The following is a 110,965-nucleotide window of genomic DNA, read 5'->3' on the forward strand; positions in this document are numbered from 1 at the left end:
TAGATTGGTAAATACCTCTGTGGTCAAGATTTTTTTTTCTGTCAAATTCTTGATGACATTTGATTAAAACAAGGGATTTAGGAGGGCAGGCGAGCGTGACAAAGGCTTATAGAGACTTTTAGGATACCATATATTATATGGGTGGACCGCCCCAGGTCCATTAAAGAACCCCAGGGCTGTCTGGCTATATTGCCTGTTGTTAGAGCATACCTTGGTGCAGTTTATTATTATGTCTGGCTTTTACAAAAACAGGAGTTCAAATAACAGATTTACCCAAATACGGCTCATATCCAAATGTCTTTAGGCGATTACCTACTACGATTAATCATGGTTTCCTGTCTATTTTTAATTGTGGTACAATTTTACACATAATGTACTATTGTTAAATATTAATACTAAAGTGTTGCACATTATATTACCCAATAAATCTATTTACCTAAAGGCAGGCGGCAGAGTTATAGCAAGTTATTCAAAAAGGAACGGTCATAAATATTTGGAATAATCACAAGACGGAAATGTGGGAACAATGATCCAATTCGGTGATTGAATTGAAGCTTTACATACTGGTCACAGAACAAAGGCTTCTTTCCGCATGAATGTTCGTCTGCTCTTTAGATTTTAAAGCAATTACTTTTTCATCTGAAATTATACTGATCCGGGGTTCTCTCTCACCTGGACGCCCGGGGACTGGGCATATGGACACCCTAACAAGCAGTGGCTCTTGCTTTGGTGGACCCATTCTATTTATGTATTAGATGGATAGCCATTCATTTGAATGGTCACATGTAATACTGCATTTCCCCTGTAGTGGCCACTGCAGGGAAAATTATATTCTTCATATAATTGCCCAATGGAGTTTTTTTTTTGAGAGATGCTCTTTAAACACTTAAGGACACAGCCTGTTTTCACCTAATGGACCAGGCCATTTTTTTTCAAATTTGACGTGTCCGTTTATATGATAACTTTGAAATGCTTCTGTTTTTTCAAGCGATTCTGAGATTGTTTTAGATTCTGAGATAGTTAATGGTAAAATTTGGTCGATACATTGTGTTTATTTGTGAAAAATACCAAATTTTAGAGAAAATTTGCAAAAATTTGCATTTTGTCTAAATTTAAATGTATCTACTTGTAAGACAGATAGTTATACCACCCAATATAGTTACTAGTTAACATTTCCCATATGTCTACTTTATGTTGGCATCGTTTTTTTGAACATTCTTTTATTTTTCTAGGACGTTACAAGGCTTTGAACTTTAGCAGCAATTTCTCAAATTTTTCAGAAAATTTCAAAACGCTATTTTTTCAGGGACCAGTTCGGTTCTGAAGTGGCTTTGAGGGCCTTATATATTAGAAACCCCATATAAATCACCCCGTTTTAAAAACGGCACCCCTCAAAGTATTCAGAACAGCATTTAGAAAGTTTCTTAACCCTTTTGGTGTTTCACAGGAACTAAAGCAAAGTAGGGGTGAAATTTACAAATTAATTTTTTTTTTGCAGAAAATCTGTTTTAATTAATTTTTTTTCTGTAACACAGAAGGTTTTACCAGAGAAACGCAAATTCATGTTTATTGCCCAGATTCTGCAGTGTTTACAAATATCCCACATGTGGCCCTAGTGTGCTACTGGACTGAAGCACCGGCCTCAGAAACAAATGAGCTCCTCGTGGAGTTTGAGGCCTCCATTTTATTAGAATATATTTTAGGCACCATGTCAGGTTTGAAGAGGTCTTGTGGTGCCAAAACAGTGGAAACCCCCCCCCCCTAAAAACACCATTTGGCAATCTACACCCTTCAAGGAATTTATAGAGGGGTATAGTGAGCATTTTGACCCCACAGGTTTTTTGCTGAATTTAGTGGAATTAGGCCATGAAAATATACTTTTTTTTTTCTAATAAAATGTAGTTTTGGCTCAGATTTTTCCATCTTAACAATAAAGGAGAAAAAAGTACCCCAATGTTTGTAACGCAAACTCTTCTGAGCACAGCAATACCCCATATGTGGTGATAAACTGCTGTTTGGACCTACGGCAGGGCTTAGAAGGGAAGGAGCACCATTTGGCTTTTGGAGCTCAAATTTAGCTGTAATGGTTTTCGGGTGCCATGTCGCATTTGCAAAGGCCCTGAGGGGACAAAGCAGTGGACACCCCCCATAAGTGACCCCATTTGGGAAACTACACCCTGAAGGAATTTATTGGGTATAGTGAGCATTTTGACCTCACATTTATTTTGCTGAATTTAGTGGAATTATACTGTAAAATTAAAAATTACTTTTCTTCTGATAAAACGTGGAAAACGTAAAATTTTCACAAGGAATAAAAAAGAAAAAGCACCCCAACATTTGAAAAGCCATTTCTCCCGATTACGGCAATATTCCATATGGGGTCATAAACTGCTGTTTAGACATACTGCAGGGCTCAGAAAGGCAGGACCGCTATTTGGCATGCAGATTTTGCTGGCTTGGTTTTTGGGCGCCATGTTGCATTTGCAAAACCCTAAGGTACCAAAGTACAGTGGTAGCCCCCAAGAAGTGACCCCATTTTAGAAACTATACCCATCAAAGCATTTATCATTTGCCTGGACATATGACAGGGCTTAGAAATGAAGAGCACCATGCGCATTTGAGGTCTATTTCGGTGATTTTCACAGCATTGGCCCACAATTGCAGGGCTCTGAGGTCAAATAGTAAAACAAACCCCCAAGTAGTAAACCCTATTTTGGAAACTACACCCCTTAAGGCATTTTAAGGGGTGTAGTGAGCATTTTGACCCCACAGGTTTGTTTTCATGAGAAATTAATGCGCAGCAGATGGTGCAAAGTGAAAATTGCAATTTTCCACTGATATGCCATTTTAGCGCACAATATGTTGTGCCCAGTTTGTGCCACCGAAGACCAATACCTCATAACATTTTAACCCCTTCAGGACGCCCTTTTTCAAATTTTCACTTTTGTTTCTTTCTCCCCACGTTTCAAAAGCTATAATTATCCCGCTGTGTCAGGATAAAAAGGATACGTGGATCCCACTTTTATTGGCAATAGAAGATATAAAATGTAGAACGAGACGCAGTCCCAGGATGGTTGATGGTGCGGGCGTGTGCCCGAGCATACGCGTTTCAAGCACCGACCGTGCTCTTAGTCATGGCAAGAAATGAAGAGATCCGTGCGAGGTGTCAGGCTGGGACGCAGGATTTAGTGGGCTGGAGGTTTCTCCCCATTTTTTCTATAATTTTTTTATTTTTCCGTCTATATAGCCATATGAGGGCTTGTTTTTTGCGGAACAAGTTGTAGTTTTTGATGGCACCATTTATTGTACTGCATAATGTACTGGGAAGCTGAAAAAAATATATTTGTGGGGTGAAATGGGCAACAAACAGCGATTACATCATTTTGGGGGATTTTGTGGGGGTTTATATGTTTTGTTTTATGTTTTACCATTTTTAACCCCTTTAGGACGCAGCCTGTTTTGGCCTTGTGGCACAGCCGATTTGTGTAAATCGGACGTGTCACTTTATGTGGTAATAACTTCGGAATGCTTTTACCTATCCAAGCGATTCTGAGATTTTCTCGTGACATATTCTACTTTATGATAGTGGAAAAATTTGGTCGATAAATTCAATATTTATTTGTGAAAGACACCAAAATGTAGAGAAAATTTGCAAAAATTTGCATTTTTCAAAATTTAAATGTATCTGCTTATAAAACAGATCGTAATACCACACAAAATAGTTACTAGTTAACATCCCATATATGTCTACTTTGATTGCATAGTTTTTTGAACGTCCTTTTATTTTTCTAGGACGTTACAAGGCTTAGAACTTTAGCAGCAATTTCCAAGAAAATTTCAAAAGGCTATTTTTACAGGTACCAGTTTAGTGCTGAAGTGGTTTTGAGGACCTTATATATTAGAATCCCCCAATAAATCACCCCATTTTAGAAAAACAGTGGAAACCCCCCAAAACTGACCCCATTTTGGAAACTAGACCCCTCAAGGAATTTATCTAGGGGTATAGTTAGCACTTTGACCCCACAGGTATTTTGCAATATTTATTGGAGTTAGTCTGTGAAAATGAAAATCTACTTTTTTTCTGAAAAAAACATAGAAATTTGTAATATTTACAAGGAATAAAGAAGAAAAGTTTTGACCACTAAAATGTTGAATATTTTCATTTTCACAACAGATAAAGGAGAAAGTCGCCCTAAATTTGTAACGCAATCTTTCCCGAGTATGACAATACCCCATTTATTATAGGAATAAAAAATCTTTTATTTTCACACTTTTGTAAAACATTTTTATTAACTTTTAAAAAAATAAAATTCTAACAGTGTGCATCGCGAACGGCAGTGACATCCTGTCACTCTGACAGGAAGTCTATCAGGAGGCTGGTCCTGATAGGCTTCCGTACATGACAGATACGGAGGCCATTATTTGGCCTCCGGTCGCCATGCTAGCCAACTGCAAACCTCACGATTTCATTGTGAGGTCTGCTGTTGTGCTAGAAACCTCCAAATTGCGGCGATTTCAACCGATCACCGCAATTAAGGGGCAATAAGGGGAAATAAGCCGCTGATTGGCATACAGTGGAGTGTCAGCTGGCATCGCTGACAGTGTGCATCGGGAACTGCACAGTAACTGTACGTCCCCGTGCGCTAAGACACTGGCCACCCGGACGTACAGTTGCGTCGTGGTGCGCCTAGGGGTTAAAAAAATAAAACCATTTGCTAAATTTAAAAAAACGTTTGTGTCGCCGTATTCTGAGAGCCATAACTTTTTTATTTTTCCATCAATTTAGCAATGTTAGGGCTTAAGTTTTGCGGGGCGAGCTGTAGTTTTCACTGATACCATTTTGGGGTATATGTGACTTTTTGATCATTTTCTATTTCATTTTTTTGGAGCGCTAAGGTGACAAAAAAACAGCAATTTGCGTGTTTTATATATATATATATATATATTTTTTACAGCATTCACCGAGCGGGTTAAACAACGCTATAGTGTGATAGTTCGGACTTTTACGGATGCGGCGATACCAGTTATGTTAACTTTTCTTTTTTTACCATTGATTTAGGGGAAAAATGTGAAAAGGGGGGGTTTTTGAACTTTTAATACTTTATTGTTTTTGGAACATAACAAAAAATCTTTATTTAACTGTTTTTTACTTTTTTTATTAGTCCCCCTAGGAGACTTGAAGCAGCAATCTTCGGATCGCTTGCATGTTAAACTGCAATACTAATGTATTGCAATATATAGTGATACTGCCAGTCTCACTTGAAGCCCTGCCGGAGGCGCGATTGCGCCTCCCTGATTCTAACACTTTAAATGCCGCGGTCGTGATTGATCGCGGCATTTAAGGTGTTAAACGGGCGGAATCAAAGTGAACTTTGATTCCACTCATTGCAGGGAGGTGTCTGCTGCGTGTAACAGCTGTCACCCGCTGTGTATGGAGCGAGCTTAAAGAGACTCTGTCCCCACATTATAAGTACCCTGTCTTCTACATAATGTGATCGGCGCTGTAATGTAGGTGACAGTAATGCTTTTTATTTAAAAAAACTATATTTTTTCACAATGTTAGGAGCGATTTTGGTTTATGCTAATGAGCTTTCTTAATGCCCAAGTGGGCGTACTTTTACTTTCGACCAAGTGGGCGTTGTACAGAGGAGTGCATGACGCTGACCAATCAGCATCATGCACTCCTCTCCATTCATTTACACTGCACTAGCGATATAGATATATCACTATGTGCAGCCTCATACACAAGCCCTAACATTACTAGTGTCCTGATAATGAATACACATGACCATCCAGCCTGGACGTCATGTGTAATCCTGACACTTCTGACTCTTTTTTGTGAGATTCCAGCAACGGATACGAAATCTCGCGAGATCTCGGAGCTAAACGAGATTTGGTTTCACTTGCCGGAATCTCACAAAAAAAGATTCAGAAGTGTCAGGATTCTGAGTACACATGACATCCAGGCTGGATTTCATGTGTATTCATTATCAGGACACTAGTAATGTTAGGGCTTGTGTATGAGGCTGCACATAGTGATATATCTATATCGCTAGTGCAGTGTAAATGAATGGAGAGGAGTGCATGATGCTGATTGGTCAGCGTCATGCACTCCTCTGTACAACGCCCACTTGGGCATTAAGAAAGCTCATTAGCATAAACTTAAATCGCTCCTAACTTTGTGAAAAAAGATCGTTTTTTTAAATAAAAAGCATTACTGTCACCTACATTACAGAGCCCACCTCCTTATATAGGAGACAGGGCACTTATAATGTGGTGACAGAGTCTCTTTAACCCACATCACGTACAGTTAGGGGTTAAGCGGGTTCTCCCGGGTATGGCGATGCCATATATGTGGACGTAAACTGCTGTTTGGGCACGCTGTAGGGTTCAGGAGGGAGGGAGCGCCATTTTTCTATTGACGTGCAGATTATGTTTGGTAGTAGTTCTGTTTGGGATATTGCTGATATTTCATTGGTGACATATGTAATCTGTGCGGAGAACATCAGGGCATAATAAGAGGGTATAATAATGGGGTAAATAAATAATAAATCATAGATGTGAGGCCGGTGTCGCACTGATAAATGGCAAGCCTACTAGATCCCACCTGTGGGCGGGGCCTAATAGCCTATCATACGTGGCAGACCAGGAGGCTATTATAACATCGTGTCGATGCCGATCGCTGCAAACTATTTAGATGCCACGAAATTTTTTTTTATCGCGGCATCTAAGGTGTTAATGGCAGGGATCGGAGCTAGCTCCATTCCCTGCCGTTACAGCACGGTGTCAGCTGTAACATACAGCTGACACCGGCGGCTGATGTCGCAGGCTCAGCTTCTGAGCCTGCGCCATCTTTCTTTAGCGACCGGAAGTCTTTTAGGCCCCGCCACAGGGCAGCACCAGCAGAATTTTTTGCAGACCAAATAGAATCTGATGGCTGACACGACCGAATTGGAACTGAATCTAATTTCAGAAAATTAACTCCCCTCTAGTTATAACCCCGTTTACCCAAATGGTACACCGTCCACCATGGATGAAATTCCAAACCTTGGTACAAAGCATCATGGTCCTGAATCTTAGATCAGTAATAGAAGTGAGCAGAAGCAGGAACCTTCTCCTTGGAATAAATATCTCTCATTTGGATCATAGCCAACAGTTTTTATTGCCATTGTTGGCCTTGGCTTTGTTGGTTCCGTAGTTGAGGTTTTACAATGCTTTGCGTTCCTTTCATCCGTTTACTATGTTTATTATATTGCTAGTTTGGACATCTTGGATACGGGTCAGAGATTTAGAGCATTTCGACCTCAGGTCTCAGTTTTTCATGATTGTTCTACACAATGCAACACATTAATACTGCACAGTTGTGAACTTTAATAATTGCATCAGTCACCTCCTGTTTAATGACATCAATTCAGATTAATAAAATGAAGATCTGGTGGCGATTTCAATACGCAATGAAAACAAGACGACTTGGGCTCCGTTCACATGTGTCGGGTTCCGTTCATGGGTTCCGTCAGACCTTTCCGTCAAGGGAACCATGAATAGAAACCAAAGGGAAACCATAGTTTTCGTTGCAAAGGTTTTCTGTTTTTGTCTCTGTTCCGTGATTTTTGGGCAGAATCAATAGTGCAGTCGACGACGCTACTGATTCCGCCAAAAAACCTGAAACCTTACGGAACGGAGACAAACGGAAACCATTAGCAACGGAAGCGTTACCATTGAATACAATGGTAATGCAAAGGAAAAGCTATGGATTCCCCTGACGGAAAGGTCTGACGGAACCCAGGACAACTCACTATGTAGGTTACTGAAATGGTAACAATAATGTCGAAACCCCAAAAGTGCACAGACCTGTACATAGTTGGTAATATACAAGTGCCGAATGGCAAAATAAATATACAGTACAAGGATATTCAGTGCATAGATAAACGTAGCAGCAAATCTAATATTCTACAAATCATGAATTGAGGCACAATAACACAGGGAGCCTCCCCAAACGGAACCATTTCAGTGAGTTGTCCTATTTTTCCTGTAGGCTTTTGGATTCTTTTTAAGTCGTATTGTAATTCTGTTTTTAATCAGATACTTCAATAAAGAATTTTTCAATTTCTACTGGTATATGCTGGTTTGTTATATGTATGTTGATGCATTTGGGTTTAACCCTGGGATCACCCCCCTATAGAAAACTTATGATTGATTTAGTTCTGCGCCTGAATTCAGGGCATCTGATCCTTGCTGTTATTTTTTTTATATCTTTTTTTTAAATTGAAAACAATCTAGATAGATTGGATGGATGGATATGCGATATAGATAAATATGTGAGATCGATACATAGTATTTTGCCTGGACGGTTTTAGTGGGGAATCCCGAGGATATGCATCAGGACCAAACTAAAACCACCAAGTATTATTTAGGGGTTATTGTTTTGGAATTATGTGAGTTTCTTAAGAAAGGATAATTTAGATACCACGTAGTATTTGGGCTCTATTTGTTGGCATTAGACCAGCTTAAAATGCAGACTAAAGTTATCAAGTGGCAACATATGAGATTGATAAATATGAGATACACAAATGGATGAATAGATAGATATATGATCGAGAGATGGATAGATACAGTGGTCCATACCGCCCGGCTCAGCACATTCGTTTTTTAAAGATTCTTAAAAAAATAAATATTTATGTGCTGGGGCGGGCGGCACGGGCCCACTCATGCCCGTTTTTTTGGCCTGGTTCCCTGGATAACTACCACATTCAATTGTGTCGGCATCCTCAGGATGCAGCTACAATTGATCACTATGGCGGAGCAGGAAGCTTTCAGCTATTTAGGCCACGTGAGGCCTGCAGCCTAGAAGACGCTGGGACAGGATCCCTGTGCAGGCCGGCGCGATGACGTCACTTGATCGTGCTGGCCTACGCAAGGGTCTTGTCCCTGCATCTCAAAAGGCTGCAGGCCTGAGGTGTCTGTGAGACTCTGCAGCTCTGTTTGTCATGGGAACAGGGCTAAGTAAATGTTCATTTTATGTTTTTTTTTAGGAGTGCATCATCTACACGGGTGTGTGTGGCACTATGTACAAGTGGGGGTGTGACACTGTCTGTCTACCATGGGCGGCGTGGTACTATCTACAAGTGGGTGGTGTGGCACTATGTAGAGCGGGCTGTGTGTGGCACAATGTAGAGGGGGCTGTGTGTGGCACAATGTAGAGGGGGCTGTGTGTGGCACAATGTAGAGGGGGCTGTGTGTGGCACTATGTAGAGGGGGCTGTGTGTGGCACTATGTAGAGCGGACTGTGTGTGGCACTATGTAGAGGAAGCTGTGTGTGGCACTATGTAGAGGGGGCTGTGTGTGGCACTATGTAAAGGGGTCTGTGTGTGGCACTATGTAGAGGGGGCCGTGTGTGACACTATGTAGAGGGGGCCATCTGTGGCATTATGTAGAGGGAGCCGTGTGTTGCTCTATGTAGAGGGGCAGTGTGTGACACTATGTAGAGGGGGCCGTCTGTGGCATTATGTAGAGGGGGCCGTGTATGACACTATGTAGAGGGGGCCGTGTGTGGCACGATGTAGAGGGGGCCGTGTGTGGCACTATGTAGAGGGGGCAGTGTGTGGCACTATGTAGAGGGGGCCGTCTGTGGCATTATGTAGAGGGGGCCGTGTGTGGCACGATGTAGAGGGGGCCGTGTGTGGCACTATGTAGAGGGGGCAGTGTGTGGCACTTTGTAGACGGGGCCGTGTGTGGCACTATGTAGAGGGGGCTGTGTGTAGCACTTTTTACAAGGGGGACTGTGTGGGACACTCTACGCGGGAGGGGTAGCTGATCTACACCCCAGGGCCCCTTCCTATTTTATAAGATCCCATTAATCTAGATCTACCATAGCTCTATATTAAAGGGATCTAAAAAAATAGGGAGGTAGGGGGATTACATGGCTGTAACATAATAAGAGGCCATACTCACCCCTCCCCTATACACCTTAAAAGTCAGCAAAAATAAATGGAAAAAAGTCCTTCCTGTCCCAGTGCTTTGCGTTTTAGGTAAAAAAAAAAAAATTCACTATGATTACTATGAAATTGCATAATAAAGTGAAAACAAATGTTATAATATCGGCGCTTAACGGTGTGTTATAACTTTCGTAACCCTGTTACTAAAGGTTAATAAGAGTTTACTGGTGGCCTAGCTGTAATTTTACATTGCACACAGAACTGATAAATGTCCATTGTTAGGAAGGTGGGTGGTCCCAGTCAAAAGTTTGCTACTGGGCCCATTCTTTCCTAGTTACGCCCCTGGATATGTAGATAGGTAGGTAGATGCCAGGGATTTTGAGCTCTATATAAGGACCTCTGACTGCAATAGCATACCTCCCAACCATCCCGGATTCAGCGGGACAGTCTCGGATTCCTGGCGGTATCCCACTGTCCTGGGCGGCCGGTGGTATGTCCCGGTGTGAACTGTATCTGCATCCTCAAGATGGGCAACATGGGCACTGTCTGTGGCAATCTATTTGGGCACTGGCACTTTATATGTAACGTGATGTGGCTCTATCTGCAGTGGGCATTGTGCCACTTTGTGGGCACTGTGGTATTATGTGGGCCCTGGCACTATCTATGTGGGCACTGTGGCACTATCTACAGGAACATTGCGGCACTATCTGCATGGGCACTCCAGTGTTTTCAGGGGGTTGGGACAGAAAACCCTGACAAATTAAATCCATCAGTTTTTTTTATTTTTTTAAAGGCCATGAAAAATGATGGCAAACGGATGACAGACGGACAGGAAATGGATGAAAATTTGGAGACACACTGATGCAAAACTGCCATGAAAACAGGCCTCATGCACACGACCGTATTTATGCGGCCTCAATTTATTTGCATTTTTGTGGATAAATTGTGGGCCCATCTTTTTCTATGGTCCCATGCATATAACCGTGCGTTAAACGAGTCGATGTGGGGGCCACAAATCTAGACCGTAAAACTAATTTTACGGTCCAGATTTGCAGATCCACCAATGCTGGTGACTAGTTGTGGACCGTAAGTCCGGATGACACACGAATTCACAACAAGGTTGTTGTTTTTTTAGTCCGACGGACCGCAACGGACCCGTGGTTTTGCGGACCGTAAAACCAATATGGTCATGTGCAAGAGGCTTGACAGCTGATCAGTTTTTAGTGGCCATTTTTTTTTTCACAGTCGTGTGAATGTAGCTCACATATTTATTTTATTATGGTGCATTATACTGCATGGTGGAAGCTATGGGGGCATTATACTGTATGGGGCAGCTATGGGGAATTATACTGTATGGGGGAATTTGTGTTGGCTTTATACTGTATGGGCGCAACTTTGGGGAATTATACTGTGTGGGGGCAGCTATTTGGCATTATAATGTATGGGGGAATTTGCGTGGGCCTTATACTGTATTGGGGCATCTGTGGGGTCATTATAATGTATAGGGGCATCTATGGGGCATTATACTGTAAGGGGGCAGCTATGGGGCATTATACTGTGTGGGGGCAGCTATGGGGCATTATACTGTGTGGGGGCAACTATTTGACATTATACTATGTTGGGGGCTCTATGGGGTTACTCTATGGGGATACTGTGGGGAGAAAAACAATTTGCTGCGCTACGGTTTTCCCTCTTTGCGATACTTGAAAGTTGGGAGGAATGCAACAATTTTTTTTTAGATAAAAATCCCAGTATTCGAATCCTCTGCGTAAAAGGGAATAAACAAAAGATTAAAAAAAAAAAAAATCACTTTATGTACCGAGCATCCTCCAGTAAGAGGTCTTGCCAAAAGTGTCACAACTGCCTCAGGCCAAACGTGTCCTACTTGAGAGGAGGAAATCAATAATTATTAATTAAGTTGGTGCTTCCCTATAACACCTTTGCCAAAAAAGTGAACACACCTCACATTATGTACCTCAATTTCATAAAGAACAGGATTCTTATCTTCTCTATGGAGGTCATCATCATCTCTAGACCTAAGTGTCCAACAAATATAACCATGACCGGAGATCGACCATGTTGTTGTGCTGCTATTTAGGGTAAATGGGGAAGGACACTTGTAATGCCAATAATTGGGTATCAATACGATATTTTATATTTAGCTCTGACCCAGGAGTGGACTGACCATTTGGGTATTAGGGTAGTGCCCAGGTGCTTAAAGTCCACAATCCATTAGTCAGTTACGGTATACAACAAAAATAACTAAATGCAAAATATATGTGCTCCTCCAATGCAATTTATTAACGGAAACCATGTGTATCATGGCTCTACTAGATGGTAAGGAACCTATGACCTTTAATACCTGGGAGTCCACCACTGCTTTTACCCCCATTGCAACACTGAACAACTTAGGGGTGTGCAACCTGTGTGGTGGCACAGTGCACATTATTCGCCACTGCTGTGGGGGGGGGGGGGCACAACTGGCCTTCGTGTCCTGAGCACCCACAGCTTGCACCCCATCCAACACAAGCTGCCCAAACCTATGTTAAGGCAACTGCACAGGATAAAGATGCACTCCCTAGTAGAGACGAGTAAGCCGATTCTACACTAATCAAATTCGGTCAATTTCCCAAAGTTTCGGTTTTGTCAATTTAAAACTTTTGGGGTTCACAAACTCGGCATGAACCTAACTTGGACACAGTCCTAGAAGACATCAGAGAGTCAGACACGAGGTTTTAGGCCAATCAGGGCATTTTCGATTCACTGCAAATTTATTTGGACCAAATCAAATCCGACTGTGGATTCTACTGCATCTGACCAAAGCAAATTTTGGGAAAATTGCTCATCTCCGTTCCCTAGTTTATTTTGCTGAGCATTGTTATATGGGCACTCTATGAATATCTAATTTGGGCACCACATGCTACATCATAAGGAGAGGCGTCCATAGAATTGATTTCACAGGGCACCTGGCAACCTAAGGCCAGCACCAGTTACACCTGGGCAGATACCTGGACCTACTGGGTTATGGTCATCCTAGCAATTTGGCGAAACATTCTCTATGATAAGCTAAAGGTGGAGTAGACAGAGGTTGTCTTGATGAGAAACCCCTTTTAAAAGGATTTTCTGACCGCTAAAAATAATGCCACTGTGCCACAAATGTCTAACAATAGCAAAATGTAACATACCCACCATTTAATATCCACGGAATACCTGCACCACCTGGTCCCTCGGCAGCAATCACTGGCTGCAGTGGTGATGTCATGTACAGCAAGTTAACACTATGGCCAGTCATTGGCTGCAAAACTCATGTGTCCGTGTAGGTCCTGTCCTTTCAAGATCGGAATAAATCTCTGTGCAAATGTTCCTTAGGATTTTATAGCCGGAATGGGTGAAGTAGCGAAGTCTGCCCAGTAAAAAAAAACTTAGCCTGACTGATCTATTATGGGATCCATTAGCAAGTGAATAAAAAATACTCCGTCATGTCCATCATGGGTCTAGTAAGAATAGAATCCTTGGTGCTAGTGTGAACAGAGCCCTAGATTCGGAGTACATTGCCTTTAGCTGAATCCACTGTAAACAGCCAAAATGATTGCTCAGGAACTTGGGTTGTTGGATGGACTTTTGTATAATTATGTCCCTTTTGCGTAAGCAAATCTTTTGCTTTATTTTTAATTTTTTTTGGACAAATGCCTTTTTTCTTAAGCCGGCATTTTGTTGACACTTAAACAATAATCAAATACTTGAAGTGGTTTTCAATAGATTTGGCTTTGGGCTCTTGGTTATGAATAGCACGCTATTGATAAGGACATCTCTGTATGGACAAGGCTCCTTTTGTATTTCCATGATTTCAATTTAAAGTACAAGAAAAAAACAAGGAAGTTTGCAACTTTTTCCAGGTGCATATAAACTGGTGGAGTACAATGAGTTGAAGCAGTTGAGAACTCTACCAGTCTGGCGGCATGTACCTTAAGGAGCAAATCCTGAGCCTGACTCTTCTGTGCTTCATCGCTGGAGGGAGATCAGAGCCGTAAGTCAGGAGATACTTTAATATTGTAATAGAGGACCACCTAGGGGGGTCTAGGGTTGTCTAGGTTTTGTAGAACCACGACCTACCGCTTCGGAGCATCCGTTGCTGATTTTGCCAGATTTGACCTAGAGAATGGGGCTATTCTTCATGTCCATATGACAGAACCCAATAGATCCCATTATATATCTGTCAGTCCCATAGACTTTGAATAGAGTGGCAGCACGTATGCTTCATTGTAACTGCTCCTTGCCACGGTTGTCCTCAATCTAGTGTTTGGTGGTGGTCCCAATTGTCTCAATTTGTTGTTCATTTGTCTTATAAATCCAGTATATCATTAAAACAAGCATAAAAGACAATTATGTTGCCAAACTAGACAAGACTTGTGCATCAGAAGAGCTGCACCCCATGAACAACTGGGGGGCGCCTCACGAAGCACTGATCTAGACACCATAGGGAATGGCCATACATAAAATTAGGATTGACCACAATGCGGCCAATCAATGGTTCTTTGAATTGTTTTTACAAATGATCCGACCATCAACATGCCAGACTGAATCGGCAGATCAGGGACATGGTTTTAAAAAAAAATGTGGGAAAAGAAACAGTGCTTGCACATCGGTCGTAACTGGTTGATCATGCCATATACACATAGTTTCAGCCAACGACTGCCTGAAAAAATACATCATGATTGGTCACTTTATTGGAATTAGGGGCCAACGCAAACGATCTTTCTCATAAAAATTTGAAATGACGATCAGCCGAATAGTCAAATCGGTCATTTCGGACGACTTTCACCTTTAGTGTATAGTCCGCTTAAAGGGAATGTGTCGCTAGGAAAAAAAATTTTTTTTTTTTTTAAGTTAAACAGTTATTATATACATGATTAGACATTGTTCTAATTTTTTTAATTTTTTCACGAGTCAGGAATATTATAAATTAGATTCTACTTTATAACATTTCCCTGTGCTGGTCACTAGAGGGAGCAATTCCCAAAATTGCAGCATTGGCATGTGGTAAAGCAACCACATTGCTTTATGCTGCAAAATTTGAGAAGACACACTCGCTCTAGTGAGCTCACAGAATCCCCCCTCCTTTATCCTGGCTAGTGCCAGGAGAAAGGAGGGGATTGAATGTTCAAACCTCCTACACTGTGTGCCGCCATTTTTTGAGCGAACACACAGTGTAGTAGGCTTACATACAGTGGTAATCACACACTAAAACACGTACATACACAGAAATAACTTACCTGCTCCTGCCGCCGTTCCCACACAGATGGCGTACAGCATAGTGAATGGAACGGCTCCCGTTCGCATTTTATATGGGGCTGTATGTGCCGTATTCCATCTCTGTATGTGTCGTTAATCGACATATACAGAGATGAAAAAAAAAATGGCAGCCCCATAGAGAAGAAAAAGTTAAAAAAAAAAAAAAAACAGTAAAACACAAACACACAAATAAATAACATTTCTTTTAATAAAACACTAAAAGCAAATTAATATAAACATTTTTTTTTCGCGACACCCGTCCTTTAAGACTCATTGGGTACGCCATGCTTTATGTGAGATAATGAAACCTGTAATTGCAAGACTAAGGGTGAGTAGATACAAATGATGCCGTTTATCTCCTTCTCCAAACTACTTCACGTTCCTTGCTGTTTCTCCATAGACAATATGCCTTCTCCATCCCTGTTCTGCTGAGGAGTGGGGAGATGGTCAGAGGATGTTTAGAGGTCAAGCGCCACTCAGAAGAGGTCTACATAGATATCATTCTTGATGTTGGTGGAGAGAATCACACAATCTTCAGCGAGCTGGTTCCAGCGGAGAACACCTTCATGTGTATGGAATTACAGGTGGGTGTGAAAGAAATTCCAATACACCGCCATTGAGTATACAATATCTGCGACTTGACCTACTGAGAAAGTCCAGAATTGGAACTATTGTCAACATGGGTAAGAACGAAATACAGTGAAACTTCTCAGAAACACCTCCTCTTTGGTCCAGACCAGATGTACTGTGACAGACTTTCAGTTCCATCATATATATTATGCATACTGCCGATCTTCTTTGAGAGGACCACTTCACTAGAAGACCATTTTTCAATGCACATTTGGGTGGTCGTAGTGGATATTCCCTTAATAAGGCCCTATGCACATGGCCGTAGAATTCGTCCGGAATTACGGACCATAATTACGGACCCATTCATTTCCGTGGCCCACACACACCGTCCCGTATATTTATGGGAAGGTGTCCGTGCCGTAGAAAGCTTCCGTAAAAAATAGGACATGTCCTATTTTTTTATTTTATGGACCGTGCTCCCAAACTTTATAATGGGAGCACAGCCCGCAAATATGAACGACTCTCCGCGGCCGCTCGTAGACGGCCGTGTCCATAATCACGGACCATGATTATGGGCATGGTCATGTGCACGGAGCCTAACTCTTTTGGAGAAAAGCTCAACTTCTCTCCTGGTTGAACTTCATGGACATATCATATTAACCATATTATGTAACCTTACATGATAATATCCCTTAACCCCTAACAATCACATAAAAATGTCACTTACTTTTTTTATTGTCGATTTATTTTTATAATTTGCGTCTCAAGTAAATATACCTGGCGCATAACTCAGGTGCTTTACGTGCATTTTAACCCCTTGTTTTGTTTTAAGAATCAGTAAAATATTTTACTCTGTGTTCCAGCAGTCATCATTTTTATATTTTTCTTCAGTGTAAGACCTTGTATTTATTCTGGAAAAACAACATCAATTTTGCTACAAGTTTTTATTTATTTTTAAGGAGTTTTACCGTTCAGCGTATAGAATATATTAACTTTGTTCTACCTGTCGTTATAATTCTGACAATACCAAATTGATATCGTTTTTGCTATGTTTTACTACTTTTGAACAATAAAAATACTTTTTTTTTACCAAATTATTTTATTTGTGTTGCCGGATTTCGTTTTTATTCAGTCAACAAAACTTGAGATGTTTTTTGCGAGATGACTTTTCATTGTTACCATTTTGAGGTACATACGACTTTTTAATTACCTTTTGTTCCTGTTTTTGGGAGAAAAGTTGAACACAGCGAAGCTATTTTGGCATTGTTTTCAAGTTTTTTTTTCTTTGTTTACTGTACAGGATAAATAACATATTCATTTTATAGTATAGGCTGTTATGAATGCGGTGATACCACTTGACCGTGGCATTTAAGGAGTTAAACGGCTGGGTCATGAAGCAAAAAAAATAAAAAATAGCACATATGGGAGTCAATCAGAGAGCAAATATGCTTCTTGATTGATAAAGGAGGTGATAAGATGAAAAAAAAAAGTATGTTACCCCTCTCCTGGAAGCCATACAGGGAAAGGAGGAGGATCACAGAACTCCCTCCTCTCCCTGCATGTTGCCCCATCCCCCACTGGTCACATAGGCTGAAGTGGCAGCTACAAATACAGTATAATCAGCTCCCACTTTAACCTGGCATGACAACTAGAGCCGCGATCCAATTTTATTGGCTTTAAAACAAGACTGAAATGGCAGCTCTTGCCACATTGTAGCCAGAGCTCAAGCCTTTAAAGCAAGAGTATCCCTCTTTATGCACACTGCCCTGAACTGTGCTCCGGATAAACTGTTATGCCCTCCACCTGCAGCCCGATTACAGCTCGGGGTCAACTGTTAGATGATTGCAGAAAATAAAAAAATCTGTGCGTCATCTTTATCTGTCAAGTTGTCAAAAAATTCAACCATTTCATAAGATAGGCATTTTAAACATACTTTTTTCTCGGTCATGCAAGTTGCATGACCAAGAAAATTATGTTTAATTCCCTTGGCGTACCAATCACAGGTGCCACTAAGGCTGTGCTCGGCACTGTACGCTGCAAACCCCACTGTGTTCTGAGTGACGGCTCTAGCCGTCACCTGATTGGCCACTGGAGCTGTTACTCAAAGCAGAGAGTGGCACTTGTGACAGCCACATTGGATGCAATCAAACGTCGGTTTCTCAGTCATGCACTTTGAGAATTTAATTTAAAAGGTGCCCCTCCCACCCCATATTAACGTCAGCAGTTTTGGGGCCTGAAAACTGCTTATAGGTTCTCTTTAAAACATTATGCTGGAGCTTAACACTTAAAAGGGGTTTCTAGTACCTGGACACCCCTCTCCACCCTCCTTGTAGCTGTTCATGAGAACTTGATTCAACAGCAGCTGTATATCTCCCTATTCAGTGAGCTCCCCCTAGTGGTGGCTGCTGGCACACTGAATTGTTTAAAGTAACTTTATGGGGGGAATTTATTAATTTCACTGGCCCCATCAAACAAATAATAAAAAAAAAGTGAAACTCATCTATTCTATAGATTCATTACACACAGAGTGATCTATTTCCAGCATTTTTTTCTTTTAATGTTAATGATTATAGGAACAGTTATTAAAAACCCAAAATTTAGTGTCTTATTATAATTATGAATAATATAAATATGAATATTATATAAGCCCAATTTCAAAATTGGCCTACTGAAAAGTATGTCCAGTATCTGCCCTAAATACTTGGTCGGGGCTCGTTTTGCATAAATTACTGCATCAATGCGGCGTGGCATGGAAGCGATCAGCGCTGAGATGGTATGGAAGCCCAGAAGAGTGGAGGCTGTTAGAACCGCAAAAGGAGGTCCATCATCATATTAACACCCATGGTTTTGGAATAGGATGTCCAACAAGCTCATTAAGGTATGATGCTCAGGGGTTCACATACTTTTGGCCAGATAGTGTACTTCTGTGGGATAATTTAGAATAGCTTTCTTAGGTCTTATGAGTCCAGTGGGAGGTCCTACTCAGTGATTGACAGCCTTCCCTGTGTGGGTGTGTATACAGATAGCTGTCAATCACTCAGTAGGACCCGCCCACTAGACTCATAAGCCCAGAGAAAGCAGGAATTGACCTCCTTAAATTATAAAGTATTTTAATAATGACCCATACAGCTATATATCAATCTGCTCAGCTCTTCCTGCTCTAGAACTCGCTGGCGGCACATAGGACACCATGCTCAACGTGACCGGTTCATATATTGGTGCTCTGTGAATAACAAATGGTACAAATAAAATAATGCATATTATGAAGAGGGGACCACACCTCTACAATGCGGTTTATTGGCATTGCCATAGAACTATTTTCCTATTCTTACCGAGCTTCCTGTTGGCATTGCACCTTCTTTATTGTGGATATGATATTGATATTTTTCTTTTACTCTGCCATGTAGTTGGATTCCAATGGTTCATTTAGAGGAGAACTTGATCTTACATTGTTGCAGCTTGAACAGTTACATTATGGTGCGTCGCTTGTGCTAGTAATAACTGTAATTGCAGAGGATTCAGGTACGTAGAACGTTTGCATGGGCCCTGGCACTATATTTGCTTTTCTTGTCTGGAGGGAATGGTGTAGGTATAGGAACATGTTGATCCAGCGGTCGTAATTGCCAACTTTCGAGAAGGGACATCATAGAGATTTTTAAAAGGGTCAGACTTGCAAAATTGTTTCCCTTATGCCCCGCCCATTTATATAGACCACTCCCCTAAATAAAAGCATTTAGATCACAAATAGTGCATATGACCCCTTTTCTCACACCCCAAATTTAATGCGCCCCCAGACCCTCTAAATAGATGCATACTACAGACACGAACCCCCCAAACAAAGCGAGACCCCAGACCAGACTCCAAGAAGTAATAGTTTTTTTTTCCCTGCAATATCCACTGCGGAAAACAGCGCGTTAAAAAAAAAGCTTATACTTACCCGTAGCCATGGCGACACATCCCTCTGACATACTGCAGCCCGGCCTCCTGGGAAGACGTTTCATCCCATGTGACCACTGCAGCAGTCACGCGTTGCAGTTTTTGCGTCCTAATCTCCATTTTTCTTCTGCCAAAATGACATCTGCTATTTGTTGCGACTTTTAACTCCGCCTTGAATTTTGTGGGGAAAACCCGCAACAGAAAACCAGAGATTCCGCCATATAAATTGACATGCTGCGGATTAAAAAACCGAAACCGCAAATCAAGATAAAATAGCGCGGAATTACTTTTTTTCTGCATTTTCGCCAAAATAAAAATCTATATTAATTAAAAGATAATGTATTATGTACCAAAAAGTGGTAACTACATAAAATACAACTCGTCCCGCAAAAAACAAAGTCTCATACAACTATGTCGTGCAAAAAATAAAAAAATTATGAGCGTCGTGATGCAAAGAGGGAAATATAAAGGAATTGTTCTGTCCTCAAGGCCAAAATTGTCTTAAGGGGTTAAGACAAGGGCTCCTAACCTGTTGTTGTTGTTGTTGTTGTTGTTGTTGTTGTTGTTGTTGTTGTTGTTGTTGTTGTTAAACTCCCAAGGGGTCCACAGATAAATATCATAGGGTTCGTTAACTTGGATGTTAAAAATAATTTAAAAAAAAAATGTCACCAGTTTTGATGGGTCTTAACAAAGTTCTTGTAGTTTTTCAAATTGTTCCTTCACTTTTTTTCCAGGCCATTTACAAGTATTCTGAACAATGTTATAATTCCAAATTTTTGATTCCTATATATCACAATGGCTACCACTTTACCACACACTTCTTTTCTCGGTCTGGTAGCTTTGTGCAAATAGAGAGGCCTCAAGAGAAGCTACAATGTGGAAAAACGTATACTCTAACAGTCAAGTACATATTTAGTCAATCAGGTCTTCAAGAAGGTGAAACAACCGCAAATTTCACCTACATGGTGAGTATGTAGATAATAGGTCGTTTTTTTAGAGACCTTGGGGATACATAAGCTGCAATTACTAAGGGATATATATCAACTTAACCTTCGCGCTCAGTCTTAATGAGCGTTCACAGGAGACTCGTTCCAGATCATTGCCCCGTGTAAACCGGGCGACGATCAGCTGATGAACGCGCAAACGCTCGTCTATCGGCTGATCTGCTGGTATATGCAGCAGAAAATTTTAACGTTGTCGGCAGCACATCTTCCTGCCGACATGATGGAATTGTATGGGTACGACCAATCATAGTAACAATCGCTCTTCCCCAAACATAGCTTCTTGTGGAAGGAGCAAACGAGTGCCGATCAACCGACTGTCTACCATTCTCGCTCATCGGCTGATTGTATCGTTTATGCAGCATGAAATATTATCGTTGTCGGCAGCACATTTTCTTGTTTAAATGGGCAGGTGTGCTGCCCACACGATGGAAATGTATGGGGACGAGTAATCGTAGTAACGGAGAAAAGTAAGGAGCGCAGTAAAGGAGAAAAAATGCGCCGATCAACGAGCTGTCTCCTTGATCGGCGTTTGTTTACACGGCCCGTGTCGGGCTGTGTAGGAGGACCCTTGATCTTAACAACCCTCGTGGTTTCTCTTATTCTGTCACTGTAGATATTGTCAAGAACAAAGATTGTAGGATTTGGCGAAAATCCAGTAGATCTTACCAACGGTAAGTAGCACCCTAGTTTTGCTTTATAAATACACATCTTGATTCTAGAATTAAAAAGAAAAGCAATAATGTCAAGATGGCTATAAACACAAAAACTAATCGAGAACCCTGGCCAGCTATATCGGTCCAGAGAAGACGTTCCTAGTCTATGCCAAGCCAAGAGTGTTCTCCTATATAGTGTAAACCTTTCACAAACTATTGACCACATAGCCCGAAAAATATAATTTATATATACTGTTTGTTTCCACATTGCAGCTCTTCAGGGTGAATTTTATATCCAACTAGAAATATCTGTGGAATATGTTCCAGTTATTGACGTTGTTGTCTACTACATGTTGAAGAAAGAGGTTGTGACAGACACGATTCGTCTCAATACGGAGACGTGCTTTAAAAATCAGGTAAAGAAAAAAAATCATCAATCACGATCGATGATAATATTTTGACCTATTATGGACCGCTTTCGACACATCCATTCGACACTTTTTATGAAGACAGATGTATGAATGATGTAACGTTGTATACCACAGTTCTACTATTATTGTCTATGAGAAACTCCTGTAGCTAAAATCAGTGGTGTACAAAAAGAAGAGGGGGCCTCTTAGCAAAAATCCAATTGGTGCCCTTTATTGGGGCTGGTTCATGTCAACATAGCTATGATTTATTATAGAGCGAGACCTTTTTAGGGTCACACAGGCCAAAGAAAGTGTTGATAAAGATGCCTCAGATGAGTCGCCCTTTGTTTAGGGTCCCATAGCATTTGTATAGTCTACCCCCTATAGTATGAAGGTTCTTGGTAACAACATGTGATGTTTTTGAAAGGTTCAATCGAGGCACAAACTTTTCTGAACTTTATCTCATTGCCTTTGAATGGGATGCAGTAGCATGCTGCCCGTGACAGAGTATTAATTGATGAGTATACGGCTTGGTGAGGGGAATAACTTAAAAGGAGTTATGTGGGGACCAAAAATTATTATCAATGTAGTCCCTGCAGTATGTGAGTACACGCGCTAATATACATTCCGGAACCCCGTCGCACGGATTCTGAGCTTTTCATAGATTTTTATAGCCCTGCCGGGGGGAACGGAAGTTTAGTTGCAGTCGTCTTTGATGAGTGTACAACTTTTCATTGTGACACCTGGTCAAATCCCAAATAGTCGTATCGTCATCAAAGAAGACTGTGCAACTAGACTTCCGGTTCCCCGGAATCTCAGAATCAGCGCGACAGGGGACCGGAATGTTCATTAGCGGGTGTACTCACATACCACAGTGACTACACTGCTAATAAGTTTTGGTCCCACAAAACCCATTTAATGTCCTCAACTAGTTATTTTCTGTCAGTGTTTCCCAGGTTAGGGGCTCCCAAGAAGACAGTAATATGAAGACGACTTTTACAGTAGGCATTGTAGGGGTTTCCCCATGGTAAAAAGGTTGGGAATTACTAGTCTATGTAATCTCATTACATTTTATGGGCTTAGGCAACAGAGGTTCCATTAAAGACATAGGAGTCTGTGGTTATTGGTCATACTTTTCTGTAAATATGGTGACTTAGAAATTTGGGATCTGGTCACTACAATGAATATTTCGTAATCCGGTTGTTGTTTTTTTCACTAGGTATCTTCAAAATTTTCAAAAGGAAGTGGAATGCCTGGTTCTACTGTCAACTTGGAGATTACAGCAGATCCCCGATCCTTGTGTACAGTGAGAGTCTACGATTCAAGCATTCCAGGTCTACATCAGGACCAGCATTTCACACCTGTAATGGTACTTCCAGCTATTTATCCAAATTGTCAAATTAATTCATAAGTGTAGAAACATCTCTTAAGGTGGACTATTGGAAGGTAATGTTTGCATAGATAAAGCTGATAGGGAGTATTTAGGGCAATGCTCCCTGGGAAAAGGCAAAATAGCTTTCCTGAAGGAAGAAAACTGGCTCTCTAGTGCCACCTATTAGCTACTAACTTGTAAATCAATGTCAAAAGTCCAGAAGATGGACTATTATTCACCCCTGTTCATTGCTCTTAGAATGCACAATTCAGAACCTTTCTCAACAAACAGACAGCTGACTGGCCTGTCATATGTCCCAACATGCACTGTCAAGCAACAGTGCATGTGATTGGTCAAAGTCCCTACTGGACCTCCAGACTTTAGAGCTCTTGCGCATGGCCTATTTACAGAGTCAAGTTGTGCAGATCTTCAACATGGGCCTATAGCCAGTTATGGGGCCACATTGTACCCACACGGAATCCAAGAAAGTGAGAATACAATGCCTCCTGAAGGCTCCATTTGGTAGCACATGGAGTGCCTACAGATTCACAACCCCCTTAAAGGGGTATTCCAAGCGAAAACATTTATCACCTATCGACTGGGACCCCCACTAATCGGGGTAGGGGTCTGACTGCTGGGACACCACCGATCACGTCAAGTTTGACTCTCTTTTAGTGCTATAGACTGTGAATGGAAAGGCAGCACACATGCTCAACCGCCGCTCTATTCAAAGTCCTCTTGCTGCGGTCACCCCTCCCCCACCTGAGAGGGATATGTGATAAATGTTTTAGAATGGAATACCCCTTTAAACATGGACCCTTAGAATCATTCAGAGACAGACAAACTCCTATATAATATTTACTTTAAAAAAACCTGTTCTTCGGGAAGCAAGAAATAGAGGTCATTTGTTTGATTACTACTATTCAGTATAATATATTGTAATATAACATTGATTATAATGAAAGAAAACCGTGTCCGATTCTCTGTGGGGTATAAAATGGTTCTTGGTGATGTAGATGAATGATATTTTTCTTCTTTATTTTAGGTTTATTCAACTCTACAATACAACAGTCTGTATGGGTACAACATCGCAGGATACTATTTAGCTCCACCTGATCCTCCCTGTATTGATATTGATAAACAGATCTTAATAGATGGATTTTTCTATTCACTTTTGGATTTCCAAAATGAGGGAGATGCCGGGAAGCTGTTCAGAGTGAGTATTTGTAATGTATTGGATACTAAAAGATACCTTTGTAATATAAAGCTATAAAATAAGCCAACCTTACCAGCGACACATCGAATATTCACTTTCCTTGTCTAGCATTGAGGTATCTATACTTCTTTTACTTTATCTTTATGCAACCATGTCATTCTTTTCTTTGGATTGGGATGGGGCTTAGGGTCCTCATACACGGCTCAACGTCGGCCGTGTAAATCAGCTCCCATTAACCAGGCAGCTTGTTGATTGGCGCTCGTTTGCTCCTTTCACAAGAAGCTATGATCAGTAATGTACATATAGGGACGAGCGCCCGTTACTACTGTACCATCGCTCGCCCCCATAAATTTCTATCATATCGGCAGCACGTCTCCCTCTTTACAGAAGGAGATGTGCTGCCGACAACAATAATTTTTTCTGCTGCATAAATTATACGATCAGGCGATGAATGACTGAAAATTGGCCCATGTAAAAGGGCCTTTAGGCTCTATTCACATGACGTTTGGGAAAAGCTCCTGGCGTATACACTTATTGTATTCACAGGGCTCTACTCACATGGTGGAGGCCAAAAGAGTGTCCTTGTAGCCCCGTTGGGTTGGTATATGACAGTATACCCTTTTTTTTTTTTTTTCCTGTATTTAATAACTTATATAAATATATTAATGGCAGATACAAAGAATATGCTGAAATCCTGTTCCATGTAAAATCCCCTCAAAACACAAGGGGGCGCTCCGTCCATCTGGAGAAAAAAAGGTTCAATCTGCAGAGGCGACAAGTCTTCTTTACTGTGAGGACTGTGAATCTATGGAATAGCCTACCGCAGGAGACGTCACAGCAGGGACAGGAGATGCTGCAAAAAATGCAAAGTTAATTTCCTAGAATTAAACAATATCAGCTCCTATGTGTAGAAATTTTGTTCCATCCCTTTCCTTTTCACATCCCTTGGTTGAACTTGATGGACCCGTGTCTTTTTTTTTTTCAACCGTACTATGTAACTATGGCAATATATAGTGTCACCACAACCATAGACGGGGGAAATATATTCAACTGTACTGTGCCAAAGTAGCAGTTACACACAATGTCTAAGTAAATACCGCCATACAGTGCACAAAGAATACCGCCATACAGTGCACAAATAATACCGCCATACAGTGCACAAATAATACCGCCATACAGTGCACAAATAATACCGCCATACAGTGCACAAATAATACCGCCAAACAGTGCACAAATAATACCGCCATACAGTGCACAAATAATACCGCCAAACAGTGCACAAATAATACCGCCAAACAGTGCACAAATAATACCGCCAAACAGTGCACAAATAATACAGCCAAACAGTGCACAAATAATACCGCCATACAGTGCCTATAATACCGCCATACAGTGCACAAAAAATACCACCAAACAGTGCACAAATAATACCGCCATAGTCACAAATAATACCGCTATACAGTGCACAAATAATACCGCCATACAGTGCACAAAAAATACCGCCATACAGTGCACAAAAAATACCGCCATACAGTGCACAAAAAATACCGCCATACAGTGCACAAAAAATACCGCCAGACAGTGCACAAAAAATACCGCCAGACAGTGCACAAATAATACCGCCATACAGTGCACATATAATGGCGCCATACAGTGCACATATAATGGCGCCATACAGTGCACATATAATGGCGCCATACAGTGCACATATAATGGCGCCATACAGTGCACATATAATGGCGCCATACAGTGCACATATAATGGCGCCATACAGTGCACATATAATGGCGCCATACAGTGCACATATAATGGCGCCATACAGTGCACATATAATGGCGCCATACAGTGCACATATAATGGCGCCATACAGTGCACATATAATGGCGCCATACAGTGCACATATAATGGCGCCATACAGTGCACATATAATGGCGCCATACAGTGCACATATAATGGCGCCATACAGTGCACATATAATGCCGCCATACAGTGCACAAATAATGCCGCCATACAGTGCCTATAATGCCGCCATACAGTGCCTATAATGCCGCCATACAGTGCCTATAATGCCGCCATACAGTGCCTATAATGCCGCCATACAGTGCCTATAATGCCGCCATACAGTGCCTATAATGCCGCCATACAGTGCCTATAATGCCGCCATACAGTGCTCAAATAATATCGCCATAGAGTACTCAAATAATACCACTTTACAGTGAGCTACAGCTTCATCCAAAAGTAATCTAATGACAGTGCTTTACAATGTCTTAATAATATTGCTATGCAATTAATAATATGTGTGGTAGTCTCAAGCCCCAGTGCCAGGGCATCTGTGGCGACCACCCTTTTCAGCTTGGAGCATACCCATAAGACCAGCCCTGAAAGAAAACTATACAACAAGCAAACAAATTACATTTTTGGATCCTAATAGCTGTAAATAATAGGAATGTATAAATGTTGACCTGAGGTTACAGATTATATGATGGCAGACCCTGTGCCATGTGTATTACTAGGAGGAAATTAGTTGGAAACACTACCACCAACCCAATTCTCTCGGTCATGGTTTTAGGTGGGTTCATGTATTAGGCAGGAATATTCTCAGAGGTGACCCAGTTATGCTGGATGAATGTATTATTATGAAATATTTTCTGTTATGATGGTGACTAGCATTTATATCTCTTTCAGAACGTCGGCCTAAATGTTCTTACAAACACAACATTAAGCAAACCAAATTTGTGTGGCCAGTATTATTATTTTTTCGATGATTCAAATTATTGGAGAGGAGGTAAGAATTTACAAATGACCTATTCATCTCCACAGCATCTAGCAACCATTGAGCAGTTCTGCCTAAACTTCCCAGACATGAGAATTTTTTTACAAAAAGTCATAACTTTCAATATTCGTCTTCCATTATTGAAGTTGTTCAATCTGTTTTCAAAATTAGAGGGTTTGTCCCATCAGGACAACCCATTACGTCTGTCTTGTTGATGAAGATGTAGTAGAGCTGGGTTTGCCAGAAAGCTGAGTTTCTCATTGTGCACAACTCATCACGTTCTGCTGGCCAAATACTATTTCAGAACCTGGGCCCACCAAAGGGTCTACTGGTAGACTGGTGGGCCAGTTCAACCCTGCTTTTATCCAATAGTAGGTTTCCTGGAGTAAAATCTTATCCTGACGGGTTCTGCTGCTCGGACCCCTCAAGGATCATCTGTTATCACTGATGGAACTGCAAAGTAAATAAGCTGCGCCTTCCATCTGTTGATTTCAATGCATGTGACCATAGATCTTGATGTGGCTCTAGTCTAATAGAGAGAGACCCTGAGCCCGATCTAGTGCATTTGTTTGATTGATGTGGTAGATGGGAATTTTCTTAAAAATATGCTTAAACACATAATTGAGTTGTATTATAATTGTAATAGTTTCTGTATTGTAACCATATAAAAAACACAATATTTTTCAGTTATTGATCTGACCATTGTACTGACTATAAAATATTCTTAAATATTGAAGGATTTACCCCTGTTATCGGGTATATTCCCTGGATCCAAAGTGGCCAGACTCACTTTCAAGAGATATGGTTTTACAATCACATCACTATTCCGTAAGTTCTTAATAACCAACAATGAACACCTTGAATCACAATATCAATTCTTGGAGGATCGAAGTTTTTAAAAAGTTGCCTTGTATTGACTTTTCCTTTTGCGTTAGAAAGGACTAGGAGTTCCTTCTCGATTTCTACCTGTTATCTTGGTTCAATGCAATACTATAGCCAAGAAAACTCATTCAGCTTCTGTAGGGCCATGTCAAATGAAAATGTTTGGTGTCATTTGGTAAAAAAATGAAGGCCAGAAGTATAAGGCCCCATACACATGGCAGAGCCGGGAGCACAGATGCGGTATGGAGGGTTGTGTGGTTCATACTACTCCACACAATGCACCATAGGTGCCTATGCCACACAGCGCCATATTACGAAGATGTTCTACCCTAGAAGCGATGTCCCAATGGAGCATGCCATATTCTGTATGAATTTAGAGGTTTACGGAGTTAGTAGTGCTCCATAAAAGTCTATGAGCACCCTATAATGGCTCCATACAACTCAGAGGTAGTACAGAGCCAAAATATGCAAAGTGCGCATGAGGCCTAAAGCTAAGATGCATTTAAACTGCCTAAACCTGACCGAATGGTAATGAGCCACGATAATTATATAGTTTCATTAGCTATTAATTTAACAGTCATTACTTATTGTTAATACCCATTCACGTGGCAAGAATTTCCTTAGATACAGTAATTTCTTACAAGAAATCATCTTGTGTTAATTCAGCTTAAGTTTTTTACTAGGATTTTACATTGATGGCCTTACCTTAGCATAACCGTCAAAGTGTCGCCCGTGTACGTGTGGCTATGTCTGGAACTGCAGCTCAGAACATTCAAGTGAAGCCGTACCGGACACAGCCACATAAGTACCGTAAGTGTTTTTTACTTTGTGGGTACTGCAGTGTAAGGGTTGTGGCAGTCCACAAAGCTCTGAAGACACTTAATTCTGATGATCGGTGGGGTTCGTAACCCCACTGATCACACATTGATAAAATCCTTGATTGCCAACTCTACAAAGTTTACAGATAGATGGAAGTGAATTGCTTGAACCTCAAGAAGAGCACGCTTATAATTCTCTTTTTTTTTTTTTTTTTTTTTTTTTAAATCTCGAACAGGGACAGTGGTTCCGTCTCTCTGCCACTGCAGGTTCCTGGCACCAGCACTAAATGGAGCAGTGACGTGGTGTGTCTCTCATATGAGTCTGGTTTTGGCATGACCGAATACCCGGCCAACTTTACATCCTTCCAGGAGTTCTTTCTAGATGTCTATCTTCCTAATTCCTTCATCCAAGGAGAAACTATCATTGTAAGAGCTGTGGTGTCCAATTACTTGGGAAGATGTGCCATGGTGAGGACTTGCTGTCTATTCTGTGTTTTTTACTCTTGATTTTACCGCCTTTATATTCTTAATACAATTTTGAGTGTTTCCCCAAAGTTGTGTATGCAAAAAGAAAAAAAAAATGTTTACTGTAACCCCAAGATTTTTTGAAAATAATATTCTCTACTTCTACCTCCTGTGTATTGGAAGGGTCTTAGGGGACCAGATCCATTAGAAACTGTGAGGAACCTTGATACTCCATGGTGTACACCGATTAATATTGCTAAAGGCCACTCCAAGTTTAGACAAGATATGCAAGAACTTTGGATCATATAGGTCCTTCACCAGATCCTCTGTGGAAGGACAAGGCTTTGAGTTGCGTCTTGCTCCAACAAGTCTTTTGGGTTGTCGTCTTGATGTTGTTGTTATATACTATTGTTTCGACACTCTTGAGTAGTAAATCCTGGCGGCCCACCCATCAGTTTGTATTTCATCATCTCCTGTCTTTGTTTAGGTTAGTACAACATTAGAACCTTCTGATGACTATACAGTAGAACCAGTGGATGAAGAAATTGTAAAATGTATTTGCTCTAGGGAGAGAGCCTCGTTTTCCTTTAAACTTGGTGCCAAATCACTCGGTAAGTTACGTTGTATACAAATCCATGGCAGCTAAATGTCTTGCCATGTATAAAATTTAGGGTTTTTTGAGTGATCCACCCATGTGGTGACCTCTTGTATTATGAAGACTTCCTTATATCAGACCTAATTGGTCTAGGACGAAAGTTCCTATTAGTGGCTGAAATTCCTTTCCTTTAATTAAAGAGGAAACATTGGACTGGATTATAGGAACAAAGTGACCAGATCTTTCAGAAGACTAGACAAATCTTTAATACGTGGCGTACAGTAATGATTAGATTCCTGCAATTCCCAGAGAAAAAGCCAACCGGTTTAACTTCAGTTAGGGTCGAGATATTCTGCTGGCCTCGGGACTTAGGTGCCTCTAGAGATGGTCCAGTGGTTAATTCTCTGGATAACGGGGTGGAATTAGATACAAAGGGGACAGCTGGAAGAACGTTTGCTATGGGGAACGTCAAATTTAAAGGAATTATAAATGCACCGGGAAAGGTGTAGAGAATATCGGAAACATAACGTGATCAAGCACATCAGATGTAGTCCATGGAAGTCAAACAGAGACAAATACAGTACAGAAGCAGTGAAACAAACACAAAATCACACAAAAAAGATGCGGTAAAGAAGCAGACAGTTCAGTACGTTTGAGACAAGCCAATGTTTAGTAATGGAGATGTGCAGCCCATGGAGGCAATAGTTCAAGTTGACCTCATTCCACTTCCCAATTTGTGGTGAGAACATAAGCAAGGAATGGGGTCAGGGGACAAACAAGCTGCGTGCCCTTTACGGGTGTGTGGTGTGGCGCCCTCTAGATTCTATGTACAATCTCTAGTCACGATTTACATTCTGAGCTACGTCTATGGCTAACTCTGGATTTCTGTTTCTGAAAATTATTTTGTATGGTATCACTATGTTGTAGTGGAATCTTTATTTATTTTTTTTATAGGCCCTTTTCTCTTATTACGGAGATGGTCTTATTTTTTGTAATTCTATAATAATACGGTGTCACTTTTGGTACATCGGCCTTTTCTGGAGTTCCCTTCTTAAGTTTTTTATAGGTATCTTATATCATCTGAAACTCTTTTTTTTTTTTGTATTTTTGTTCATTTGGGATAATGTTCCGCTCTGTATAAACAATTTTGCTTTTAAAATTATGTAACATCCCCCATCCAATGGCGCTTACATAACTGGTTTTTCCAAAAATGTCACTTGTTTTTATTATTTGATTTTTCTACTACTTTTTTGCATCTATAGAAGCAATATTTTCCATGGCCAATACAGTAATAGTTATCATAGTTCTAGGTATTTTTGCGGTGTTTTGTTTTTTTTTAAAGTTTTCATATATAGTCTAAGACTATGTTCACACGTTGAGGATATGATGATGATTTAGATGCCGATTCCGTGCCTAAATCCTCATCAAATCAACTAAAAATTTGCATCCAATGCAGGTGAATAGAGTTCTTGTAAACACATTTGCACGCTCCAGAAAAATTCAGCGCGGAATCTGCAGCCTGTTCATTATTGGATTCAGCATTAAAAAGTCGCGGATTAGCTCAACTAAAATACAATAGGGCTAAACCGCGTGCGGATCCGGTGCCCAATCCACCACACAAGTCAGAGTTTCGGCTTCGAATTTCTCCCGTGGGTTTTCAGAAAAATCCACCGCAGATTTTCCCTAGGCCCGAGTGAATATAACCTATTACAATTAAGTCTATTCAACCTATAACTTTGTTACTTCAAACTTTGCAGGTGTGGTGGCGGTCACCGTGACAAGCGAAATTGTTCAAATTGGAAATTCATGTGAAGGTGTCGCTGACCCTAACCAGCCCCCCCATAAAGATACGGTCGTAAAGTCGGTCACTGTAGAGGTGAGGTGAACATCCCTTCCAGTGAGGGAGTTGGGTGGCCCCCAGATTCCGAGTTATTGCTGGTGAAAACCACGGCATGCATGTAGATCAAGAGGCTTCATCTTATAAGTTGTGCTTGAGTCTGCTTGTAGTGTGGATGAAGTCTTAGGGGAAATTTATCAGTAGTTTGTATGATACTCAAATGGCACAAATTGCGGCAAATTTTTCAAAATTGTATTTAGCACCGCTCTGTTGACATGTTAGACTCCTCGTCGCTGGCACAAATTTACACAAATAATTGGCATAATAAAATGTCTAATAAATTTTGAGCATTTTTATAACTCCTTTTAACCAGGCCGCTTTCTCGCAACACGTTTTAAAATGTCAAGTAGCTGCAAAAAATGTCAAAAACTATTTAGAATAGAACAGTCATTTCATTTTCCTTTAAAAATGAATTTTCAAAAGAATTGTTCAAATTGTTTTTTCTTTTTTTTTATTCAAGAATTTTGAAATTCTACAAAACAAAGGAAAAAACTAGTTTTCATTTTTTTTTTTTCTCCCTGTGTTCAGACGGGAGTATAGGGACAACTAAAGCAGCTCTACAGTGTGAGGACTCTCCCCACCAAACAGCTCCCCGTATCTCAGCTTCCTTTATTCTTGTGTGACCTGCAATTATCCGCAGTTACCCCTGAATGTTACAAATTATTGCAAGGCCTTAAAAACACTGGTGTTGACAAAAGTAGTGCCGACAGTGCGGGAGATTTATAAATACTGGTGCACAGTGCGAGCGGCGTGCCACTATCTTTCCATAGTAAAGCGTGCATCCGTTTCATTAAGGCCCTGTTCACACTGAGTGTTTTGCAGGCAGAAAAAAATTCGGAATGCCTTCAGGAATTTTTAGGCAAATTTTGAACTGCCTGCCGTTTTTTTTCTACGGTTTTTGCCTATGACCATTGAAGCTAATGCAAGGACCGCGGGCAAAAAACGCAGCGGTAAACTAGAACTGCATTTTTTTTTCTGCTTTCAGATTGATTTAAATGGAAGTTTAGAGGTGGAAACCGCGGCAACTAATGACATGCCACTTTAATTTGCCGTGAGCGGCCAAAAGCCGCCCGAGAAAAAAACGCCTCTGCCTCCCATTGAAATAAATGGGGTGGGGATTTTGTCTGTTTTTTGGCGCTGATTCTGACACAGGTTCCACATCAAAATCAGCTCCAAAAAAACTCTGTGTGAACAGGGCCTTACAGGGTGCACCTTCTACTGATGAATCTAAATATAAAGCCAGGTCGGATCAGATCTACTTAGAAAAAGGTCGGAAAAGTTTTTAAATGAGTCTCATCTTATGCAAATCTGAAGCTTCGGGTCAATTTCTCTTTGTTGAAAATAGTGGCACAGGCGCTTCGTGAAATAAGTCATTCAGCCATAAATCTACCCCAATGTTTAGTCATTTCTTTTTTAAGCATTCTATACGACATCCACATTACGTGCACGGATTATTTGTTTTCCCTTTTTTTTTTTTTTACCTCTATTTAAGCCTGTGGGGATACACAACGAAGAAACCAAGAGCATCTTTGTCTGTGTAAAAGGTGAGTCCGAATCGTAATTTGTCTTGAGACTTTGAACATAGTTAATCAATATCTTGTATATAGTATATCTATAGCATATATATTGCACTAATAATATGTAGGTAGGGAATGTGCACATATAGGATGAGTTGTGGGGTTAAAAGTAACTAATAGAAAGGCGTTTAATTCCCTTTCGTTAGATCCTGAAGCCTCCAAAGCTTGTTAAGGTGAAAAAGTAAAGTGAACTAAAGCTAGAAAATCTGTCACTAGATTTAGGGGTGTAACAGGTAGTCGCAGGGTCCCATTGTACAATTTGTTGTGGGGTCCCCTCAGAGTGACACACATACATTGATGCACATACATAATATACACATGCACAAGCATAAATGAAATATTAATTAATCACATATACACAAACCTATAACACACATACACACATACTGTACTGTTTAAGGATTAGAAGGAAAGCCATGTTGGGGACTAGGAATGAGAGTGGAGCTATGCTAGGGACCAAGAGGGGAGCCATGCTGGGGACCAAGATTTAGGGGGGTGCCATGCTGGAGACCAAGATTTAGTTGGGTGCCATGCTGGAGACCAAGATTTAGAGGGGGCCATGCTGGGGATCAGGAATGAGATGTGGGTCATGCTGGGGACCAGGAATGAAAGCAGAGCCATGCTGGGAACCAAGAATGAAAGGTGAGCCATGCTAGAGACTAGAAATCAAAGGGGAGCCATGCTGGGAACTTGGAATAAGAAGGGAGCCATGCTGGGGACTAGGAATGAGAGGGAAGCCATGCTGGAGACTAGGAATCAGAGGGGGGCTATGCTAGTGACTAGTAATGAGAGGGAGCCATGATGGGGACTAGGAATCAGAAGGGAGTCATGCTGTGGAGTAGGAATGAGAGGGGAGCCATGCTGTGGAGTAGGAATGAGAGGGGAGCCATGCTGGGGAATAGGAATGATAGGGAATCTATGCTAGTTGCAGGCAAATAGATATAACAAATCTGACGGCATGCAAAGTGTCTGAGTAGTGAATGATGGAATAAGCAGGTTAACCCTGGTGGTTTCTATCAGTTCCTTATGAAATCTAGGCTTAGTCTCGGACCGACTTACAGCCGCAGAGAAAAGACAGACTCTGCTCCCCTACTGGCCTGCTGACATTTTATACATCTTCATACTAAGTTTTGTCATAACCTGTTTGTTCTAGATACAAAGTCAGTTATTCCCATCAGCATCTTCCCCCCTGAAAACTCTGTGAGGAATTCTGTAAAAGCAAAAGTTACGGTTATAGGTGAGTACAGACGTTCTCCCCTCAGGATTGTTTTAGGGCATGTCTGTCATGAGAGTTCACTGATCCTCTTAACCCCAAACAATTTTCTGGAGCGCTTTTTCTTAGAACTCTGCAGTGTGCGATTTCTCTGTTATTCCCCCTGGAAATGCAGGAATATATTCACAACTTGACATTACCATGCCCCTTGTCAATTGGGTGTTTCCCTACACCCCCTCAAACATTGTCAGCGCTGATTGGACTGTGTCACTGTGTGTAAGGACACACCCCATTGGCAAGAAGAATGTTACAGGAGGTATAACAGAGATGCTCCAGAATTGATACTTTATGGAAAGTACAAGAATTTACTAAAACCAACATGTCTGAAGAGCTGACAGAGCTGACCCTCTTTAAATCCTCGTGTACACTGTAAACCCATGTGAAAAGAAGCTGTAGAGAAGCATATGGAAACCCTACGGAGCTATAGGCACTCCGACTGCTTCTATATGGTACCGCCGTACAGTATTATAGAGATATTCTCCTCTAACACTGAAATGTAAAATAGCATCTAATGGAGTATGATACGTATAAAATCAGGGCATATGGAAGTACTGTAGGTCCAATAGATTATTGAGCCCTATTACGGCTCTATATAACTCAGAGGTTGGTGCCATCTCCATTGCTATTTAATAGCAAGTGCCTGGGTCATTGAAAGGGGGGGGTTGGGGGAACAAACACCATATTCTTCTGTCCTGGGTGGCAAAACTCAGCCCCATAGTGGGGAACCCATTTTGATCTTTGATATTAGCCCCCCCCCCCTCTCTTCTATGTATGCTGCTGCCCATATGGGCTGTCACAAAAAAACATCAGAGTCCAGAATGGCAAATTTGCCTATGTATGTATATGTATGTATGTATGTATGTATGTATGTATGTGTATGTACGTATGTGTATGTATGTACCTACGTACGTACGTACGTACGTACGTACGTACGTACGTACGTACGTACGTACGTACGTACCTATGTATGTATTCCTTAACCAGCACATTCACAAAGGTCCTTGGTCTCCTAAGCGTCATAGAATTCAGTTTAGCTCGGCCACTATAATATCTTCTCCAACTGATATTCTATTAATCTTCACAGGAGACATATTGGGCCGAGCTTTGGTCATTCCAGAGTCCTTGATCCAAGAGCCAACGGGATCTGGTGAACAGAATCTCGCCACCTTGACGGCGATTGTTCTAGTTGTTGAGTACCTGACTATAACCGGTCGCCTGACGGAGGAGACTAAATCCAGAGCCGTGAAGTACATGGGAATTGGTAATATATATATATGTGATTCGTATTACTTGTACTTTTTTCCCCTGGACCATCCTAAGGTCAGAGTTTAAAAAAATAACACAAAAACAGCAAGTAAAGAGAATTCTGTGATGTTTTTTTTTAAATAAAAATACAAAAAATAAAGCTAAACTCACAGCATCTCCTACAAAATACAGTATGTTGCTCTGTCCTGTATGGAGACATTCTGGGTTATGCAATAATTGTCTGGGATCAGAAAAAGGATTTGTTATGTTTCCGGGCAGGTCCCAACTCTTGTATTACTAGACATAGACAAGAGTGTCTGAAAAAAAAAAACATAACTTTTTTCTAATTTCAGATACCTCCTTTAACCCCTGTCCAAAAAATCATGTACATATCTGTTGGGGTCCCCTTCCCGTATACTGATAAATATGTATGTGATGGCGAAGTGCGACCACCTGCCGGAGGACAGCTGTGATTGATAGCCGCCCTCCTTCACTAAATCCGGGATCAAAGAAAACTCTGATGCCGACCAATTAACCACTTCCGCCCTATGAACAATGCAACCACGTCAGCCCCGGCATTGCAGTCTTTAACTGTTTTATACTGACAGATTGGGGCCTTACAAAGGTCCTATGGACTGTCCAATCTTAATGTAATGTCATATAGACTTAAACATTAATGCAATGATTTTTAAGTAAAAGTTCAGTAACGTGACGAAAAAATATATAAAATAAAAGTTTACAATTAAAACTTAAATACAAACTGAAAGAAAAAATAAAGAATTTTATTTACATTAGAAATTTTTATAGCATAAAAACTTTTAAACATAAAAAAACATATTTGGTATCCGCGTACTCGTAATTGTCCATACAGGAATGGTATTTTGGCGAGCGGTTAACGGTGGAATTATTTATTTTGGCCAATATAAAAAACTCATAACGTTAACTCCAAAATAATGTTTATAAAATCTACAATTTGTTACGCAAAAAACAAGGTTTAAAACCGCTACATAGACATAAATAAGCTCCGGCTGACGGAACGCAAGGCGGCAACATTTCGTAGGATTTTAAGGGGTTAAATCCATTGTATTATAATCCAGAAAGTCCAATGAACTATATTTGCCAACTCCCAGAATAAACAGGCAATTCTCTTGGGTGATGCGTCTCTTTATAAATATACTCGCCTCTCACCGTTTCTGCCAGTCCTCCGCACTCCTGGGTCCTTCTGCAGACCATGTCCTGACGCCAAGTGACTGGACTGTATTGAGGGTAGGGTCAGGTCGAAGGTTTCTATTAAAGAGGGTCTGTATGAAGGAGGGGTCTGGTGTCTGTATTTCTTTAGGGGTCTGGGATCTGTATTGGTTTGAAGGTCTGGTCTGTATTAGTTTAGGGGTTCCAATTTGGGGTCTACATTCATTTTGAGTTGTGATAAATGGAGACATTTGCGCTACTTGTGATTCAGATGCCTTATGTTGGGGGCGTGTCTTATATTAATAGGCGGGGCATAAGGGAAAAAATTGTTACAACCATTACGTTTTGGTTTTTTTTTGTTTTTTTTAGGGTACAGGAATCAGCTTCGCTTGAATAATAACTATGGCACTTTTGGGCTAGGCTTTGCAAATTCATGGTAAGGCTGGTCACAGACTAAATTTTTGACAGTTATTTTGGCACTGCGTTAATTTTTCAGGAGACTTCCTAAATTCATTGGCGAAAACAAAATATAAAAACATGTGTTTACATAGGGGAACCACACATTGGGCCTCATTTGTGGGGCTCAATTTGCAATACATATTTCAGTGAACTATCATGTTATGCCTAGTGCGGGAAGGGGGGTGGAGCATGACACATGACATTCTTTGGTGTGTTTGCTCCGCCCCTTTAGGCCCCGTATTAGTATAACACAATCTATTAGTTATGTCTGGAGTGTTCCCTTAAATGATCAATTGGTACAAGTTTAACTACTTTAGATCTGGAGGTTCTCAGCTCTGAAGATAAAGTTTGATTGATACAAGTTACAGGAAGCGAGACTTTGACAACTTCTCATTCTGACCCATTCATTTTACCATTAATAGATGAAATAGCTGTTATATAATATGAGGTTTTCACTAATGACTGGTAAAACAGCACAGCAGACAGAGAGGTTAGAGAAGGTTGATCGTTCTAGGGGAATAATGTCATTTTGGATGGAGTTACCCTTTAAATCCACTCCTTACATGTTGGGCTGTTTTTTTTTTTTTGCATTCAGGTTGACTCTCTTTACATTGGCAACCTTTCAGCGTATTACGCCGTACACTTATGTTGACGACCGTGTTTTTAACCGAGACTTGGCGTATCTCGAAGGATTGAAGAACGCGAACACCGGGGCTTTTATACCACGAGGATCTATGTTTAACAATGCACTACAGGTAAACCAATGAGACTAAAACACCTTTAAAAAGATATAGGGGTTTGATATTAATACTATTACTATATGATATATATTAAGTAATACACTTGCTATGGAAATGTATTGTGGACTAAACTGACACTCTATGGAAGTCCTGGTTTTCAACTATGACCCTCACAAGGATATGGATGTTCAGTGAAGTCTTCCTAAAGCAACATAGGAGTTAAGCCCCATGCACACGACAGTCAAAATAGTCCGTAATTGCAGACCGCAATTACGGTCCGGAATGACGGACCCACTCGCTTCTATAGTCCACGGACACCTTCTCATTTATTTAGATGCCCGGGCCGTAGAAGTGTACCCCAAAAGATAGGAAATGTCCTATCTTTAGCTTTTTATGGACCTTGCATACTTTGTATGGGAAAATACGGGCGGCTGTCCGCGGCCGTCGGTGGCCAGCCGTGCCCGCATTCTCGGCCCGTGCTCCCATACATATGGGAGCGCGGCCCATAAAATGCAAAAGAACGGACATGTCCTATCTTTTGCGGTCCACTTCAACGGCTAGGAAACCTTCCCGTTAGTATATGGGAAGGTGTCCAAGGTCAATAGAAGTGAATTGGTCCGTAATTGCGGACTGTAATTACGTTGGGCAGTTAGGGACGATTTTTACGGTCGTGTGCATGAGGCCATAGTTGTACAGTAGTCTGTACCAGGAAACATAGGAGGATCAGACTGAAATTATGGGGTCAGAACCAAAAGTTGGATGAGAAGAATGAGGTGGATCGGCACCAAGCTGTTACACATATCCAGAAGACAAACTGGAGCCAGGTGCCAAAATCAGATCTAAAATAAAGACTTTAATTAAACCATTCAGGTACATGTCAAAGGGGCTGTCTCATTAAGATCAACTTTTCTCTTAAAATATCTGCCTCAGCGATCAGATGATCACCCTGGATCTAGCTCCCAGATCGCCTGGCGATAAGCTGTTATCGTCAAGGGAAATTGTCTTCAGACATAATGTACATTTATCCTGCAGTGGCCACCCATTCGAATTAATGGATGACCGTGTAGCACATGGCTGCCCTGTGTCAGCGAGAGCAGAATCCGCTCTCACTTAACAGCCATCTATTCTGGCTTATCAAGGGGAACCCCAGCAGGAGACCCACTTTGATATCCATATGCCCTAATAGGACGAGTGTAAGAAAATAAATTACATGAATACTTACATAGGTCAAATGAATGAGAAACAGCTTTCCAGAGAAGAGCTGCAGCACAAGAGAAGTTCTAGAAATGGTAATGAATCGCAACCACCTGTATATCCTTTTTTAATTGTCTTTGTTCCAAAAATGTTAATCTGTCTAAAGATAAACCAGACACTTCCTTTACCGTTTAATCCCTTTACAGGACGGTGACGAAGATTATGTCATCTTTACGGCACTGTCGACAGTGTTTTTTTTCCAGACTACTTCTTCATCCAGTGTAAGTTATTATATTTAACTCTTCAGTGAATGGGTTTATACTTTAGTGGCATGGGCTATTAGCATTGCTGACCAGTCACACTGTAGCCAACAAGAGCTACATCTGAATGGAGTTTTTATGTTCCGGTGTATGTTTCTTTAAAGCTCACTCTGCTTCGCGATCCCCTGAAGTTCCTGGATGCCGCCTCTAGGACAGAACAAAGTATCTACAAAGTGGCTCTGCTGTTCTATGTCTTCCGGGTGGCTGGGAATAAGGAGAGGAGCACTGCTATGTTTGGCCAGCTGAAAGAACTCGCATTTGAAGAAGGTACTGTCATAAAAGTCTAATTATACGCTTGTAGGTAATTCGGTGACTTTGAACAATGTGTACATTAAAAAAAAAAAACATTATTTAAATCCGGTATTTATTCTAAACATCTAATGTTTTTTTTTAGGTGATTATCTCCAAAATTAATTTTTTTTTTGAACTGTTCAAGTTGTCGCACTAGCCACTAGAGCAGTTAGAAGAGGCAACCTTTTTATTATCCTTAGGACTTGTCTACACGTAACGGAATTGCTGTAGAAAATTCCTGCAGCAATTCCGCCGAAATTAGCAGGATTTCCGCTGCGGAAAAACGGCACCATTTCCTGCGTTTTTTTACTGCCGGAAATGGTGTGGATTTTGTGGCGTTTTTCTCAAAGTTGGGAGATTTCCTGTGAAAAACGCAGCAATTCAGTCCGCTTTCCGCAGCAGGAATTTACATGTTGCGGCCAAAAAATACGCACCGCACGTCAATTTCTGGTGGGAATATTTACGCAGCGTGTGGATGAGATTTGTTTAATCTCACCCACTTTGCTGCAACTGTATTCTGCTGCGTATTTTCCGTCCACAATTCCAGACGGAAAATACGCAGCAATTCCGCTACGTGTGGACAAGCCCTAAGGATTAATTTTTAGAACAGGTCCTCTAATTTGCCAACAAAGATATACGTGCCCCGGTGGGGGAGGGGGAGCCGTATTCCGGTGTATGGCACCACGGAAAATTATTACGACTCTAATCAAATAAACCCATGATAATATTCCAAATACACTGTATATTAATGTGGGCTCTAAATAAACATTTCAGTAATATTCTAGAAACATTTCAAGCTTGTGGGGCTCCCTGTCCAGAATGTTTAACTGGATTACCACACTATGTATATAATTACAAAAACATATATACCTACCCACACTTGTTATATTACACTCACCCATTACATATAGACCTATATGAGCATATTCGGTACCCTAAGCATGCACAGCTCTATTAATTTTGTACTGTGAGAAGGGTGCAGCACAGAGTGGCGTGCGCACCTTGCTACGGCAAATCTCCAGGCTGTTTGCCAAAACCCCTAGATACAGAAGATTAGTATACAAATACAGCATAATATATACAGCACCAGAACCAAGCTCAGTACAAAGCTCAGTACATATGTACAGCACCAGAACAAAGCTCAGTACTTAAATACAGCACCAGATCCAAGCTCAGTACATATATACAGCCCCAGAACCAACTTCAGTACATATATACAGCACCAGAACAAAGCTCAGTACATATATACAGCACCAGAACAAAGCTCAGTACTTAAATACAGCACCGGAACAAAGGTCAGTACATATATACAGCACCAGAACAAAGCTCAGTACATATATACAGCACCAGAACAAAGGTCAGTACTTAAATACAGCACCGGAACAAAGCTCAGTACATATATACAGCACCAGATTCAAGCTCAGTACATATATGCAGAATCAGAACCAAGCTCAGTACATCAATACAGTGCAAGAACAAAGCTCAATACATATATACAGCACCAGAGCCAAGCTTAGTACATATATACAGTACCAGACTCAAACTCTGTACATATATACAGTACCAGCACAAATACAGCTGATTACAGAGCTCATTTGCAAATTCAGTTTACCCCACTGCTATATATGCTTGTACCATGGGAAACTACAGCTTCCAATATGGCCTAAACAATTGTAAGAATATGCTGGGAATTGCTGTTCCCGAAAAAAGAATACCACCTATGATCTCGCTTCAGATCATACAGTTGTACTGATCAGTCAGAGGGAGAATAAGCATTTACGTTCAGTGGCTCACAGGTGGGGTATTCTTAGACACTTTTTCTCTCTCCAGTCCAGACGTCCATGCGAATTTCTCACGGCCACGACTCATTACTGCAGAGTTTTCTGCTCCGATATCTTTGGCTCTTCACTTTTCCAACCCATTTGCACCTATATACTAACACAAAATCCTCACACTGCGCCCCTGAATATAATAGCACCATACACTGTGAATTAAAGCACCACACACCGTGTTCATAAAAATAATGCCACACGCTTAATATACATCACACAGTGCCCCATGTAGATAGTGCCACACACAGTGCCCCTTGTATAAAAGACCACAGTCCTCCATGTATATAGTGCCACACACTGTACTCCCTGTTCATAGTGCGATACATTGTGCCCCCTGTAGATAGTGTCTCACACACACTGTGCCCCCTGTAGATAGTGCCACTCACAGTGCCCTCTGTATAAAGTGCCACACACAGTGCCCACTAAAAATAAATAAACGTTACATACTCACCTGTACTTGTTTCCACTCTGTCCTCCAGTCTTTTACCAGGCCTGCTACAGCGGAATGACGCAGGTGGTGCAATAATGTTATCGCATAACCGGTAAGGCCAGGGCTACATTGATACTTTTTGTAGTACTACTAATTGTTTTTAACTATTGAGTGACAGCTGTGGTCCACAGGATTGCATGGAACTTAATTAATTAACAGCTGTAGCTCCAAAGTAAAAAAAAATCAATCAGAAGTACTACAAAAAGTACCAGTGTAGCCCTGGCCTAAAGTGCCAAATGGCGGGCAGGGAACTGATAGTTCTTTTGCCTTGTCAGCGCTGGTTCGAAGTATCTGCGTCCTGAGGACACGGATACAATTAGGTACAGCGGGACCAGGTCGGAAACCAGTTTCTCCCCGATTACACGAACCAGCTATTATTTTAACAAGATCACATCCCTGCCCTGCAGTCCTGGACCCCTACCAATTAGAAAGGGATGGGAGAACAAATGTAAGGTAATTCAGCGCCTGCTGTTCTGTGTTAAGTCAGAAATAACGCATTGTTACATTTTGTACCACTTGGCAAACTAATTCTGCTGCATTGCTGTATCTGCACTTCCATGAGCTGACATAATCTAAAAGCAAAACACTCGATAAAAGTTTACTATGGTTTACCCAACAAATTTGAAAAATTTCCTTTCTAATAACCTTACAGATGGCACCATTCACTGGGAGCGTCCCGACAAACCAAGCACGCCAACAACCTGTTTATTCCCTCCACGTGCTGCATCCGCAGAGATAGAGATCACTGCCTATGTACTACTGGCCTTAACCTCAGGACCATCCCCACCCCTGGCGGACCTCAGTTACTTGTCTCGGATTGCGCTCTGGTTATCGCAGCAGCAAAGTGCATTTGGATCGTACAGCACCACATCGGTAAGTGTCGTCTTACATGGCCCGAATTGGGCCATGTAAAAAAGCGCCGATCGACAAGACAGCTCTTTGATCGGCGCTCGTTTGCTCCGATCTCTCGGCCCCATACATTTCTATCATGTCGGCAGCGCGTCTCCCTGTTTACAAGAAAGGAGTAGTAAATAGTTTGATTCTCCGGATTTAGTGAGGTCAAAATTGTTTGAGGTATGCGGTGCTTTATGTCCCTGTTACATCAAATATATGGAGCTAACCTGCAGTCAAATCCACAAAAATGTTTTACATATTTGGTTTATCCTCATACATAAATCATAAACTAAATCATTGTTGTGATGGCAGTTCCTGGCTGTCTACAGAGAATCCAATACACTGCCCAATTTTTGTCAAGAGTGCTTCTTTCCAAGTAGTGTTTTCAATATTTGGCCAGAGGGACTGTGGCATTTATCGATCGTTCAACCATAAATCACACAATACCAGTCATAGAACAGCAGCGAAGATATTCAAAACCTGGATAAAAATGTTTCTTATTATACAAACAAATTTAATTGGTTGGCAAATCTGTTGACCCGGTCCTTAAGAAATTAAATGACTTGTAGATATCTGCAGTGGCGGATTAAGTAGACCATGGGCCCTGGGCTGTTACCCAAACTTGGGCCCCCCTTCCCCACCGCCACCCTGCCGTAACTATTTTTAACACTACTTTTTTGGGCAAGCATTAACAGTGTTACGATTTCCCTTGTCACAGGGCTGTGTCCATACATACTGAGAGTATCACACTGTGCAGAGACACAACCTCCTGACAAGGGGAATTGTCTATCAGTCCTGGACTGCAGAAAGACTTTTTGTGAAATACAAGGATTCCTATAATAAACATGTCAGGAGAGGTGACAGATTCTCTATAAATCTAGTGACTCACAGGTGACGACGTCTCAGATTCTAGTAGTTTTTTTCCTCTTTTCTTCTCCATCCGGTCCAGCGCTCATGACGACTTCTCCCGGCCATGACTCATTTCTGCAGAATTTGCCACTCAGACGTCTCCTCACTTTTCCAACATTTCCACACCTAAACGAAAATAAAGTTATCATGGTGCCACATACTGTGCCCCTAAATATAATAGCACCAAACACTGCGTGCCTGAATATAATAATACCACACACTGTAAAACACCACATACACACAGCCCCCTGTACATAGTGCCACACACAGCCCCTGTAGATATTACACACCCCCATAGATATCGCCATACACAGCCCCCTCTATATATCACACATCCCCCCGTAGAGAGCGTTACACACAGCCCCATATAGATAGTGCCATACAGCCCCCTGTAGAGAGCGCCACACAGCCCTCCCCCTCTTGTAAATAGCACCAAAAAGCCCCCCCCTATAAAGAGCGCCACACACATACCACTGTGGATAGCACTACACAGCCCCCCTTGTATATAGTGCCACACAGCGCTCCCCCTTGTATATAGTGCCACACAGCGCTCCCCCTTGTATATAGTGCCACACAGCGCTCCCCCTTGTATATAGTGCCACACAGCGCTCCCCCTTGTATATAGTGGCACACAGCGCCCCCCCTTGTATATAGTGCCACAAGGTTATGTACACATTTAAAAACTTTATATCATAATTTTATAAATATATATATATATATTAGTATGTGTCTGATTGATTGATTTTATTAAAAAATATTTTCACTTTTTGAGATACAGCTGCTTTGTATCCTGTATCCGTCAGGTCAGCAGGACTGACAGGATCAGTGACACGCAGGATCCACCTCAAATCTATCACATCTAAGATTATAATTTAGCGCAGGGCCCGTTTCACTGATCCCGTCAGTACTTCTGACCTGACGGATACAGGATACAAAGCAGCTGTATCTCAAAAAGTGAAAATATTTTTTAATAAAACGTAATTACAAAGTTGCACCAAACACACATTTTTATAAAATATAAAAAAAAACGACGTGATTTTTGCGACGTTTTTTCCGTAGACAATGCAGGTTTCGTTTTTTATCGTTTTTATACACACCTTTTTTGCTATTTTAGAATTTTTATTCATAAAGTTTGAAAATAATAGTAAAAAAATAAGCTTTTTTACATTTCAGCTGCTGCTGCTGTCTCTATTCCTATACACAGCGTTCATTGAACGCTGTGTAAGAAGACATCGGAGAAGACAGAAGCAGAATAGCTGCTTATGTCTTCTCCTCAGGTTCCCCGGCAGTCACTGACAGCCAGAGACCCGACATTCAGCTGCCCGATCGCGCGGGCAGCAAGTTAGAACCCGAGCCGTAGAAAGTCTATGGCTCGGGTTTTAAGGACCCGTCCCTGACCGATGGCCGTAAAAATACAGCCAGCGGTCGGGAACCAGTTGGGCAGGAGGATAAGCCAACTAACCTCAGCGCCGGTGACCGCCCGCCCGGCTGTTCTTGCAGCTTTGGAGTAACAGAACAGCCGTCCGTCTGTTCTGTTACTCAATGGCGGCGCCCGCACTTGTCAGGGAGGCGTGTCCTACCCCTGTATCCCGGCCAATTCCCTGCTCCTCCCCTCCTCATCTTCGGCTTGTAGCAGCACTAGCGCGCTGAATCGGTTTGTAAAATGATGTGCTGTTTGGGCTGCCATGGGCCCCCTGGGAGCCTCGGGCCCCAGGCGGCCGCCCGAATCGCCCATATGATAATCCGCCACTGGATATCTGTCTGCCTATGTTAAGGCAGATCAAAGACTAGACTTGGTTTCTGTCAATTATCTTTATTTTTGCATTTATCTAAAATGTGAAAATGTAAACCGGATAGGGATCCAAAAAAATACGACCCTCCTCGTCCAACATGCCCACCAGTTAGCGGCATAGATATTGTATCTGCTTCTCCTAACCACTATAGACATTGGTGACTAGATAAATTGTAGGTAGGACAGATAGGACTTGTAAAAAGACTGTTGACGTGGTATAAGCATAGATAATCAATATGTTGAAGACACCTCAAGTTTGGATCCTTGGTGTTTGTGAATTCTCCCAATTCATGTCTTCCTCAGGACACTGTGGTCGCTCTACAAGCCTTGTGTAGTTACGGCATTTTGGTGTACCAAAAAGATTCCAGTAATGTTGTTGAAGTCAAATATGGAGATGAAGCGGTGAAAGAATTCAACCTTGATTCTGGGAACAGGGACTTGTTGCAAAGCCAACCGCTGCCCAATCTACCTGGAGATTATAGCATGACCGTCAGTGGGAATGGTTGCGTCCTGCTGCAGGTAATAGATCAAAGTCTAGTCATTTAGAGGGGCTGTTTAGAAGATTTCATGGGGTACTGGCCAAACTCTGGAGGTCCTACAAAAAAAGATCTACTTTTTATCTCAGCTCTTCACATCTTTGAATCACCCTCTATTCCTTCTATTCTATTATATGTCTCAGTAGGATGTATAGAAAGGGGGTTGTCCAAAGTAGTCACCCCCTTTTTATTATATAACACCAAAACTTCATCAGACTATGGCCAAGCCGTTATCAGATATAATTGTTGTGTTTGTTTTCTACTGATGTGGATTATTGATCTTTATTGGGTCAGAGCTGGTATAACATGATTAATGTTTGGTGTGCTTGGCTAAAAACTCTTAATGCCTTTGTTCTCAAAGACAAAATCCTGGCAAAAGCATCTGCCTATGTGGGTAAAATTTGTCAAAACTTTGGTCCTTCTGGTGTCAACCCAACGTATTCAGTAGATTGGGAGGAGTTTGAGATATGCATTTGACTCTAATTTTACTGTGGATATATGCTCCGACTGGAGAAACAAAGTTGGAATAGTGGTAACTGCTTGCAACATAATAATTATCAAATTGTAATGTAGAAAGGTGGATTTTCCTTTTCTATGTAATTTATCCTTACTAACCGGACACTGTATTTCACATTGCACGATAATTGCTCTAAATGTGGATATAATATGTGCCATACATGCTTGGTCATTAAGGGGTTAACAGCAAAGACCATTGCAAGTGTAGAGGTTGATGTGTTTTTTTAATTTGCTTCTTCTGGTATCTTCCTGTAGACCACTGTCGACTTTAACATCCCAGTGAATGAGGAAAACTCTGTTTTCCTTCTGTCGGTTCATACACCCTCTGAGAGCTGTGTGAATGGAGTGGCCCATTCCTTCCCGGTGCACATCAACGTCAGGTAAGCAGCATATGATATCCTCTTCCACCTTCAAGAGGTGGCCTCGGCACAAACATTCATGAAATCAGAATCCGACCGGCGTGGGTCTGACTGATGTGACCCCTTCCGATTGCTAGAGCCAAGTGGTAGCAGCATTTGGAAATTATGGGCCACTTCTCCTGGCAGCTCCACTCAGCTGCATAAATGCCCCATTTTGGTCAATTACCGACTCAACGATTGGACCTCTACCGTAGATGGATGGCACATTCAAGTGATGTGTCATCAATACTCATGCTACGACAATCCCTGTCCAAAGTATTTAGCGTTTTCTTAGCAATATCTGTTCTGGAGATAATAGGTGACAATCAATATGGCCACACAGGAGGTGTCACTTAGCTTTCTTATAATATTGAATGGCAAACAAACCTAGTTATTACACAGTACAGAAAGTAAGATCTATCGACGCATGACTGTAATTTTGGAGTCTTGGTAAGCTGGGTGACAATCTAAGGAGGAACTGTAATGGCAGTCTCATTTCTTGTTGCCTGACGGTCCTGTGTTTGGTAGAATTCTGCTATTTTTTTTCCTGTCTATTTTCTTTGAATTTGCAGACGGTATTGAGTGCTTCATCGGAGGGGTTAAAAAGACGAGATCAGAGCTAGCTCCAATCCTGGCTGGGACAACAGTGTGTCAGCTGTAATATATATATATATATATATATATATCTGACATCTGCTGGTGATGGCGCAGGCTCAGCTTCTTTGGGTCACCGCGAATCTGCAAAATAAAGGAACCACGGCGCTCCTGCAAACGCCACTTCATTGTTTACAAAGGCACAGCAGCTCGCCCGTACGGTAACCTGGTTTCCCGATCGAAGGAGTATTTTTTTCAGCATGCCGAGGTCACTCTTGATCGTGGCGATCAAAGGGGTAAACGGCCAGGATCGGAGATTCCTCCAATTCTGGCAGCTAGAGCAGGAGCTAAGTTCTCATTAGCCAGCTGAGGACTCGCTCCAGAGCAGAACAGGACACCTGTGAAGCACTCACTCATTCTACAGCGCTGTAAACTAGGAGCCAGAACTGATATTTGAGGCGCTCCACTGGTTAGAAGTTTGTCCTTTGAATTTACACTATTTACAACACTGTTTCCTGTCCTTTGGCTGAGCATTTATCCATTTCACTACCTTTGAGTCAAATTCAAGGATTTTCATTTTGTGAATTCATTTATTGTGGTATAGTGTATCTAAATCCATGCTGCCTTGGAACATTTAAGTTGTTTCACACTAAATAATTTGATTTTGTGGGACTACAGATGAGCGATTTATTAAAAAGTTTGTTTAATAGTGCTGTTAAATTTATTCAAAGTTCTCTCAGTGCTCTTGGATGGATTCCACCTGAATCCATTGACTGATCTACCTTTTAATATTGTTAGTTCAAATAAAACCTAAATCTGTTTGTGTAGGTTCCATATAGACCTTCACAAGAAAATTCCGAGCCAAAATTTTTTTTTTTTGGGTCAGTCTGCAATTTCTTTATCCCCTTCAATATATCCAGCCACTTCAGCTATTCCCATTCCCCTGCTCGTGCACATCCTTTCCTGTTTCTATTGGACAGCAGGTTGCTAAATGAGACAAGATGGATGGAGAAGTCAAGTTTATTTGCCCAGAGTAATGCTGATGATGGGAGTCCCCATGGTCAGCTCTTATTTCCAGTTAAACTGCATCGTATATCAGGCATTACAGGCCAACCATGGATTCCAAATGACTAGTCATACATTGATTTTCATTAGTCCTACAAAGCAGAAAGCCTTATTCAATGCAACTCTCCGTTTTGGAACAAGGGGGAGGGGGGAGGGGGGAGGGACCGGGACCCCCCCCCGTCCCCCGTCCATCCGTCCGTCCGTCCGTTACTTTAAAATGCACTCCGTTTTACATAAATTTAAGTCCCTGGATAATACGGTCTGACACATTGCTTATTTTTTTTTTCCTTCATCTGATTTTCTGGCAGTTATAATGGCCTCCACAATCAGTCCAACATGGCTTTAATAGACCTGGAGCTGCCATCTGGATATATCGTGGAATCACAGTATCTGATGCAGGTAAATATTCCGACTGTGAATTTACTCTACTAGTTCTCCTTGTGGAGATCCTGCCGGTAAGGGCAATGCACCCTGGGAAACCGTATGCAAAATATCTCCCCTGCAGATGGAAGAAAACCGTCTCTCTAGTGCCACCTATAGGTTCTTCTCCTGTCCGACCCTTTAAAGAGCTTTTTAACACGAGGTTATAGATGTCTTCCATTTGGCTGATGCCAGCATAGGTAGGACTAGAGAGCCTGTTTCCTTCCTTCTGGAGGAGAACTATTTTGCATTGACTTCATTGTGTAACATTTGGAGTACCACCAAGTGTATCGATGTCAGGTGCTCAATACAGGTGGAATAATATTGACTGCGATGTCTGCCGAAAAGGTTTCTGTAATCCATCAGGGGGGACAGAGCGCAGATTATCATCGGTCCCACATCTAACCAGAGATTGGTGGTTGCCGTCGTTGTCTTCTGTATAATCCTATGTCATTAGAGAAGCCATCGAGCGGTGGATGGCGCTAACACCCCTGACAGCATCGTGCAGATTGCTGGTGAAGGGGGTATCCCTATAGGATTGGTGTGCAGGCTAAAAACCCAAATACGTTTTTGGATTATAATTGGGATAAATCTAATTTGCAGACTTGTTCACATAACATGTTTTACTTTTTTCCTTAATAGCCGGGATTTGTGGTTTCCATACATAAACAGAAGAGCAACCACATCTTTATCTATCTTGGGAGTGAGTAGATCTTTTTCTTTCTTTCATCTCAACAATGACAATTAGGTTTGGTTCAGTTTGTTCATACATGGAGTCCACTTAAAAAGTCGAAATACTTCATAAACACATTACATCAGTTATCCCATCCTGTCCTGAGTTACATCCTGTATTATACTCCAGAGCTGCATTCATAATTCTGCTTGTTGATATTGTAAACAAGTTTGTCAACAGACACAACTCGACCAGCTTAGCTGAGCTCTTAAAGTGCTCCCTGCATTATGGTTTTTTTCTACAACAGATAACTCTGCACTCCACTTCCCAGAATGCAAATTACCACAGCAAGCTCTGTATCCAGACAGATAGTGAATACGCACTCTATAGCCTGTAGGATTGTGAATGCAGCTCTGTACTATAATTCACACTGTAAAATGTCTAAATCCGTATCAAATAAGTCATATGAGTTACTCAAGTGTAAAATTGTGTCCAGAGGAGGGAATTAGAGGAGGTGGAGGGAAAAAAAGGTGTTGACTTGTTAAGCCAACCCCACCCCCAGGTGTCATTTGATGTTCCTTTGTCCCCGATGCAAAATCTGTAATGCCCACCCCCCCCCCCATTCAGAATCTTGCTGTCCTTTTAAGTGGTTGTTATGCTTTTGTGTCCCATCAGGCACCTAAGCCAACCTGTTATTAGTTATGACCCTGGACATTCCCCAGGATGTTGATTGTGCTGTCACTATCTACAGACGGGCAACATTTTTAAGCCTTAACATTACTCATATATTCCGGGGTACGGCTCTAATAATTGCATAAATTAACTTGATCTGTTTCTTTTGGGGACAGGTCTCCACAGATGAAATTTTCCTGTTTTTGTGGCTACAGATGAATACAAGAGTGTTGGACCTCCAACCAACTTATGTTCTAATCTCGGATTACTATGAGAAAGGTAAACTCTCGAGAATAATGGAAAAATGCAGTAAAATATAGTGCAGTATTTCTCTCTTGGCTGTAAATCTAGCACTGTTCAGACTGAGCTGCCCTATTCATCTGATTGCTGCAACATTAGACAGGGCAGCCTCGCCTTTAATGCTTGGAAATAAAGACCAGGACACAATATATTTGGATGGTGGATGGTGGTCGGCCAGTTTTTATTAAACTTCATAAAACAATCCGCCCTAAAAAGGCACTTCAGAGTTGAACGCAGCATGGTTAGAAAGCATTACGCCATCTGCCGGACTCGGGGGGCAAATCCACCTTTGTAGCTCCTCCTCATACCACCACAATGTCAAGGACTGCCAGCTGGGACTTAACCTTTCTGTTGACAATCTTTGGCAACTATATTAAAAAAAAAAGCATTAAAAGCTCAATAAAACTTGTGCACAAAACAGAACATAACTAACAAACAGGGAGAGTAGAAGGGGATGTCTCCAGGACCTTTGCGGAAGAGGCTAACCTGAGATGGGCAGGTGTTGGAGTATGCTGTCCAGGGAGGGAGGGTGAAAGAGATAGATAGGCAACTATTGGCTAGAAACCCAGGGCCGCACAACCTTCTAGTCTCACAGGGGTTAACCATTATCTTTAAAGGCGTCCACACCACCGTGTGCTGCCGCCGCCACCACCACAACCCAGGATCCAACAATTAAGGGCCTCATCTTGTTGTTTGGTGCCCTTCACTAATCCAAGAACAAAAGTGATGAGTGATACAAGGAGAGCAGTGAGAGCTTGGGAGTAATGAGGAATCCAAATGAGCATAACAAAAGGTGATAGGTCACATGAAGTGCTACTGTTGTGGGTGGTTGTCACCCATCTTGGCAATGGTATAGCTAGGGGTTGCTGCCAGGTGATGCACGCTAGATGTTGGCACCAAGTCAGTCTTTTAGCAAGGGTATGAATACCCAGATTGAGGGCAGTAATGGTCTCATTTTCCCAAGGAAAGGCTAGCTCCAACCTGCTGCATGTAGACAACCAAGATTAGTCAGTCAGACACTTAGGGCTCGGACCTCCAATTAATGCCGATCTCCAAATTCCCATTTTTGTTGTTCCTGCTTCACACAATCAAACTTAAATGAATGCAACTCCACCACCACTATAGGGTGAGCTTCCATGAACTCAGTATGTGGGGAGCTCCCCCTAGTGGTGGCTAAGGACAGCCAGTTTTATTGTTTAATGAGGTAAGTAAAACTTGTTATGATCTTTTGATTGGTGGGGGTTTGAGCACAAAAACAAACACATTGTTAAAACAAAAGGAGCAGAAGCGCTTGGGTTAGTGCTGTACTGTTTGATGGTCTTACTCCTTCATTGGAGTGGTGTACAGGCTTAATCAAAAGTCCATACACCAGCTTTCCTCACAAAGTAAAGCAAGTGATCCGAAATTAAGTGGCATAGCGCTCACCTGAGTGCTTCTGCTGCTTCATTTTAGCAATCGTTGGGCATCTCAGAAGTTTTGATCTGTGTTAGTCCAAGCACTGACATGGCTCTCCAAAAAGTTGACATGTTAAAGTTTAGCTCCCTTTTCTAGGTTGTTCAGTGTTGTTCTGTTACAAAGCTATTTGTTTGTGTAGCAAGAGTTCAAGATATGTGGTGAAATTAATCAGTGCAGCATGTTGGCTGGATTTAGACCCCTTTAAGCCACACTTACGAAAATGTTGTTTGGCCATCTTGAAGGGGGTGCCAGGCCAAACCAAGATCAGACAATTGACTATTCTAACCTTCCAACAATTGAATGTGAAATCCCAGGGACACACTCCTAGATGTAGAAACACAGATTCATCCAAATTGTCAAAACTAAATTTCCCTTGGTGCTCCATTCATGGGACAGTCCACTCCAAAAATTGGGACTATTGGTAGGTAGAACAACACTAACATTCCCTATGTAATTATTCATTGTAAAATGTTTTTGGCTGATGTATTTCTTATGTATTTTACAGAACTGAACAGTAGAGCCATTCTCCACCACCCCTGCTCTGAACATTGAATTCCCTGCAGTGTCAGCAGACCATAAACTATTTGATGATTGTGTATGTCAGCTGTACACAGCATTAGGCTTTGACCCCCTTAATGCCTTTTTTTGGGGGGGGGGGGGGGCTCTATACTCTATACTCTATACTCTATACTCTATACTCTATACTCTATACTCTATACTCTATACTCTATACTCTATACTCTATACTCTATACTCTATACTCTATACTCTATACTCTATACTCTATACTCTATACTCTATACTCTATACTCTATACTCTATACTCTATACTCTATACTCTATACTCTATACTCTATACTCTATACTCTATACTCTATACTCTATACTCTATACTCTATACTCTATACTCTATACTCTATACTCTATACTCTATACTCTATACTCTATACTCTATACTCTATACTCTATACTCTATACTCTATACTCTATACTCTATACTCTATACTCTATACTCTATACTCTATACTCTATACTCTATACTCTATACTCTATACTCTATACTCTATACTCTATACTCTATACTCTATACTCTATACTCTATACTCTATACTCTATACTCTATACTCTATACTCTATACTCTATACTCTATACTCTATACTCTATACTCTATACTCTATACTCTATACTCTATACTCTATACTCTATACTCTATACTCTATACTCTATACTCTATACTCTATACTCTATACTCTATACTCTATACTCTATACTCTATACTCTATACTCTATACTCTATACTCTATACTCTATACTCTATACTCTATACTCTATACTCTATACTCTATACTCTATACTCTATACTCTATACTCTATACTCTATACTCTATACTCTATACTCTATACTCTATACTCTATACTCTATACTCTATACTCTATACTCTATACTCTATACTCTATACTCTATACTCTATACTCTATACTCTATACTCTATACTCTATACTCTATACTCTATACTCTATACTCTATACTCTATACTCTATACTCTATACTCTATACTCTATACTCTATACTCTATACTCTATACTCTATACTCTATACTCTATACTCTATACTCTATACTCTATACTCTATACTCTATACTCTATACTCTATACTCTATACTCTATACTCTATACTCTATACTCTATACTCTATACTCTATACTCTATACTCTATACTCTATACTCTATACTCTATACTCTATACTCTATACTCTATACTCTATACTCTATACTCTATACTCTATACTCTATACTCTATACTCTATACTCTATACTCTATACTCTATACTCTATACTCTATACTCTATACTCTATACTCTATACTCTATACTCTATACTCTATACTCTATACTCTATACTCTATACTCTATACTCTATACTCTATACTCTATACTCTATACTCTATACTCTATACTCTATACTCTATACTCTATACTCTATACTCTATACTCTATACTCTATACTCTATACTCTATACTCTATACTCTATACTCTATACTCTATACTCTATACTCTATACTCTATACTCTATACTCTATACTCTATACTCTATACTCTATACTCTATACTCTATACTCTATACTCTATACTCTATACTCTATACTCTATACTCTATACTCTATACTCTATACTCTATACTCTATACTCTATACTCTATACTCTATACTCTATACTCTATACTCTATACTCTATACTCTATACTCTATACTCTATACTCTATACTCTATACTCTATACTCTATACTCTATACTCTATACTCTATACTCTATACTCTATACTCTATACTCTATACTCTATACTCTATACTCTATACTCTATACTCTATACTCTATACTCTATACTCTATACTCTATACTCTATACTCTATACTCTATACTCTATACTCTATACTCTATACTCTATACTCTATACTCTATACTCTATACTCTATACTCTATACTCTATACTCTATACTCTATACTCTATACTCTATACTCTATACTCTATACTCTATACTCTATACTCTATACTCTATACTCTATACTCTATACTCTATACTCTATACTCTATACTCTATACTCTATACTCTATACTCTATACTCTATACTCTATACTCTATACTCTATACTCTATACTCTATACTCTATACTCTATACTCTATACTCTATACTCTATACTCTATACTCTATACTCTATACTCTATACTCTATACTCTATACTCTATACTCTATACTCTATACTCTATACTCTATACTCTATACTCTCCGGTGTTTTTGGGCAGAACATGCACCTTAGTCAGGCAAAAATGAAGCCCTAATTTCAGCCTGATGAAGACACTAAGCTGTACAAACAGCAACTTACCACCCATCAAGGTTTTTCTGGAGCTGTGTACACTTCTAAGACACCAATATGGGCCTCAGTGGTTAGTCACTAAACTTGGGGGGTGGTATGTTGACATATGATACCCAGAACAGCAGGGGCAAAGAAAATAAAAGCTGAACATCTGCCCATGGAGGGAAATCAGACAGGGCACTTAGAAGCTGTCACCAGATTTTTGCTATTGCAGCAGATCAGCACTGTAGATAAGAGTAACATGCTTGTTTTTAAAAAAAAAAACATTTCTGGCCAAGTTGTGACCATATTTATGTAAATGAGGCTTTGAAGTATCAGCCGCTTCTGGCAGTGCACACACAGCATGCTGTCACATCACTCACTTCCTGCCCCAGGTCCTGCATCGTGTCAGACAAGCGAGGACACATCGGCACCAGAGGCTACAGGTAAGTAGCTACACCAATGCTGCTGCAGGACCTGGGGCCAGAAGTGAGTAATGTGTAGAGAAGCGGATGATACTTCTCTACACAATACACACCCAGTCTTACTTTAGAAAGCCTCATTTACATAAATATAAAAGTGGTCATAACTTGGCCAAAAATGCTCGTTTTTAAAAATAAACATTTCTTATTTACATTGCAGCACCAATCTGGTGACAGAGCCTCTTTAAGTGACATGCACTTTTTACAAACTGGTGCATGTCACTTGAGTGGATTCATGCTCACTAGAAAATTAAGAAAACACCCTTAAACTTATTTGCAGTAAAATATTGTATGTTCACATGGCAGTCAGATTCTGGCATCAACCTTCAGCAAGTGCCTGGTTAGTAGAAAACATGCCACAGCTGGTGAATAGTTATCACCCCCACCACCATCTATCAATTGATCATTGCCCCACCAACTCAAAACCCCTTGCAAAAGCTTAAGCACATTGGGGATCTGAGATGGCAGCATGTAGTATTAAACAGTCAAGTGGTGCCAGGCACTGTTTATGACACTTACAATTTGGCAAGATCAACAGAACTTTGTACATGTTATGTTCTCATTGTGTTAGTTTTGCAACATCTACAGAGTTAGGGTATGTTCACACGCTAAACAAAAACAGCTCAAAATACAGGAGCCGTCTGTCTATTGAGTCAATGAAAGTTTAATAAGTGCATTTCTCTACTTCAGCCAGTTATTTGAAAAGGAGGCGTAAAACACCGCCAGAACAGAACGCTGTACTTCCCATTGAAATCAATGCGCAGATGTTTGGAGGCATTCTGCTTCTGGTTTTTCCACGAACTCTACGGCCCGAATAGCCCGTGTGAACATACCCTTACACGTTGGACATCATCTACAAGATTTGAGAATAATCAGTAGCAGACAAGCTCAGGGTATTAAATAGAAACCTTTAATACACATTAAAAACATGTTTGAGCATCTTCTAATGCAAAAGTCTTCTCCAAAAAGTGGTCACACGGCGCTACAAATTATGTAGAAAGTGTGTCCTCTTCAAGTCCATTCTTTGGACCAACACATCTTCATGAACTCTCTACCAAACAAATAAAACACAAGTTAATCTCCCCCAGTAAAATGCTAATGCGTGGTAGCCATCCTCCAGCCCCTAAGAGTAGTAGATCTCAGGAAACTTGGATTTTTGGGCCAGTGGTTGACAGGGTGAAGACTGAACTCAATCTGAGAATCTGGGGAATAGAGACTGCTTAGGGTTCAACAAAACTTAATTGATTTAATAATTCTACATGTAAACAATTTCCCCTAGGAATCTGTCAAGATCTCTTGAGCAAGAGGAGACCAACAGGTTGGGATTATATTACCCGTTTTCGTACCTTTTGCAGCACAAGGGTGGTTGTAAGATGCGTATCCGTTCTCATCTGTGGGAAAAGTGAAATTTTATTTGGAGGACCAATTCCAACCAAACTTACCAAGAATTTGGTACAGCTTTTAAATTTGCAAAATACACAAATATATCTTAGAGGCCTTGTAAACCTTACAGACTTTTCCTAAAAGTATATTAAGGCTTCGAATGCACAATGGTCAGATTTTATTTTAGGTTTTGCATTACTTTGACTAAGCCTTTGTATCCAAGATGCAAAAAAATAAAAATAAAAAAAGTAGATGCTTCTTGGATATATGTCTTTGATTCTGCAATGGTATGTCATTAAAAGCCATGTAAACATTTAATTTGTTAAAGTTAGGGGGTGCCGATGGTAGTCATGACAGCCTGGGAGGGGGACCTAATAACTGCCAGGTTTGCACTCAGACCTTCAAAGCCCTACCAGAGGCTGGGTTTCTAAGTATTGCAGTATAACATGCAAGTGATACAACAACTGCTGGTTCAAGTACCCTGGGGAGGGTGGAGGAAGAGTGCCCCCAAAAAAAAACCATTTCCCATTTGTTTCCGATGAAATTAAGAAAAAATACTGGACCTTTACCAACACAATGTAGTCTTGTTTAAACCCACTCTAAAAATAATCAAAATTGCTGCTTTGGACAACTTTGTTTTTTTGGAGAGCAAACTTAAACTCTAATTGGCCTGGTCATTAAGCATTGGTCACCTAAAATGTAACATAACATAAAAGATTTACCTGGTGCTCTATCAAAAAAGTATCACTCAACTAACGAGCAGGGATGTCATACAAGTGTGAAACAAAATAAATACCGATACAGATGTAGCAGAGCCAAGAGCAAATTAGTCATGCGGTGTTTCGTTTTATTGCATAATGTTCATGCTAAACACTTGTATACCCCAAATCTTACCTGCTTCATAATAGCTAAACACAACCCCGGAACTGCTCTTGACATTCAGAACGCGCTGGCCCATCAAAGCCCTGAAGGCAAGGTGGATGGTCTTCTCCGTGACCTAAGAAAATAGGAATCGGTTACTTAGGGATCACTTCAATTTGACTGACACACACGATTTCAGTAAGTGAATGTTACAGTTAATGTTTGGTTGAACGGTTACATTAATTTGGCACCAATAGGAACTAGATCCCAATAGTTGAATTTGTTAGAGCATTTGGTAAGACTAGTCAAAAAAACAAGGCAGCACTTTACTTGATATGGTCTATGATACCCAAGGCAAATTGAGTAGCCACATCTTGCAAACACTGCATTAGACTTATGGTTGCATTACACAAAGTTAAATTGCCCCTTATCTGTACTGCTATTTTTCAGCAGAGTTTCTTTAGAGGGTATTTTTATCTTCTGTTATGTTTCTTTGGCAACGTGTGCAGGAAATCAGCTACATTCTCTTAACTCGTGCCTTACTGTAAGGCAACTTTGCCCAGGATGAGCCCTCCCCCACTCATCCATCTGTAATAAGACTGGAAATCTGCATTCACCCCTGTGAGCTGAATACATAGATGGAACACAGACTCCCAAATTCCTGCAGCAAATATAAATTCACATTTGAGGAGATCCACAACTAAACAGCCACATATATGCCAGGCTGACCTAAAGAAACCAGAATAGTTTACCAAGTAACAGGTGGAGAACCTACACCAAATGGTCATGACCACATATTTTTGGTCTACTCTATTGAAGTGATGTGATCCAGTCTCCTGATTTAGATTGAGCCTACTAGAAGATTTAAGAACTAGAAAAAAAAAAAAACATTCCGCTCACTTACAGTTTCTAGATATAGGAGGACTTCTCCTTTCGGGCTCTGTTCCGTTTTGGAAACAACATTGTCACGCACCAACTGCAAGAGGAGAGAAAGTGTATATAGTAGTTTAGTAAATAAAATAGAAATCATATGGCCCTGTTCACATGGAGTTTTTGGGCAGACAAAAAAACCCGGAAAAATCAAAGTGCTTTTGCACCACAGACGTTTGCCTGTTGAAGAAAAATGTGGCAAAGGTAATTTCAAGAAGGTTTTTGAGGCAGAAAACTCCAAGTTAGGGCATGTCTCTGAGGGGTGCTCTTAATTGAGACTTCAAAAGTCTAAACAAGGGTCAATAGAAATATAACTTGTGCTTCATACGCTGCAGGTCAGCTGTGATAGCTGACAGAGCGCACTAATGGCCAGGGACTGCGGTCGCGATTATTAAAACGGTGTAAACCTTTTTTGGAATGAAGTTAAAAAAACAAAACAAACACCTAGTCACATTTTCCTGCGGACGTATTAGACTAAAAAAAAAAAAAAATGAATAAAAAAAAAAACACAGTATCGCTGCGTCTGTAAAAGTCCAATCTATTACAATATAGCATTTAATGCCCATGGTGAAAGCCATGCAAAAATCAAAAATGCCAGAATCACTGGCTTGGACTTTGATACCATTTTTTCACCACTAAGTTGACATATTAAAAAATGGCAACCAATTGAAACCAGCTCATGCTAAAAACCATAAAACTTTACCACCATTGATGGAAGAGAAAAAAATACAATTAAATTAGGGCTCATAAGTGGGGAATGTAAGTGGTAAAAGCAATCCTTTAAGATGGAAAAATGGCTTCCCTTCCAAAGCAAGGAGTGCATCACATGCGGCCACCAGCCATCATTGGGACCTGGATATTTGGTGCTCATATAGGAAGAGATTGAGTTGCTAAAAGCTCAGCTGTTCCTGTAACTCCCATAAAGCTACACTATAGACAGCCCTGCTAATGGGCAGCCACCTGGAGTCTCCTTAAGTGGGTCCCCGAAGTGGAACACTAACATTTTAGGGCATTTCAACCATATACACCAGAGTATAAGAATCTGCCTTTATGTTTTATTGTACAATCCGGCAATGTAGTCCTTTGACACAAAAAAAAAAAAGTTAGTTCTAGGGTTTTTTTAGTCTGTCTTTGAGGTGTTGCCCTCAAACATGTTATGTTGCAACTAGGCAAGATTTGCAAGGACAGATCTTCAGAGAAAGGAGTGGTCTTCTGGATAGAGGAAAACCTCTCCAGAAGGACTGAAATGTAACACCTACCTGGTACAAAGAAGAGAAGTCTGCATTGTAACCAGATAACATTCTTATCTTGATAATTGCCATGTTGGATTCATTGCGGGGTCCATTATAACTGAAAAAAAATATATAATAAAATAAGGCATAGTCTACATCTTTGGCTCCTACAGTTCATCTGGGATCTGGCTTTGATAAATTTTTGGTTTCCTAACACGGTCAGAGGCAAACATGCATCCCCTGTAACCCCAAAATAGTTAAGGCTTCCCAGATTCAGTAGGCAGAACCGCTCTTGGGCACAAAATACAGCTCTAACTAGCAAATAACCACTAAAAAGCAAAAAAAAAAAAACCCCACACAGCTCAGATTTTCTGATATTAGATGGATTCGAATTTAATACATATTCGGAGTATTATACCTGATGCTGACGTTCACTGTGTAGCCGTAAGCCACTCCATTGACACAGCTGTCTGAAGAGGTGGATATGGACAATGAGAAAGCAGAATTTTCCTTGGGCACTGGGATGTTATACCCAACTGTAGTCTACAAAAAACAGGGGAATGGGAAGAACCATTAAAATCAGACCTAGACCCTCTCCAAAACAAACCAGAGCAAACACTGCTATACAGCTAGATTTAACGGTCTGGAAAAAAAATACAAGAAAACTTTGTTTGGTAATAAAGCTAAAAGGAAGAGTCCTTGATTTTTACAAGAGTTATCCATACGTGATTTGTCTATTAGGAAGAGTTTTTTTTTTTTTTGTCATTCCGCAATACATGGACAAGACGGCCAGATGACACATTTCAATAGGAACTGTAGTGCTTAGTTTCACCTGTGGAGGCACTGCAGGGAAGCTAACAACTTGAGGCCAAATTCACCCAGAAGAATACAGCCTATCGTGGGTTGTCCTGCTGCTAGGATAGTGATCTTTTTATGGTTGCTTTTGGTTTTTAAACCAGAATCCACCAGACTGAGTATTAACTCCCCACCATTGTTTAAACTGCCCCACAACTGAAGCTCGGAAGACCAAATCTTCACAAAAGTGTGGACATCCTTCATTAAAAATGGTCTACTATAAATCAAATACTAGACGCTTGTCTGGATGGGCAGAAGACGACCCCTTGCTACCACATTATAACTTTAATCAACTACTTACTACCCAAAATATGCCCGTGTAGTGAAATATTAAGATATGTATGCTCAATGGCGATAACAGAAATTGTATGGAGTGGTCCCATTACTATATTGAATAACTAAGGGAACTGGTGGCCTCCAGTGTCAAAAGTTCACACGGCTGAGCAGCAGCTAATGTATTTGTTGGATTACCTCAAATCGAGTCATTGTAACTTGAAGTTTCTGGACCCCAATGCAAAAACCAACCATGTGTCATTCACAATATTGTCGTCATGTGGCAGAGGGGCCTTTGTGCCCCCCTCAACCATGACGGCTACCTCCACACCCCATGTAGCCTCTACCGACAAAAGCCAACGATCTGGAAACCATTAGGTTTCCAATCGCCCAGAACCTTCATGGAAAAGTATTTATTGAAGGTCACCTGTATCAAGCCCCAGCCGTTCCCACTGACATCAATGACGTAACTTCCACTGGTGTCTGGTAGAGCTTGTCTCTGGACCACCAGTCTGTTCTCTTGATTTAAATTGAATGTGGTCACTTCAGCATTGTCCTTTCTGACTGCTACAGTTTGATGAGAATTAGGAACGAAGAGAAGTTTAGCAAAGGCGGCAAGAGCCTGGAGGGCTACAACTGTGTCCTGTAAGACAAAAGGAAAATGGATGCATGATGGATTTAAACAAAAATGAAAAAAAAAAAAAAAAAGAAAAAGCCGGATCGAGTCTTGATTACTCAGTTACCTGAGTGGATCGGAAGCCACCATGTGAGTTCTGCTGACGAGTAAGCCACGTGGAGATCTGGGCCATAGTTGTAAGGTCGTCTTGAGTAACACTGGGGCCTGCTGTCAAACTTAGCAATACATAAGATGTAATCTCCACCTCAGCTGAGGCATACAGAGGCAAGAAAAGTTTAGCCAATGGTCTTATGGGCATATCTTCACGTTCCCAGTGAATTGTGCCACCTGCAGAGATATTAAAATTTTGTTTAGAACATGGAGTATCGTCAATGGTCCAACATTTAGTTCTCATTACATGTATCAAACCTTCAGTTTTGGCCTTGCTCATCATTTTCTGAAGTAAAGGTTCTCTATATTCTGGAAGGTCTGCCAATGTGAAGGCGTAGAGCATGAGGGCTTGGTCAGAGATCTTCTGCTCGCTTTCAGATGCTTTTTTCAGACATTCCAGGGCACCATTCAACAAAGTAACCTGGAAAACAAAGTGGACCACCGCCAAGTCTTAGGGTATGTTCACACGCAGTGCTTTCAGGGCGTAAATGCCCAGAAAAAAAATGGAAGCGGAATGCCTCCAAATATCTGTCCATTGATTTCAATGGGGAAAAAATGGTGTATCGTTCAGACAGGGAGGTTTTTTTTATGCGTCAGTTTTAAAAAAGCGGCATGTAAAATAAGCCCTGTAAAAAGTGCATGTCACTTCGAGCGGTTTTTAATTGTGTCAATAGAAAGGCTCCAAAAAAAAAAAATAAAAAAAATTGATGCATTAAACACTGCTGAAAGAAGAAGAAGTTTTCCCTTGTGCCCAATAGACAATTAAAAATAATTTGGGAAAAAAAAAAACAAAAAAACGAAGAAATCCTTGACAAATGTTACTTACGCCCAAACTGTATTTAGATTCCAGGAGTGTAATTGCAATGTAAGCCGTAGTGTGGAGATCGTTGTCGGTGTCCTAAAAAAAAAAAAAACACAAAAGGGAATTCTGCTCATAAAATAAAATCTCCCATGCATCTGATTCTAATTTGTATGTCTGTATAACAGTGCAGCAGGGCCAGTACTTTGGGGCATCTATAACTCCCCCCCCCCCCCCCCCCCATGTGTTTACTTCAGTCCACAGGAAGTGATGAGTATAGCCTTCCCCATAGAAAGATCAGGGGAGCTGCATACAGAGCGTTCTGTGTATACAGTTACCATCTTGCCTTAGATAATGAGTCATTAAATACTCTGCTGACCCTCTCCAGTCTACACAACAAAGCGGACGAGTTGCACAAAACCGGAATGGTCGACTTATGGCGTCTGCTCTAGTAGCCAGTGAGAAAACTGCATTTTTTTTTTTACATAGCTAGTCTTTTTTTTGATACATTAGGTTTAATAAATTAAACACTCACCTGAATGGTGAAGAGGTTTCCTTGGGATTTAAAGCAGCCATTTTCTAGCTTTTGAGAGTTCTCCAGCCAGATCAATGTTTGCTGTTGTCGGTCCTCATCAATGTAGATGTATTTTTTACTTTTTTCAAATGTCTTAAATGTGTAGGTAGTCAGCCTGCAGATCAAACAGGTCTTCAGTTTAGTTAAGGGTTTAGACAAGTGGTCAATGTAGGCTACCTCTGCATCCTTATAGACCTACTATATAACCCAATAAGTGCACACTGCGACAGCTACTCAAGGCAGGAGTTCCCTGTGCCATATGGGGTCCTTGCTGTTGAATTCTCAGAAGAGTGCAAGGCATCAATATTTAAGGCACTTCTAGTGAGCGAGTATCGCTCACCCAATACACAGAGTAACACCCATCCTGGTCAGTGGCAAAGGACTAACATTTCATCCAGGGCTGGCGTCACCTGGCTCAAGTGCCAGGGCCCATTCAGCCGCTTTATGCAGCAGTCACGGCTCCTGCAGGAGTGGCCAGGGATGCCACTCCTAGAGGGAGTCCCTGATGTCACGGTCCATATATAGAGAATGATGTCATAGGCTCCTCTTGGAGTGGCATCCCCGGGCAGAGTGCTGGCAATGGTGTGGAGCCATCTACAGAGGACACAAATAGGGTCTAACTTATATGGGGGCACAAACGGATGTTTTACTGCTGGAGAAATTCACCTGCAAAGGGGCCCACTTAGTATGTCAACCAAGGCCCACAAACTGAGCGACGATTTTGTCCCTGCAGCCTGAAGGTGAACATTGCACCCTAGACAGATGCCTCTCCTGCCTTCCTTAGTCTCCAATATGTACTTGTGCAAAACTTTTTGCCTGAATAACTCAAGTGTACAAGTCATGCTGTGGAGAATCTAAGAAATATAAACAAACTACTGGAAATCTGGCAGCTGTGTTATGCAATTTATGGAGATATTTCCTATGCCAATACTTACACTAAATTGTGAACCTCCTTACTTTGGATAGTTTAGTACAGGACACTACATTCAGGTTCGTTTCTATACTTGGGCTTAAAGGGGTTGTTGTGATTAGAAAATCATGGGTGCTACCTTAGAGAGTGCGCCACCTATCTGCTAGTCGTAAATGAAGATTACCATCTTGATTTGATTGTTATATTCTTCCTTACCAAGTGTTGCCTTGTTCTCTTGAGTTTGGAAAGATCTGATAAGCGCCACCATAGGTGAATGAAAGTTGGCGATAATATCCTAGATACCAAAAAACACAATTAGATTTATACACATCTACAACCAAAAGGAGTTTCTGTAACAAAGGGCCCAACAGACTCACCTTCAGTCATATAATCCTTCGCTTTCTGGAGTATTGGCTCGGTGAGTTGTCCTGTGGCATTCATATAGTCTAATATATATGGAATAGGGGCCATTCGAGCAAGATTCTGTTCACCACAACCATAGGGTTTCTGGACCAGATCCTCCAGGCTTTTTAATGGAAGTCCAACGATATCAGCTGCAAGGAAGTGGGAGAGGTCATTTAACAGATGCTGTAGTGTATCTAGAGATAGGAGAACTTCTGTAGGTGGGGAGGGGGGAGGGTTGCAGGGAGGAAGCGCTTACTGCCGATCCGTGAGGATAAGTGGACATGCAGTGTAAATACTGCTGAATTTCCAAAACCGATTTAGTTGTGGAAAATACACAGCATAATATAGTAGCAAAGTGGATGTGATTTGAAAAAAAACAAAAACAAAAAAAAACAAACTGCGTAAACAGAAATGGACCTGCAGTTTATTCTGCAGCATATCAATTGTATTTCCCCACTTAACTCAATGGGGAGGTAAAACCTGCAACAAATCGCAGCAGTTGCTTTTTTTGCGGCAGAAAAGCTGCAATTCTATTGCAAAGAGAGCAATAGAAAACAAAAAAATTGTGCTTCACACAGGTCAGGCTCCTGGGATGAGATTTCATCCCAGGTGACTGCTGCAGCTAATCACAAACTGCAGTAGTCACATGGCATAGAGAGTCATCCAGTAAGCTGGTCTGTAGGACTGCAGGGGGGGGGGGGGGGGGGTGTAAACAAAATTTGGATAGATATATAGCAAGTGACTTGAATAGCAAGTGGTTTGTATATTAAGTGGAGTTCCAAAAACCGGATTGATTTACTGTGTTGTGTGTGACAAAGTGGGGGGCCATTGTATGTGATATATGTATTGATTGCTTGCTTGCTACAAAGTTTGCAAAAGTGACATAATTTGTAACAATTTTTCCCTTGCAGTTTCCTGAGTAGCTGAGTAAGGGGGAGGGGTTAGCTGCAACCAGGTGCAACCAGGTGCTATAAATCAGGCCTCACTACTCTGTAGAGCCTGCTCTGTGACTTGAATAGCAAGTGGTTTGTATATTAAGTGGAGTTCCAAAAACCGGAGTTCAAAAGAGGAGTTAAAACCCAAGTAAGTGCTCTTCTACTTCTTTATCTTTTTGATTAACACCTGTTCGCTGTTTTTTTGTAACTGGGATAATGGACAGCAAGATTGGAGGTTTTCTTCAGTGCACAGTTTGCCATATGTATGCACGACTGGAGCCGGAGTTCCAGGGTGAATATCTCTGTGGCAGATGTGAGCATATTGTTCACCTGGAAGCTCGTATTAGAGATCTGGAGGAGCAGAATGCAACACTGAGGAGGATAGACAATTTTGAACGGAGCTTGCTGCTCACAGAGCATGCAGTTAGTGGGTTACAACTGGAGGGTGAAGACATGGGTGAGCAGGATCAGGTAAGTAGCTGGGTTAATGTAGTTAGGGGCAGTAGAAAGGGGTCAAAGACAAGGAAGGCCGATCCGGTTTCTGACATTCCAGGCAAAATTGCCAAGTTGGGTGATGATGCGAGGGTGTCAGTCTCAGAAATGGCAGCCCTAGTGGATACTGATCTCCCTAACAGCCGGGAGAACAGCCCAGCTAGTAGTCGGCGGGATGGTAATGCAGGTAAGCCAAGACAATTGATAGTCGTAGGGGATTCTATAATCAGGAAGACGGATAGAATTATTTGTCGCCAAGACCACCTCAACCGAATGGTTTGCTGTCTCCCTGGTGCCAGGGTTCGGCATGTGGTGGAACGGGTGGACAAATTGCTGGGAGGGGCTGGTGATGATCCAGCTGTCGTGGTCCATGTCGGTACCAACGACAGAATAAATGGTAGGTGGAGGAGCCTTAAGAATAATTTTAAAGAACTAGGCTACAAGCTGAAGGGAAGGACCTCCAAGGTTGTATTCTCAGGAATACTGCCTGTGCCATGCGCATCACAGGAAAGACAGCGGGAGCTTAGGGAGTTAAATGCATGGCTGAAGTCTTGGTGTAGAGGAGAAGGATTTGGGTTCCTAGAGCACTGGGCTGACTTTTCATTGGGGTACAAACTGTATTCTGCAGATGATTTGCACCTAAATGGAAGGGGGTCCGCTGTGCTGGGGGAGAGAATTCTAGCTGGGGTGGCGGAGTATTTAAACTAGGGCTGAGGAGGGAGGTCAATGTAGAAAAAAAAGGGGTAGCCAGGTTAGAGAGGGGTCAGACTATATTGGTGGGGGGAGATACAGAATGTGGGGAGAGGACTAGACAACAAGATAAGGAGATCCTTTCGTTACAAAACATCAGTGTAAATAAAAAGGACCGATTAATGTCAAATCACATTTCTGATAATAAAAGTGAAAAACTGACAGGTAAGTTAAAGTGTGTGTTCACAAATGCCAGAAGTCTAGCAAGCAAAATGGGGGAGCTGGAGGCCTTGATACTGGAAGAAAATATAGATATAGTTGGTGTTGCTGAAACATGGCTGGACTCTTCACATGACTGGGCTGTAAATCTACAGGGTTTTACACTTTTTCGTAAAGACAGGACAAATAGGAAAGGTGGTGGTGTATGTCTGTATGTGAGAAGTGATATGAAGGCGAGTGTGAAAGAGACAATAGTGGGTGAAGACTGTGAGGAGGTTGAAACCTTGTGGGTGGAACTAGAAAGGGAGGTAAACACTGAAAAAATTACTTTTGGTGTAATCTATAGACCCCCCAATATAACTGAGGAGATGGAAGGTCAGATATATAAACAGATGGAGCGGGCTGCACAGGCGGGTACTGTAGTGATAATGGGAGATTTTAATTTCCGGGATATTAATTGGTGTCATGGTTCGGCTTCAACTGCAAAGGGGAGACATTTCCTCAACCTGTTGCAGGAAAATTTTATGGGCCAGTTTGTGGAAGACCCGACTAGAGGTGAAGCTCTGTTGGATCTGGTCATTTCTAATAATGCAGAGCTTGTTGGGAATGTCAATGTTCGTGAAAACCTCGGTAACAGTGATCACAATATAGTTACATTTTACCTATACTGTAAAAAACAAACGCAGGCTGGGAGGGCAAAAACATTTAATTTTAAGAAAGCCAATTTCCCCAGGATGAGGGCGGCAATTCAGGATATAGACTGGGAAGAACTAATGTCAAATAATGGACAAATGATAAATGGGAGATTTTCAAATCTACTTTGAGTTATTATAGTGCAAAATTTATTCCTACAGGTAATAAGTATAAACGACTCAAATTAAACCCCACATGGCTTACACCTTCTGTGAAAGGGGCAATACATGACAAAAAAAGGGCATTTAAAAAATACAAATCTGAGGGTACATCTGCAGCCTTTGTAAAATATAAAGAGCTTAATAAAATCTGTAAAAATGTAATAAAATTAGCAAAAATACAAAATGAAAGGCAGGTGGCCAAGGATAGTAAAACAAATCCTAAAAAATTCTTCAAGCATATAAATGCAAAAAAGCCAAGGTCTGAACATGTAGGACCCCTAGATAATGGTAATGGGGAGTTGATCACAGGGGATCAAGAGAAGGCAGAGTTACTAAATGGGTTCTTTAGCTCTGTATATACAACAGAAGAAGGAGCAGCTGATGTAGCCGGTGCCAGTGCTGTTAATATATCAGTTGATATACTGAATTGGATGAATGTAGAGATGGTCCAAGCTAAATTAAATAAAATAAATGTGCACAAGGCCCCAGGACCAGATGGGTTACACCCTAGAATTCTTAAAGAGCTTAGTTCAGTTATTTCTGTCCCCCTTTTCATAATATTCAGAGAATCTCTAGTGACTGGTATAGTGCCAAGGGACTGGCGCAGGGCAAATGTGGTGCCTATTTTCAAAAAGGGCTCTAGGTCTTCCCCGGGTAATTATAGACCAGTAAGCTTAACATCCATCGTGGGGAAAATGTTTGAGGGGCTATTGAGGGACTATATACAGGATTATGTGACAATAAATAGCATTATAAGTGACAGCCAGCACGGTTTTACTAAGGACAGAAGTTGTCAAACTAACCTAATCTGTTTTTATGAAGAGGTGAGCAGAAGTCTAGACAGAGGGGCCGCTGTGGATTTAGTGTTTTTGGACTTTGCAAAGGCATTTGACACTGTCCCCCATAGACGCCTAATGGGTAAATTAAGGACTATAGGTTTAGAAAATATAGTTTGTAATTGGATTGAGAATTGGCTCAAGGACCGTATCCAGAGAGTTGTGGTCAATGACTCCTACTCTGAATGGTCCCCGGTTATAAGTGGTGTACCCCAGGGTTCAGTGCTGGGACCACTATTATTCAACTTATTTATTAATGATATAGAGGATGGGATTAATAGCACTATTTCTATTTTTGCAGATGACACCAAGCTATGCAATATAGTTCAGACTATGGAAGATGTTCATGAATTACAGGCAGATTTAAACAAACTAAGTGTTTGGGCGTCCACTTGGCAAATGAAGTTTAATGTAGATAAATGTAAAGTTATGCATCTGGGTACCAACAACCTGCATGCATCATATGTCCTAGGGGGAGCTACACTGGCGGATTCACTTGTTGAGAAGGATCTGGGTGTACTTGTAAATCATAAACTCAATAACAGCATGCAGTGTCAATCAGCTGCTTCAAAGGCCAGCAGGATATTGTCGTGTATTAAAAGAGGCATGGACTCGCGGGACAGGGATGTAATAATGCCACTTTACAAAGCATTAGTGAGGCCTCATCTAGAATATGCAGTTCAGTTCTGGGCTCCAGTTCATAGAAAGGATGCCCTGGAGTTGGAAAAAATACAAAGAAGAGCAACGAAGCTAATAAGGGGCATGGAGAATTTAAGTTATGAGGAAAGATTGAAAGAATTAAACCTATTTAGCCTTGAAAAAAGACGACTAAGGGGGGACATGATTAACTTATATAAATATATTAATGGCACATACAAAAAATATGGTGATATCCTGTTCCTTGTAAAACCCGCTCAAAAAACAAGGGGGCACTCCCTCCGTCTGGAGAAAAAAAGGTTCAAGCTGCAGAGGCGACAAGGCTTCTTTACAGTAAGAACTGTGAATTTATGGAATAGCCTACCGCAGGAGCTGGTCACAGCAGGGACAGTAGATGGCTTTAAAAAAGGGTTAGATAATTTCCTAGAACAAAAAAATATTAGCTCCTATGTGTAGAAATTTTTCCTTCCCTTTTCCCTTCCCTTGGTTGAACTTGATGGACATGTGTCTTTTTTCAGCCGTACTAACTATGTAATACATATATATATATATATATAGTTTTCCACAGCAGACTCCTGATGAACTGCACTACAGTTTGTGCAGTTTGTCGGCCGGAACGCCCTACGGTGTCCAGAGTGGATAAGCGGGGTGCAGCGCATCTGCCCTGTATGAACATGGCCTAAGAGTCAGACAATGCAGCAGCATTTTCATATTATGGATGCAACCAATATTTCCATCCACTTACAGAAAGCAGGGCTCTAGAGAATGGTGTATTAGAGTTACTGAACCGGCCATAAATACGTTTCGGTACACTAAGCCTCCAAGTTTCTTATGCACAGTTGGACTTGCATGTCTAGCCAAACTTGTCTATTCCTTCAGGTAGAAGAAAGTTCATGTCTATTGACAACTTTTTGAATGTTTCCCCATAGGGTCAATAATGCTAAATTTTAATGAGCCATGAAGGAGCATTTACATTTTTTTTTGAATAGCAAACATTCAAAAACACTCACCCACAGCGGTCACAAAGGCAGAGCTGGAGTCTGGCACCACAGCCTCTGGAAGAGTTATACTGATTGGCAGCTGAACGTGGGTGTCTATGAAAAGTGAAGAAACGGTTAATAAACCAATAGTCCGGGGGGGGGGGGGGGGGGGCGGGGAGCAGGCATTTGTGAAACAATCAAGACAGTCGTGTGGGGGGGGGGGGGTATACACTTACTCTCCACAAAGACTAGATTACTTGAGGTATGCTCCTGATAGATTCCTTCAGGCTGGAAAACAAAAAGGGCATTTTACCTTCTTAGATCTATGCAGATTTATTTTTGGTCTGTCATGGTGTACTTTAACTATCTTTCTTGTACATATTCACAAGTCATACACACGGGTCTTGTTCCATAGCCTGCATACAATCTAGACTAGAACAGTAAGGCCATGTTCATACACCGATTTGAGAACAGGCCTGGTTTTTATAGCCAATAGGCCAGATTCACACAAACCAGTGCCAACTCGGATGTGAAAAACAGCTGTTTTTGGTGTCCGAGTTCCACCTGCGCGGGTCCCGTATACACTTATCTATTGAGGGTTCTGTGATAACGGAAGAATAGGACATGTTCTATTTTTCAACAAACCCTTCAGTCCCTTGAAACGGCCGTGTGTACGGCCTTATTGAACCACATGCATAAGTGTGACGGCTGTTTGAATGGCTGGCACTTGGCTATATACTACGGTTGTCAAAGTTTGGCCATAGACCCTTCCATTACCCTAGACCACCAGGAATTTTGAAATGCAGAGGAACACCCAAGAACTTACAATGAACCTTTCCAAGGCAGTGAAGGGGTCATTAGTAGATTCAGGTTACTCCTTGGGGGGGGGGGGGGGGGGGGGTCCAGCCCCAAAGCCGCAACTATTCCAGCGCATTAACATGTGGTCTTACCCTCTCAAAGTCATTAACATGGCAAGGACTTACCTCCACTATAATAACTTGAATAACAGTATCCTTGCGGGTAGGTTGGGAAGGGTCGTTTGGTGCCTCACAGGACTGGGCAATGTGCGTTGTCTTCGCAGATACCGTGAACGTGATCTCACCTGTGGTAAGGAACAGACCCGATTGACATTGATAATGAAGTTGATGAGACATCAGCAAGTTGCAACGTATGGATGAGCATTCTAGGTCTTACCAATGTTATTTGCTTGCACCTCCCAGGTGTAGGAGGCTCTACCATTGGCGCACACACAGGCATCCTGCTGGCCTTCCTTCAATACAGCACTAAACGCATTGGAATTTTCCAGAACAACTTGGACCTAAAAAACGTAGAGAAAAGAAAGGTTTTAACTGGTACAGTCTCGCCTAGTCGTAAGGTAGCGTTCCGCCCACTGTCCACTACCTGAAAGATATATGCCCTTCGAATGAAGACTAGGCCAAGGATATACATACACTGACAAACCGGACAATACTCCTAGTATAATTTGGTCTGAAGTTGCAGGCACAAGTTTGAGAAAAGTCAGCAAGTCAATACTCTGCCAACATTTAGGCCAAGCGCCTCTAATGTAGAGGGGCAGTTATTTCGGTACAGCGCCTGATTTTAGGATTACAGTTCCCAGAGTGCAGACACCAAGCCAGCAGGGAATGCTGGGGGATTTGAGCTCTGAAGCTTGCAGAAGTGAATGCAGTTTGGAAATACATTTCGTTACTGATCTGGTATAGTCAGAGTGACAATATTGGAGACATTAAGGAAGCATAAATTAAATACTACAAAACCCCCCCACACAGTTTGCTCACCTTAACGCACTGCTCCAAGTAATTGCGTACAACTCCTATGAGGACCAAGGTTTCTCCTCGGACAAAAGAAAATGGCACAGAGAGCTCCACGAAGAACGGAAGGAATGTTGTAAACTTTGCTGGATTTCTGGTCATGCCAAAACCTGCTGTTTCGGAGGTACAGAAAGCAGTTCCTTGCCAGGTTGTGATAGTGTCCGGAACAGTCTCTGATACAGTGGCCCGGCCTTGAGTGCTAAATGAAGAGAGTCAGTGAGTTCAGAGGTGGAAAATTACAATGGAAGTAATAAAAAAAAAAACTCTCATTTCCGCAGTTGATCTAGAAGAGGATTCAGTGATATGGAGGGGGGGGTGGGGGTGTTCACTCTACATATGAGCTTTCTAGTAGATGGTAAATCTAAGAACCACCTGCTCCATCAGCCCATAGACTAACAGATCACGGAAATCTTTAGTGAACTCCAGATTAAAAAAAAAAAAAAAAGTCTATTTTAGTAAATGTTAGTCTGTGCAACGTCCAACATTGCATTCAAAAAAGTTTAAATTGAATCGTCACATGATCAGAATACCACTTACTCAAGAGGAACCATAACCCATAAGAAAGTGTCCGCAAAGTTTTTTCTAACAGATTCGATCGGTGCAGCTGAACTTGAACGATCCATTTCTAAACTGGAAAATTTAGCAACACCTCCGACACCACCGCTACCTGTGACAAAATGGGAAATTTATTTAGATATGAAATTATGCACCAAAAGGTTATACAGCAGGTTATTCACTGGGATGTATACCTGAAAGAACCTTTCCTGGTCTTGTAGATTGAGTTGGATTATTATCACAGACTTCTGGTTTTCTAAAGCGGATGCTCGTCCCAACAACCAGCCCAACTGACTGAAAGGGGGAAAAAAAAAAAAAAAAAAAAATAAGTGTTATTTTTTGCAGTTTTGATTTCAAAATAAGTTCCTCATTGACCATTGTGTTTTATTTTTATACAGGCAGTTCCAGGAATTGATGTAACTTTGTGTTGTTTTTCGATCTACAGTTGTAGCGCAGCGTTGGCACATCACACGGCGGAGCCTGGACTTAATGTAAATCTAGCCTTACAGCATGTCCAGGAGTTGATTCTCCCATATTTTTGGGGGGCTGGTTTAGATAAAAGATATGGTACAATGGAGGGGGAACATTGCCCAATTTTTTACCTTTGTTTCACTAAGGGATCTAAGGAAACATAGGCATTATCCACAAAAGATATGGAGTACATGTGGTAGCGATACGCTCACCTGGTGATGTCGTGCTAGGAACACGACACCCCTGTAGATCGGGTCTTTGATATGTGGATTTTCTCTGTTATCAGTCACCCCTGTAGGGGTGTGTATACAGAGAGCCGTCAATCATTGAGTGACCACACCCACTGGACTCCTAAACTCAGACTGAGCAGGGATTTAACACCTTCAGCACTGGCATCTTTGGGTGCTTGCCTCCTTGCCATACTGCACTAAGGAACCAATATTACACCTCTTCAAAAAGGTAACAGCGCTGTTCGTAGGGCTGATTTTTGGGAGACTCCCCACTGCCTGAATCCCTTAGGGAAGAGTACTTTATGCCACAATCTGATAGGCCTTCAGTTCTTCCACAAGTCTTTTTAGCGGATCTCTTGTGTTTAAAGCTACCGGCACCCAAGGTCATGGTTATAAATGGTTGCAGGTACAGCTCCTCAATTTAGTCAGCTGTGTTTATATCTTTAAAGGAGAATGTGTGGGGGGGGTTATCCAATTTTCTAAATTATGTGAAACAGGTTGATTTTTTTTTGGTGGTAAGATATTTAACATATTAAAAACAAATCCTGCAGTTTTCACTCTGGCCACTGAGCCCAACAATGGACTTGACCCTTCCTGTTCTGTAGAGATCACTTCTCAGCAATCTCCGAGGCAGGATTACACTGACCGGTAAAACCTAGATAACATAAAACGGATCCAACATTGGCAAAGAGATCATTAAATGCAGCCAGTGGCACATGACCATTAGGTGCTGCTCAAACAGTTATTCACATGCAGAGAAAGTTACTTTGAAGCTTCTTAATTGACAAACATTGGGAGTTTTTGAACAGTTCTCTATTATCCTGTTCAAGTCAATGTAGCTGAGGAACCAGACACTTACCCTAAGTTTCTTATAGCTGTCGCCTTCAGTTGTGCTGCTCACAGGTAAATAGTATCTTCCATTGTAGAAGACCAGTTTGTCTGGCTCCTCACAAGGAGGCGCAGGGTCTTCAACATCAAATCCAGCGACATTGTAACCGTAATAGTAGACCCCAATCGAGCTGTAAATCTGTAATTGAGATGTAGGGTTAGCAAAGGTCTCGAGCTTTGTTCTACTATCTACAAGGTACCGTCCCTTGACCAGTGGAGCCAGCCAAAACCAAGGTCTGCTGTCATCCATTCTAATAGGCATGGGTTAAAAAAAACAAAAAGTGTTTTTGCACTACTTACACTGTCAGCTGAAAACGGCTCATAGGAGTTGAGAAGCAAGAGGCTGGAATCAATCACACGCAATGCACAATAGGAAGATGGATCCGCAGAAAGCTGCACATCAATTGTAGATCCTGGAGCTACTTTTTCTTCTGAAAAAGTCATCGAAACCTTAAACAAAAAACATTCACATATGTAAGAATGAGTGTGCAATGGAGGCCATGGTATAGCTAAAGAGGTTGCAAAGGTTGAAGTCACTTGGGCCCTGGTTCCAGTGGAGACCCAATAATTACTACAGTTTATTGTACACCTTTCCTCTTGTGGTAATTAGACCTCTATGGTCTTGTTCTAATTTTACACTAGGGTCATGGCATTCCATCTACTAGATAACCCTGTACGGAGGGACTTCGATGTAGACATTTATTCCCATGAAGTTACTCTATACTGTATTAGGACCAGAGTGGCCCCACAAGGTTCATTATCTACTCGCCATACAAAGTCACAAGTCGTATACCTGATTTTTGAAGCATTTTTCAATGTTGAGATTGATTGTATCAGCAATCATTTCCTTCTCCAAAATGGTGTATACAACCAGATCAGCACTGGGGGCTATATCCGCAGACACCAAAAGATCCAAGGAGAAGGAACCGTTCCTAGCTGCAAGGAGAGTTAAAAGTTTGCTTTTAATTTAGACTGCAAATGATTTATTGTACTAGTAAAACATTAGCTTATTGTTACTACTGGAGGTTTGAAGCCTGTGGCTGCACTACTGAAATTCTGATCACAACGGTTCTGATTTTGGTCAGAACGTTTGTGGTAACAAATCCAGGCATACATGCAATTGTCAATTTGGATCCATACAAGGTTGACTAAAATCAGAATGGGTCATAAGTTTTGCAGAATTTCAGTAGTGCAGCCTCAGGCTTTGGGAAAGTAATGTCAAATAATCAGCACCAAAAAAATAAATTGCTTTTAATGCAACTTTTACAATACAGCCTTTAACGAGACCTAGAATTCCCTGTGCCAGACAAGTCTAGGAGTATTTAAAGGGTTTGCCCACTACCGGACAACTGATGACCTATCCACCGGCCTGAGCTGCAATACTAAATAGGGATGAACTGTAATGCAAGAACAGTTCACAGATAAGGGTGGTGCCGTTTCTAGAACATGCAGACCCATTTTCTTCCCCTCCAAGCCCTTTAGCCTCCTGGTTTATGGCTGCTTTGCCAAAGTGAAGTTCTTCCATAAAATTGGAAAAAAAAACAAGAACTATTTAGTAGTAAGTGTAGCAACATCTTAGATCTGGAGGTTATCAGCTATACTGAATTGAGTGGTCTGAGCACCCCAATTTTATTTTCACATGTAGGAATATTAGTTCAGTGCCAGTTATTGGTCTAATAGGATAATACATGTAACTAGCTAAGCCATCATTTCAAAAGTAAACCTTAAAAAAAAAGTTAATTTAGAAGACCCAACTTCACATACACCATTAGAGAATTCCGATTTAATGGGGGGGGGGGGGGGGCTCTAACCACACAAATCTGGACAAGAGATGCAGATCCTGAACAACGTGTCTTGCTCTGGAGGACCTGGCCTGTATTATGTAGACAACCCTTTGATATAAATGTAATACTTTTTTCCCCCTGTGGTGGTGCTGCAGGGAGACCTTACACTTGCTACCAGGTTTCCCCACAGATTGCAGCTGATCACACTTGGACTCCCTTGACAATAAGTTGATCAAACTAGCGATTGCCTTAAGCGAAAAGTTTTAAGTAGAGCTACAAATCCTGAAGATTACACCATTTGAGTTTACTGTATTAATCTTACAAATGCTCTTATTATATTCCGATATTAGAGAAACAAACTTACAGCTGCTTAAATCCACATCCTTCTGACCACTCTTAACAATCGTTGACTTTGACAATACCTAAAAAGACATAATGGATGAGTAATGCTTATTTTATACATTAAGTACCTTCTAAGAGGACATTCTGGTTTCAGTGCTCAAACACTACATGCAAAATCTGTCTCACACAGGGATTGCGCCTCGTTGTGTAATGGTGCGTACCGAGCTGTAACTCCATATACCAATACACGACTTGAGGGCAGGCTGCAACTTTAATGTGTATAATGTCATCAAGGGTCATGTGACTTGCAAACAAGTTGGACAAAGTATAAGCCTTAGTTTTCATGCGCACATACGTGTTGATTTAAACACTCAATATGTATGTGTGTGTTCGATCGGATATTGAAGGCTGTATTTCGGACACGCACACCATAAATGACCTGCAAAATAGGACAGATCCGTTTTTTGGAAACCAGGCTCCTATACTTTAAAATGCAAGCACCTTCTGCAAGTGTAGGTGGCAGCGCACGGCTGACCGTGATCAGATGTGCACACGACTAGTGCCATGTGCACGAGGATTTACTTAGCATGTCACCCAGTTTATAGACCACTCACCAGATAATAGAAAGTGGCCGTGTTCACTCCTGCGTTTATGATGAACTGTACGTCAATACTGTGGCTCTGTCCACAAGTCAGTTCTACTTTAGGACGATTTATTTGGATGAAGCTAGCAGAATAGGAGTAAAAACGGTAGACTGTGTATTCAGCTGAGGGGTAGTCTTTTTCCGACCATTCCGCATAATAGCACTGATCAGGGTTTTGGTAACTGACCTACGAAAAAAAATAAAAAAAATAAAAGTTGTAATACAAGAACCACAGCAACAAGACAAAATCTAGTATTATACCCTCAAACCACAGTACTGGGTGCTCTAAATGGTAGACTATCAATGTAACACAACAGCACTCCTAAGTTTAAAGAGCCCCCCACCTACTTAGCCAAAGTGTGGTATCCAGGAAGCTTTCCTGAAGGTACCTTCCCTTTCATGGGGTCCCATTGTGCTATGTGTTAAAAGCTTTTCAATTTTTGGAGACTATAATAAACATTTTCCAAAAACCTTAGGGTGCCGGTCTACTGAATGTATAGCACCACTTTGGTAGCATACATAGAACAAGTCACTGTTTGATCGTGTTGGCATAATCGGTTATAGTAAAGTTACTCACCTTAAAAGTAAAATTTGCCTCGACCATATTTGAGGTGTCGATCGCATATGCCACCCTGCCATCCGAATCAGTTATTGTAGTCTTACTTTCAGAATTAGCAACCTGTACCTCAATTTCTTGATTTGGCATTGGTTGCTCACTCTCATCGGTTAGTCGCGCCTAGAAAATTAAAATGAGATTTACGGTTATTGCTCAGAGAAAAATCATTTGGAACGAAGTGTCTGTAGATTTTGGGTGCCATATTATGGCTCTGTACAATTCAGAATCTACAGAGCCATAAAAGTTGTGATCACAAGTCTTAAACCTTGGGCAAAGCATTGGCATGGATATCCATAGAATTTGTTCGATAACCGTATGGACTCATAGCCTGTACGGTGGTGCACAGTCCCTATGGTTTCACACTACAAGGCTGTTGCCACCATATGGTGCCTCTTACAACAGAATATCAGAGGTATTCTTCCCAAGAAGCAATGTTTAAGGAGATTGGCATCCAATACAACATGGCAGTATTTCTCACAAAATCGTGGGAGGAAAGATTTTCCATATGAAACCGGCATACGGTGGTACAATATGGGGCCATAGATGCCTACAACTTGGAAATGACAACTTACAACATAAATGCTACTCAAAAGCGCTCTGAACAGGACTCACAGCTCGGTGATGTTAACAGAACACCAGACGGCGCTTTAGGATCAGCTAGGAGTCATCCGGCACAGTTACGTCAAGTGTCTGAGATTTGTTAAGCTGGTAACCAAAAAGTACTCACCACGACAATATAATCTAGACCCCTCTTAAAATACTGGTTCAAAGAGTCATAGTCTAAATTAAGTCTAGCTGGTTGACTTGTAACCGAAACATAACGAGACTCTGTTGCTTGAATTCCTAAAAGTCAAGATTATGGAAAAGTAAAAAAAAAAAAAAAAAAAAAATTAAGATTAGCAAACAGGTCCACCAACACCATTGGAGTTTTTTTTTTTTTTTAGATATGGTATTTTACTTTTTCAAACTAGAACACAAGTTTTCCCCAGAACACCCTGCTAATGTAGTTAGTCTAACTTTCCTTGGCTAGTTACCTGTTCCCGCTTCAGTCACTGTGATATCCAAGGTGAAAGATTGTCCTCTTGGAGACGACCTCATAAAGGATGAATACAGGTCAATAACGCCACTGTAAGTTCCATCTGGACCAAGCTGCAGTAAAACATGGTAGTGTTAAAGGGGTTAAAGCCTATGCACCGCTAAAGCGAGTGAAGAGTAGTCTATTGCTCTAGGCAATTGTCCCAATTAGGAGAGTTATCAAAATGTATCCAGAAAGCAATCTTAAAAGAGTGGCTGTAAGCTTAAAATTGTTTTTTCTATTAGCAGTGTGATTTTAGGAATTCACTACAGTTTGTTTCCACAAATATCCGTAACTAAAGCAACTAGTGCCAGGCAGCTGCTGCCAAAGCAAGTAAAATTGTGGGATGCTCTAAAAGAGTCACAAGATAAGAACATAGTTCTGATGCTATACAAACCAGACTGCATATGGAATGCTCTGGGCACTATAAGGCTGGGGTCCCACAGTTCAGATACACAGCCATGTATCTGACTTGAAACCTGCAGCACCTTCTGAAGGAAAAAAAGAAAAAAAAAAAAAGCATACCCCTTCTCTGCATGTAGTCTGGCCTTCCTGGATGATGTTGTAGGCCAGGTGAGACTGCAGCCTGTGATTGGCTGCATCAGTCACATAGGATGAACTTTCATCCCAGGAGGCTTGACTGCAGGAAGTTCTGGGTATGTATGATATATTTTTTTTCTCTGGAGTAGCGATTTTTGCATTGATTCTGCCGCAGAAGTTGCAACACATTACATCCCCATTGAATTAAATGGGGGAAAACCAGCACAAATTGACATTCTGCAATGCAGGTGACTTTATTAACGTTTACGCTGCAGTTTTTCTGCAGCATGGACGAGTTTTTAATCTTGTCCACATTGCGGCTACTGTATATGGTGCAGAAACTCGGCAGGGTTTACGCTATGTGGGTACCCGGCCCAAGACTTCCTCTGGAGGACTTCAGCCCCCTATGTATTACATGGAAGACCAGCTAAGTTTTTGCTAGAGGTATCACGAGATAAACATGTGGTGTACAGCCGATCACTGGCGGCTCAGTTACAGGAGTTCAGGCAATCCCTTTATTCGAAGTGAACTTCTCAACATAACTGCTACTCACCTCCCCTGTCATATTGGCACAGGAGTCACCTTGATCTTTGAAGCAGTTTTGCCGTCTGCCATAGTATGGGGCCTGCTTGCAATACCGAACGGTGACAGAGCCAGCCACAGGCTCCCCATAAGTGTAGCTAAAGATGGATAGAATAAGCCATTATCTCCCAATTAAACAAAAAAAAAAATTATATATAATGTAAAAAATATAAGTCTACATACATAGCAGTAGCATTGAAATTCACCAACTCTGCCAACACCGATACAGATTGTGGAGCCACCACATCTAGACTAAAGCGAGGCAACACTGGAAAAGGAAAATAAAAATTAGTGGAGTCATAAAATTTCCTAGATTACTTGAAATCTTTGTATACTACATATAGGGATATAACCATATCAGCATACAAGAGTTTCTAAACATCTTCATTGAGGACTCAACACGTTCTCCGTTAGAACGGTGCAACCACCACTAAACGTCTAGCTCAAATAGGATTCATCCAACTATATCAGCTTAATGTACTTGGAACGATGTTTTAAAGCTTTAAAATCCTTAAAACCTATACCACGTGGCCTGTGGCAAACACATCACTGTGTTCACCGTCTAGACCTGCACCATGGATCAGCCCTACAAACCACGGCAAAAGAAAAAAAACCAAAAAAAAAAACCTATAAAATCCATTGGGGACCGTAAAATTGGTCAAACATTTATGCGAAGGTAGTCAAACCTGCGAATTTTGGTGGCCAATCTGATTTGTACAGGGCAAAGTTTAATTTTGGATTTTCACACTTCTGTTTGCCATAGAAGACCATTACAATATGGGAAGGTGGATGAATGGAGCCATCTGTTGGCCTGAAGGTGTTTGACCTACAGCCGCCTACTCGATATGGTTACTACAACACTGGTTGGCTAGAAGACACGGTCAAGAATGCCTGCCAATCGAGGGCACTGCCATCATGCATGAGTGGATAAAGTACAGGGAAAGGTACTAGTCGTGAGGATAGCACAATTGGTTACTCAAGTGTCTAGATGATACCATTCCACTCTAACCCTAGAGACTTTACATATGCGTAACAAAATACTGAAAGCCAACACTTGAAGACCATCAAAAGTAATAATTACCATATTGTTCCACTGAGAACCACTGATTTATAGGATACCCAGATTCACGCTCTGCTGATATTATATAGGAACCAACAGGAGCATCAGAGATCAGCTTGAATTCCAAGGAAACAACTCCATGATTAGATTCTGGAAGAAGCCACTGGGCAATCTTGGTTCTTGATGGATCCTGTAATAGATAGACCAATTAGGAATGGGTGGTATGTGCAGCAAGAAGATCACACCCTACAGTGCAAAAGGGGCAATATGGCAGGCACACACACACCAGATGCCAGAGGGGCAACAAGAAACTACTCAGCTCGGATAGGGGATGTAAATACAAGGCTGAGCAAACTGAATCTGCCCCTGGTGGGGGAAACCCAAGTACAACCGAGCACAAGTTATTCATGGGCTAAAAGTTGGTAAACACATTTTTGGTACCATGGCATCAGAATACTCAGTTCTCTTTGCTATACAAAAGTAGAAATGGGACTTAGAAAGGCTACATGAAGAGCATGCGCAAAACACCCCATCAAGAAAACTTGGGTCGGAGGCTAGGTTATCACGTCATTCTGTTTGGGGTAAACCTCCGGGTCTATAAGTCATCATTAACCATTTGGCATAAGTTCAGCTGGTACACCATCACCACATGCAGTGGACTATGGTCTTTAACACCACTGTATCGGGGAAAATAAGACTTTTATTACGGTCAATGGCAGCCTTTGCAGTGGTGGAGAGAGGATGTTGGATGGAGCATTTCAGAGTTGTGCCAAAAGTAATGCCTACATTTGATAAGAACCTAGTCTGAAAGAGGCAAGAGCAAGGGTGAGGGGCTTTGCAAGGCATCGAGCAGCACCCATAAGCATGAATACCAGCTAGATTGGCCAGCCATTTCAATCTTCATAGGTTTCACTACCGCTGGTTGACCATAAGATACCAAATACATTCTATGACATTAGGAAAGACCAGAGCTTCTCAATGTAGGAGCTGGAGTTATTGAGTAGGACTTACCTGCAGGTAGAAGGCTGAAAACTGGAGGTAGGCGAGAAAAAAAACAAAAAAAACACAAGTTAGTCAACCACATAGGAAACCGCTTTGGCAGAGCAAAAAAAAATAAAAAAAAAAACAAACTTAAATTTCCAATTCCGGTTTGACAGGCCAAACTAGTTTGATTGTATTTCACTTTGGCACCCCATGCTTCATATTTTTTTCAATTAAGACTTTTGCAACTTTGTTAAAAGCAGCAGTAACATTTTATTTTTAAATTTTTTTTTTTTTTTAAATTGCTTCTACAGAAAAAGGCTACCAAAATTCTCTAGTTGCCCCATTACAGAACTATATCCCATTTACTACAATGGGATAGTCATTTACAACCTCTAAGTTGTACAGAGCTGTAACAGTACACGTATATGGGCCTTTACTATAAATATGTGCCTCTGATTTAATACAAAGGGCTTATGAGAACCCATACAAAATCAGAGCGGAAATAATTGTGCCATGCTTCTTCGGCTGTTACAGGGGTTCTGTACATACAGCTCTGCCATGTGCATGGACAGACTCACCTTCTGGTTCACTGGCTTTAGCTCAGAGTTTAGACAGATCACCCGGAATAGCACTGCAACACAAGAGGCCGTTATTAGGCTTACCATTCCAAATAAAAAAAACCACCCCATAATACCAGGTCCATACCACCAGTCTTAATCTAGCAGTCATGCAAAAAAACAAATATATACATATATATTCAAACTTTATAAGCCTACTTACCATATAACTTTATAATTTCCAAGACTTAAATTCATCTCTATGGAGATCACTCACATGTACAGCTCAAGCTGTGTTCCCACTTGGTTTGCCCCCTATACTTGGTGCACGTGTTGACATCCTCCTGACATACTGCCAGTGTAGGGCTGCAATTTATCCCACCGTTTAGTCACCCATTCTTTTTGAACCAAGAACAATGTATGACACATACCCACCCAGCGCATGCCAAAAAGACTTCACACGCTGGGTAAATGAGGGCCTATGGATGTGTTAGTCATAGATGCCAAAAATGTAATGTTAAAGCCCTTAAATCATCAAAACAAAATTTTTTTTTTGCAGGAATCAACCCCAACCTCTTGTCCATGGCCACTGTCTTAGGGAATGCTATTAACTGCACCGGGGGGGGGGGGGGACCCTTGCCATGCCAATAACTATTAACAATGACAATGTTAATGCCAAATATTGCATGGGTGATGCCACAGTTAGTCGGTTTAGTTTATTGGGTATACCCTCCTAACATAGTCACAGGGTATCCTACTTCTGGGATTGAGAACAATCAAACTATAGGAATTTGGCAGTAAGTGTTCAATATATCTGTAGCGCCTCTGCAGGAGGAATGCAGCATTGCATGGAGTCTGGTTTAAAAAAAAAATAATTTTTTTCTTTTTAAAAAACTAGCATTTTTGGCCAAGTTATGACCATTTTTGTATTTATGCAAATGAGGCTTGCAAAAGTCCAAGTGGGCGTGTATTATGTGCGTACATCGGGGCGTTTTTACTACTTTTACTAGCTGGGCGTTGTGACGAGAAGTATCATCCACTTCTCTTCAGAACGCCCAGCTTCTGGCAGTGCAGACACACAGCGTGTTCGAGAGATCACGCTGTGTCGTCACTCACAGGTCCTGCATCGTGTCGGACGAGCGAGGACACATCGGCACCAGAGGCTACAGTTGATTCTGCAGCAACATCGGCGTTAGCAGGTAAGTCGATGCAGCTACTTACCTGCAAACTCTGATGCTGCTGCAGAATCAACTGTAGCCTCTGGTGCTGATGTGGCCGACACTATGCTGGACCTGGGGCAGGAAGAGAGTGACGTCACAGCATGATCTCGAGAACACGCTGTGTCTGCACTGCCAGAAGCTGGGCGTTCTGAAGAGAAGTGGATGATACTTCTCGTCACAACGCCCAGCTAGTAAAAGTAGTAAAAACGCCCCGATGTACGCACCTAATACACGCCCACTTTTACTTTTAAACACACCCACTTGGACTTTTGCAAGCCTCATTTGCATAAATACAAAAATGGTCATAACTTGGCCAAAAATGCTCATTTTTTAAAAATAAAAACGTTACTGTAATCTACACTGCAGCGCCGATCTGCTGCAATAGCAGATAGGGGCTGCAAAATCTGGTGACAGAGCCTCTTTAAGTCTTTGGAAACAGCTTTGTAGCCACTTAGTTGTTGGAGGTCCTAAATAGAGTTAAAGGGTTCACGCGAGTTCCCCAACAGAGTATTTGAAAATCCACCATAGTTTCTCACCTTTCTGACCAGGCTTGTAAGTTGGTTTGTCCATCTGAAACACACAGTTGTCTCTAGCAGTATTAATCACCACCGCTTTACGTTCCCTTAGGTCGGTGTTTGCCCCAGTTGCTGAAAAGATGACCGCCACAGGAACAGCTTTAGGAACTTCGGGGATCTGAGATGAGAAGAAAGCATGGATTTATAGAGTTACTAATTTCACAATACAATGTACGTATTAGATCTCAGGAATGAGATGTGGCATCCATACTCCTAATCCAGATACAATAGGCTTAGACGCTGACCTCCGCCAATCACTCATGTGAGCTAGATCAACAACAATGTGTATTTATCAGATTAACATTGTGGATATTCCTAATCTGGTGCCGGAATTTGACTATTGTAGTCAGAAGATAGAGGAATGTCAAGAAAAATGTCGTCACTATACAGAGTAAACGGCACAAGGTTAGAGGGAGCTGTCCAGAATTAAAAAAAAGGGGGGAGCTGGAGGTTAAGAAATGATTCTTGGACAAAGAGATTCAGGGAAGTTAAACTCTTACCTTAAATTTACCGCACTGGAAATAATGTGCGGGTGGAACATCTTCTGCAATGACACTGATGTTCTGGCCATTGTATTCCAGGGATACTGTGACATTTAGGACTTCAGTGCTCCCCAGAATGTTCACACACATTTGTCCCTCCTGTCCACTGACCAGCATTGCAGGTGTGCTGAGGGCATATTGTCTAATAAAAAAATATGAGATATAGGTTTGTGTTTTTGACTCCAACCCTCCCGGGACGAAACAGAATATTCAACCCGTAAGTGAAAAATACAAGCATCCCACACGCTGCTCTACTTTATAACAGAGAAACATCCAAACAAAGTTGTGATGAAACGTTATCCCAATTTTAGGAGCCATAATCCATTAAGGCCTCAGGACTTTGGGTCATCAAGGATAAGTATAAACTTCTCTCCTCAGGGCAAAGATAAAATCAAAGGAAAATGTGACCAGCAAAGTCTCCTTTAAAATTGGGCAGCCACAATAGGATTCTGTTTTGTGCACGTTTTTAGGTTACACTCACATTTGCATGGAGCCGCCGTTGTAAATGCCATCAGATCTGATGGGAAACTTGACAAAACCAATTTCTCAAACCCCCTGTGGAGTGGTAGCTGCTCTCGTGCACAAGGCCTGAAATGAATTTCTCTGTTGTATGTGCTCCTTGCATTGTGTGAACCAGGTCTTAGCCCAGCTACCCATTCGTTACCAGTGGTGCCTTTGGAGCAGAGAGCCCTGCCCCTGCTCATACCATATATGGTAAACATGGATGGAGCCAAACTGAGCAGGGGCCGGCCTCTGGCAAGCACCTCTGCTCCATGCATGCACGTACATGACTAGGACTCGTAATGCAGGACGACGACTGACTGACATTACCCGCAATGGTTGCTCATTTTTACTGCAAACTATTAGTAACAAGGGAGCAATAAATGCAGATTGTTAATAAATTGAATTACTGTTGCCACTTAATGCACCATTTTCCTGCCAGTAACTTTCCATAATGTTCATGTCAATCCAGTAGAGGACAGACCACTTATAGTTAACTGAATATAGAAGAGATTTGGGATTTACTCAGGCTGCCGGCCAAGATGTCCAGCAGAGTCCTAAATGTGGAAAGAGTTCAGAGCGACACAGCCGTGATCAAATACAACCTTTTAGGCCTCGTGCACACGACCATAAGGGTTTTAACCGCCGCAAATACGGATGCACATCCGTAGCTGTCCAATTGCAGAAGCTCCTGTAGACCTCTATGGGAGTCCGTGCCATAATTATTTACAATGGGAGAAGTTATATATTTTGCGGGTAATTTCTACACCTGGGACAAGTCCGTAGATATATGGAAAGGTGTCAGTGGCCAATAGAAATTAATGGGTCCACAATTGTATCTGAATTAAGGGAGAAAACTACGGTTGTGTGCATGGGGCCTTGTATTGTAGTATACAGCAGAGGAGGCTGTTCTATGGCAGCCTGTAGCCTCTCCACCTTATACATATTACCTGCTAAAGTCTTACCAGTCAGCAACATTTACTTAAAGGGGTTTTTCAGGATTAAAGAAAAACATGTCTTTTACAAAAACCGCACCACACTTGTCCATAGGATGTGACTGGTATTGCAATTCATCTCCATTAAAGCGTATGGGACAGAACTGCAATACTATACAAGCTGCAGGCAGGTATAGCACTCTTGGGAAGAAAGCAGACGTTTTTCTAGCCCTGATTAATCATTTAATAGGGGTTGTATAAGACTTTAAAAAAAAAAAAAAATTTTTTTTTTTAAAGAAGCCATTTTCCAACAGCACCCTTGTCTATAGGCTATATTTGGTATTGCAGTTTAGCCCCAGCTTTATAGTAAATGGGGCTACACTGCAATACCAAATATAACCTAGAGACAAGAGTGGCGCTATTTGTGGAAGGAAGCAGCCAAAAAAAAAAAAATAATTAAGTTAATGGCTATAGAACCATCTCCCTACTTGTTTTATTATATACAGTACCCAAGATTATTATATTACACCACTTCTAAGATTATACATCATTCCCATTGTCCTGAAAGTAATAATTATACCATTAAAGCCGTAATCTCTGCCCACTTACTAGTCAGCGCTGCGCAATAAAATCCTACACCGAGTATTCTACTCCCTCTAGTTATACCACCACCAGTGATTGCGCGATTCACAGGCTAGAAATTATGGTAGAAACTGATGTGGGGATTCTTCACCCTATAATTCAGAGGAAGACAGACCTGCAGAACAGGAACACTGGGTGGAGGAGACGCCGGAGAGCAGGGAGTGAGCGAGAATACTGGGCTGGGACCAGTAATAGGAGTTTTGCTGAGACGACTAAACTTCTGGCTATAATACACATGGATGTACCGGGGCCAAGACAATTATCGGGTTGTGTTCTGTTACGGTCCCATAACATTATATACCAAGTGTCTCATATTTGCTCATGAATTATAAAAGTTAGGAACACGTGGAAGTATATAGGTCACCGGTAGTCACTCAGGGCTGACAGACTAGGCAGTTGTCCAGAGCCACCAATTTTACTAGAGGGCCTGTGAGGACAAGACCAACTAAAGCCACCCAGTGTTGTGGTAAATAGCTATTATTTGGGCACCATATGGCAGTATTATTGTATTATATTAAAGTATCATGCAAGCTTGGTGCCTGGTTGCCTCATTTTCTACACAACTGGTGTAAATTGGTGGCATGAATTTTGTGTATAGGCCCTACACATATATCAGTTGTCCCTGTCAGTTTACCGCTGGCGAGTTGCAGAAAAGCCTGAGGGAAACTGATGCTAGAATGGATCCCATAACTTTCTATGGAGTCCGTTCCGGCACCGTATCCAAAAAAAAAAAAAAAAAAACCCAGCGTGGGAATCCCTGGCCAGAACATTACCCAACACTCTGGCCAGTGTTTCCACTCCAAGAGGGAGCCCCAATGGCATGATCTACAGGGGGGGGGGGGGGGGCAGGTAGCGCTCCCTTCTCCAGGAGCAGAAACCCCAGCCAGAGTATATGGCAGAGTGTCCTGCACAGGTCTGGAGCCACAACCTATGTACCGTGTGCCAGAACAGATCCCATAGCAAGCTAAGGGATCTATGCTAGCATCAGTTTCCCTCTGGCTTTTTTGCAAAACGCCAGAGGGCAAACAGACAACGGATATGTGAACGGCCCCTTAATGCAACATACAGCCGAATCAGATCTCTGTTCTTCTATCAATACAGTCAAAGGCACTTTGAGCCATCCCCCACCCCCCACCCCATACAAAATCCTCCACAAGTCACTAAAGTTGCATAAACAAGTTTTTCCAGGATGTTATTGCAAAGTCATTAACAAAAAGGTTTTTTTATAAAATCCTCGTCTACAGATCGGTGACTAGAACAAGATTAATCGCACTAATGTGATTGAGTGCAGGGGTGATGTGTTATGTATTCCTACATTACAAATTGGATATTTTTAAAAATAAGTAGCGTCCACACTTACAACAGGTGTCGGCCGATCTAACCATTCCTACCGGACCCCACGTGCATTCATCAGAGCACACATGTGTTTGAGGGAGGGGGGGGGGGGGGGGAGTAAGCTGCTGCCAGGCACCCCTAGTGGCACTTACCTACCTGGATATCAAAATACATAGTGGCATATGTTGGCATCTTCCATCAGAGGTATACGTAAGGAAATATTCCAGATGTACCCCTGATGAAAAGCTCAGATGTGATAATCTACTGCACCTCACCTGGGCAATACCAAACCGCACCAGAAGTGAGAATTTACAGCATACTAATAACTAGAAGGTCTTGCGCTAGTGGCAATATCCCTGGTGGTCTAGGGCAGAGAAAGGGGGCTAGTGGCAATATCCCTGGTGGTCTAGGGCAGAGAAAGGGGGCTAGTGGCAATATCCCTGGTGGTCTAGGGCAGAGAAAGGGCCAATATTATGGTCTTCTGGTGATCCAGTCTAACCCCCGATACAGCGAGATAGGCATCGCTACATCAAGTATAACATCCAGATTTTTAGGGTAGGGTGCACCCCCTCCAATCGCTGAACGCTTATATATACAGCGCATGGCTGGAGCCACAAGTAAAGTCTGTGTGCATTTTGTCACTAAACCCCTTTAAGGCTGGGACGTCGCTCTATGGTAAATTTGTGGGATTACTAGTACCACAACAATAAATGTAAAAAAAAACAAGCCGCAGTGTAAGAGTCGGTGTTGAGGTTGTGACTCATGACACCACGGATTAGTCCTAATACAATTACACCAAACAGCCGGAGACATTGCAGCGTGCCTGTGACATCTGCAGGATTTGTAGCTATATGGGCCCATAATGTACAAAAAGGAATATAGTTCTTACATTTCTATTCACACAACGCTGCTAAAACCTGCAAAATGACCAACGTCATGTGAACGCAGCCTAAGGGCTCATTCACACAGCAGATTCCTACGCATGGAGCAGTATAGAAATATTCTCCCTAGAAGAAATGCTTCATTATACCTCCGCACATACGATGGAACATGCAAGGATTTTGTCGGTCAGATCTGTATGGAACCCGAGAAGAAATCGCCATATGAGACAACGGCACTGGATTTAGACCTCGTAGTTTTATGCAGCAAAAAACAAAAAAAAACTAACACTCCACATGAACTCTGACTGCATAGAACAAGTAAACAGGATATACTCGCAGAACAAGGCCGGGGCTACATGGCAAATAGACCCCCCCCCCCCCGTCACAATGGAAAGACCACACACACACACACACACACACAACTGATAGACCCCCAAAGATTGCACAATTAAGCATCACATGGTCTATTGTAACATCCATAGTGACCGTTATCCAGGATTCGCTGTAACAGTCACAGCTTGACCAAATTTCAGGTGACTTAAACATTCCCCTATGGGAGAAGTTTCTATCATAATTTAATAAGTTTTTATGGCAGTTTTAAAGAGGCACCTGCAGCTTTACCTAAGGGAACATTAAACCCATCCAGGAATCAGGGTAACAGCAGTGTAAACAAGCCAGATAAGTTTGTGCCACCCCAGTCTAAATAATCTGTTACTTATATAGCACAGCACCGTACAGAGAGTCAACAATATCCACCTCACACACAGGAGAAACCCAAAAAGTTCTCACCCAGGAGGCATGTGCATCAGAGGGAGACCCCCCCATTGTACAGCTGCAGATCATAGCCTGGGGGTGGGGGGCACTTAGCACAGAACATGAGAAAACACAGACCCTCACACTGTAGAAGCCCTGCAGCACTAAAAATTCCTCAGCAGAAAGTTGTAAAGAAGATGAGACCGGTCCTCTACAGCCCGTGCTAACATTTTTTTGCACCCACTATCCAACTAGTAATAAATAAAAACCTCCAAAAACAAAAAACACACCCAAGGTCTTCAATGGCCAAAGTTGCTTTCTTCCAGTACCAGCCTTGGACAAGGGTCTCACATAAGAAGCTGAGCCCCCTCCCTAATAGTTAAACATGCCACAACAAGTTAACAATAACTAATAAAAACAAAACAAAGCCTATAAATAAGCAACTGAGCACAGACTACAACAACACATAGGAATATCCTAGAGATAACCAGACTTACGGTTCCGTTCTCGCCCCGGGGACGAGGCACAGGAGAGCAGCACACAGCAGCAGTCGCCTCATGGTAGCAGATGAGTGACTGTCTCCCTCCTGCGCTCTGCTTTTATACAGCTGACACATTGGGCAGGAGCGCTTCCTTATTTGCATGGTTTTCTCATTGCACTAATAAGTAGTTAATAGCAAACAACTGAGGGAGTGGTGCAGGCGAAATTCCAAGGGGATCAGTGGCTGCAATCACTGACGGGGAGTTATGTAAATAGATTTAGGCCAGGATCACACATGCAGTTTTTGGTGCAGCTTTTTGAGACCAACACAGGAGTGGATACAAAAGAAATGAGATGTATCAGTCTTTTCTTTATATTTTTCCTTCCTCTTTCATCAACTTCTGTCTTTGGCTAAAAAATATGAGCCATAAACTGTGTGTGATCGTGGCCTAAGGTTAGATTCGCATATGCCATTCTGATGCAGTTTTTTTCACCAAAGCTAGAAGTGGATCAAAACGGTATGTGCACACACACTAATTACGTCCGTAATTGACGGACGTATTTCGGCCGCAAGTCCCGGACCGAACACAGTGCAGGGAGTCGGGCTCCTAGCATCATACTTATGTACGATGCTAGGAGTCCCTGCCTCGCTGCAGGACAACTGTCCCGTACTGTAAACATGATTATACTACGGGACAGTTGTCCTGCAGCAAGGCAGGGACTTCTAGCGTCGTACATAAGTATGATGCTAGGAGCCCGGCTCCCTGCACTGTGTTCGGTCCGGGACTTGCGGCCGAAATACGTCCGTCAATTACGGACGTAATTAGTGTGTGTGCACATACCCTAAGAAACATATAAAGCAATGACTGAGGCATCTCCTTTCTTTTGTATCCAATCCTGGCTTAAAAAAAGTGCATCAATAACTGCACCAAAAATTGCATCAAAAAGTTTACACCGTTTTGATGCAGTTTTGTGGCAGTATTTGGAGCAGTTTTTTGAGCCAAATACAGAAGTTGATACAAAAGAAAGGAGATGCCTCAGTCTTTTCTTTGTATCTTTTCTTCCCTTTGGATCCACTTCTGGCTTTGGCTAAGAAAACTGCATCAAAAATTGCAACAAAACTGTGTGTGCTCCTGGTCTTAGGCCTCCTTCACACAAAGAATTTTTCAGGAATAAAAAAAAACGCATATAAAAACGCTACCGTTATTGGCTGGATTCACACACAAGCGCTTTGCTGCATTTTTGTGCATTTTTTGTGCCGTTTTATTAGCTTTTTTTGCTGCGTTTTTTAGCATGCTCTGGGTATGTCGTATTTTCAGGCATATTTTCACATGTACAAAATGACACCAAATGAAAAACACCACTAAGGCCAGATTCACACGAACGTGGGGGAACTCGGACATCATAAACGTGACATTTTTCACGTCCGAGGTGCCCCCTTGCGGGTCGAGTTTTTGAGGATCCCCATAGACTTGAGGCTATGGAGGGATCCGTGAAAACGGAAGATAATAGGACAGGTTCTATTTTTCAACGGACCCTTCACACGGTACGTTGAAACAACGGCCGTGTGAACAACCCCATTGAAAAACATGCGTCTGTGTGACGGCCGTTGTTTTAACAGCCGTCTCATATTCAACGCTCGTGTACATAAGGCCTAAAACGCATTAAAAAAACGCATGTTACATTTTAATAACGCTATCATTTTTAGAAACGCTTTTTGAAGCAATTTCAATTGAAAGATTTCTTAAATGTTACTTTAAAGTCTATTGTAAAATATCAAATGCGCTACACACAACTGCGTTTTGGTTTTCAGCGTTTTTGAGGCAATTTTGTGGTTAGTGGCGTGTTTTTTTTTAAATGCTGAATATTCTGGGTATGGCGTTTTTCCATCTCAACTAGTTCTGTGTGGAACGTTCATTAGGGAATTCTTTGTGTACGATCATCTGAATGACTCCGGAAACTCACGAGGATCCTTATGTAGGGTAATGAGCATCTTCTCTAGTCTTCCTCCTTCTCCATTAGGCCAGATTCAGACGAACGTGTGCAAACTCGGACGTGAAAAACTATAGTTTTTCACGTCCGAGTTGCACCCGTGTGGATTCCGTTTTCACAGATCCCCATAAATTTGAGACTATTGAGAGATCCATGAAAACGGAAGATAATAGGACATCTTGTATCTTTCAACGGACCCTTCACACGGTCCGTTAAAACAACGGCCGCGTGAACGGCCCCATTGAAATACATGCGTCTGTGTGACGGCTGTTGTATTAACGGGCGTCACACGGACGTACTCTGCTTTCATGTGAATAAGCCCTAAGGCTATGTTCACACGCACAATTAAAAATGGCTGAAAATTACAGAGCTGTTTTCAAGGAAAAACAGCCTCTGATTTTCAGCCGTTTTTGAAGCAGAAAATTTTTTGGGAGGCTTTTTTTATAGCCGTTTTTGGAGCTGTTTTTCAATTGACCCTATGAAAAACAGCTCAGTTTTTTAAAAGAGTGGTGTAAAAAATGCCCTGTCTGAACTATTTTGATTTCCATGGGAAGCTGTTTGTTGGCGTTTCACTAGCGTTTTTCAAAGCGTATTTCGAGGCGTTTACTCTCCGAAAAACGTCTGAAAACACTGCATGTGAACATACCCTAATGTCTTTTAAGAGTGTGTACAAAAATCGAGAAGATATCTTTAGAACAGGTTTAATTATTGATGTAATTGCTCCTACATGGCTTACCACCTAGTGGACATTATATGACCCATCAAAAGTCGGGGGAACAGTAGGAACAGACCAACTCATAGTAACAACGCCACATTCTGTTCTTGATGGATTCAGGTGCATTCTGGTCATCCACACGTTACTATTCTGGTCAGTATTTTGCTTCAATATTTGGAAGCCAAAACCAGGAGTGGGTCCAAAACACGGAAGAGGTGCAAACATTTCCATTATAGGTTTTCTCTGCTTATGTTCTACTACTGGTTTCGGCTTCCAAATACTGAAGCAAAATACTTACCAGAATACTGACGTGTGCACGAGGCCTAGTCTGTATATGATCCTGAACTTGATCCTAGCCTTGCTATTCCCACAGCGCATCTGCCACCGATTGGTGACTGGAAAAGTCCATATCTCTTTGTGGAGGTCCTAGGGTGAAGAACGGGTAGGTACCTTAGACCTTGCACCTCAGTTTAGCCAGCGCCAGACCGATTGCTGTACAAGGATCCAGTTCGCTGGTGAGAACCGTAACACATTTCTACCCTAGTGGCTAGAGATTGGCTCAAAGTCAGCTCCAAATGGGGTTGTCTTCTGCTGGACCTTTGGGGCCATTATTGCGTCAGAGCCTGGACCCATTGGAGGATCCTGTTATTCTGGTCGGTTACCATTGACATCCATTACCATTGTGACAAAGAATAGGGCAATAATGGAGCAAGAATTGTGCCAGTTTAGGCCCCATGCACACAACAGTATTTTTTCCTCCTCGTAAATACTGACGTAAATACGGGTCCTTTGTCACACGTATTTAACCCTTATTTACAGACCCGTGCCTGTAAATACGGGTCCGTAGTCACCCGTATTCCACCCGTATATACGGACCCGTTTTCTCTGCTTCTCTTTACACGTGGAGAGGGATATTGCACTGAACTAATCGGCAGCCCCTTCTCTCTATCCAGCACTAATCGCCAGCCTCTTCTCTCTATCCAGCTCTGATCGGCAGCCACTTCTCTCTATCCAGCTCTGATCGGCAGCCACTTCTCTCTATCCAGCTCTGATCGGCAGCCTCTTCTCCCTATCAGTGCTGGATAGAGAGAAGGGGCAGCCCTTTCGGGCAGAGTTTCCGCAGCGGAACGCAGCGATAGAAAGAAAAATAAATTCATACGTACCCCGGCCGTTGTCTTGGTGACGCGTCCCTCTTTTGACATCCAGTCCAACCTCCCTGGATGACGCAGCAGTCCATGTGACTGCTGTAGCCTGTGATTGGCTGCAGCAGTCACATGGGATGAAACGAGATCCCAGGAAGTCGGACTGGAGGAAGAAGCAGGGATCTCTGGGCAAGTATGAACTTTTTTTGTTGCGGGTTTTTGAAGGAAACATTAGAAATCTATATTGTGAGCGCCGCGCATGGTACTCACTGTCCAGCGGTAGTCACTGTCCAGGGTGCTAAAAGAGTTACTGCGGATCAGTGCAGCCCCTTCTCTCTATCCAGCACTAATCGTTTAACTCTTTCAGCACCCTGGACAGTTACTACCTCTGGACAGTGAGTACCATGCGTAGCAACGCTCCCGTAATTACGGGTGCACACACGTAGCCACCCGTAATTACGGAAGCCCCATAGACTTCTATGTGCCTGCCCGTGCCGTAATTACGGCCTGAAATAGGACATGTTCTATATTTTTCAACGGCCTGGGCACCTTCCCGTAAGCAAACGTTAAGTTACCCGTGGCCAATAGAAGTCTATTGGCCCGTAATTACGGGCGATTTTACGGTCGTGTGCATGGGGCCTTAAGGAGCAAAGTGTTATGACCGTGTGGTGAAAAGACGCATATTTTATTTACCCATTTCAAGAAGCTTTTGATCCATGGCTGAACTTTTAACAAGATTTATGATATATCGTTTATGTATATTTGTATGGTTTTGCCAAGTTTTGGTGAGAGTCCAGGAGCAATGTACCCTGATACCATTTAAATACTAGTAGCAAAAGAATAAAATAAAAAAATTAAAACATATATATGTATTTACAGAAACAATAATACTAAAACAATTATTGGTTGTAATACTCTTAATGCAATACTCTTGTAATGTCCCATAGATACCAAGAGAATTAACCCAATCACACTGCACGATTTACCTCAGAGACCCCCTTTTCCCATGACTTTGGCTTTGGTCTTGGTACTCTGCTGGCCGGGACTTCTGTGCAAGGTGGTGATTTTATGGGCTAAATATATATTTGACATCACATTTGTCAGCCTATGTTGGAGACATATGTCGGGAGGACTCGAAACACACCTTTGATGGAGGCTGCAACGTATCACACTGTGTAGGCATACAATAGAATATGTCCCCCATACAGCCCTCTCCCCCTCTCTAGATCTATTGATCTATTGGTTTTTGAAGGCACTTTTTGTCTTTGTAGCACTGTACCTCTTGGCTCTTGAAGTCCAGGGATCTATGGATGAGCTGGCCCGGATTCCCTTGCATCCCCCAGTAGCTAATGCTATAGACACCCTAGATATAGATAATGCACCCCCAAGAGCCTATGCGCCCTCCATTCCAGCTCCAGTGCCAGAGAATTCAACCCGGAATCCACGAGCAAGATGCAGAACGTTGAAATGTCCACATATGAACAGTTATCACCGGACTTAGTACGAGTTCCCGGACAGAGCATCTGTCATTTGTGAAGGAACAGGTCATTGTAAAGAGATCACTGACCTCCAGTGCAGTCCTGTAATAGGACACCACCGCTGTAACAAGTCAGTTCATGACATTTCTTCCCTCCTAGATATTCCACTTTCACCTGTGAGTGATATTATTGTAAAGTAGAAGGAACTGACGCAACTCAGCCACGAGGTGCAGACCATGTAAAGTTACAGAGCGGGGGAGCAGAGTGATGAGGAGCAAGTGCAGAAAAGTCGCCAACGCTCTGCTGACTCAGTAACTGCAGCGTATAAACCTCCTCTGGTATTAACATCCGCTCAAAATCTGTAACGGGAGCTTCATGGCATGGGGACGGAGCAGCTGCATGCCAGCCTCACATAACAAAGCACGATGCCAAGCGTCAGATGGAGTGATGTAAAGCCGCCGCCACTGGACTCTGGAGCAGCGGAAACGTGTTTTGTGGAGTGACGCTTCTCTATCTGGCGGTCTGATGGATGGGTCTGGGTTTGGTGAATGCCAGGAGAACGTCACTTGTCTGACTGCATTGTGCCAGCTGCAAAGTTTGGTGGAGGAGGGGTAATGCTATGGGGTTGTTTTTCTGGGGTCGGCCCCTTAGTTCTAGTGAAGGCAAATCTTAATGCTTCAGCATACCAAGACATTTTGGACAAATGTAGCTTTCAACTTAGAGGGAAAAGTTTGGGGTTCAGCCCTTTTCTGTTCCACAAGATCCATAAAGACATGGTTGTTTGTTTGGTTGTTTGTTTGTTTGTTTGGTTGGTTGGTTGGTTGGTTGGTTGGGGGAGTTTGGGGGGAAGAACTTGACAATCCCGCACCGTCCTGACCTCAACCCCATCCAACACCTTTGGGATGAACTAGAATGGAGATTACGAGTCAGGCCCCTTCAGTGTCTGAACTCACAAATTTTCTTCTGGATGAAAGGACAAAAATTCCCCCAGACCCTCCAAAATCTTGTAGAAATCCTTCCCAGAAGATTGGAAGATGTTTTACTGCAAAGGGGGAACCAACTCCATATTAATGCCTATGTATTTAGAATGGGACATCATAATAGCTCCTATAGGTGGAATGTGGAGGTTTATCCGCTTTGTACAAGTGGATGTTGCCAACTATAGGCCAAAATCGTAAACAGGACCTAAGACAGGTTATCGAGCAGGAACAGTAGGACATCTGCAATACCGGAGGTCTAAGCAGGAGGATGGCGAGAAATGATCCCTAGCACTGTAGCTAAATATCCTGACCAAGGCAAAGTGGCTTGTTAACGCACTGACTGGTTAAGTACCTGGTCACATGTCCTGCCAGTCCCCCATAACTTACACCTTTGATTCCTTGGGGACTCCCCTAGCATGTCAGGGACTATAGACAGAGTAACATTTTCCTAATTAAATCTATAATTGCGTTTATGGACGTTTGTTGCTGGTCGTTGAACCAATGATGTGTGACCGAAAAGATAACAATTGCAACAGAAGTTTACTCATTATGTTTAAATATCTGGGTAATTAACACCTGCCTGTCTGACGTAAGTAACAGCATCACCCAAGGAAGTTACAGCTTATTATATTGCAACACGGTAATTCAAAATATCATTGAGGGGAACCAGTCCTGATTGTACCAGATACAACCAGGCCAGGCTACAGGTGGCCATGTGCATGATATAGCTGCAGGATAAACAATCGTTCAGCCAACAGCAATCCCTCCGGCTGAGCTTGCATGTTTATTTCAATGGGGAAAGTGGAATAAGCCGCTTCCAGAGTGGTCACCCCACATACCCGATTCTGCTTTTCTTCAGCATCGGCAATCAGGGGACAGTCAGGAGTTCCCCATACACAGAGGCGTAACATAAGGGTATGTTCACACGCAGTGAGCAAAAATGTCTGAAAATACGGAGCTGTTTTCAGGCGAAAACAGCTCCTGATTTTCAGACGTTTTTGTAGCAACTCGCGTTTTTCGCTGGCGTATTTTACGGCCGTTATTGGAGCTGTTTTTCAATGGAATCAAAAACGGCTTCAAAAACGTCCCAAGAAGTGACATGCATTTCTTTTTCGCCCGAATTACGTCTGAAAACACTGCGCGTGAGATCAATGCAGAATTTGTACCATAGCCCTCAGCTACCATGTGCTATATCATATGGCACATAAGACACCAGCATTATACATATGGCCCATATGTATAATACAAGTGTCTTATGTGGTAGAGGGGCCAGTGGTCCCCAAAACACCAAGGCCCGGGTGTGACTTCCACTTCTTTATCCCTATTGCTATACCCCTACTTATACACATTAGATCGTTGGCTGATCCCACCAGCTGGTTCAGCCGACTTTTATATAATATGAATGGCCAGCTGAAAGGGATTTACCGGGACTACAATATTAATGGGCTATACTTAGCATGAGATCAGTAGGGGCACCTCCACCGATCAGCTGAATGAGCGGGTCGTGGTGTTCCAGCTGTGTTTACCAGGCACAGCTCTATACATTCACTTGGATGGGACTGAGCTGTAGAAATCTGCAGTACCAGGCACAGCCACTATCAAATATACAGCGCTGTGCCTGGTAAAGAATGAAGTCTTCAATCAGAGGATCAGTGGGAGCACCAGGTGTCGGACACCCTTCAATATTAAAATCTCAGGAAACTCTTTCAACACTTGGTTCTTATTTATTTATTTTTTTCTGTCTGATTCATACCAAATTCAACAAAAGTAATTGTTACGGAGGGGAGAATACCTCTGATATGTGCCATAGTGAGCACTGTATGGCGGTAATGTAGAGCCTATGAGCCATGGCCGGGACAGTGGGTAAGCAAAGTAGGTGGGTGGCCAGGGCGCCATTGAGAAGGGTGCGGTGTACGTTATGCATTAAAAAAAATATACAATGTTTTACCTTTAAACCTTTTTACAATCAATTTGAGTGAAAGGGAAGGAGATGGGTGTGAAGGCAAATTGGAATATAGACTATAAATAATAATATTAGGAATTGTTGGGGTAGGGGATAACGACAGACGGCAATAAATTAGCCATTTCTTGCTATTGTGCTTAAAGTGGTTGTCTGGGCAAGGAGCTGTTTTTCAGTATGACAGGATAAATCATCAGTATATGATCGGTGGGGTCCGACACCCGTACCCAGCACCAATCAGCTGTTTCGGCTGCCTCCAGGCTACCCCTTTAAAGTTAAAGCGGGTGTCCGGGAGCAGAATAATGTTTTTTCCAGAAACAGCGCTACGTATGTCCATGGGCTGCGTCTGGTATTGCAGCTTATTCTTTTTCAAGTGAATGACGCTGAGCTGCAATACCAGACACAACCCATGGACATACGTGGCGCTGTTTCTATAAAAATATCAGACCATTTTTCTAGTCTGGGAAAACACCTCATGTATTATTCGGCCGGGTTCCCACGTGGCGGATACGCTGCGTAAAAATCACGCAGTGTGTCCGACCTGGAACCCGCAGTACATTTCGTCCGAAAAATCGCACCACATTTTAGTGCAGTTTTTCGAACGAGATTTCCGCTGCAGAAGAAAGCCGTTCATACTTACCGCCTCGGTCTTCTCTGCGCGTAGTCCGGCCTCTCTGGATGACGTTTCAGGCCATGTGACGCTGCAGCCTGTGATTGGCTGCAGCAGTCACATGGGATGAAACGTCATCCCAGGAGGCCGGACTACAGGAGGAAGGAGAGCGTTCTGGGTAAGTATAATTTTCTTTTGTTCTCCGTAGTTTATGCTGCAGGCTTTTTTCCGCAGCGTGGGCATGAGATTTTCAAAATCCCATCCACTTTGCTGCTACTGTAAATGCTGCAGAATTTCTGCACACAATTCTGTTACGCTACGTAGGAACCCGGCCTTATAGACAGACTATGGGTTGGGTCCTTTAAGACACACTGTTTTTGTGCCCTGAAAAGATATGTAGATCGTCTACCTCATGAATGTATTTCAAAAACATTGTGAATATCACCTGGAAAATGTAAATGACACATTTGGATTCAGTTTCAAAACCCAGTCCCAGAGTTCTTCTCCTCCCTTGTTTAGTCATTGATCATTTGCACACAGCCAAGGTTACTTCCTTTTTGAGTTGCAAAATGTTGTAGTTCTTACACAACCTTTAAAGGCCATGTACACCTTTGAATTTTATTTTTTTAATAAAATGTGTATCAGTGTGCAGGGCCGATTCTAGCTTTTTTGCTGCCTGAGGCAAAAATTTAAATGGCGCAACACCCCCCTCCAGGCTGTTCTACATCACTAACAGCCTCACAGAAAAAAAAAAAAATCATACCACCCATAATCTCGCTGCAGATCATACAGTGACTATATTACGGATTAGAGGCAGAATAAACATTTACATTAAGTGACTCACCGGTGACGTCTCGGAGTTGTTCTTTTTCTCTTCTTCTCCATCCGGTCCAGACCTCTATGATGACTTCTCCCGGCCACAGCCCATTTCAGCAGTTTTCCACTCAGATGTCTTCAGCTTCTCACTTTTCAAACATTTCTGCACCTATAAACCAAGATACAAATCTTATGGTGCTACACACTATGACCCTAAATATAATAGCGCCATACACTGCACCTCTAAATATAATAACAGTGTCCCTGACTATAATAGCACCATAAACTGTGTCCCATACACACACTCACACACACAGTGCCCCCCGTAGATAGTGCCCCCCATAGAGCCCCCTGTAGATAGTGCCCCTATAGAGCCCCCTGTAGATAGTGCCACCCATAGAGCCCCCTGTAGATAGCGCTGATTGGCAAGCTGCCTTAACCTGTCATTTAACTTACGTCAGTGAAAGGCGCTAAATAGCTTTCCGTGCCCCGCCATTCAGTGCTTATGAATGTAATTGTACCTGTGTCCTATAGACGCAGGTACAATTATAGTGCAGGAGGGGGTGGATAGGTGGAGTATTGCAGGCTGACTCTTAGGGATAGTTCACACTGAGTTATTTGGTGCTGTTTTTGACACGGAAGCCGCAAATCGCCTCACATTAATTTTAATGGAAGGTGGAGGCGAATTTTTCCTGTGAAAAAACACGTCATGCTCTTTCTTCCCACGTTTCCATCTCCGACCTCCCATTGACATCAATGGGAGGCAGAGAAAGCGGTTTTCACAGCGTTTTTTTTTGCAGGCAGTTTTCACTGCCTGCAAAAAACTCTGAGTGAACATTCCCTTATATGTGGAGTGTTGCAGGCTGGCTCGGTTATAGGGGCACTGTTATAGGCTGGCTCGGTTATAGGGGCACTGTTGTAGGCTGGCTCTGTTATAGGGGCACTGTTGTAGGCTGGCTCTGTTATAGGGGCACTGTTGTAGACTGGCTCTGTTATAGGGGCACTGTTGTAGGCTGGCTCTGTTATAGGGGCACTGTTGTAGACTGGCTCTGTTATAGGGACACTGTTGTAGACTGGCTCTGTTATAGGGCACTGTTGTAGACTGGCTATGTTATAGGGGCACTTTTGTAGACTGGCTCTGTTATAGGGGCACTGTCGTAGGCTGGCTCTGTTATAAAGGCACTGTTGTAGACTGGCTCTGTTATAGGTGCACTGTTGTAGACTGGCTCTGTTATAGGGCACTTTTGTAGACTGGCTCTGTTATAGGGGCACTGTTGTAGGCTGGCTCTGTTATAAAGGCACTGTTGTAGACTGGCTCTGTTTATAGGTGCACTGTTGTAGACTGGCTCTGTTATAGGGCACTTTTGTAGACTGGCTCTGTTATAGGGGCACTGTTGTAGGCTGGCTCTGTTATAAAGGCACTGTTGTAGGCTGGCTCTGTTATAGGTGCACTGTTGTGGGCTGTCTGTTATAGGGGCACTGTTGTTATAGGGACACTGTTGTAGGCTGGCTCTGTTATAGGGGCACTGTTGTCGACTGGCTCTGTTGTCGGCTGGCTCTGTTTCTAGGGGCACTGTGTAGGCTGGCTCTGTTTTTGGTGGACTGTTGTAGGCTGGCTCTGTTATAGGGGCACTGTTGTAGACTGGCTCTGTTATAGGGGCACTATTGTAGGCTGGCTCTGTTATAGGGGCACTGTTGTATACTGGCTCTGTTATAGGGGCACTGTTGTAGACTGGCTCTGTCATAGGGCACTGTTGTAGACTGGCTATGTTATAGGGGCACTGTTGTAGGCTGGCTCTGTTATAAAGGCACTGTTGTAGGCTGGCTCTGTTATAGGTGCACTGTTGTGGGCTGTCTGTTATAGGGGCACTGTTGTAGGCTGGCTCTGTTATGGGGCACTGTTGTCGACTGGCTCTGTTGTAGGGGCACTGTGTAGGCTGGCTCTGATTTTGGTGGACTGTTGTAGGCTGGCTCTGTTATAGGGGCACTGTTGTAGACTGGCACTGTTATAGGGGCACTGGTGTAGGCTGTCTGTTATAGGGTTGTTATTATAGGCTGGCTCTGTTGTAGGGGCACTGTTGTAGGCTGGCTCTGTTGTAGGGGCACTGTGTAGGCTGACTCTGTTATGGGGCACTGTTGTAGGCTGGCTCTGTTATAGGGGCACTGTTGTAGACTGGCTCTGTTATAGGGGCACTGTTGTAGACTGCCTCTGTTATAGGGGCACTGGTGTAGGCTGTCTGTTATAGGGGCACTGTTGTAGACTATCTGTTATAGGGGCATTGTTGTAGGCTGGCTCTCTTTTAGGGGCACTGGTGTAGGCTATCTGTTATAGGGGCATTGTTGTAGGCTGGCTCTCTTATAGGGGCACTGGTGTAGGCTGGCTCTGTTATAGGGGCACTCTTGTAGGCTGGCTCTGTTATAGGGTAACTACCTCTGTTATGTACATGGAGGCATCTGTAAACTTTGTCAAGAACTTCACAGCGCACCTCATGTTCTGGACAACAAACCAAAATTTGCAAATTAATAAAAAGGCAACCAGCACGTTAAAGAGACAGAATTTTTACAATTGTAATTCTTTAGCAACGTAGCTCCAGGCATTATTATGAAATGGGGAATTTGCTGTAGCAGAAACGCCCCAATTTATTGTTAGGCGTTTTGTATTACAATGTTTAATGTGAATAATCAAACTTGTATTTATAATTTATCCAGTTTTGCTCTTTGTGCTATTGCGTAGTAACAAGTTTGGAAATCGAGACAAACAGACCCTATTGTACAATACTATCATTTTGCAATATTAAACAATCTACAGTCTTGTGTACCCACCTACACGCCAGTCAACCTCAAACGAGTTCAGATCACTTCACCACAGATTTCCGTAAAATATTCTCATGCTGCACAATGACATTTTATACTTACATTGTAAATTAGAGTAAAATATCAGGAGGAAGTGATATATTTGGTTTGCAGACCCATGTGTTACTCCACACTCTCTGACCCTTCTTCTAGATAAACACCGGATGGTAGAAGAAGAGGCAGATCGATGAGAGTAATACGTGACTGCAAGATCAGACAACACACAGGGTTTGTTTGTAGTCTGTAACCATGGAGACACATAGATTTGCATAGGAACTGTATACACAAAACAATAAGATATTTTTAATCAAGACAATTTGAAAAGTTGAGATAGCTCCCTCAACAGTGAGGTGATCACCAGTGGTCCATCTACTGGCACGTCCACATTTTCCTGAAGTGATAATGTAAGAGAAATCTAGAACTACACGGGGCTTATTGAAGTAAATGGGCCACTATATAATATATGGTTGTGCTAAAACCTTCAGCGCCTCATCTCCGCACTGTTTGAGCAGGAATTTAAAGCAGTGGTCCTCCTCAATGACGTCTCTAGTCCTAGTAGAAAAACCAACCACCAGGAGAACCCCAAAAAGTGTATGGGTTTTATAATGTATATGGCCCAATAGAGTTCTTTTTGTGAGCCACTGACAGCGGCACTCCGGTCATCAGTGAATATAGTGGGATTTAAAAATGGTGTTGTGAAGAAGATGACAGGCAGACATCCTACCGGCTACCAGATGAGCAATTGAGCTAATTTTGGTAGCTATTCTGGCCTAACCATTAACTGGTCCATGTCCGTGGTATGGCTTGTAGATGTCATGCCTGTACATACTGATATCAGTCATACTCCATTGCAATGTCTATCGTCTTTATAGTTAGATCCATGTCCTTTTGGGACTATGACAATCCACAGGATAGCTGATAATTGTCTGATCACTGGGGGTCTTACTGATTGCGAGAACAGGGGTCCCGAGCCCCCCGTTCCTACTCATGGTTTCACCGCAGTGAGGACGTTGAATGGAGCAGCGGTCTAGCATGTGCGCTGCCACTCCATTCAAAGTCTATGGGAATTACAAAAACAGCCGAGTACAGCGCTCAGCTGTTTCTATCAGTGCCATAGACAGTGAATAAAGTGGTGGGCGCAAGAACGACTGCCACTCCATTCTAGCTCCTCCTCACTGTGGGGGGGGGAGTGAGGAAGATCTGGGTGTTTAAGAGCCCATTCTCACGCTTGGTGGGGGTCCCAGCGATCTGACAATTATCACCTATCCTGTGGAGATTTGACAATTGTCGATTGAGGGTTCTCTGCAGTCCGCACCTAGGAGGGTAGAGGACTGCACAAAACATTGATACTGTCCGGGCATTATTGCGACACTTTATGAGTTCAGAACACCTGGATGGGGCTTTAGAAGCTCATACTATGGCTTTAAGAGGCTTCCCTGCCATGTCTATGATCCATAAAATTTGGTGGAAGATGAGAGTTATCCTTAACATTAAAGACTGTTCAATCTGTACCTGTATCTTGGACGCCTCCTGGTACCGCGTTATTCTTATACATTATATCTTAGATATAAGATTGAGCGGGCTGGCCGGCTTCACACGATAGGGCGGTGCCCAAAGTTTACCCGATATTGAGATAAAGTCCTACAACTTATTAATTCTGTATATCAGGTATCACTGCCCGCTATTCCCCTCCTATGTGTTCTAGGATACTTGGTGGGCATTCCTGTGGTACAGCATATTAATATAGTTCTACCGCGCATGTTGTGTAGGGCGCAAACTTTTTGCACAGCATTGGCTGGATGAACAACCTTCGCCTTCCAGGAGTTCATTAACAAAATGAATTGGCTGATCATGCTCAGTGCGAATTAAAGGCACCATGAGCCCTGGACAGTTCACAAAGTGTGGGCCCCATGCACTCTTGACAGAGGGGTACATCTGAAACGAGCTACGCTTGGTAAATTTGATATGTGGGCTTCCAGGATAGATCAGTCGGACTATGCTCCACTTTAACTAACCAGGCAGTGATGTCATTGTCTCCTCTGCTTTTTGTGATATACGGCTTCCATTTGTTGATGATATCTATTAGATTGTAACGTCTCTGAATATTTCACTAAGTGCGCACATGGTTATTACTTTTATCCTTTTATTGCATAAAACCGAATGGTTTTTTTGTACTATTTTATAATATAACAATAATATAGGGTACATTTTAAACCACTTCCAACTGAGGGGTCATTTCATTATTCCATTGGGCCAAATTAATTAGCCTACTGGAAATATACCTCATCTAAAACTATTCAGCCAGTAGGGTCTAACTAATTTTAGACCCTAGCCTAACAACCCCTTCATTAAATGAGGACTCATAGGCAATTACCTGATCACTGCAGGTGCTCTCTCGGTTCCCCTGGTGTTCAAATGTCATTACTGCACATTTCTCCTGCAGTGGCCACTTCAGGACAAGTGTGGTATTACATGGCGCCTATTCAAATGAGTCCTCCACAGTGGGAGCTGCCTGTTGCAGTAGTTTTCCACTCCAGCTAGCAGAGGAATTCTCTGCCTTCACCTGTATCAGCATAAAATCATTGGCACAGCTATGATTTGTTAACTCTTTCATTGCTCTTCTATGCCCGAGGCAAGAAAATATGGGTCGTCAATAAAAAAATATATGGCTCTACCTAGTTTCTTTACTTAATATGGATATTACAACACATTGTGCCAAGTCTTTACTCACCTGGGAAAGTTGTGACTTATGTGAACCGTTCCACCTCACGAGGGTTTAATAGGACATATGCGTATTCATTAAAGTGCAGGTTCACTTTGACTTTTAATATATAGGTAGTAGAAAACACATTCAGACTGATGCTATAGGGGGCGCTCTAGACTACACATTCAGACTGATGTTATAGGGGGCGCTCAACCAAAATGAAACTGTATAAGTGCAAACAATGTACGATCCAAAAAGTGACCTGCTTACATATGGATTAAATAATATCATCAAAGGCTACATCTGACGATATATATATACATACAACCCTATAAAACCACAGATCCTGCATAGCCGCACATAGAATAATATTTAAACTTTATTAGATTGTCAATCATAAAACATAATTTAAAAACTGAAGGAACCTCCACTCATGGAACACACAGACACAGCAAAAAGTAATATGATGGTATAAATACAATAATAAGTGCACGTATGTGAGGACAAGCATCCTGGACAATAACACATAATAAATATACAATGATACGACCAATGCGTAGCGCAAATATAAATCCATGTCCTGCAATAAAGGACCAGAATCTGATGTATGTAAATAGAATAGAATAAATAAAGGCTGATGCCAAGTATCTGGATAAGTATTACTAACCCAACATTGTTAAAGGGGGCGCTCCAGACTATACAGTCAGACTGCTGTTATAGGGGGAGGTCCAGACTACACAACCAGACTGCTGTTATACGGGGCACTACAGACTACACAACCAGACTGCTGTTATACGGGGGAATTCAAGACTACACAACCAGACTGCTGTTATACGGGGCACTACAGACTACACAACCAGACTGCTGTTATAGGGGGCGCTCCAGACTACACAACCAGACTGCTGTTATAGGGAGAGGTCCAGACTACACAGCCAGACTGCTGTTATAGGGGGAGGTCCAGACTACACAGCCAGACTGCTGTTATAGGGGGAGGTCCAGACTACACAGCCAGACTGCTGTTATAGGGGGAGCTCCAGACTACACAACCAGACTGCTGTTATAGGGGGAGGTCCAGACTACACAGCCAGACTGCTGTTATACGGGGCACTACAGACTACACAACCAGACTGCTGTTATACGGGGCACTACAGACTACACAACCAGACTGCTGTTATAGGGGGCGCTCCAGACTACACAACCAGACTGCTGTTATAGGGAGAGGTCCAGACTACACAGCCAGACTGCTGTTATAGGGGGAGGTCCAGACTACACAGCCAGACTGCTGTTATAGGGGGAGGTCCAGACTACACAGCCAGACTGCTGTTATAGGGGGAGCTCCAGACTACACAACCAGACTGCTGTTATAGGGGGAGGTCCAGACTACACAGCCAGACTGCTGTTATACGGGGCACTACAGACTACACAACCAGACTGCTGTTATACGGGGCACTACAGACTACACAACCAGACTGCTGTTATAGGGGGCGCTCCAGACTACACAACCAGACTGCTGTTATAGGGAGAGGTCCAGACTACACAGCCAGACTGCTGTTATAGGGGGAGGTCCAGACTACACAGCCAGACTGCTGTTATAGGAAGAGGTCCAGACTACACAGCCAGACTGCTGTTATAGGGGGAGCTCCAGACTACACAACCAGACTGCTGTTATAGGGGTGCTCCAGACCACACAGACTACTCCAATAACTGAAAGTCTTGTTTCCACAAATTAGGGAACAAGGGGCTAAGATGCTTCTTTAGAAATTTGGCACACTGTACGCAACAAATTACATCCAACGAAAAGATCAGCTTTCCACTCCTTCTAATACTAGGTAATTTCTTGCTGCGTGTTAAGACACGTGATATAGAAAAGTGCCTGTATATAAAGTATGAAAGGTGAGGAGGAGAGCTAATTATTCCTGACTAGCAGGATTTTAAGACTGTTTATAGACTTCCTAGATTCTAGATAAGATTGTGGATACCAAATCCTTTTTTTTTCTATTCTTAGTTACATGGTTTGTTGGCAGCTTATGTTTAATCAGATAATAAAATCCGCAGTGTGGTTTATGTCATATAAAGCATGTATACATACCTCCCAACCGTCCCAAATTCAGCGGGACAATCCCGGATTCCGGGGCGGTGTCCTGCTGTCCCAGGCGGCCAGCGGTATGTCCCGCTGTCAACTGTATTGGTGTCCTCAGGACGAGGATACAGTTGAACCCAGTTCTGAAGCAGGGAACCCTCAGGCTCGCTGCTTCAGAATTAGTTCAAAGCAGAGGAGCAGAGTGAGCTCCTCCACTCGCCGAGGACTCCCCGGGCACAGCGCTACTTTAAAGGAACAGTGTCATCACAAATTTATTTTTCATATGTTAAAGATGTTAGTGCTTTATTAAAAACGTTTATATTTATTTGTGTGTTTGTGTTTTACTTTTTCTTATTTTTACACTTTTTCTTCCCTATGGGGGCTGCCATTTTTTGTTCCATTTCTGTATGTGTCGATTAACGACACATACAGACATGGAATACGGCAGCCACAGTCCCATAGGGACTGCGAACGGCTCCCGTCCCATCCACTTCTGTGTACGCCGTCTGTGTGGGAACTGCGCATGCGCCGCTCCCACACAGTCCAATTTGAAATTGGCGCCGTCCGGCGCCATTTTCCTGTGGACCGGAAGTCGCGGCCGGACAGTAAGATTACTACTTCCGGTCGCGGCTTCCGGACTTGTGCACTTGGACCAGCGGCAACACATTCCCTTTAAGCGCTGTGCTCGGGGAAGCCCTTGACGTCACTGTCCAGATATGGACAGTGACGTCAGTGGCTATTCCTTGAGCGGAATCCCCGTTGCCAATCTTCTTGCTGGGTATTCCGCTCCTAGAGGGAGTCCCAATGGCGCTATCTACAGGGGGAGGGGCGGTAGCACTATCTATAGGGAGGGTGGCGTTATTTTCAAGGGAGGTGTGACACTATCTACATGGACACTGTGGCACTATATAGGGGCACTATATACAGGGGACACTGTGGCACTATCTACAAGGGTACCGGCACTTTATATGTGGGCCCGGCACTAGGGGCAGCTCAGAGGGCATTATAAATACAAGGGCATCTAGGGTGGCATTATACTGTATGGGGCAGCTATGGCAGCATTATGCTGTATGGTGGCATTAAGCTGTATGGGTCAGCAATGGGGCATTATACTGTATGGGGCAGCTATGGGGGCATCATACTGTATGGGGGCAGCTATGGGGTCGTTATACCGTATGAGGCAGAAAAAAAACAGGAGGAATCCTCCAGCTCACCAACAGAATGTCTCAGTCCAGTCTACACTCGGATCCTTCGTGACGGCACATGGCAAAATAGTAGTAGAAAAAAATGGGAAGCCTTTAATCCAGCGCTAAAATAGCTTAAAAGGAAACAGTGTTCCAAGTCTATTTCAAACAAGGTTAAGAATCCAATATGCACAGGGGTGGTTGCAGTATAAATTAGCCTACGCGCTTCGGACAACACTCTTGTCCTTATTCATGGCTTGTGTCAAATGATTATGCAACATGTCGTAGTTTATATCCAGTCAATAGGAAATTTGGGGAATGTGTATGGGCGGGGGTTAGGTGGTATCAGAGGAGTGGCTTAAAAGAAAAAACATTTCCGTGACGCAGTACGCGCACCGCAACTTTCGTCCCTCTTTGTGATTCTTGAAAGTTGGGAGGTATGAGTATATGGAGTAGCAAAGTATGGTATTAAGCAACAGTACAGAAGTAGCAGAACTGAAGAATGTGTTTTCAGTCTTTGCGGATTCATCGTGATAGTTCTCTAGTCTAACTTATTCCAGTAAGTTTAGGTAATTGTACCAAATGACAAACACAGCACTGCTACATCTGTGGAACATGAAAAAATCTGTGTGCTGTCCTTTTTTAATGCATCAGTTGCTAAAGAAATGCAGAAAAAAAAGTGAAGCCAGGAAGAGCTCGCAGAGTACAAAAAAGACGAGAAAAGTGGATGACACAAAAAAACAAACTAACGCAACATGGACATTCATATTCATGAAAAACAGTCCTTTTTGTGCGGGCGCAAATCGGGCATGCTTGTGTCAAAAAGGCCTTATTCCTCAGGTTATGATTGGGTGACCCAAAATTTGCCATCTGCGATGAGATTCAGCATTACTTAATGTAATTCTGCACCTGTTCCTTTAGGATAGGCCACCAATATCTGATCGGTGGGGGTCCGATACTCAGCACCCTGCCGATCAGTTGTTTTTAAGGGGCCACAGCGCTCATATTCCTTACCAGTTTGTACTGTGAATCGTCGACATACGACATTGAAGTGAATACTGTAATACTGTGAACCGCTGCTACAAATGTGTCAGCGATTCAGAGCACAAGCAGGTAAGGAATGAAGGGGAAGCAACACTCGGGCGAGGGCCGAAATAGCTGATCGGTGGGGGTGGTGGGAGTCCGAATCCCACCGGTCAGATGTTGATGGCCTATCCTGAGGATAGGCCATCAATTTCTTACAACTGGAAAACTCCTTTAAGTCATTGTCGGACTGGTTTATCTTGGGTCCACCAAAGGAAATACTGGTAATTGAGGGCCTACCCTCCAGCGCATGTTTATTGTAAATTCATTAAAGGGGTTTTCAGGGACTTCAACATTAGGAAAGATCATCAATATGTAAATCGGTGGAGGTCCAACCTCATGGACCAAGGATGATGAGCACAGGAAAATCGGCTCGTGCTTGGTACAAGAGCTTACTCCGGTTCAAGTGAACTGATCCATTATCCTGGGGTGGTCTACCAAAGATGTTGTGGTTGAGTCTCATTATCTTATCAGAACCTTGACCCATCATCGGATCATGTCTAGTGGTTCCACAAAACCCATTTCTATCCTGAATTCATATGCTCGTACTGTATTTAGTTGTGGATTTTCTGAAACTTTTTCTTATTTTTCCTCCTTTTTTACCATGGTTTTAGCTAAAAAAAATAAAATGCAACAAAAACAGCACCAAACTGCCATGTGAACCTGGGCTGAAGGTGTTATTGAAGTCG

General features: G+C 42.1%; 2 protein-coding genes across 4 annotated transcripts; one reads left to right on the forward strand and one right to left on the reverse strand.

Annotated features, from left to right (window-relative positions):
• Positions 1-13,894: 13,894 nt before the first annotated feature.
• LOC142663873 (alpha-2-macroglobulin-like) lies at positions 13,895-51,216 on the forward strand. The gene is made up of 24 exons (XM_075842707.1): positions 13,895-13,962; positions 15,628-15,811; positions 20,468-20,698; positions 21,351-21,408; positions 21,664-21,806; positions 23,020-23,169; positions 24,218-24,388; positions 27,074-27,173; positions 27,899-27,989; positions 29,098-29,329; positions 29,814-29,937; positions 31,679-31,797; positions 33,311-33,362; positions 34,549-34,632; positions 35,753-35,929; positions 37,471-37,537; positions 38,156-38,315; positions 39,701-39,775; positions 39,919-40,081; positions 43,080-43,300; positions 46,326-46,541; positions 47,330-47,454; positions 49,440-49,530; positions 51,073-51,216. Exons 1-24 carry the CDS (start codon positions 13,895-13,897, stop codon positions 51,214-51,216), a joined length of 3,246 nt encoding a protein of 1,081 aa, XP_075698822.1.
• Positions 51,217-51,347: 131 nt separating this feature from the next.
• Positions 51,348-90,803, reverse strand: LOC142664073 (ovostatin-like). 3 transcript variants are annotated; one of them, XM_075842997.1, is made up of 36 exons: positions 90,697-90,803; positions 85,111-85,294; positions 84,572-84,728; positions 82,837-82,889; positions 82,286-82,306; positions 81,296-81,464; positions 80,398-80,482; positions 80,186-80,312; positions 79,052-79,166; positions 78,745-78,860; positions 77,979-78,137; positions 77,373-77,588; positions 76,781-76,838; positions 75,426-75,568; positions 74,933-75,082; positions 74,604-74,771; positions 73,238-73,337; positions 73,026-73,155; positions 72,456-72,687; positions 71,854-71,977; positions 71,643-71,761; positions 70,896-70,947; positions 70,690-70,773; positions 64,969-65,145; positions 64,808-64,886; positions 63,643-63,796; positions 63,135-63,206; positions 62,567-62,729; positions 62,265-62,485; positions 61,949-62,164; positions 60,812-60,936; positions 60,421-60,511; positions 59,136-59,207; positions 58,265-58,367; positions 57,334-57,378; positions 51,348-51,564 (listed from the first exon to the last, which is right to left on the reverse strand). In XM_075842997.1, the coding sequence occupies exons 1-36, from the start codon at positions 90,756-90,758 to the stop codon at positions 51,536-51,538; spliced, it is 4,371 nt and encodes a 1,456-aa protein (XP_075699112.1). In that variant the 5' UTR covers positions 90,759-90,803; the 3' UTR covers positions 51,348-51,535. The 3 variants fall into 3 exon arrangements, with proteins under 3 accessions (XP_075699112.1, XP_075699113.1, XP_075699111.1); XM_075842998.1 differs by lacking the exon at positions 51,348-51,564 and adding an exon at positions 56,876-57,038; XM_075842996.1 differs by lacking the exon at positions 51,348-51,564 and adding an exon at positions 57,045-57,189.
• Positions 90,804-110,965: the final 20,162 nt, after the last annotated feature.

This window comes from Rhinoderma darwinii, chromosome 11 (genome assembly GCF_050947455.1).
Source record: "Rhinoderma darwinii isolate aRhiDar2 chromosome 11, aRhiDar2.hap1, whole genome shotgun sequence".
NCBI classification, from domain to species: domain Eukaryota; kingdom Metazoa; phylum Chordata; class Amphibia; order Anura; family Rhinodermatidae; genus Rhinoderma; species Rhinoderma darwinii.

Coding starts and splice junctions, on each gene's coding strand:
- LOC142663873 (XM_075842707.1), top strand. CDS start 13,895: ATGTACCTTAAGGAGCAAATCCTGAGCCTGACTCTTCTGTGCTTCATC. Junction 34,633..35,752: donor AGCAAAAGTTACGGTTATAG/GTGAGTACAGAC, acceptor TAATCTTCACAG/GAGACATATTGGGCCGAGCT. Junction 47,455..49,439: donor CCGGTGCACATCAACGTCAG/GTAAGCAGCATA, acceptor ATTTTCTGGCAG/TTATAATGGCCTCCACAATC.
- LOC142664073 (XM_075842996.1), bottom strand. CDS start 90,758: ATGAGGCGACTGCTGCTGTGTGCTGCTCTCCTGTGCCTCGTCCCCGGG. Junction 72,688..73,025: donor TGGGTTATGGTTCCTCTTGA/GTAAGTGGTATT, acceptor CTCTTCATTTAG/CACTCAAGGCCGGGCCACTG. Junction 62,730..63,134: donor AATCTAAATACAGTTTGGGC/GTAAGTAACATT, acceptor TTTGTTTTCCAG/GTTACTTTGTTGAATGGTGC.